Source organism: Falco punctatus (genome assembly GCF_963210335.1).
Source record: "Falco punctatus genome assembly, chromosome: 15".
NCBI lineage: Eukaryota > Metazoa > Chordata > Aves > Falconiformes > Falconidae > Falco > Falco punctatus.
In genome coordinates, this window is record NC_137595.1 from 21,204,343 (window position 1) to 21,327,068 (window position 122,726).

The window sequence follows — 122,726 nt, forward strand, 5'->3', positions numbered from 1 at the left end:
TGGGCACCCACATGTGATGAGGAGGAATGATTTCAGAAGCACTGAATGCCCGTCCTCTGGAAAGCAAGCAAGCTGAAATACCTCACCTGGGGGAGTCATAAATGGGAATGCCACAAGTCATGGCTCACTCTCGGCTTTTGAAAGTCAGCGTGCTTTGTGCCTTGAAACCGCTTGGGTCAGGAGTTGCTCAGTTCTCATCCCCATCTATTACTCTTGCTGCCTGCAACCCCTTGAAATATTCATTCCACCTTTTATTCGTCAGTGCTGTTTAATACCCCAGGCATAACGATGATCTGGAACATTTGTATTCTGTTACAGTCATTGTTTTGGGATTATCTAGAAAGCTGACACTAGGCTGGAAATTAATGAGTATATATTCCCATTGTAACCAGTATGCCAGGTGTATTTATTTTAAAAAATCATGAAGTAGCCTCCCCAAAATCAGGTGATACTTTTTACAAAATTAACTGAGTTTGCTTTTTACTTTTCACCTGGTTTCTGACCTGTTGGGATGCACGTTGGTTGATTTTCCAATCTTTCATTTGCAGCTGTCAGAATTGGCAATTTGGCTTGGGGGGATGGGTGGGGAGGGAAGGTATTTTTTTAATACAGCCCAAGGAATTTATGAACAGAAGTGTGAAGATGAATACTACAAAACTCATGGTAAAAATTACAGGTACAACCATGGCTGCTAAACTGAACAAGAGTTTAGCCATTGTTTGTACTTGCACAGTGTTCTGCCTTGGTTTTGCTGTGAAAACGTGGCACTACAGAACCATGCAGGTGATCTTACATTTATGGGACTTCTGTCCTGAGGAACCTGAAACTCAAGCTGAGATGACTTCAAGGCCTCCCAGGACAGTCTGAGGGCTGTTGGGTTAGACAGTGTAGAACCATACATCATTTAGGTTGGAAAAGACCCTTTTAAGATCATCAAGTCCCAGTGTAAACCTAACACTGCCAAATCCAGCACTAAACCGTGTCCCTCAGCACCATGTCTACAGTGTTGGTCGGCAGAGGAGGCATTGGGAAGCACAGAATTACTGAATTTCAATTATTTTTTTAACCTGGCAGTTTCAAATTATGGATGCATCTGAGAATACAGAAACTTTTCCTAGCTAGGTACGGAGGAGACTGCCCATCTTCTGAGCTGAATATGCACTTTTGGAGGGTGGTGCTTTGGGGTTCCCAGACTGGTAGATTGTGTTGGTATGTTTAGGTACCACCTTGGTTTGGTTATATATTAGTGACCTTTTCTCTCTGATCTCATCCTCTGTGCTGTCCAGATTGAGTTGTTGCACAGTTTTCTGAACAAGGCTAAGCTAAAAGGCCAGGGAGAAGTTACAGCTGGTACAAAATGTAGCTGCCTGCCTGTTTGATGGCCATTGCTGCAGGGAATGCATTTGACTTGATCTTCAGTGGTTCACTCCACATAAAAATAATAATAAAAAAAAACCCCAAACCAAACCCCCACAATTATTACTTTAAGCTGCTGCTCTCATTTCAAAGATGCAGGCTGTTCTTCCATGAGCCACTGAGGAAGATGGGTTTTACCTGGAATGTGATTAATGCAAGGTAATCATTGCATAGGTAACAGCCACAAGCTTTAAACCACTGGGCTTTTTCAGTGGGCAAAGTCTTGGCTTTGCAATTGATTCAGTCAGGAAAAGTCTGGTTGACCTTTCAGGCAAAGCTGATCTGCTAGCCTTTAAGGTGAGGGTATTTTAGGTTTGCTTGTTGGTGGTTTTTTTCCTATTTTGTACAAATGCAGCAGTCTCACTTAAGGACAAATGCCCTTAAGTGTGCAACTGAGCCTGTTTAATAAGTTAAACATTTTGGGGCATTTGGTTTTGTGACCTCCTTTTCTGTGAGCAAGTTGAACTCCAACATTTTGCAGGGAGCATTAGGACATTGATCTTATTTGGCAGAAAATAAATGGATGTTTGTGTTATGATGCCTATTCAAGTACTTTCTTCTATGTATCTGCAGGATGTTCTGCCCTGAAATCAGATCTCGCCTGACTGATACATTTTAAGCAGGATCATTCTGACTCTTTCACAACTTTCAAGTGTAAATGTGTTAATGTTTTGCCCAGCACATTACTTCTAACAGGCTGAACTTTCATTGTGTTTTCGCAGTTTGGGTTTATGTTAAATTTGAGGCTTTCATAGTTATTTAATTCTTCATAATTTTTGATGCCCTGGAAGGCTCATGAGTGCCCCAAGACTGCAAAGGAAAAGACAAACACCCAGCCTCCCTGGCTTTATTTTCTAAAGATCTTTCTTTTTTCTCCCCAACCTCCAAGCCCCCAAATCTGAGCCCCAGGGGAAAATCGGAAGTTGCTTCCTCAAACCTGTCAACTCTTATGCTTTCAGGATGAGCCTAATGATGTTGAGCCCTATATGATTCTTTCACACTTGTCTACTTCAATCTCACACCGCAAGACAAGTAGTGGCTGTGCGGAGGGAGGGATGAAAGTCCTGCTACGGTAGAAATCTGCAAAATGTACGCACTGGGTGTGAAGGAAATTTGGGATCAGATGCAAATCCTGTGTGTAGCATAGCTGGTTGTTTTTTGGGGTTTTTTTCCCTTGCAGTTTAATATGATTTTTGTCTTGATGCGTAGGAAATCAAATCAGGTTTTGGAGGGACGCAGGGAGGGATAAGAGTGGAGAATTATGCTGAGTGTTTCCCATCTGCCTGATGTTATGTAGGTGGGAGTAAATAGCAGGATTTGACTGTGGAAAGAAGGGAATTAGTGCTGAAATTGAGTACATAGGTGGCTACAAGCCTGATGTTTCAGTGATTGACCCTCTCTGCCTTTTTTAACCAATTATGAGACCACTTGTCCTAGGGACATTTTGTGCCTGGAGGCTCCATATAAAAATAGCCGGGTTGCATTACCAGACTAATACAGGTCTCTCTGTAACGGCTGCATGCGGCCCACAGTGCTCCCTGTGCTTTTTCTCATTGAAAGTGGGTAAGAAATGTTCTCAGGCTAAATTTTGGGAGCAACCAGTGTGCAGTGTTACTGGACTGCCCAGACTCCGTAGAGTGAAGTCATCGCTTTTTTCTCTGTGTTTGCTGTTCAGCTGAATCTGTGAGTGGTTTCCTCTACTTCTATTTTCTGGTGAGTCACAGAGGAACAGAAACAGGCTAAACACAGATGGAAATGAGGCCGGCTGCCTCAGTTTCTCTCCAGAGTGCACTCTTTGCAGATAGTGTTTGGAAAATCATGTGTAGGTGCTACAAACACACAAAGTCATGTAGAGATGGGGCTTGCTTGCCCCTTTGCTGTTAGATTGATTTTACACACCAATGAAATGTAGATCAGATTTATGCCATGTGTGAACAGTGTGACTGCCTCTTTTGTAACTATTAGCCATCATCCTTTTGCTCCCTGTGGGTATTTACAAGCTAATTTTGTACAGGGCTCTGGTTTTGGTATGCCAGAGCGGTATCTGAAGCCGCGTAGGTAAGTGCTGAGCATCTGTTACTCTACAAGAGTAAGTATGTCAGATGTAGTGATGGAGATCCCTCCCCTGCGCGGGATGCAGATGGAGGGTGCACGTGTGCTGAGGGACCGTCACCGCTCTGGAGGGGCAACTGGTGAATGAAGTGGGTGGAAAGAAACAGGATGGGAAGACAGAAAAGAGAGATGGGGTATTATACATCTTATTAAAGGTTTTACTGCTGTATCTTTACTTTTTCAGTTCTAAACAGATCTGGGGTTCTTTTTAACTTATAACTTTTTTGTAGTGGGGTCCCCTGTCAAAAACCTGGATCCTTGAGGTTCTGTTGAATTTGAACCTTTTGGCGTACACACGCAGCTGCAGCACACCAGGTACTCTGACTTTGTGTTTTTTTGTTGGGTTGTGTTTTTTGTGGTTTTTTTTCGAGATTATTTTGCCAGCAAAGGCTGATGTTAGACTGTGGGTAGTTAAAAAGCGAATTCAAGCAGCCCGTTGTGGGGAACCTGAGAAAGTGCTGTCTCCAGCCAGGTTCTCAGTGAATGCTGGCTCTTGCCCAATGGTCAGGCGGGTGATTTACTGTGTGCTTTTCCCCATTGCTATGCAGCAGGCCAGAACTGTTGCGTGGAATCTTTTTTATTTATTTTGGTTTTTTTTAAAACCTCTTTTACTGAGATTTGTGAGCTTTCTTTGTGGTTTGCCAAATGACCAGCGTTAAAAATGACAGTCTTTGGCTGTAGGTCTAAAGGTTGTGATAACGAATCAGAATTCCAGCATCAGAAATTGGGCTTTGTAAGAGGCAGACATATAAATCAAGGCTGAGCTGATTAAATGTGCTCTTTTGTGAGGCTCTGTGGTGGGGCTAATGGTGTTCACCTTCTTGGCTGAAGTTCCTGAGAGGTCAGGGTGTATCGGCAATGAAGGAGGAAAACATGTACTCGGGAACGATGCTAAAGTATGATTTGTCATCTGTGGGGGTAAAGTGATATAATGAAAACCACAGGCAATGCAGGATGGATGATACCTGTGACCCTTGCTGGGCCACAGATGGCCTCCTGGCCAGATGACCACTCTCCTGGCTGAAATCAGGAGCAGTAAGTCCTCAAGTCAGAGGCCTTTGCGTTCAAGACTGACTTCTTGAGATATTTTACAGGCGTACTGCAGGTCCGAACCGATGCTGTTTCTGACAGGCAGCTGCGATCTGACGGTGGGGCACACCGTGATGCACAGCCTGGTTGGGTTGGGTTGGGTTGTGCCAGTGTCCGCAGGAGGAGAAGCCTGGTGGACTGACTGGCTGTAGAGGTATACGTGGTGTGGATCTGACACCAGTTGTCACCCTCCGGCGTGACCTGATGTGGCTGTGACCTACTGTCAGAGATGGCACCCGCTCTCCTCCAGGTTTCTCCCCAGGGGCTGCTCAGCACAACGGCTCTGCCTTCAGGGCTTCAGACTGACACCTTGCTGCAGCAGACACTTCAGCTGCAACTTGGCTAAACACAAGGTTTACGAGTACTTTTGAGTCAAAATGCATGTCAGTCGTTCTTTTTTGTCTCTGTTTCCCCATTTCTTCTAGCAGTTGCTCTTCAGGCAATGAAAATTGCAAGTGTTCTTCATTCCAAAATACTGTTTCCAGTTGGACAATGAGAACCGAACGAGTCGCTGCTTCCTCTTGTAGCTGAGAGACCTCCTTAAGAGACACATCAGGCATGTATTTATGAAAACAGGGTGGAAGCAGCGTAAGGTGTTTAGAAATGTTTGCAATCACATGCTGTCTTGAAGACTTCCTAAAAGCTTCCCCAGGGGCAGTTCTCCCCAGCCAGGGCTGTGTCATTACCCTGGGTGGTGGTGAGGCACCCGGGAGGCATTTGGAGATGCACGTGACTCCCAGTTCTCTATGTGTTAAAACAATATTGTGTTAGCACATACCTACACCGGTGACTGTGCTTTTAATGAATATGCACTACGCTGGACATAAAATCGAGATAAATCCCCCAGGGACTTTTTCTTTTTTGACTGCTCCAAAATCCTGTTCAAGCGCATTCAAGTTAGTCATCCAACATCTGCTTGTTTTTCGTTCCTATCAGTATTCATTCAGAGGTAAACTTCTGGGGGTAACCTTTGCCAGCACTTCCCTAAATACTCGGTAATATACAGGGAGCACAGGAGAGTGCTCAGATGTTTTTAATATAATCCAATGACAGCAGAATGCAGCTGCCACCTGCAGACCAGTGTTTGCAGGGTGACATTTGGGCCATGCCTAAAAGGTTCTCTCTGAACCCTAAAAAATGGGTTCACTGGTTATTTTTTATCATTATTATTTTAATTTTAATTTTTCCTCTTAATCCTTCATCTGCAGCAGCTTGATTTTGGGGTTGGTGGCACCGGAGGAAGGGAAGGTCGGTAAGGAAGGAGGGTTGGACGTGGCTGGCGTGGGAGCTGTCGGATGCTGCAGTGGAGCTGGGCTTGGGGGGCAGTGCCTTGATGCCAGCCTTGCTCGGGAGCGTCTTCTGTGAGGCTCAGTGCAGCAGCCATGAGAAAACAGCTGGCTCTGTCACTATGACCATCATTTACACTTCCTTCCACACCTTTGCTTGTTTGGCTATCTTTTTTGAGAATTCAGCTTAAGCTGCAGACTTCCTTGCTTCATTAAGACAGTTATCCCTGTTTGCCCTGGTTAGTCACTGTAAACGAGCTGTTGCATTTGATGATAACCCTGTACTAATCTACTATTTCTTTTAATTATATTAGAGTCACAACACATAAATGTTCTGCTTGGATAGATAGCCCTTCCATCCTGCTATGCTTTTTTGAAGCCTGATTTGTAGCCTTTCATTTCTGTCCCAGCACAGCACACACACACACACACACACACACGGGATTCGGAAGGACAGGTTTTTGTTGTCACAAATTTGGCAAGTTTTAGTGTGGAGAACAAGGAGATGCAGCAGGCTAGGTGGAAGGGAACACATGGGTGCTTTTTTGCCTTTTTTTTTTTTTTTTTTGTGGCCCGTTGTTTTCAACTAGTGTGTCTTTTCTTTAGGTGATGGTATACATTTATTTTTTTTAAAAGGGAAAAATATCTCCAAATAGTGGAGACATTTGGTGTAAAAAAAAAAAAAAATAATCATTTTGCTTTGTTTATCGATATGTTGTTGGTTTTTTATTTTTAACTTTTGGGTTTTTTCACTAGTTGGGTTATTCGGTGACAAACGCAGCATACCAATTGCTGTAGCAGAAGACTCTGGTGCTGGAGCAGTGCTTGCAGTGCTGTAGATCACTTGTAAAGGTGGCAAAATACGGCCAGAGTGGTTTCCTCTGTTGCACCCTGACATCTCTGTGTTTGGTGCCTGTTCCCCCTTCAATCCCAGGCTGAGTCTGACAGCAGAGAAGCCAGGTTATAACAATTCAAGCAGCAACAAAGTGAGCACCTCTGTTTTCAGTTGATGCCCAGTAGCCATTGGTCTAACTTTTAACGGTGGGCGCGGTTTGCCCTGTGTTTCAGTGGTAGTTACCTTGAAATTAGTTCCTATTATGTTTGTTTCTTAGTCCTTTGTTCTTGGTCACCACTATGTAATTTTTTTTTTTTTTTTTAATTTTCTTTCCCCCACTGCAAATTAAACACAAGACATTGTGGTGGGTTGCAATCTTTGCGGTCTCAAGGGATTAATTCTGCAATTTCCAGCCTGATGTTCTTTTGTCCTGGAATGAAAATGGTCGTCTTAGGTAATGGCTATTTTTATCCAACCATTTGTTCACTGAGAACTGGGTTGAGACCTCCAGTAGCATATCATTGACTGCTAAACAGCCATCGTGCAGCTCAGATCACCTATGGACTTGGCTATGCCATTGTCAGAGATGGAAAAGCTGGTTAAAAAAATGACCTCATATGGTCTTACTAACCCCGCTCAAGGCCCCTCACTTTCAACTCTTTTTTTTTTTTTTTTTTTTTTTTTTTTGGTAATAGTATGACTCAGGAAACCTTAATTTTAGGTGACAGGTAGAAATACCAGCATACAAATAATAATAATAAAAAATTACCTTTGTTGATTTCTGTTGCAAAAAAACAGAAAAATGTAAAATATTGCTGCAGTATCTTGTGGTTAGCTTGAAAGGACCGCAGTGCTTGGGTGCGTACAGATGTCAGTTTGGGGAGGTGATGACAGCAGCTGGATGATTTCCCTCCTCCAGCAGCATATTTTCTCTAGGAGGGCATGGCATCAGGTGTTCAGATGCAGCTCTGGGGAAGTAATGCTTGAATTGCATGCGTGTAGACTTAGGCTTGGATGGGGTACACTTTGGAGCCAGTGCAAACAGCCGAGATGATGTGACCCTGCAGCGCTCCTGGCTGGGGGTGCCTTGTTCCTGCTGGTCCAGAGCCTTTGTAAGTCAGCACTGCCCCCTAAAAAAGCCCCTTGAAGAATTTGAAGATGCTTCTGCATCTTATTTTCTTTAAACCCCACCTCTTCCCAACCGTGTGGCTCTGGCCAGGCCCGCCAGTGGGGTGGGACAGCTGGGGACAAGGTGCCGGTGAGAGCTGCCAGCGCTGTGCCGACGCTTCGGCCATGCCACCTTCCTCTGCTGGGGCAGGAACCGGGGCTGGGGTGCTTCCTTAACAGAAAGGGAAATTGCACATTTTTGAGTGTTCAAAATGCTTCCCAAGCATTTTTGTGGTTAATTCCCAACTCTGGGGTATTGTCTTTACCTTCGAGAAAAGAAAACTGAGGCAAAGAGACTCACTGGGCGTCAGAGGCTCATTTAGAGTCCTGATGGTTCACTGTGCAATCCATTTGGTGGGCCAAGTTAACTAAACTGTTAAAAAGCTAATAGTGATAATACTAAGATCAAAATGCAGAGCAAGAAACTATCCATACGGTTTTTAGTCCGCCTAGAGTGGAGACACATACAATTATTTCTGAGGAATTATTTTATTTAGTTAACACTATTAAATAAATACTATTGACTAGTTTTCAAGGCCTCTATTTTTTTATTTTTTAAATAAACCCAGCAAACTGTTTGGACATTGCGTTAGTGCTGAATTGGCCTGTGGATCACTATGCTCTGAAGTTTGTATTAATCAGCGCTCCGCAGTCAGTGTATTGTTGCTTCATTAACCTACTTGTTTTTAAGTATCTGTAAATCACAAAGAGGAGAAGTCATGCTGCTAGCTGAGAAAGCAGCCCTGTTTGTAGCATCTCCCCTCTGAATCACATCTCTGGTTAGCACTTAGGGGTTTTTTTCTTTTTATTCGTTTTCCTTACCTGTGAAATTTGTGTTGTAGCCTAGAAGGGTATTTCATATGTGTATATCCAAAATTGCAAGTGCTGTTGCTTTTAACATCCAGGCTCCCTGGGGATATTTGGTTCTGGAATACATCTTTTCTCCAAGTGTTTTTTCACTGCTCACAATGTCACAGCTAAGGTCTTGGTGTTCAGTAGGTAGATTTTATTTGTCAGTACGCTGTGTCTTCCTAAAGAGACGGAGTGTCACAATAAAAATGATTTATTTGGTTTTTTAAGTGAATCATTACAGGAGTTATTAAAGGACACTAATAAATGTTACTAATCGAGAGATCATTACAGGGTCTGCAGGAGGAGAGGGGGCTAGTATCAGGTTGTGCAATCTAGCAGTGATTATGTGTTAATATTTCTTGGGCTGACGGTGATGTTGTTCAGCGGTCATGTCCTGTACTTCTGGAGAAGACTTCAAGGGGCTGGGAAAGAAGAAGAAAGGGAGGGTTATTCTTGCTGTTGATACTGAGGTTTGTACATTGATGACTGCAAGTCAGTGACTAACTCCTTTAGTGGCAGAATGGACCCGATAGTCGTCATTGTCACCATCATTTTTAACGTGTCTCACTTTCATGTGGTGGCACCCAACCACCTCTTTGGACCATTAGTGTGGAGAGGACGTGGGGGGTCAGCTGGTGCCCCTTGCCCAGGCCTGTGTTGGACACCCAGATCGGGCGTTAGGAGTAAGCAACTCATGAGCTGCTTTTGTTTTCCCATTATTTCTTGGAGTCGCGATGTCAAGCTAATGGGGAGAAGTGGATGTTTTCTGTTCTGTAGCCTCTATCAAGTACTCTGTTGGTGTCTGGCTTTTGTTGTTGTTGTCAGTACAAGTGCTGTTGAAAACTCTATTGTTTAAACTTTGGCAACTCAGATTTAGGGTGTAAGGCACCTACATGCAGTTGAACCCATAACATGACTCATGTTGGTAATTCATAATTGTAGGCACTGAGTGTGCAACTTGCTTTCCTTTGGAACACAGTCTATTATGCAATATGAGCTGACAAGTACAATTTTTAACATTTTCTCTGACTATACATAAGCATCAGCTCTGAAATTTGGAGAGCTTTCTAATTGAATGATATTCTCTTGGAGAATCAAATACATGTTAACAACTTTTTTTAAAAAATATAACAAAGAATAATTGAACTTCAATAGTATCTGATTACATTTGGTGTGAGTTTCAAAAATCAATTTTTCTTAACAGATTTAAATTGCAATTGCATTTCTATATTTGTATTTTTGTGCCTTGTGTCAAGTACCGCATGACTATTGGCACTGCAGCGCCTGACTTCTGGATGAAGGACTTACAAGTACACCAAGTAAATACGGATGGTTTCAGTAAAGCGCCAGCCAAGTACAGTCATCATTTTTGTTTTTGTTTACCAGCCTGTCCTACCTGTTGAGAAATGGAACATAATCTGTAAACATACACTTTGGGTTTTGAAGTAATCTTCCCCAATCTCCTAAAGCACGTAAAGCTTTCTCTAGATTAATATTTACACCAAATTGTTTAAATGAGTATGATTTTTCTAGCATGAAATTTTTAAAATTAATTTATCAGTGTCTTGCCTCATGCTGCTAAAAGAGACGAAAGGGAATCTGCCTCTTGTATTTAGCTTTATTTTACAGTAATATTTTTTCCATTTGTGTGAATAAATGCTGATCTCACTTCATCACCATTTTTAGATGTTCTGCAATGCTGAACACAGAATACGTGTTGTCCTTTTTAGAAATAGCCCTCAAAACACTCCATACTCATAAGCGACTGTCGTAACCCGTTTGTACAGCTGGGTGAACGGATGCACCCAGAGCTTTTAGCTTGCCCTAGTTGAGCAAAAGTTGCCGAGCCCTGGCAGTGTGGACATATTTTGTGAACTCGGAGAGGAGCACAAGTGCTAGATGAGGATCCAGAAGATGGACCTGGCTCCCTCGAGGCAGATTCCGCTGCTGTGAGTGTAGACTGGACTGTTGCTTCTTCCCTGCCAATGTTACCTGTTGTAGGCTACATGAGCATGGTGATGCTAACACGTTACTGGACACGATGGGAAACTGAGCCCTGGCTTGTGTCCTCATCTGCTGGGATGTCCTCCTTGCCCCGCTTTGCCTTGGGTGAGATCTTGTCTTCCTGGGCATGCACATGTGTCTTCCCCAGCCACGTGAGCTGCAGGGAGGAGGGAGAGGTGTTTTGAAAACATGAATTGAGGCTTTGAAAACATGAATTTTCTGAGTTCCTGGGTGCGTTTTGTTTGGATGAGAACGAGGGAGAGCTTCATTTATGCTTTTTTAAAGAATGACCCCAGCACAGGAGTCCATTCTGGTTTAATGGCCCCGCTTTCTGAGTGCCCTGCATCAAAGCACATGTTGCTGAGCCCCAAAGAAAGCCCTGAAGTAGCTGTGGGGGTTGTGTACTGGCAAAGTGATACATTTATAAAATGTTCATTAACTTGAGGTTAATGCCTCAGAGGGGTTTTGACATTTTATATGTTGCATTTTGTCGTTGCTACTTAAAAATAAACAAGCAGCATCCCCTGCACCCCAAACCCTGTTGAACTGGGGACAAAATGCACTTGATGCTTGGGCTGTTTAGCCTGGACTGCTTACGTGGAGATGCTGTCGGCTCCTCTGCAGCACCAGCCCTTCCGAGGCAAACGGAAAACCCTGCGCCGTGGATGTGCGTGAAGCTGCAAGGCACTGGGGCTTCTTTTGATATATCTGCTTTCAGAAGGCATATGCACTGATTCATCAAAAAGGTGACAGCTCATCATTAGCCAGCTTGGTCACATATGTTACGGTGGTGAATGATGTTTGATCAAGTGAAGCCCAAGGTAAGACGTGAAGAAACACATTGTAAAGCATGCTTTGTTAATGCAAAACATAGAGGTGGCTCCCTGGAATCTAATGCAAACATCTAATAGCTCCTATTTTATCCTCATCTCGTGAAATGTGCTAAGCTTAAGTGGAAGCAGCTGCCTCCTGCACAGAGAAAGGGAGGCAGACCCCCCTCTCCACCCACCCCCAGCCCCTGCACGTTCAGTTAGCTGCTGTTTTGCCTCGGAATGCTGCATTATGACCACTCCTACTGTCAGAGACATTAGTAAATATGCAGTACAGTAATGAATTTGTAAATAGAGAGTGGGGCTAACGAGTGTCCTCAGCTCAGGAATGCAGTGGGTATATATTAAGCCAGGTGTATGGGGGGAGGGAAAAAAAAAAAAGCATCTCTAGGCTGGATTTTATAATTAGGGCACATGGTGTAACTCTTTTGTTTTGCAGAAGCCAGCTTTATTAATTGACGTAGAAGGTTGCTGTGTGCTATTCATTGTTTGATTAAAATGCCTGTATAAATAATTAGACCTCTTCTGTTTGTTTTATTTTTTGCACTCAGTTTACATTTTCATACAGAATAAAAATGAATTAGCAAATGCATTTATTTTACAAATTTCTTTTAACCCATAGCTGTTCTCCCCTGGTCACCGGCTGCTGCAGTAGCGACATGACCTTTGTGCCATGCTATTTCAGACCTCAGGAACTCCGTTCTCTTTGGAGAAGCTGCGATCCTCCTCCCTCCTTTGTGTGTGTGCTGCGGGGGGCTGCGGGAGGGTGGGCTCAGAATCCCTCCAGAAAACAAAAATAAATGTGTATATTCAGTCGCTCCTAGAAACATCAGGTCAGCTCTGTATCTGGTGGTATTTTGCTGAAGAGAGGAGGCTTCAGGCAGATGTGAATTTGCTTCTGTCTACTCTCAGGGCTGTGGAAGTGCGTGAAAATGCTGCTGTTTTGTGCAGCAGCTGGAGAAGCCGCTGCATGTCTAGGACTGGGATTGTAAAGGACCCTTTTGAAAGTGCCAGGAGCTGTGTTATTGTTCCACCAGGGACTGCCTTTCTATGTTAACATATGAAGAATCTGCCTATCTGCAGTGCCTGCGGGGCAGGCTGTAAGGCAGTAGGAAAATCTTTATCCTAGGATGTTGTGATGGAGTTGCAAAGCGATACAGTTAATTTCTGTGCATCATTTGCTTTTTCCCCAAGAAAACTGTTGAGGGGCAATGCAGAACTTGCTCATCGTTATTCCCTTGTTGCTCCCTGGACTATGGCGGGCAGCTGTGGTCTCCCCCCCTGCTCCTCCAGAGCCCAGGGAAGCCAGAGGCTGTGGTGAGCGTGGTGGGGAGATGGCCCACGCGATGCATTTCCACATCCTCAGAAGTGCTCTCCTCTTGGCGGCGTTTGCAAAGCGGCCTGAGAAGGGGAGTGGCGACTTACAAATGTTCTTGGTGACCTGAGGTCTGAAAACTCACATCCTGAACCTTGATGTCCTGTTTGTTTGTTTGCCTATTTGTGAAGACAAAGATAAGCAGAAAAATGGTGTAGACTCCTGGCTCGTTAAGCATACCTGGCATGGTTGTGTGTGGCTGAGGCATCACACCCAAGGTGATCTCTGCACAAAGAGCAGTGCAGGTAGAAAGTGAGGAGAAATCGGTTTTTCACTCGGTGTGGTACCTCTCCCATCTCTCCCTGGCCTGCAGGTTGCATGAACTGTCCCCTGGTGTAGGAAGAAGGTGTCAAAGGAGCTTTTCTTGGGCAGGACGCGGAAGGTCCTCCCTCCTGGCAGGGCTCAGCCAGGAGCACATACTTCCTGAAGTTTTTTCAGGCATGGATTGATTGGTGAGCACAGTTTACCAGCAGCTGCAACAACAACAAGAGAGAGAGAGAGAGAGCGCGCTCACTCTGTGCGGCTGATCCCCAGGGAGAAGTGGAGAATTGTCGCCGTAGTAAGAGAGACTTGGGAGTAAGTATCTCTCCCTTGAAATGAAGAAGCAGGGGTGTCTGGCTAAGGGAAGGATATAAAACCCTACTGCTCATCTCTTCGCTCTCCAGCCAGGCTTTGGCGCATCCTGCGTTGGTACCTTCTTGCCTTGTTGGTAATGGTGGTGGCATCTCTGTGATTGCTCCCATACAAAGGACGTAACAGAGCCAGAGCCTCCTGCCTGGAGGTCTGCAGCGCTGGCGACACTCGTATGACAGTGAGTCACTTTGCAATCACGCCGCTGTGATTTACACCCTTGTTCTGTGCCCTGGCTGTGTGTGGGGAGCAGGTTGATTTGTGGCTGGAGCGGTCACTGGCTCAGTACAACGCATCCATTGCCAATATCTTTTTCTTACCTTTCATCATCCTTTGCAGTCCTTCTCATCATCCTCCTTGCCTCATCCACCCTTCTCTGGTTTGTTTTGTCCTCTGCGCTGGGGGACATGGTCTGATGCGAACGCAACCACGGCTAGCAGCCCTGTGACTGCCCTTGGGAGAGGGGACGGCTCAGTCCGGCCAGCGAGGGTGAATTTCAACCAAAACCAGAGCCGCTTGCATTCTAGCTGAGGTTTGCTATCTGCTGCTAGTTCACTTGCCGGTGTCGTAGAACTGTAGTATGCGCTCAAAAAATCGCAGAAACAGAGACTCAGAGCGTTGGCTGAGCTTTGCACATCTCTCCCGTGCTTCAGGAGATACCGCAGTATTTTCTCCCTTCCTCATTGCTAAAAAGTTGTGTTTCTTTGCTTGAATGTGCTCATTGCATAATAAGTCCTTGGAGGAGTCTGTTAGTGAGGTGTTAGTCAGGCTGTGAGCTGCAGAGAGCTGAGGTGCCCGGTGAGGCTCGGGGGGATTGCTGGGTCCAGGCTGCTGGGAGCCAGGGTTAGGAGCTGGCTTCACACTGGTGGGGAAGAGTGGCAAAATTTGAACTATTATTTAATTCTGGATGGTTTTAATTTGCAATATTATTCTAGTAAAGCTATGATTTGGAGCAAAGATAGTATTTTTTTTCCCCCAGCCTAAATGCTACATCCTCTATTTATTCCTTTTGCTTTTACTGCCAAACACAAGTAGTCAATGGGTGGAATTTTTTGCGAGAAATTCAGACTTTTCAATTTTAAAAAAAGTTGAGAATACAGCATAAAGACTGTGCGTCAGTGAGCAAGTTGTAATGCACACAGCCAAATCAGAATGATCCCACCCTCACTTTTTCTTGTTGTCTACATAAAACCAGCCGTAGGAAGCCAGCCCAGCAGACGGTCTCTAGCACGGGCTAGCTGAAGTGCTCACAAGGTGTGTATGTCATGCCCGGTGTGATTGTTTCAGGGCATATCTACTGGCTGGAAGGACTGGAAACTTGGGCATCTGTGTCTGCCTCCTGGTTCTGCTGTCTCGTACTCTTTGGAAGATTACTTAATGCCCATCCACAAAATGAAGTGAGTTGTAATTGTCTGATCTGGGGGTTGAAGGTTTAAAGTCATGTCTGGCATGCTTTAATGTACTCGTGCTCAAAGGTTTCTAGAAATATGGTCTATGGTATGTACCAGGTGCATGTCTGTTGTCATAAATATGAATACTTTGCGTAATATTGCACATGATGAATAATGTATTAAGCAACTGTGTATGTTGCTATTTCCAAAAAAACTTCCCAAATCAATAATTTTGATGGCAAAAACTTTCTTGTTTGGGCTCTTGCTGAGAGACCTGGAAAGTCTGAGTAAAACAAGTTGAATAGCAAGGAAACATGTGTCTGTTTTAAAAGAAAAAAAAATTAATATTTTTTGCAGGGGTTTTAAGAAGTCTAAAGTACAAAACTTGAAACTGTTCAAATCGTTATTTTCACTTCAGAATGACTTTCAGTTTACTTTGCCCTCTAAGCAATGGAAAATTTGCTGTTGCACAGTCGTGTGGCACTAGGTTTCAGTCCACTGGAGTACATAGGGTATTCCCCCTTTTTTAGACCAGATTACACTTTTCCTGCCTTTATGTCTGAAAATATTATGATTTGTTATTGCGGAAAAATGAGGCAATGGAGGCTTGCTGCGTTGGAGATAGGGCATGAGTATTTTTAATCCCAGTGGAAGCTGCAGCACAGCAGAGTTGTGTGCAGTTTGGCTTTTCTTTATTAAAAAAAAAATATCCTTATTTCTTTAAGTAAGTTTTACATGAAGTGTTCCTTGTCTGTCGTTGCCCTCATGACAGTAACTTGCCCGCGTTGTCCATGTAAACATCTAACAAGGATTTAAGCTGCTGCCTAATGCTTCCTCTCTCTTCGTGGCGTGCGTGGCTCCAGTTTGTGCTGGTGCCGTAGGTGCCCACAAACAAATATTTCACGTGGTGTCCTAGCGTGATGCGAATAATTGAGGAAGAAGTCTGGGGAATTGAACAATGTGTTTCCATCCTGTTCTGTGTTGCTTTTAGAAGCTTCAGAGGCTGCCACCGTACAGAGCTTTTTTTTCTGTGCTCTCTAATCCAATCCATTCACATTAGAGAGGGCAAACCCCAGAGAAGTTCAAACCCAGAGCTGCACCGTACAGCTTGGAGCCGTCTCTAATACATACAGCATACGTCTGATAGATGGCAGATCTCTGGGCTGGGCATGTGTGATGCAGCTCAGCGGGAAATTGTAGGGGAAAGAGTTTGAGTTGGTTGGAAAGATGCTTGTTAATTTTATTCCTTGTCATTTCAGACACGGTTCTGTGATAGTCTTTATGATCTTTAGCCATGCATTAATCTCAGCTCTGCTGAGTTTCACACCACTGCTCTTCCACCATTATTGTGCAAGGTTTCTGTGCATTCCAATTGGAAATAAATTTCTTTATTACACATTCTTTGACCTTGGCATGTTTGTAACCCTTGCGATTGTTAGAGGGGAAAAAGGAGGACTTCTGGGAATAATTGCCTTGTTTGTTCTTTATCTCTGAAGCATTGATACCTGCAGTTCTGTGCTGAGATAATTAAATCTTGGAATCACAATCGCACTGAGAGAATCTCTCTGTTTCTGCAGGCGTTTTATTTTTTCTGTAGGTATAAAAGTGCATTTTCCATTTGCAAACTCTCTGCAGTGACTTTTGGAAAACGGCTATGCTGAATGTCCAGCTGGAACTGCTTCGCTTTGAGATAGGAGTTCTGTGAAAGAGATGCTCAAGTCACCTTTAAAAATCATATGAAAGCGTGTGCATGAGAGAGTATGGAATCAGGTGGTGCTTCTTGGTATCCATAGCGAAAACAATTTTAGAAACCACTCCTCTCATAAATACTGCATTTTTGGGATAGCTTTTCTTGTATTCTCTATTGCCAAGTGCATTGGCATGAAAGCAGCTTCCCTCAAAAATTAATCCGTGCCTGCTGTCTTTTGCCAATGGGGTGACAAGTGCTGTTGTAAGCAGAGCTGGTGAAACTCTGTGAGAAATTTAAGGAAAAAATTATTAAGAACTCAACAAGAAAACATTCAGATATTTTGAAAAAAATTGATCAGACAAAACAGCTTCTTCCCATGGCAGCCGTTGGATCCAAGTGGCTGTGCAACCACAGCTTCGCGCTCCTCCTGCTGCATGCTGGATTGCTCTGCCTGGAGAGCATCCTTGCACGGCTCTGCTTCTCTTTTGTGGCTTTGCTGGCAATCTCCTCGAGCAGGAGAGAGGAACTGCTAGCTGGAGTCACCTTCCTCCTATTTGAACTTGCACAAAGGTTTGTTTGTTTTTTTTAAAAAAAAAAAATTGCCCCCAGTGTAAGAGTTGGTTTACATAGGAGCCAGTACGTTAGTTTTTTTTTAAAAAATGTGTTTTCTCTCCTCTCTCCCTAAGGATGCAGTAGGATATTCTTTCAGTGTAACCAAAGTAATTTCAACATCTTGTTTTCTAGCACCTACAATTTGTACAGAGAAACTCAGTTGTGCTGTGCAGAATATCTAGAAAAAGAAAATAAAAACGGGAAGAGTCTTGTTAGCAGCTGTGGTAGACTTCTTGTACTTGTTGTCAGGATGTAGACCGTGTTCGTGTGGAGGCACGAGCCTGTCGTGGGTGAGAAGCCAGCCTCGGGAGACAAGGGCTTGCTGGTTGTGGATGTGGTGCCATCCACAGTCTGACTGAAAAGCAGGGACCCTTCTGCAACGGGGTAAACAGAGTCAGGTAGAGCATCATCGAGGGATGCCTGTCTGCTTTGCAGGTACCTGTGCTGAAAGTGCAGCAGAGGTCACAGAAACTCACTGCAAAGTCCTCCCTTGCACAGACAGAGGGTCTTGTAGTATCCTGAAATAATGCTGGGAGGAAGCATGTACATAATTTGTAACAGCGAGATGCCTTTTTCAGCTCAGGAACATCTCAGGTGTAACCTTTGTGACAGTGGAGGTGAAGCATTAGGCAGGAGGGCTGTCCAGGGAGGCTATGGGAAGTATGAGGCATGGCTGGACATCGCTGCAGAGATGCCTCTGGAGTAAGGAGATGTCCCTGGGAGAGAGGGGGAGGGCTGTGCTGTAGCATCAGTAGCAGATGTAGCCCCAGAGTGTGCTGGGGGCTCCAGATGGGAGCTCTGCGTTGGTGAAGAGGGGAATAAGACTTTGGGGTCATGTCACCCTTGAACTTCATTCTGGGTCCAACATGGGAGGAAATTAAAGCCTTTGCAGAGACTAATTTGACACACGCATGGCAGCAGAAAGCGCGGTGGGGCAGAGTACCTTGCAGAAAACTGTGAGCAAGATGTATTTCTGTTTGCTTTCCTGGAGACTGCTAAAATCCCGTCTGGTGAAGATATCTCATTACAAATCTAGAGGTCTGAAGGCGTTGTTGTGCTGAAGGCTCTTCCAAATTAGCTCAGCTGAAAGAACCTGCCCAGACTTCAGGCCTGGAGGAAAAGTCAGGGAGCCGCAGTGCTAATTGCATTGCTTACCTGCGTGGTGCTGGCTGCAGACACTGATGCAGTTTAACTGGGCTCATCTAACCCGCAACCCCCCCCAGCTCAGGATAGCAACCTCTTAAGTGTGATCATCTCATGTGGTGTTACCTTCCCAGCAAAGGCAATACAGATCTGTTCTCATCTCAGCATTAAGTTCACATTAGCCGAAGGATTAATGGAGGAATACGCTCCCCAAAGGCTCCCAGGGTTTTCCTGCCGACCGCAGCAGTTGGTTCTTGCTGGCTGTCTTTGTTGGGTGATGCTTCAGTAGGATTTCCATGGTTTTAGCTGCAAATTAGCACACTGTATCATAAAATAGCTGCCCAAATCCTGTTCTTTTTCACAAGGACTTTCTTCTTTGTTGTCCTGTTCTCTCTCCTGTGTATATTGAGTTTCCAGTGATGCTCTGCAGGCTGTGTTTGGGGGCAGTCCTCCAGACAGGCATGCTGCAGGGAGCTCCGAGCTAGGGTTTCCAGTTGGCCATTCTGTATCGGGTACTAAATGCTTTCCTCTGGGAAGCTTTCACAGCTTTGCATCCGTGGTGATTGACATATCTGTGTCTGCTTCACTGCAACTTCTGGGCCACGCTTTCCAGAGGAGAACACTGTTCCCCTTAAATCTGAAGGTGTGAAACAAGCTGCTTGGCTCAGGCTTGCTGTAAATCTGGCCTCTGCGAGCAACAAACACTGACATTTTCACATTGTAAAAAGCTTGCCATCCCTCCTCGTAGTGCTTTGGGGAGGGAAGAATTGATTAAAGTTTGTGTCCTTGTTGTGAGCTACCAGAGGGACTGCAGCATTCAAGCTGCTGAAGGTGGACACAGGACTGCTGTGGTGGTGTGAGGCTGGGAGGAATCCTATGGAGAAAAAAGGCAATTCCACGGAAAACTGCAGAAGGACCTAAAATCTATTTGATCCTATTCCTCTGCCTGAGTAAATAGGCTATCAGGAGCTGGAGATACTCACTGCCAGCTTTGCAGTTGGGTGCTAGAAGGGAGCCATGGTGTTTGCTGAAGGATGTTCAACCCTCCCTTTGTCATGGTAATGAGGCAGTGCCTGGGCAGCACTCACTGCCAGCCACTGCAGTGCCTTTCTCTTCTCATTCAGCCTGTTTGGAGAAAGAGGGAGAGAGGGAGGCCGCTGAACGTGCAGTTGACCCAGTCTGAAGCACATCAATAAGCTATAAACACTGCCTTGTGTGGGTGGCCAGGAGAGAGCTGTTAGGTGGACCTGTCTTGCAGATTTTTCTTCTTTTACAGTTTAACCTTTTGTTGAAGATCCTACAGATAGAAAAGAGGGAAATTAAATCGCTTAGTGAGAAATAACAAGGTGTTTTCTGGTGCGGGACTGGGCGTATGGGGACCACACGCTCCGCATCTGTCTGCAGCTCGGCTCAGTCCGGGACTCCAGTTCTTACGTTTGCAGATTGGATGAGGAAGCGGTGCCTGCCATCCTTTAGGAAGCAGTGATATATATCTCATGGTATAGCTGCTCTTGACTGCAGAAATGCACACCAAGGACAGCCTGGCAGTGCAATTGGCTGATGGAAGGGTATTGCCTAGAGAACTGCTGCTGGAGCAGAGAGGGGAGGATTACAGCAGGCTTTCTTGGTGTGCATCTTCCTATCAAGTTGGGTGTTTTGCTTCTGTTTTCTTTTTTTCCCCTGCTTGGCACTCTGAAAGACTGTTATTTAAAGGGAATTCCATGGTTTAGTCCTTCAGATAACAACCTGTGAGATGGGGCACAGCTACGAAGTGTCGGTCTGACTTCAATGACAGTCATTAAAAAGATGCTGTAGGCTTGCGTCTGGCTTAATTTTTTAATTATCTTTTTTCAATATAACATTGACTCAAGTTACTTGGTATACTGTGTGGTAAGTAGAAGAGGAGCAATGTGTTAGTATTGAACGTTTCCTGGTACAAAGGCTTAATCTGACCCGGCAAGATCTCCTTGGGCAAAGCCTGATTGACTTGAAGACAGTGTTTGCTTGAGAAAGGTTTGTGGCGCTGGCAGGGAGGTGTAAGAGCAGGTTAGGTTATTTAAAGCAGCATCAGTTAGACACAGTGATAAATGGCTGAAATGCATCCGCTGTCATTACCTCTTCATGCACGTAGTCTGATGCAGGGTTTTTTTCCCCCTTTCGGCTGCCTTTGCAGCGTTCATAACCATTCGAGACCCACTGCGGTTTTGGGATGCCAGGATTGGGTCCTTTTAGTTCTGATCTGGTTTAGGGGAGCCATGCATATAGATCTTTCCTTTTTTTTTATTTTTTTTTTTTTTATTTTAATTTTATTTAAATTGGTTCACGTCCTTACAAGGTACTTATGTGAAAGTCCATGGATGGATGTTGTATCTGTATATAAAATAAGAGGGGAAGCAGACATCAGGGATCAGAAATAGAAGCTCCCAACCCCACTGCCTGTTGGTGTGTGGTTATCCGAGCTGTACATTTATTAAGAATTTGTCCAGCCTAGTCTGGTTCTCTTGCACTGGCACATTTACCACATCCCTTGAGATTAACTGTGCATCCTAATAGGGCAAGAAGATTTTCATCTTAAGTTTTCTTCTTTAGTAATTTTATTCCATTCTTCCTCCTAATAGCCCCCCGTGCTGTTTTTTCTGCTTGATGTTTACACCTTTCAAAAACATATAGATATATATCTTGTCCTACTAAGCTATGCTTGTGCTTAGAGCTGGACGTATTCAAATCTTTTGATCTTTCCTTAGAATTTTTTCCCTTCAAACCCTTAAACATTTTTGTTGTTTTCTTTGTACTCTGTTCAATTTGTCAATGTCTTTCTGGTAATGAGGTGTCCAGAAGTGAATACATTATTCCATTTATGGATTAATTACATCTGTAGAGAGAGAGGACTGTAACATCCTGCTATGTGATACATGTTTCTGTGTTTTCTGTCTCTGGAACTAAACTGTCTTTTTAGCTGCTGCATCCTTCTGCAGTTCCATATAGAGCTGCTTGCCCTCTGCCTTCCCAGGGCCCTCTTCGGAAGGATGCCTTCCCGATGTCTCCTTCTCAGAGTATGGCTGGGTTTTGGTGATAGATCTCTTCAGAAACAGCTGTATTTTTTTCCAAGCAGAAAAATCTTCGTATGATTTTTCCATCTTCTTTCAGATCTGGCAGGTTTGGGAGGGCCTCCTGCAGAGGACAGAGAAATTTCTTCTTTGAATGATGTTGACAAGGTGTTCCTGAGAGAAGATGGGCACCTTTCTTGATTTAAGATGTCCCAGTCAATCAAAGCAATATCTTCTTTGTATGTATTTATTTTTCCTGTCAAGTCCTGCAATGCATTTCAGTGCATAGTAGGTGAAATTTAATAAACCGTATTCTTTCCTCTTCCAGATTGTTAACAAAGCTGTTCAGATTAAATCTAACACAGAACCATGTGATACCTTCCTTGGCAGTTTCCTCCAACTCCTTTGTTTTCAGTTGGCCTCGAGTCTTGCAGGTGCTACATCCTAATCCCTCCTAAAGTAGGGAGAATTGAGGCTGCTCAGATTTCTGCAGAACTATTGCTTTTAATTTCAGGACTGACTCTCAAAAATGCTACTGTAATCCACATGGCATTTCCTTTCTTCTTTTCATTAAATAAATAATATGTGCTAACAAACCAACTGTGCATAACAAGAGGTGTTCTCTCTGCAAATCTGTACTACTTGCAGCTTGCTGAGCTGCTATCTGCCACAGATACTTTTTCCTTAATTTTTTTCCCATTCTTTTGCTAGGAATAGAAGTTAATTGCATCCATCACTGTAAGTAATTTCCAGAATTAGGTGTTAGATTTATGTTTTGAAGGAATTTGCTAAATTTCCCTTTTAAAAAATAATTCTTCACAAATAACAACACTTGATTTCTTTAGTTAATTGCACAGATTGAGTGATTTGGCACACGTCTGCATTTTCCACATACTCCCTTTTTCTCTCCTTCGGTGGTAGCTATATTTATAAACTCGCCATCACTCTCTGATAGCACAGGCATCTTTCTTAATTTACTTTTGAAGACAAATTTAATAAAGGAATTCCCCTTCTTAGCCATATTTGAATCATTCTTTTTATCTTTTATTAATTCCCCTACTTCTTAACCAGGTTTTCATTTGTATGTTTATAAATAAGTCCTCCCTCATTCCTTAATCCTTTTGTCTAGCATTAACTCTTACTGTATTTTATTGTTGCCATTTAATTGACTCTGTAGGAATTAAATGTTCATGTGGCACTTGCTTGTTTGTCCTCATCCTTGTTCACAGTAATATTCTTCTTAGTACTGCAGGCCTTATGAAGAATATTGAATACTTAAATGCTAAGGGTTTGAGGGGTGTGTGTCTCTGCTTGTAGGGGTTTTGGGTTGTGTGTGGGGGTTATTTTGTTCTGGTTTTGTTTTAGTAATGTTATGTTAATTGTGGTATTCTTCCGAGGTTGCCAACTGGGACATTTTCAGCACAGGTGGAAGTTTTGGAATCCCTTTCATTGTCTTTACAAGGGATGCTGGAGGTGCCTGACCTGGAAAGCCACTGAGAAAGCCTTACAGAAATGGAGCAGAAGTTTCCTCTATGGCCTTACATTAAGAAGGAAGCAAATAGCCCGGTTTACCCAAAGTGGCATAGTTTGTGGCCACTGGTCCCAGATTGTAGTAAGCCTGTGAAGAAAAGATAAGATACAGTTGAACTCCCTAACAGCTGTAATGCAGAATTATATCCTGGATAAATTCAGGCTAACTTGGAACTGTCCTTACTCACTTAAACTCCTCTGCAATGGATTGGTCTGGGATTTTTTTTTTTTTTACTTCTCCTTATTTTTCTATCCACCTTTTGATTTGCAGCGAGAGTGCTACAGCCTCTCTCAGTTGATTTTTCAGTGATGATAACTCAACACAATAATTTAGTCAACCTGATCTTCCCTGTTGAATTTCAGCTTATTGGCATTATAATTAATTTTGACATATAACACCACCCCTCCAACTTTCACTCCCAAATCTATTAATGTGTAATGATGAAAAGTATGCTCTATGCATAATGTTGTTTGGGAGTTACAGGTCTTACATCCTTGTTGTCTGAGTGTGAAAGCGTATTAATGCTCTAACTCCTGCTAGCTGTAGCTTGCTGATGCCTGAAAACGAGCTGAAGTTTCTTGGTTCGTGGTGACAACTTATCTTAGTCTAAACCAGGAAGTCAGTGATGTATTCTATTAAAACTTGAGCTCAAGTATTGCAGTTTGGAGTCTTTTTGCTGTACTTTGTTAATTATAAAAGACTGGACTGCATTACATCACATCCAGCCCCAGTGCCTCATAGCATTTATAGAACTGCAGTTTCTTTTGCTCGGTTTTCATTGACTTATGAGATTTTATGAAGGCCAGCCATGGTAAAAAACCCCTCCCCTTAAAAAAACAAAAACACCTGTGTGCATTTATTACAAAGACCATTAGCAATTACATCACTGGCATGTAGTTAGATTTCATTTTCCTTCTGTACTTAGTAAAACTCCAGAATAAATGCCCATGAGGAATTAAGCTATAAAGACTCTGGCGGAGGAAGTACGTTAAAAGCAATTAGCAGAAATTTAACAAAGTAGATGAAAATCAAATCTCGACGCTCTCAGAATTTCCGACCCGGTGCTCTGTGGTCCCGGTGGTGATGTTTCCAGGAGGAAACGTGTGGTGCTGGGGAAGGGGGAACTGCGCTGCCGACAGCACACAGGGCTTAATCCTGGCTCCTGTGTGTTGGGAGCAGGCACGTCCTGAAGCCTCAGGACCGGCAGAAATGCTGGGAAACACACGCTTTCACAGCCAAGTGTCTTTTTGGGGTTTTTATGGTTTGGTTTGGGGTTTTTTGGGGTGGGTGTGTGTTTGGTTTTTTATGTTTGTTTGGTTTTCTTATGTTACTGCCATGACTGTGTTTGATGGAGATGCCAACTCCTGACTATCTCTGGTTTTGGGATTCGGGGTTTTTTTTGTTTCCCACCCCCTTCTCCTTTTTTTCTTATTAAAGGCAAAGGAAAATGGGCAGATTGTCCTGCCAGGGGAGCAAAACGGAACAGCTGGTGTGGTTTTAGATCAGAAGGGGAGAAAGCGAGAGTAAATGAGTGCTTGGAGATGGAGAGCGAGCAAACATTTAGGGTGAAACCTGTTTCACTTTATTCCGCAAACAAAATGGAAGCATTAGCAAAAGTGGAGTTTGTGATCCACTGAGGATTGGAGTGATGGGCTTAATGCTTTTCAAGTTCCCATTTAGAGCGTGCCCTGTTCCTGGCGTGCAAAAGAAGTATCGCTCCAGCTTCGATGGTCTCTGAAAAACGGTGAGGTGGAGGACACTCTTGTTATTTCTTCTAACAGCAATATAATATAACCCATCTATTGTTAGCAGCAGATACTGAACTGGAACACTCTTTGAAAGGAAACTGAGAATGAAAAGGACCAAGATGCAGCAAAATGCTTTAACTTTGTGAAGTTTGGTGTGCCAGTGCCTGACCGGCCCTGCAAAGGAGGATAGGGAGCTGCAGTGGGGGCTGTGCATCCTCTGCAAACCCGGGGGAGCCCTGGGGAAGGGATGGCTGAGAAGCAAACCCTGCCAGCTGAGCAGGGACCCACACGGGGTGTGCCCTCTCCCATCTGCTGCCTGGAAAGGCCAGGCTGCAGGAGACGTGGGGGCTGGGGGCTGCAGCAGAAGGTGGGACTTGGGTCACTGGTGAGGAGGGACTCACCTGAGATGAGGGAGAGACGAGTCAGGGTCTCTGCTGGTGAGATTGGTCTGAGCGAGGGTTATGTCCCATCCCCACTCCAATGGGTCCACTCAGCGTTAGTGATGGGCCGAGTTCTGTCAATTCATGACAGCTCTGAGGAAGATCGAGACCCTTGGATGGTTGTAGAGCTCCTACTCCCCAAATATCAGTGGGGAGCTGGGCACCAGGCTGCCCTGGACATTTATAGCGGTGTGGCACTAAGGTCATTTTAAGAAGCAACTAGTAGGAGGAGAAAAGAGTTGTGGAGGCAAGGGGATGGCTTTGCACAGCTTCGGAGCTTGAGCGTCGTGGTTCATGGTCATCCTTCCTTGCTATGACCGCACACGGGGTGGGTGCCGCTGCACTGTCTGCTGTGCTGGGAGCCCGCTCCAGCTGCAGGGCACCCCAGCAGGGCAGGAGCAGCAGACATGAGCTGCCAAAAATGTATTTGAACAGTGCAGCAAGGCTGGTAAGTCTGGCCAAATCGGGGAGGGCTTCCAGGTGGGGTGAAGGAATGGGCAAAGCTGGGCTTATCACCAGCACGCAAACAAATGCAAAAGATCAGAAACAGATCAAATTTAAAGCAGGTCAGCCGTTGCATGCTGGCCTTTGGCAGATGCCGAGAAGCGCAGGGTTTAGTAGTGTAGCCTTGTTCACAACACACCATCTTCCTCCTTGTCTCTGTGCTTGGGGCCAGCTGAGGCATGGAGTCCTCTCCAGGTGCCACCCCTTGTGCTCAGAACCTGCTGCCATTGTCCCCTGGTGGGGAGGTGGGGGGAGGGGGAGGAACCACTGCGCTTCCCGCACGGCCTCCGCTGTAAACATCGGTGGGGATGTACCTGCCTATCTTCCCCATTTCTGCCATGAATCCTCAAAACTCCCGCCTTCCTCCCCTGATTTTCCTGGATTGCAGGGAGGATTGGAGCAGGGAAGTGAATTCTTCACCTTATCTGTAGCTGGGCACAAAATCTTGTTATGATACGTTAATCAAGTTGTCAAGTGCGCTATCAGGCAGCTACGTGGGTTTTTTACCTTCTGCTAACCTGAAGGGGATGGTCATTGTAAATGCCTTCTTGCCCCAAAGCTCTTTATCATAATATCAGTTAATTTTAAAGCTTGATTCCTTACATTGATAGATAATAAAGAGCTGGCCAGCCTTAAGTAACAAACTTCTCCATCTTCTTCCTCACGTCTAGGCTGGTTATTGAAGCAGCTCATTGGCTTATTCCTGTTTTATTTGAGAACACGTGGGCTCAAGGGGAAGGTAAATGTTGCCCGGGATCTTGGGTTATGCAGTGTGCGGCTGCTGGAGCTGCAAAGAAACCAGCAGCATCGGCGAGGCCTGCACCGTGTGTTTTGTGTGGCAAGGTTTTGGTAGCGGGGAAGCTACAGGGGGGGCTTGTGAGAAGCTGCCAGAAGCCTCCCCCATGTCCGACAGAGCCCACGCTGGCCGGCTCTGCGATGGCCCCGCTGCTGGCCAAGCCCATCAGCGACGGTGGGAGCCTCTGGGGGAACATCTTAAAGAAGGGGGGAACCCCCTGTGCAACAGCGGCGGAGAGGAGCGAGGCCATGCGAGAGCAGCAGCGCTGCAGCACCCGGGGCAGGGCAGGGCAGGGGGGCTCCAGGCACGGAGCAGAGACCCCCCACAGCCCGTGGGCAGCCCCGGCGGGGCAGGCTGTGCCACCAGCCCCCGGGGGAGCAGCCCCCCCCCCCCCCCCCCCGCAGCCCGGGAGCCCCCCCGGGGCAGGGGGTGCCCGCAGGGGGCTGTGACCCGCGGGCAGCGGCGCTGGGGCAGCTCCTGGCAGGAGGGGGGGGGGGGGGGGGGCAGGGCTGGGGACCCCCTGGTGCCGGCTGGGCCTGGGGGGCTGCGCCCATGGGGGGACCCAGGCTGGGGCAGTGTGGGGAGACCTGCGGCCCCTGGGAAGGAATCGGGTCGGAGCAGTTCGTGGGGGGCTGTCTGCCGTGGGGGGACCCCGGCTGGGGCAGGGCAGGCTGTGAGGAGGAAGCAGCGGCAGAGCCAGCGTGTGATGGACGGACCCCAGACCCATTCCCCAGCCCCTGCACTGCTGGGGGGAGGAGGGAGGGAAACCGGGAGTGAAGTTGAGCCTGGGAAGAAGGAACAAGTGGGGGAACGCATTTAAGATTTGGTCTTATTTCTCATTACCTTACTCTGACTTCTAACTGGCAATCAATTAAATTAATTTCCCTGTATCTAGTCTGTTTTGCCCTGACAGTAACTGGTGCTGCTCTCCCTGCCCTTATCTCCACCCAGGAGCCGTTCGTTACATTTCCTCCCCTGCCCAGTGGTGATGGAGCGGCTGGGTGGGCGCTGGGCACACAGCCAAGGTCAGCCCACTAGCACTCCTTGCTCTCCCTACAAACTTGGGAACTCAGAAATAATTTTCAATGTGATTCAAAGTTTTCTCTGCAGCTGAGAAATTATTTTCCAAACAGCACCTCCTGGCAGACGTCAGGGTTCTCAGCCTGGCTCGAGCTGCTGCTGCTGCACAGCCTTTCTCCAAAAACTCCAGCATTATGTGTATTGTGAGTTTAATGTAAAGGTGTCAGGTATCTCTGAAGAGAAATTAAGAGAATGTCAAAGGTAAAACTAAACAAAAGGGCAGACACAAAAAAGCTGTAAATGAGGTGGAAATTGCAGGCAAATAGACAATAGAAGAAAGTTTAAGTAGCAATTTGTTCTCCTTTGCACAAGGAAATGCACTTCATTTAAAAAAAAAAAATAATCTTTCAGGAAGCTACACTTCTAAATACAGAACTAAATATACCCTGGAAAAACTGAAACTGGTTATTGTGCAGCCCCTCCGAATGTGTGCGCAGGAAAACAAAAGTGAATATTGATTGACAGAGTTAATCTGTTCTTAATAAATGTTTTATTTAAATATTCATTTTTCTCATTTGCATAACTCTCTTGCTGCAGGCCGCCTCGCAGTGCGGTACCGTTTCCCTCGGTCCTCGTCCCTGAGCAGCGGTGGGCCAGGATCTCGGGGGTGTCCTGCTCTGTGGCAGGCAGTGCCTGCCAGAAGGGATCCTTCCCACAAGAGGGGAAGCTGAGAAAGCTGTTGAGTTCTCAGTGGAAGATCATTTTCTCCTTGAAATAATAGCCCACCATTTTTCTTATAACCGTTGGAGATAAAAGCAACAGGACTAAGAACTCGTGAGGTGAGAGCTGCTGCTGTACGTTGAACGTTCTTGACGATGATGATAGAGAGGGAGAGACAGATGCACATCGAGGCAGCATTTCTCACAGTTTTTCAGGAAAAAAAGGAGGAGAGACTTTTTTTGCTGGCTGTACCAGCGTGATCATGCAATTTCTCTTCCAGTTACTAAATTCTAGAACTGGACTGGAGACCTGGCTGGAGCCGAGGCAGTTCATTTCTGTCCCCTGGTGTCATGCCTGCTGTCTCGTGCTCAAAGCATCAAGAGTTAACTCGGCGCCAACAGAAATCCACCTAAACAGGTAATCGGTGTGGCTAAGGTGGTTGCTTTTCCTGCACAGAATTGCTGGATTGGATGAAATGCCCATCAAAACTGCAGCTGTGGGGGATTTGGAGGGTGATACTCATTAGGGGATGATTGTATTTGGGTCAATGCAGATAAGAGAAGAAGGAATGGTTTCTTACTTTCCCCCCTTTTTAATCACTAGCTGAGCCACACAAGTCTGGGTCCCGTACTCCTGGGGACAGGCTCCGGTGGCACGTGCCTGCTCACCGGCAGCGCTGGCAAAACTGCTGAGCTTGGGAGACCCATCCCTGTGGAGCCCGGTGGTCTCCTTCCCCAGGGTGCCTGAGCCAGCGAAGCCACTGTGGTGCTGGGACATGCTGCTTTGCCCAGCCAAGGAGAAGAGCGGGTTGTTCTGCCTGGCTCGGGAGGGTGCAGAGGCGGCAGTGCCTGGTGCCTACCTCGGCAGCACGCTGCGTGCAGGCTGCGAGTGCACACCGAAATTCAGGAGTATGTGCTGACGAGTGAAGAACTTCACCCGCTTTGTTTCAGGCGTCTCGGAGTGGTTGTCTCAGATCTGGGCTTGGCCAGGGCCTTTCAGTTTTTGCATCCCGGGGGCACAGCGTGGATCTGATGCTGCCTGCCCACCAATGCCCGCGTGCGCTGTTCTCGATATGAATTTCTTTAATCTCACTCTTCTCAATGGGAAATTTGTGACTACTTGCTCTTCTTTGCTCCCAGCTTTATCCCAAAAATTCGTTGGGATAATGTCTGTGATATGAGGGCTTGCTCCCTGCCTTGCATTTCTGTGGCTCCAAACCTCCCTAAATGCGTCACTGGGACAAGTCCTCATCTTTCCGCGGGGATTTTGTAGAATATATTTTTGTAGAGCTGGGGAATGGTGATAGATGCAAAACGTTTCCGTGTAGCAGCACAGAGATCATCTTGATTTAGGTGAGAAATAAGTAGCATAAGCAAGGCTAACTTTTGCATTAAAGAGAGCGCCAGGGAAAATGCCAATATCTTCCCTCTAGAAGAAAACAAAATTAAAAAAAGAAAAAAAAAACAAACAACAAACTCTACCTCATCTATGTAAATACATGAGCTTGAATATCCATGATTTCTTGCATGCCTGTGCAAAGCTTCAGGTGCTCTTTAAAGCTCAGATTGCTTTTTCGTATGTGAATTTGTGATATGATTTCTGTACTGCTTGTAAGAAATTATGCGAAATCTTTTTAAAAGATCTAATGAGTCCTGGGTTGTCTGTATCACATAACATCTGCGAACTGCGTGGTATGCATCAGGCCCTGTTAAGTATGTCTGCGTTTTTCTTCAAAAGATGCTATAACCATCAAAGATACTTACTATAAATTAATCTGAATGTGTGGATTTTTTTTTTTTTACAGCTATATCTGCATATCCAAGATATTAAAGGGAATGTGTTTTCCTTGAAGGAGGTAGTTTGTATGTGGAGTTCTTAGGACATCTGCAGAGCCCATTTGTTTAATCTCAATTTATCTTATTTTACCCATTTGTGGTTTGTTGTGGGGTTTTTTTCCAAATGAAGTTTAATGCTAAAAGTGATTTGTAGAACTGGAATAATGCAAAGCTGAATCCCGAATGATAACTACTTTGAGGAGCAGGGATCTCCTGTTGGCTTTGCCATGAACAGCCCTTCTGCACTGAGCAGGTCAGCTGGCCCATGCCACCTGAGAAGCTGTGGCTAGCCCACAAGCTGCCTTTTCTTCTTCTCCAGATGAACATTCCATCTTGTTTATTGACGTGAGGATAAAGAGCAGATGCATACAGCAAAATACAGCTTATTAAACTGTGGTTTTGATTGGTTAATTACTTTCTCTGCATTAATAGAGGATCAGGGCTGCGACTGTCGTTTTCAGAATTCAGCAGGTTCTTTTCTGCTGCTGTAGAAGTGAGTCAGTACAGTTCCTGCTTTGATTTACAAAATTGGATTTTAATCTCTTTGAAACCATTATGCTAAATCAATTTTTAACATAGCAGAGCATGGAGGTACAAAGCCCCTCTTGTTCTCTAGTTGCTAACTCTTTGGATGAGTGAGCACCATATAAACAAGACTTAAATGACATCTGTGTGGAAGAGCTTTGCCAGTATGGAAATACAGTTTTGCTCTATTACGACAATTAGCTCCTGTGGTGCGGACAAAGAAAATATAGGTAAAGCTGCGTCTGGTACTAAGAAAACCATCCCTGGGGCATGCAGCACGCGTGCAGGAGAGGTGCAGTCCAAAGCGATGACCGTGCCTGCGTCGGTGGCTCCGAGCAGGATGCAAGAGGACTCCATTGTGGTATTCGGGTTTTTGGGTTCCACCTCTCTCCTTAGCCGAGCTCCAGAGCTGTCAAGGCATCAGATGAATCACCCCTCTGATGTTTTGGATTTCTGGCAACAGTAGCAATTGGGCAATCATCCAAATCCAGCAAGAGCACTGATAGTAATGAATGGGAAGCTCATATGATTTCATACGGAAAGCAGGGCAGGAAGAGTTTCAAGATGACTCTGTATGCACACATGCCTGCATTTCTCCTTTATCCTCCTCTTACTTTCCAAAATCCATCCTATCCCGCTATCTAGCTTGTAAATTGGCCTTACTGCGGGTGGGGGAGGCAGCAAAACCCTTATGAAGTATTGTGTGTAGATCCAAGCCCATGGTATTTCAGAGTGCTCAAAACCTCTGAAAATTCAAGGTTTTTTAGACCCATCCTTCTTGCCCAGCGCCTGTCTTGAGATGCCAGTTGCACGTCCTGTTTGTAATCCTCGCTCAGTAGCTTCTACCCCAAACTCTCCCCAGGGAAGAAAATCTGGAATAGATCTTTTATATTTTATAGACTTTTTGTCTTTTAATTAAAAACTTGGAGCATAAGACCTTTCAGAAAACATTACTGATGCTTTGTGACAGCCATGTTGCTGAGCCTGACCCCATTGTTTGTTTTTACTCTTTTCTGGAAATAACCTGGAAGATTGTAGTCTGTTTTACTCGCTTCTCAAGAAAAAAAGGGGATGCGGCATATTATACTTGACCAAATTCACTTTAGTAAAATGCAAAAGTAAGCACAAAAGTTAATGGCAAAATAACTAGAGTTATGTAGGAAGATAAAGAGAAGATAAATTTCTTACTCCTTGAAAATCTCCTTTAGGGAAAAAAAAAAAAAAAAAAGAGTCAGTTGCAAGATTTGGGCAATTTGCTGCATAATAAGTCTCGCTGCCTAAAAGCTGAGGATATTAGTTAAACAATGATCCAGAAATGAAATAGTTGTTTAACCCATCACATACAGATTACACCGGTGGAAGGGTGACATTAGCTCTCAGTTGGTACAATGTCAGCGTGCTGTGCCTCTTGTTACGGCGTGAAGGTCTGTGTTGGCTAGAAGCAGAGAGCATGAGCGAGTAAAGCTTGCCTTTGCACTTTCTTTTCTCTGTCTTGCCACTGCAATTAAAAGGGACGTTGCATTAATTTTTCTCCTTGTTAACCCAGGCAGCGCCCTCATCTTGGAGGCTCTTGCGGTGCGTTCAGGGTAGGTGAGAAGAAAGGGCATGGTTTGTGGGACTGGAGGAAGCACAGCAAAGGCTAATGTCAGACGTCAGCATTCAAAACAAGACTAAAGACTTGATTTTCCTGGTGGTGAGGCTGCCAGTTTAACTTTACGGTGTAGTACAGAGACTGTAAAACAAGTACAAGAGTATAAAACTGAAAATATAGTCTTGACTAATGGAAACATAGCGCTCATATGTGCTTTCCCATAATGTCCTTAAACTGTGCAGCAGTTCCTGCAGAAGATAGTCTCTCCTGTAATGTTGAGTGTCCTCTGCCATGGGTTTAGACCAGGTGGAGAAGACTCCTGCCTTTGGGTTCCCATGGGACAAGACCACAGGGGTCAGGACTGTGCTTCTAATGACCGGGCTGGTGACAGGCGAGCTGGCTTGGACCACTGGTGTGGTTCAGCGGTGCCTGAAATACACAGCTTGCTTCCTGAGTGCTGGGATGCTTTTCGTTTAGCTTAGCCTTAAACTAGGGCCTGCCAACTCTTCCCTGCTTGGCTAAGGATATGTTTGTCTGTCTGCGTGTGGCAGTGCAGGTGTAACATGGTGTACCGAGCAGCGTGGGGATGTTATCCGGGGAGAGATGCTCACAGCAGGCTAGTCTCCGGGTCCAGCAGCCGCAGCAGCCAGCACACTTGCAAGGAAATAGCGGAGGAGTAAATTTAAGAGAGGTAGTCAGCAGGAGAATGGACAGGGTTGGGGCAAGAGTCTGAGAAGGGATTTTTGTCTTAACAAGTGAAATTTGGGTTCCATCAAACCAAACTGTGGTGATGCTGATGGCATGAGGAGGGTGACAGCAAGTGCGTTCGACTGTCCTGCCTGTAGTGTCGCACCAGTGTTGCACATTTCTGGTTTGGTCTTTATTTCTGATCCACAGGGCTGTCCCTGCCCCTGCATACTTGCTTCCTTTTGAATAGTGCTGCAGCCGAGATCCCAGGGGTTTTTGCTTTGTTGGAAAAAATGGGTTCTGGTCCCCATTTTAGGCCAAACTGGAAACGTCCATGCCCTCGTAACCAGCATTGGTTTAACTTGAGGGTGGTGAGCGCATGAATTTGCTAATAATCTGTGATTATTCCATGCCAGTTGTAGCGGATGGCTCCTGTTGACATTCGGCAAACGAGTTATTAATTATTTTCCTTTATATTGTCTGCCCTTAGGGCCAGATTTCTCAACACCTTTTGGCCTATGTTTGTTAGCTGCACTGTTCAACACTGATAAGTTCTTTGTGTTCTCCTGTCCTGGTGTAGGTAATAATTGTTAGGCACCCCCCCCCCAAATGGCTGTTTCTTTTGCGTGGGTGATGGGTTTACCAGGTATGTTGCCGCTGCTGTGTTTTGCAGGCTGTGCGGTGTGCGGTACCCTTTTGATAGGCAGCCTGGTGGCGGCTATGCAGCATCCTGAGCTGAACCCCGGGGTAAGGCATGGCAGGGGGCTAGCAAAAACGCTCAGGGGGACACGCAGATGGGGGAGAATCACTGGAACCTTGCAGTATTGCCGGTGCTGGAATATAAAAAAAATATTTGAAAATGTGGCGCTGAACTACTTTGTTATGAGCCAGGATCCCAAAATAACCACCTTTCAGTTGGTAAAATAAATTATAAAAGTCTTTCAGATCCGAATGTAATGGTTGGGCAAATTAATCCATTGTTGTATTGTTATAGTGCTCTAATCATATTTTTATATATCCCAGGAGTTGGAACTAAGAAGCATTTTGCTGTCATTGCAAACACAATAATAAGAATAGTCTTAACAAAGTGACGTGCACTAAGTTGACTTTCTGCAATACATTTCAGCGGAAATTACAGATGCTTTTTACATTTCATTATCATTAAGGTACAAATAACTTTCTTGTATTGAAAACCAGGCCTACTTTATCTGGTTTAATAATTATATTGAGGCTCATTATGGACACCTTGTTTGTAATTCTCGCTTTTCTTATTGAATTCTAAATGCGTTATTACAAAAGTATGTACTTTAACAGATGGAGTATATTATGGCAATGTTTAGTTCCAGTTGATCTTTTCTAAAGAACATGCTGAATGATCTCGGGCTAAATAGAACCAAGTCAAAATCTAGCTCGTTTTTTTTTTTACTACTGGCATTTTCCAGGCTGCTTGGAGGGGAGCAGAAACCAAGAAATGCCATTGAACTGAGCAGGGCAGCTGGAAGAGGTGGGATGATGAAGACCTTGTGATGAGGAAGAGGTGTGGAAGCTGCATCACAGGCAGGGGAGACTTTTCCAAGAAAATATCTTAGTTGATGTCAAGGTTGTCTCATTTGCCAGTGGGATATTGCTTTAATGGTGTTCTTTTTTCCTCTCCAGTTTACATAATGAGATCAAGCTAATTAAACCATGTCTAGCTCTGGGAAAAGATCAAAATGTGAGCTCTTTTTATTTCTTTTTATTAAAACCTTCACCCTGTAATGGAAGATTCTGGGAAATACTTCGCTACCAGTGCATCTTGCTCATCCTTGAAAAAAATATAGCTCCTCTTTTTTACCAGTACTTCCTTGGTTTTAATTGTTTTTTCTTCTAGTTGATCATGTTTCAGGAACTTGCAAGAAGTGCATGCTTGATATGGTTGGGTAGATTAGGTAGAGGAGTAATAATAAGTAGATGCAGTGAGGTGTTTTATGCAAAAGCCAGCGACAGTAAAACCTACTGAGAAGTGTCTTTTCCTGTGGAGTTGTGGGGTAGTTGCCTAGAGCAGTTTATTTGGTGCATTGTTACACAGAGGTCACTGACCGGTGCCGTGTAGAGGCTCAGGGGTCTCCTTGGACCTGAGAACACTTTCTTACAGCCTTCTTGAATGTGAAGACTTTTTTCCCATGCAATTTTGCTTTCCTAAAAAAAAAAAAATAAAAAAAAAATTATGGAGGGTAATGAAAATATAGTGATTTTTATTGCAGGTTAAATGCAAATAAGGACTTGTCACACTTCCAAGTTTTAAGGGCGAGATGTTGTAACATCTCGTCGCTAGCTGACCGTCACACGCTGGAGGTTGCTGTCTCGCAGGGACTGTGATTCCGTGTCGGCAGTCCAGCTGCTGGCGTTGGCCTGGCGGCTTTTCCCAGCTCTGACGTGAATACCTGTGAGTACGTGTTGGTGGCATCGTTGTCATCTTGGTGTTGTCTGCAGCGATGGCGAGTCTCGATTATGAGAGGCTTTACAGGCTGATATTAAGGCGAGGAGCTATTGCCAATATTAATATATTACTGTATTAGATCATGCTAATTATATTTTAAGCTGAAATGATTTGGGGAGGATTGAGAGGCCGTGAGGGCTCTCCCATGCCTTCTCCCCCTTGCAGAGGAGGCAAGGTTCAAGTATTATTTTCTCTTCCATAGGGGAGGAACAGCTGTGTCAGGGCTGGAAGTAAGTTTAGACTGATTGAGTTGAATTGCAGAGTGCCTTTTAGGTTGCATTCAAATCACAGCAATTTTGCTTCCCTCTGTGACAGAGCAAGGAGCTCTCCACTTTGATCGTTGATGTAGACTTGGAGAGAAGGGAAGGGGGGGGAAGAGAAGGAAAGCTTTTGTTTCAGGCATGTCGTGTTTTCCCCACCTGACAGGGTGTCAGCGGGAGCTGTGCTCTGCCAGCGTTACCCACCCCGCGCCGAGCCCCCGCAGAGGGGGGGGGGAGATCGGGGCGTGCAGAGGGACCAGGTTGTGTCTCGTGTACAATATTCCCGGCACCCAGCACTGTGTGGGTAACTGTGCCATCTCCTGATGAATAAATTGGCTCCGTGTGGAAGCAGAGCTTGATCTGAAGCTAGCAGGGTTCAGCACGAGCCTCTCTGCCTTCATGGGCTTCCGATGAGGCCCTGTGAAGAAACTGTTTTGTGGGTTGGGGTTTGTTTTTTTCCCCCCTGTGTAAGATCTTAAAATATATTAGGGTTAATGAAATCAGTGAAATTGGGAAGCGCTGCCTGTGATGGACAGATGGCCAAAAGCACTTGGAAGTACAAGTGGTTTTGCACCAGAAGGAGTGCTGGGATCTGGCTGATGGATGGCACGTGCCGTGGGCATGGACCGGTGATGCAGGAGGAGGGAGCACCCTGAGCTTCCGCCCCACCGGGGCAATGCCGGCTTGCTCCACCTCATTTGCTCTCGCCCCATTGTCATAAATTCCATCCCTTCTTTGCAGACAGGATTTGAGCTCCCACATAAAATTTCTTCTTTGAAACAAACCAGTCCTTGTCATATTTAAACATATATGTGTGCGTCCTTTTCCGGTACAACTTCAGCAGCTAACTGAACGCCACTTAATAATGTTTTTCACTGTATTTCAGTCGTATGAATGTACATGAAAATTACAGTAAAGGCATCATTTTTTTAACAGCTGTGTTTAGTTGAATAACAGATTTAGAAAGTGCAGACTTTAATTAATCTGTGTTTTCTGCTGGGATTTCAGCACCATCTGATTTACTTTTCATGGCTGAAAAGTGTAATTGTAGTTTTTCCCTTTAGCTGCAAGTTTATCCTCCCAAGAAATTGATTTGGTTCTTCTTTTTCTTAAAGCAAACTCAATATCGAACTAATGGTACCTGGTATGCAGTGCACTCGCTTGGACTGCTGTGGGGTGGAGAACAAAAACCTGTCAAATGGCACAGTTTGCTCAGAAAGGCTGCGTTCCCTCCTCCCTGCCTCGCTGTATGTCGCAGCAAGCCAGGCTGCATCAGCCACCCAGCCCCAAAGGTAGGCTTGGAAGGGCTGCGGTTGCAGCAAGCAGTCCAGATGGTGTTCTCTGCTCGAGAGCTGGGGGACGGGTAGTTGACTAGGAGGTAAGGTCTGGCATTACTGGAGGAACCTCCAAGCAGGAAGGATTTTCCTTATATATAATGTATTTTTTTGTAGTTGGAATTGTGGTAAGAAGACTCTCCCTCTCCGTGTTTGCTCTTCATTGTAAAAATATGTTTGTGGGAGAGCGTTGCCCTAACTCTTCAGGTGTTGCTCAGAAAACCTCTGCAGGAGGTGCTGGTGGGTGCCTGGGGTTTAGGCACACCGTGGTGAAGGCGAAGCCATGGGCTGGGAACTGGGGTGATTGCGTTTTATCACGTGCTGTCGATCACTCATTACTCCACCTCTGTTGGGATGAACGTGAACGTTGCAAATGTGCAGAGAGCTTTGGTGACTCTTATTTGGCAATTTTCTTTGAAAATCAGCCTGCTGTGGAAACGTATCCTTGCCCCAGCCCTACTTCTGCCCTGGGATGGGGCTCCCTAGGTTGAGGGTGCAGACTCGTGCCTGGCGCCCAGTGCAGGGTGGTCCAAGTGGCTCAGTCACGGCATTCCTCTCACTGCCTGGCTGCCCTGGAGGATCTGCACAGTCACGTCCTCACCTGTGAGGTGTGGAGCTGTGCATGAACCAGCCCTTCCGCTGGCTTTCTCATGCAAGAAGAGCTGCTCAGACCCTGCGCTCGCAGTGAGCTTCCAGGAGCACTATTTCTGAGCTGAGGTAGGGGAAAGGAAGTTTTTTTATAAAATAACAGCATTACCTGCATTCTTTGCTGAAGCCTATGTAATTTTAGTTACTGTCAGATGTACTTCCCCCCCATATTTATTTTATTAGGTTGGCATGGGTTTTGATGTCTTAAGGGCTTTGTGTGCAAAGCCCACAACGACTGAAGAGAAGCGATACATTTAGATTCAGAGTGTAATCTTAGGATGGCTGCTAATCTGAATAAGATAAAAAAAAATCTTGATGGGTTTTAAAACTTATTTTAATTAAGGTTTTTCCTTTCATCTCACCAAAGCCCTGAATTAGCTCCTTCATTCTCCCACAAATATGAATAGTCCCCGCTGTGTATAGACACTCTCACACACACAGAGCCTCAGCAGAAGGGCCAAACCCAGATTCAGAAGTATATGTGCCCGAAATGCTGGTGGAATTAAAGCAAGATTTGTGCAAAGTAAAAAAAGGCCAAACTAACCAGCTGCCTGTACAATAAGCTGGAGGGTGCCTAGGTACCCCAGCAGAGTCTTGAGCTCTCCAGCTTTCTATGTTGAAGAGCGTGGGACTGGGATAGCTGCTGTCACCAGCCCGTGGAGCTGTGGATTTGACACAGCGGTTTGCTGCTCTGTAGCAACTCGTTCGTATGTACATTTGTGCCTTTTTTCGATGCTGAGTGCCCCTGGATGGTTTTGCTCTGCTGGTTTTGCTCCATGTGCCTTGCCCCTGGAGGGGTGTGGGAGATGATGCATGGTTGGAGCTGGACACAGCAGGGACTTGGACCCAGTTCTCACTGGCTGGGAGACGATGCTGTGAGCTGCTCTGGGCATCTTGGGTTTGCAAGACATTCCTGGTGAGATTTCTGCTAAAACTGGCATATTCCTGTACAACATTTTGGCCTTGATGAGTTAGTGTTTTTCAACAGGAATTTTTCTGATAGCTTCAGTCTGAAGCTCTCATGGGCTTTCCTTGCCGTGCAAGGTTTTTGCTTGGGCATCATTCGATAAACACTGGTGAGGACCCCTGGCTGGAAGGGCCGTTGGGACTGTGGGTCCCATCCACAGCAGGGCAGTGCAGAGTGTATATTCCCTTCCCGTGGGTGCACAAGCTCCGAGAGACCATTTGGAGAGGCTGTTCGGTGGGATGACCCGCTTGCTGCAAAGTTTGGCCTAGGCATGGTGCCAGCCAGAAGCAAGGCTGACAAATAATCGGAAATCAAAGGAGCCACCTGCACGCCACGGGGAGCTGCTCACCGGGTGGTAAGCGAGCTGTGCCAGCGCTCATCGCCGAGCCTTGTTCTGCAGCCCCGCTTCCCAGCGTGCCGGGGGTGCAGCGCGGGAGGGGGTCGCTCCCTCCCTGGCCTCACCGTGCCCTTGTTAGAGATTTTTAGAGGGATCCGAGGTGAGATTGTGGCTGGACGGATGTGCCAGGGTGCTGCTTCATCTGGGGGAGAGCCATGGGGGGAACGTTGAGAGTGATGGGGCTGGGCTGGAACATCTTTGGGGATGCTGATACTGTGGCAGAGGAGAGGGGACAGCCTTGCCGAACCGAGACTGTCGCTGTGAAATTCCCTCCCTGAATGGGGAGCGCCCCTTTGGCCGCGTGAACCCCATGGGCTGCATTGCCAACAAATAGCCGGGGAGGAAAATTAGATCTTTTTAAGAGCGTTTTTATCCTCTGCTGGTTGGTAAGAATGGACCCGGCGAGCAGGAGGGAGGGAGGCAGAGGGGTGGCGTGATATGCAGATGCCTGTGTCACATGCACATGTACCGGCTGCACTCCTCTATGTGTTTTCGCCCAGCTTGGAGGCTGGCAGCTCACGCTTCTTCAGAGAGCAGATAGTATTGCTTTCGGAGAGAGCGCACCAATGTGAGATGTGCGTACGCCCGTGTGCGCGTATGTAGTTGCTTGTTTTCTGTGTCGAAGGCAGGCGTGTGAAATCACAGCCCCTAGCTGCCCCGTGGCTGTAACCCCTGGCAGGATCTAGCCCAACGTAGCCAATTGTTGGTCCCATCAGCCTTGATAGGATCTCTTTTAATCAGCTGGCAAAGGAAATTCCCTTGCCAGCCATTCCTCCGAGGGTGTACTGGGGGATCCAGCGGAGCCCTGCCCTCTCCCCCGTGTGCCGGCTGGAAGGGGAGGGAAGCCCATCCACACAGCACCAGCAGAGCACTGAGAAAGAAAACTCATGTTTGCAAAGCCAGGCCAAAACCTGAGGATTTTTATAGCATAAATATGGTACCTATAGTTATTTATGCACCCTCCTCAAAGGCTATTTACACCCTCTCCCTGCTTTTGTGCTGTTGGCTGGAGAATATTCTTATATTAGATGTTTTCAGCAGCATGGGGATGTTCTCCAGCTGTCACCCGACTGCAGGACCATACATTTCCAGTGCTCTTCCTGAAAGAAGAGGGCAATTCGTGGACTGTGACCCCTGTGTTGTTTTTTATTTATTGTAGTGTAAAACACGAAGCTGCCCTTGGAACATGTTATTTTTCACGCTCATGTAAACAGCGGCGACCACGGTCGTGAGCGCAGGGGTGAGGCTGAAGCACTGTAGCGCTCCTGTAATTGGGATAGTTAATGCAGTTTGTCACTTCGGTGCCTGATGAGCAGCGCGATGATACCTTTGTCTCTTGTTAGAAGGAGATGATGGTGTTCACAGGGTGGATTTCATTTGCTGCTATCAGAGAAACAGGGTTGTGTTCAGCGGCCGTTGTTAGCGGGCAGCATCCCAGCCCATGCTGGTGATGACGCCTGGGCGCTGCCTGGGACGTAGCTGCTGACCGGCACGCTGCCACCGTGCTCCATCTTTGTAACGTGACAGCGAGAGGGCTCTTCTTCCCTGCTACTGAACTGGAGATGATGCTGTTTGATTTCCATCTATCCTGCTTCCATCGTACCAGTGTCATGGCTATGAAAGCCAGGTTTGCATCTCGGATGCCAGGCGTTGCAGTGAAGGGGAGAAGGGGGTGAATATGCCTGATAATAATGAGAGCAATCAGTTCATAGAGCTGAAGGAGGTAGCTTGTTGTATCAAGGGCCAGGAGTAAGTTTTTTCCCCGTTTCCTGCATTGTGCGGTTGATCAGGAGCAGCGTAAGGTTATTTTATTGTTTCCAGGAGCGCTGGACCCAGCCACCCTGCTGGAGGTCGCATGCTTGGCTTGCTGCATCATTGATCCAGCCTGCTATAGCAAATTCTTTATGCCTTTTAAATGGGGACTTGCACTTAGAAAGCAAACAATCTTAACGTTTCTGAGGCTGAAAGCAGCAAAACTGGTGGCTTTTGTCATTAGGGATGCTGTCTGCGTTGATCACTCCCGCAATAATGTGTGAATCCAAGGGAATGTGCTATCCAACAAAGGGGGTTTGAGAGCAATTTTTAATTTTTTTATTTTTTTTTTAAATGGGGGAAAAGGGAAGGGATTGTAGCTTCCTGCGTGCTGGGGAATTGGGGCTGGCTCCTCCGCAGTGGCTGCAGTTACATGGCACTCCTGTGGCTGGGCTGGGGAGCTGAGTGTGGGTTTCCCTCATTCACACCATAAAGTTTCCAGTTCGGTCTATACTGGCCAGCATCAGTGCGCTGAGTTTGTCAGCTACCTTATACAGCAGCTTTGCAGTCATGGCTATTTGCTTATGACAGATAAACAGAAATAACTGCATTGTCTTTAGAAAAACGTCATGTCCCATTAAAATACCGACATCGCGTACGAGATTGGTTTTGTTTTTAGAAATGCTGAAGTAATGGCTTTTTGTGCGAGGCTTTTCCCCGGAGTCGTCTCCGGGAGCACAGAGCATGTTTTAGCTCAGTCTCTTGCGTTTGATTTTTGTCTTCCTGCAGTTTTGGTCTCTGTTTTACTGCCCTTTATTGAAAAGGTGGTTTAGCGATCCTGTGCCGGTCATGGTGGGTCATTGCTCCGACTTGTGTGGCAGTTCTGTGGTGCAGGGGCACAGAGATGCTCCCGGGTGGCTCCCGAGCATCTTCGGCGCTGACAGGGCAGCTTGGACGGGACAGCTTTGATGCCGCTTTCTGAATCCCATGAAATGGGGCAATAATGCTTGCTCCCAGTTAGTGCTTGGAGTTGCCCACCTCCTGCGGTTCAGCTGCTGAAAATTGTAATAACGACGCTATGCTATCACCAGTCAGACGGAGAGTTTTTCTTATCCCGAGCTGAACTTTTCCGAAGTTGCCTGCCAGGTTTCTGTGCTGGGGGCTCCACTCCCGGTGCCCGCAGGGGCAGAGCCATCGGATGCTGCCGGCGGGGGAGGCTCAGGCGTGTGTGCAGTGTTGGTAAATCCTCTGCTTTTCTGTTTTCCTTACTATTGTAGTTGTCCCTTTTGCAACGACTACAATGAGAAGGCGACTTTCTTATCATTATTTTTTGCAGAAAGAGCCTTCTGACTCCTCCTGAACCTGCGAATGGATTTCTCAACCTCCAGCCATCCGAGGTGTAAATGAGATAGGAGAGGGGGCTTTGCATGAATCCTATCTTCCTGCCGGCAGCCCACTGTCTGCCTGCTTAGTTTTGCATTTTCCTTCCATAGCATGGATTATATTTATTTTTTTTTTTAAATGCTCACCAAGTCTGTTGCTAATTATTGCCGCCGCCGAGCCAGTGCTGTTGTTTGCGTCGGGAGGTGCAGCCGTTGTGCAGCACGAGGGGCAGGGACCCCCAAATTCCGAACAATCATGATTTACTGTGCAGCTTGGGCAAAGTGCATTTGTTGCCTTGGAAACAAATAGCAGCAGTGAACAACTAAATGAAATTTATGGAATCAACTTCAATAAATCTTGATGATAAATGTGCAAAAACATACACGATTTGATGAAGATCTACAGTATGCAGATGTGAAGGATGATAGTAAGTTATATAACTGCTTCGGCTACAATTTTGGACTGCCATAGTCATGTTCCTATAATCCGGGCTTTTTTGTTGTTTCTGAGGAAGCTGTCTGTTTCTTTTCATAGATACGGCATTTAATTTTAATTTCCAGGGTATCTTTTAGTTTAATTGGCATGCTGGATGATTACAGAGTGTTGTTTTGTCTTTTGCAGATCCTGATTCATATCTAACTTAGGATAAAAATAAAATTGAGAACTGTGGCAATCTAGGGGAGCAAAAAGTGCCATGTTGCACGCCTCCAAGAAGGGTGCAAAATTTCACAAATTAATTAAAGCATTTATGTAGGACATCTCCCTAATTCCGTGTATCAGCCTTTGTGTTTTGCAAGACAGGGACAGGTTAGTGATTTTGTAGTTACAGTCTAGCTCTGCGGCAGATTTTTGTCTCGTGTGGAAAGGTCCCTGTATTTACCTGGGCACAGGGATGGGGTGGTTTTTCTGTATCACAGCAAGTGATATTTTCTGAAATTGATATTTTTTGTTTCTGGTTTGACCTGTGGATCGATAAGGGTTCAGGAATATCAGTGGACTTGTCTGGAGACTATGTTGTAAACCTTTAACACAGCCCTTAATGCAACTTGATGTTTTTCCATTAGTTCCCTTACCTTGTCTTGTTACAGGGTCTTATTTTCACGATTTTCTGTCGGGTCTGGAAGCACAGGGAGTCTTTGTTTCTTCCTTTCGTGAGGCGTTGGGCCCCAGCTTCACGCTGCAGCTGCGGTGGGGTAGGTGGCAGCCGGTGGGGGGGTTGCACGGGGCAGTACTGCTCCCTGCCCGTGCCTTCTGCTGCAACCGCCCCGGCGGTGAATGGAGGGGTCCCACGGCTGGGACCCAAACCCGACCCAGTCTGATGGGCAGGGGGATGGACATTAGCATCTTTAGGAAATTGCCTCCCTATATCTTCAGCCAATTTCTCTGCAGAGGCATCTTTTTCCCTCTGTGCCTCATTAGTGGGTTGGTTTTGATGAATATTGGAGGTCTACCAGATGGACTGGTCATATCTTAAACCTTGGCCCTCCCTTCCCTTCTCTTATAACCCTTTCATCTTCTTGGCTTGCTCCTGGAATAAGAGATTGTTTCTGAGAATAAAGACTTCACGTTAGTGCTGTCCTCAGACTATCAGCAAGTAAAAAAAAATAAAGCAAGTTGTAACGCAGCATCCTGCCTCTGCCTTAGCGCTTGGTTTGCTGCCGTTATTTCAGACGCACCCGTTTCTCTTTGTTACTTGGATCTACCCAGATTCAGAGCCAAGCCCTTAAGTTGCTAAGTATCTTCCAGCCCACAAAGTCAGCGCTTCACCATGTCAGCCGTAATATGTTGTACGGATTTAGAAAATCCCTACGCATGTAAAGTATCTAGCCTGCAAATCATCCCAGGTCTGCACGGGTACCGGTGTTCATGAAGCAGCTTCGCAGAACCCAGCGCTTGCAGAGACCAGCGCGATGCGTTTTCATTGATTTGGTGCTGGGCACACTCGTAACCTTGGCTGGGGTCGAAATTCAAGTTTCCCTTAGATTAAGGTGTGGAAGGCTGTAAACCTGAAGGGCTTCCTCCAGAAGCCCTGTGCATGTGTGATGGTTTCTGAGTGCGCTCTGATGTTTACAGAGCCCTGTAGCTCTTCCCATTAACATACAACTGCATACGACAGGTTGAACTCCATTAGGAGTTAAATTTAGTGACTCGCTAACTTCTTTTTGATATGTTTTTATAATTTCATTGTATTATGACACTTGGTTTTAAATTTGCATGAGTAAATGAGCCTCTCACTAAGTCAGGTAAAAAGATTTTTCACTTATCTACCATGAAATAAGACATTAAAAAAATAGTGAGAGTAGGAAGCAATGTATCCTTGACATATTTAGTTTACATTTTTTTCAACTGTGCTGACTGAACATTTCTAACTATTAATGATACAATAAAGCTGTTTGTACTGCCTTAACAGGCTAAATAATTTCACATTATGAAGACATTTTGTAATTAATTTATAGTATTTTGTGGGAGAACTGTATTTTTGGAAAATGCAAGTTTACATTTAATCACATTCATATCTGAACGGTAAGATGCAGCAAGTGAAAACTGGCCTTTTACGGGTCACCTCAAAATAATACAGTCCATGGGTGCGATTAACACAGCAAACAACCTTAACTGGGCTTCCCATAACTTGTCTATTAAGCTTCCTGCAGGATTACTTAAAAATACGTGTTGGTCAGTGAAGCGCCTGCAGTCGGTTGAAGGTCAGACCACTTCATCCCTGCCATCATCACAGGGAGTTCCACCAGCTTCTGTTGCACTACCACAGATTTATGGTCTTTTTTATAAATGTATTGGAACATTTATTCAGGATAACCTTGGCGAGACCTGAGCAACTTTGAGATCTGCACTTTGATGGTATTTTTCCCCTCTCCTTTCCTATCCAAGAAGAGGAGAGAGACCATCCAAGGTCCTGCTGCTGGTGGGATTTGGGGCATGTATCTGGGGGAGATCAGCTTGGTGCTGGGACGAGAGCATCCCTTTGTTTCAAATGGGTGAAACGAGGATGAACAGCAAGGAGGTAGCACCACCACTCGTTTGCTCCTGACCTGGGTTCTGGTGATGAGCTTACGCAGCAAAGCTCCCTCTGTTAATTACCTGGCTTTTTGGCTCTCCCCATCTCTCCTGACATCACTGTTTTTAATCTGTTTGTTATTGATTTTTTTTCTTTCTTTTTTCCCCCTCCGTTTCGTTAATAGTGACAGATGCTTTTAATTAAAAAGAAAAGACAAAACAAATTCCCGAGTAAAACAAAAAGAGAATATTCTAATTTGGTGTGACATTATGAGGCAGAATGGCTCCTGGCATGCAAGGTACGGAAAAGGTCATCTTCCACGGCTACAGCCTTTTGCAACGGTGGAATTAAGTTCAAACTCAGGCTGGTTTTGAAGTCTTAAGTCTCTCCGGGGATTCCTTTCATAACATCTTCGAACTGGATAACACTACAGTAAATGAAATACACTGCACTGGATTAAAGGGTTATTTCCCCTGTGTATCAAGCTGACACAGAATACCAAACCTCAGGTTGCCTCTGAGTTGTCTCTATCTGCTGATACCCTCTGCTTTACATAACAGCTCTCCGAATTTTTGCAGGGAAAGTTTTGCCATTATTTATTCGGCTTCACCGCTTGGTGAATGCGGAACAATTTTATGCAGCAAGGAACCAAAATAAAGCAACTAAACGGGAAGAAATTTAATGGGCTTAAAAATGTGAAGGAAGCAATGCAGGAATGAGCAAAGCTGCCTCTTCAGGTCTATTATGCTGCTCTATAATTTATACCAAAACACAAAATATAGATATCTCTGCATTACCACTCATATGTTTAGCAGCACAGAGCTTGCAATAACAACAGGGTATGATCCATGCTACTGTGCTTCTTATCTGACTGTACCAAGAGTTAAAATTTGTTAAGGATCATTTGCAATGTGTTTTGTTGTAGAACAAATGTTCATTTTGACTTTGAACTTGGTGTATGCTGTAGCTTGTGCAGATTGCATTTAGCACCGGGTAACCAAACCGCTGCCATCTGCACAGTGCCAGGGACCACCGTGGCTGAGCTCCAGAGCACGTCCCTCCTTCTCCGCACTAGGGAAAAGATGCGTAGCTTGAAACACTGGAGCAGCAGCTCCTCCAGCTCCGCAGCGGCTGCCACAGCCTGGGGAGGAGCAGTGGGTGCCAGGTCGGACCCATGGAAGGTGCTGTCTCCTTCCGTCTCCAAACAGCAGATTGCAGCAGGCGTGCATTTAACCCGCTCTGAAACCACAGAAATTGTCTTGGTTCTTCCTTTCCCCCACCAAAACACTGATGAAAGACTGCTCCGAGATCGGGGGGAGCTCTCAGATGCTAACTGTGCAATAACTTTTCTGACAATGAAAACTATTTCTGCTCCCTCCTTGCCTCCTCCCATTTTATTTTGTCCAAGGCGGCCCAAGGCTGGCTGGGTCATATGGAAAACTGGAGTTGTCTTGTAAAATGTATATATAAGATAAAATGCACCATCTATATTCTGGAGACTTTTGGATTTGGTAAGAACAGGGCACTGTGCTCCATATATTGGTGCCTACCTCTGGTTTCTGGTCTCTGTATTGAATCTGCCTCCTGCCTCTGTAGCTCAGCATCCTCCCGTGGTGGTTTTCTCTGGATGTACTTACTGATACCACTGGAACAACCACCACCCGCTGCTTGGTCCCCTCAACCACGCCCCAAACCCCTCTCCTGACAGGGGCCGGTGTGGGCAGCTGCCCACGCTGCCTGCTTCTCCTGAGGATGGGGGAAGGCTGCGTCACCTCTCCCTGGTCACGCTCGTGCTCTGCTGGGCAAATTAGAAGTTGGAAACATGGCTGGTTTCCATTAGCTTTTGGGATGAGGTGCGGCGTGGCTGGGACCTGCACGCTGACCTTGGGCTCTGTGGAAGCTGTGCAGCAGGAGTTGTGCGTGCTGGCAGGGGTTTCTGCTGGTGTGCTGCTCGAGGAGGTGGCTCTGCAGGCATCAGGTTCCTCTGTTTCCAAGTGTTATTCACATATAACACCCACACACATTAAAAACATGCGGGAAATGATAGTTTTGGGTTTCTGCTGTCCACGAGTAATTAAAATCAATGGCATTTTTAGATTTACCTCTCACTGAGCAATCTGGGAGGAGAAGTAAGGGCAGGGAATTTGCATGTGCTGCTTTTCTGGGTAGGTTGGAGGTACCCGCACGCTCCCGCACTGCAGCCTCTGAGACGGTCTGTGTCTTACCAGGAGGTCTGAAATCTCTCTGGAAAAGCTGGGACATATTGAAAATATGCTCAGAGCTTTAGCACTTCCTCCAGATTATTTCTTCGAGTATTTAAAAATATATTTTATAACACTAAAATAAATGTTAATGAGTCTGCATTGCTTACGGCTAACAATAATATTTCTATTTAAATACAGCAGCCTAGCAAGGCATTCAGTGGTGGAGGGGCTGGGTGAGGAGACCTGGCTTTTTGCTTCTGACTTGGTCCTTGATGTCTTGAGCAGTTTTATTCTCTTGTGCTTTGCTTACCCTGTTCTGCTAAATAGCAATGAAAAGCTTCCTTGCTTTGTTAAAGCGCCTAGGATTTACCAGAGGCCTCTGGGCAAGTGTTAAATACTGAGCTGGTTATGAAAAGTGTTATTTAATATTATGTTTAGACCTCTTCAGTGTTAGCATGTGTTTTTATATACTGTTTGTGGTGACCTTTGTGCTTTTCCAACCAAATAAGGACAGTCTCCTTGACTCGGGGACTATTTTTTTTCCACTACCAGGCACAGCATCTTCTAAATAATTTGGTAAATATGCCGTTTCGGGAATGCTTTGGGTGTCTGTGCTGGGGCTGGCGGTGCTGGGGCTGGCGGTGCTGGAAATGCCAGTTGTGTGCAGAAGGTGGGAGAGTTGTCACAAGAAAAATAATAGCGTGGAAGTCCGTTCCTCTCGTCTTTGTTCTTTTTTTCCATTACTTCCAGCGAAATTCTGTTTTAAGGATCCCAACCTACCACGCGCAACGGGCAGTGATTTGGGGAGGCGAGCGGAGGGGAGGGAGGGACCCACCTGATGGCAGCCTCAAGGAGTCTGCACGGAGCGGGGCACGGAGTCGGCGGGGGGAGAGGTGTAGGTGTAAATGGGATGGCAGGAATTCAACCTTGGCATCATGTCAAAGGCACGGAGCCCTTCTCTGAGCAGCTGCATACCCCGTGACTGCGGGAAGCCAAATGGTTTGTTTGTGTGTTTACATGGATATGTGGGTCTGTGTAGGGGAAAGCCACTTAGCAGAAATCCTGCTATTAAAGCAGATGGTGGGAGATCAGTCTGGTTTTTAGGGGGGTACTTGCTGGTATGGTGACCAAGTTATTAATTCCTTCCTGTGCTAGGAGTCCTTTCAGCGTTACAGGGTATGGGTGAATTGTGTTTTCTGAAACGCTGCGCTCCTTCCATGCTTTCTCAAAAGCAGTTGAGCTGATGTAGTATTTCGGAAAGCGAAAGAACGTTGGTCAGGTTTGTTGCTGCGGTTCTGCTCCCTGTGCTCCTTCCACACTGCCCTCTGCTCAAGCCCTTTCCAGGTGCTCCCATGTGGTCTGCACCCACTGCAGCTCTGTGGGCAGCCCGGTTTGGGCAGCTGCCTCGTGCCCTGCCTGCCCTCTTGCGAACCAGTGGAAACCCCTTTGCTGCTACTCAAATGCTCGTTGTTATGCTAGGGTTTTCTCCTTCCATTTTAGAAATTGCTCTTCCCCCCACCCTCCCCCCCAGCTGTATTACTGACAGCTGCATTCTCTTTGACAGTTGTGATATTTGTATGTGTGCATAAAAACAGTAGGAAGCATTTATGTAGGTGTCACTAATTTAATTTAATTTAATCTGATATGTATGTATAGAGAGGATGGTTCTGCACTAAAGTGCTTCTTTTTATTTTACAGTCTCCATCGTCATCAAATACAACTCCTTTCATTCTCCTCTTCCATTCACCTACCCAAAGACCAAATCTGGAAATAGTAACCAAAAGAGAAGCCCACGTCATCCACAAAGCAGGGAAAGGTTGAAATAATTTAAGGGTAAGTAATTTTTTTTGCCCTTATTCTAACTTGAAGCTTTGTGTGTAAAGCTACAATAGTAAGTGCAAGGCTGTATAAAGAAGCTGTTAAGCATATACGTAGCTGCTTCATGTGCAAAGTGGAAAAAATGACTGAAATGCCGATTTGGTGATGAAGGAAAGCTATAACGGCACCTTTTGCAGGTGAGAAAATGCCCAGAAGGGCAGCGTGCTGGCAGTTTGGACTGTTGGTACTATTTCTTCTGGCCCTGGTTCGACCTGCACTCCTGCCTGGGTAGAAGCGGTGGATCTGTGCAGGCACGTGGTCCTGGGCTTGGGCTGGGCTGGAAGAGCTTTCCAGTTGAGAAGGAGCTGGGAGTTGGGCGTCTCCGGCTGTTGAAGAGCTCCTTTGTCATTTCCTTCCCCCTTTTCCACTTAAAGCATCACTCAGCGATGGTAGCAAGCTACAGTTGCTGTTTGCGTGGCGCAGGTCGCTTTGGCTCGCTGTGGCTTTCTGTGGCCCCCCCGGCTCTGTGGGCTCCGTGAGCTTTTCCTGGAGAGCAACCTGGCAGTGCCTGCACCAGGGGGGTCTGAAGGAAAATGCTGATGGGGGCTGGAGGAGGGACAAACCCGAACGGCGGAGTGAAGAGGGCCTCTCGGTGGAATTGTTTGCCTTAAGGCTTTTCTTTTGCTGTGAGGGTGGCGAATAAGATAGGAAGAGATATAAAATCAGCTTTTGTGAAATTCAGAACCCTAGCTGAAGCATTAGTAATCTCCAAATGTTAGGGAATGCGTTTTCCCACCCTAGTCCCAGATCTGTGCCTGCATATATTGCATTTCCACACATGTTCTGTTCTTTCATAGATGGACAGGATATGTGTTTGCTTACATTTGAGAACTTAGCTTTAAACATCTGGGTTTTCTGGTTTATTGCTGCCTTTTTTTTTCTTCCCCCCCCCGCCCCGCAATGTTTGTTCATGCAAAATTCATATCTGGGAAGGGCATCTTAAATCCCTGCTTCTGAGTCAAAAAGGGAAAGTATGGAAGTGAAAAGAGAGATTGTATCATTTAAGAAATATGATTCATGAATTAATCCTCGTCTGCTACACCATCTGTGGCATGTGTTTCAATACAAAAATCCTGTTTTTATATCTCTGTAAAAAGCTTTCTTCTTGCTGGCTGCCTGAGTTTTCTGCGGTGCTAATGGGAAATTAGCTTCTTTTTGGGGAGACAATGGTGATTTTTATTTGCAGCCTGGGCAGGGGGCCCCGACCTGTGTCCAAAAGCTGTAGGTCGGTGACGGGAGGCAGAGCCTGGTTTTTCAGGGGTGGGGGCAGCTCTCTGTGTAATGCCAGGAGCCTGACTTGCAGGCAAAGCCCATATGCGACTGCTTTCTGCACTGGAAGCATGGCTGGGGCTCCCAGTGCCATGGCAGGGATGGTGCGGGAGATGGGCAGCCAGGGGCAGCAGTTGCAGGCAGCTGTCTACGTTGTTCTGCATAGGAGTGAAAAAGAAGGGGTTGTTTCTAAAAGTGGACCGGTAGGGTATTTTGTACTTGGTGCTCTGGAAAATAAACAACTGAGGTGGTCCCCATCCTCTGTTTTTCTGCTAATGTTGTTATAATCTCTTTGTAGATACAGAGAAAGGGGGGCTGCCCATCATTGCCTCAAAGAGGAGCTGCTACGCATTGTGCCTTCGTGAGAAATGGGGAATGACGGGGCACTGGTGTTTTTTGGGGGTGACTGGAAAAGGGTCTCCTTTTTCTAAGTTGATTCCTTGAATTGTTCTCCAGGTTTTTACAGGGAACAACTTTCCTTTTGATACATAGTTCTCAGGTTTCTATTCCCTAAGCAGCACACCTGGCTTCTGCTGGAGCCAGACCTGAGGTGTGTGAGCCTGTTCCTCCTTCGCAGACAGCGTCCCCCAGCTGGACAGCACTTCAGCACCTGCATCCATCATCGATCCCTTTCCTGGATCAATCCCTTTCCTAAACAGGGACATCTTGCTGCCTGGGATTGCCCCACTGGTTTTCTCTTCTGCTTCATGTAGGACGCTGGTAAAAGCTTGAGCATTTTCCTCTTTACTCTGGAGGAGGATCCCAAGGTGCTGGAGAGGGTGGATGGCCAGGGCCCTTGCCACAGCCTTTTCTGGGCTGGTGTCACTAATGTGCTGTAAGTACAGCTCCGGTGAGCTCCCAGGCACTGATAACGCTGATAGATGGAGGTTATCCCGGAACTCAGTACCGGTGGTGAAATATTGCGGGTTTATTGCCTTTCCATTCATTTTGTTTTCACGCCTTTCTGCCTTCCTGACTCATTGCTGTTCGGCCTCTGCTTGCAATTTCTATTTGCTGTGGTAACACCCACTGGACAGGACCAGAGCGCTGCAAAGCACTGATGCTTGCAACTGCTTTTGGAGCTTTTTATTTTTTTAAATTGAGCATCTAAAGCCAGGACAGGTGACAGAAAGGAAAACGTTAGTGATGCCTTTTGTCAGAAGCGTGAATAAAGTATGAAAATGAAGAAGCAGCAGAAGAAATGCCTCTTGCATTGTGCATGGCAGGCGGGCGTGAGGAGTTGAGCCAAGAATGCCTGCTGCCATCCCCGTGCCCAGCACAGGCTCCGTCCCCAATGGCCTCCCAGCTGAGACCAGCTGCCGAGATGGGGCTGATGCTGGGAGACGCTCTGGCCCATACCCAGGTGCTGAGCCCATTCAGGCTCCTGCGTCAACCCTGTTTTCCCTTTCCCCTCCATTATCACAGACCCCTTTCTGCCGGCTCTTTGGGGAATCCTTGGATGTGCTGGTGCTTCACAACATGAGAAGTCAAGTCCACAAGCCCCGAGTACCCCAACCCTACTCTGAGTAGCTGCGTGTTAAGGGAAAAAAAGTCAGCAGTGGTTCAGTGAATTCAGAACTGGAATTAGGCTGAATTACAACCTTCTGCACGGAAAATACTTGTGGGAAGGCAGACCAGAATCGACACCCAGTTTTCGGTCCATCTCACACAGACACAGCTGGTTTTGCTAGTGACTCTGGCTAGTTTCTTCTATGCCTTTACAATATTTTGCAATTTTGTATATTTCTTAATTGCTTCAATCGTTTCTGAAAATCTGAGTTTCTAAGCTTGTTTGCCATTCTTTGTCCGCTCCATGCTCCAGTCTGGGAAGCAGAGGTTGTTTCCTGGGGTCTGTTCTGCAAAACTCCAGCTGCTCCCTGCCATCCGGCTGCTGCTGGCAGCCACGCAGGCAATCACATTGCCACCATCTCCATACAACGGGGGTTACAGACTTCATACCTTGAGAAGGTCCTATGCTTACTTGTGCAGCCAGCGGTAAAATTTTGCAAAAAAACCCCTTTCAGACCCCACGGGAGCTCCACTAGTAGAAAAAGAAACGACAAAACCAACAAGCAGTAAAACAAACAATTGCAACCAGAAATGGGAAAAGAGAAGCAGTCCAAGCATTTTGATAAGTGTATTCCATTAGCCATGGTTTTTACTTTTTATTTTAAGCTCTGATTAAAATTCGGCAGCTTTTATTTAAAGAAAAAAAAAAAAGTGTTTATGCTTAGCCCTTATTTCCACCGCAGCATGAGTTTGTAAACGAGGGGCTCTGGCAGATCCCCCCTGGCTTCTCCTCCCTCCACAAGGTGCCCCCTCATCAGCGAGGGTCCCCGCTCGTTAGCGGCTGTGGCAGGGAGGGTGACGATGCTCGGTGGCAGAGGACACGTGACAGCAGCCGGTTTCTTGTGGGAAGCTAATGAAGAGATGAGAAGCATCGATTCACCATCTATTTGTTAGGACCCCAGTGAAACAGCTGTTTGTTTCTCATAAACAATTATGCCAAGACGGAAATTGGCTTGTGTCTGTACGTACTTTTTGGATGGGGAAAATTAAGCAGTAATAGCTGGAAAAATAATATGGGCTATGAGATAATAGATGCCTAAGGGATAAAATTAAACAGTATTTTACAACGAAGGAAGAGCTTTTGGCAATAAATGCTTTGCGTTTGACTTCTTTTTGTTTGCCAGAGGACTGATGTTGTTTTGGAGAGGTTGTCCTGGGATGTATTTTCCAAACAGATACAGGAAAACAGCGAAGGTCTTTTTTTTTTTTTTTTTTTTTTTTTTTAATTCCTCCTGAGAAGGATGGTGCCAAGGCTGGGGTACAGCTCACACTGCCTGCGCAGTGGGTGTGTTTGCTGTGACTAGATGTGGACACCGGGGCTTTGAGAATTGTTGCCAGTGCAGGAGCATTTTTGAAAGAAAATGGCTAGTTCTACCAAGCAAATTGGGAACAGGAGATGGGTTAAAGGCCACAGGGAGCCCAAAAAGCTCAGGCAGGGGTGTGTATGTTTGACACCCTGCCAGGGTCTGAGCAGAGTTTGTTATTTGTGACCTGCCTGTGCTGATAGTTGTGTGTCTGCACGTGCTGGTGTTGCTTCTTGGCTGGGTTTGATCTGCTGCAGCGGCAGTGGGATTTGGTTCTGTTCTGCCGTCCCTCCACTATGTGCTTTTCCATAACTGCTCCGTCAGCACCTTGCCAAGGGGTAGCTGGGAAATGCTGTTTTCTCCATTTCAGGTGGCTCACACCCCCATCTCCTTCAACTTGGGCACAGGGGGGGTGCAGAGTCATGCTGGGCAGACGCCTTCATTGCCTCCTGGTGCTGCCAGCAGCCATCCCCACCAGCACAGGGCTTGCTCCCCGCCGCGCATCGCCAGGGCTGCCCGGGCACCATCGCGGCCAACGCTGGGCTCCTCTTCACTATGCACCGTTCAAACAGAGCTGCAAACCCTAATCCCACCTGCCCCGGGACTGATGCAGCAGGTCGAGATCCAAGGTCCTTGGCCCAGGCTTATCCCTACTATCATGTTTTCATTTCACAAACCTTGAGGAAAGTGTCCCCACCATGTGGGAGAATTTCCCCAGCGCACATGGGGCATGGGGGAGAATCCCAAGGTACAAAGTGCCTGCCGTCCCCATTAGCTGAAGTGGGACTCAGGGGTGCTCAGCACCTCTCCAAATGAGGCCAAACTGTCTAGTGCATCGAAAATGAAATCATTAAGTCGCTGTTGCATTAAGACTCTGTTTTTATTCATGGAGTGTAATGTGATTCATTTGCCCTTTTGCTCTCATGTTGAGAAGGCAGTCATCTAGTATGCATCGCTGTCTGCAGGGAGAGCTGTATTTATTTTTTTTTAAAAAAATTGTGTGTGTGTGTGTGAGGGAGCAGACATTTTCATCAAGTGTGGAGCATCCACGGAATTGAGACTTATCTGTTTGCTCAGTGGTCTCAGAGGCCAGTACTTGCTGTGCGCTCGCAGCCCCGTTTGTGGGGGCACTTGGCTCTGCTCATCCGTCTCGAAGATGCACAGCAACGATCATTCTTCCTGCTCCAGCCCCGCTGGACCCACAACAGCACCCACAACCCCAGGCTTACGGATATGGCACAGGATCTTGCCGATGTGTGGTGGGATGTAGGATGGGACCCTGCTCCACTTGATGAACTGATGAAAAGCTGGTGAAGAAGATTGTGGGTCCTTGCAGCTGTGGGTCACTCTTTGCTGTTAACTGTGGCCGAGGAAAATCATTCCTTCTTGGAGTTGAAAGAAGAAACATATTGAGCAAGGGAAGGGTATATAATACAAAAGAACAAAAATAAATGCAATTTTTAAAATGTTAGCATGGGGAGCATTAACTAAGTCACTAATTCCAAAAGAATGATAATGAGTGAGCCAGTTTGAGTCACTACTTCTTGCTGTGGGACATGGTCAGAGCAGTTCAGCTCTGTGTGTTGGACCTCTACCTGCAAAACAAGAAGAAAATCCTTTTCAGACCCGATAGTTATGGCCAGCCCTTTTTAAGCACAAAGCTCTGAACTCTGTCTTGCTGTCACATTCCAAGCGGTCATGGCAAACAGCACAGCGACTGTCTCAAAGTCCTCAGGTGACCCTGGATTTCTAATGCTACAGGCTCATAATAAATATAAAAATCAATAAGGCATATTTTAGAAGCCAAAGGCGGGAGGAGAGATAACTTAATGTGTTTCTTTTTTACCTTTTCCTTTTCTTCGCTATTTTTTTTCCTTCCCATCCCCCCTACAGCCTGTAGAGCAGGTCCGTGCTAGGAAGGACCAGCTGACCAGAGCAGAGCTCAGCAGCAGAAAACAGGGTCTGAGGCGCAGGCAAGGCTGTTGCACAGGAAGGCACGAGCTGGGCACTTGATTTAGTGATTTTCCTACACTTTGTAGGGGAGGCATAAGAAGAATGGGTCAGGTGTGAATAAAGATAAGGAGGAAGGTTTTTCAAAAGAGCTTGGAGCTGGGAGCCACCTGGGAAGGGGAGGGGTTCTGCCTCCAACAACTTGGGTAGACAAAGGAGGAGAGGTGACTTGGAAGCGGGGCAGTAATAATGCTGGCCTTCTCCTCTCTTTGTTTTCAACCAAGAAATGCACAAATCGCTGATATTGCTGAGTGGTTTCCTGCTGCTTTGTGGCTTGATTTTGAGCTGCAGCCGTTCCTAGCCGGGTTCCTGACTTCACGGCGCAGCAGCACAAAAAAAGCAAAGCTAAGCCTGGCTGATGGATTCCTAATTGTTCCATGCACGGTGCCCGCCGGGAGGACTGCTTCGCCAGCACCTTCACCTTGTGCCGTGCTATAGGTCCTGGATGGATTTTGAACACATTAATGCCTTTCGGAGAGTTTTAGAAAGGTCAAAAACAGAAAAGAGGCTCTAACAGCAGTATAGCAACCAGCTGGTTGCATTTGGTTTCATTTTACTGCCATAGTAACACCATGAGCCACAGTGTTAATACCATACCCACCGAATGCCATTCCCCCCCTCTTTTTGTCAAGAGACAAGCCCGTAAGAAGGTATTTTCTTCCTGAAGAATTTCTACAAGGCAGTAATAGGCTTTTTGTAGGGGACTGTCCTCATACCCAGAGATGTAAGGTGGGTAATTTACAAGGCAATGTGCAAATGCCAAATTGTTAGGCAGAACTGCTGCTGATTTAGAAGGCAGTTAATGCTATAAATGTGCCAAGTGCCAGTAGAGTGTTTCTACAGATGGAATAACTGGAAATATTGGAGAGATTCCAAAGGTTTAATCAAATTCAACCGGGTTTTTTTTCTTTTTCTTTTTCTTTTTTTTTTTTTTTATTTTTCAACTGCAGAATTCTCTGAGGGATGCAAGTTGAAATAGTAGATTATTCCATTGCTTTTAGTACCATGGGGGAGATTTTTGTAGATGAACATAAAGTGTGTACTTTCAAGCAAACACATAAGTGGGTATACAGATGAGGGCTAGAGCAGCAATGCTGTGAGCCTGTGCTGGTTGAATTTAGAGGGACCATCCTCTTTAGATATCCTGGCAAGAAGGTCCTCAGAAGCAGACTGATGGGGTTCAGTCAGGCGGCACAAAGGAAGCGAGGGGAAGGGTTTGTGAAGGTGGCAGCAGCAGTGTCACTGGTCCTGCACCACAGTTCTGCTGGACCCATGCAGGTTTTGGTGGGATTCTGGGCATGAGCATCCTTTCCGTGGCTCACTGCGCAGTGCTGGGGCACGCATATGTTTCTGCACAGATGCGCACCTTCCTCTAGTCTTGTTGACAGCCTTTCCAAGGCTTCTTATTTAGCCAGACCATATGTGCTTGGGCATGGAGATAGTGTGATGTGGAAAGAGCATCGCATTATCCTTGGGCTGCAAACACCAGCAGGAGCAATTCAGAGCAAATTTTGTCTGCAAGGAGATCCAGAGCTCTTGAGCTCGCATCATAGGATACGCATAACGATCAAATGCAATTTTTTTGCTCGTTTGTCAAAACCAGGTTCCAGAAAGCCATTTCCCTTTGTTCTATCTCAGAATTAGCACTCTCTGTCCATTCCTTAAATATTCATCCAGAGCATGGATGAAGGCCACCAGGGAGAGGGGGGACATGGTGGCATGTCTCCATGTAAAGCTTTTCTGCTGAAGAGGTGATGTGGGACCAAGTTGGGGAAAGGGTTGGAAATAATTCTGTGGGGTTGGAAATAATTCTGTGGGGTTTCCCTTGTCATGGGTACAGAAAATGAAGAGCCTGTCCCCATTGCTGGCAACAGGATTTTGTTTCAGGGTGAGGTGGCAGGGCCATGGACCCCTAAGGGTGCAGGCTGCAGGGAAGGACTGTACCAGGAGCGATGCTGTGAAGCGTTGAAGCTTTTATCTTGCTAGGGGTTTTTGCATGACGTTCCTTCAACAACATTTTTTTCTCTCTCTTTTTTTTTTTTTTTTTTTTTTTACATGGCCTGATTAGATCCATTAATTGTCATTTATTTATTTTTTGAAAGAGAAGAAGAGTTTCCTGCTTTTTCTGGAGTGTTGGGTATTGATCCCCTCTGCCACTCCAGAGTCGGGGACCATCTCCCTCCCAGGCATTGCCGTACTCTGCCTACTTTCTGTGCAGACCCCCACGTCGCTCTATGCAGTATTTCTCACTGAATAAATTGCTACAAAGCTATTAGCCTCAATGCCACAGTCTGCTGCTCCTGCTTTCCTGCACCCACCTCCACCCCGCAATTGATCCAGCCTGCTGTCTGTTTGCTGCAGTCAAGGCTGCCTACTGCTGCTGCGCACAAATTGCTTTAAAATTGAATTGTTTAAAAACGTTTTATAAACATTCCCTCCCCTCCGTGATACTGTCCATTGCGCCAGCTAGAGCTGGGAGCTTTTACGTTTCTTTACCTGGCCAAAGGATAGGGGAAGATTCCTAACTTTTTTTCTGCCTTTTTTTTTTTTTTTTTAATCAACGACAATGCAGAAATTAAAAACTACATGGTTATGGGACTTGAGTCCCTGAAGAAGCTGTTGTCTATGGATCTGTGTCCTAGATTGTGCATCCTGCTCAAACGATGCACTGGTGTGCCTCAGCCTCTTGCTCGTTCCTGGCTTTGCGGGGGTCAGGGCTCACCCCGTGCTGTGCCACCAGCCTCTGGTGCTGGTGCTGCCGTGGTGTGCAGCACTTGCTGCAGACTTGTCTCAGGAGGCATCGAGGTGATTGTTTCTCTGTTGACACGGTTGTGGTCTAACTAGATGCGTTTCAGAGATGCAGCCTGTTGCAGTCCTCTTGGAGGTGTTTAACCCGTGTAACATCCCAGGATACTGGAAGGTCAGCAGCAGCGTGAGGTTCATGATGCCTGGGATTTTGGAGCGCATCCCTCCGAAGAACCCGGGGCTTGGAGGAAGGAGATGAGTGCAGCACTCATGTACGCAGAGCTGAGGGAGATATGTGGGTGTGGATGTGAAAGCTGCTGTGGGTGCCTCTTACCTGGGGCTGCCTCATAACCGGGGCTGCCTGTCTGCGGGAACTGCAGCAGCACGTTTGAGCAAATTACATAGGAGCTCTCTTTGTGTCATAGACAGCCATAGCTGTTTTCTGTGCGGATGCAAAAAAAAAGCTTTTGCAAGAGCTATTGGAAGGTTTGGAAATAAGAAATAATTTTGCAGGTAGTTTTAAGTATCGCCCCGCGAAAGGTGTATTTGTACAAAAGGTGGTATAGTGCTTCCAACAGCTGGTGATGTTCCTTTGTTTCTCATTTCTTATCCATCCTTCCCAAACTCCTCTTCACTCCAAATACACGAGAGCCCTTCTGAAGCAACATTTATCTCGAGTGCTGCTATATCAGGATTCATTGATCTTGTCATAAGATCACCCACACCAAACGGAAGCTCTGAGGGTGGAAGGGTGACACATGCACTCTGGTCCTCCAGGCCTGTTCTTCAGTGTTGCCAAGAGACTGACTCTGGGGTAGGACTTGGTTGACTTTTACTTGGCAGGATGGCCCATCTCAGAACCTCCCCGCCGTGGAGTGCCCCAGTTCAACGTGATGATCTGTCTCCAGGAGGCGCCAAGGACCCAGCTAAGCAACTAGAATGGATTTGTCCTCAATTTCCTGACACCCTCTTAGCCAGTTTGCAAATCCTTGTGGAAAGCTGCTTGAATTTAGTCTTCTTCTAGGATTCCTCCTTCCTACCCTTGCCCAATGGTCCTTGGTCCTGCAGCTTCTGCCTCTGTACCACCCGTTGTGTCTCCTGGCTGTGTCTTCCCGACACTTGCAAGCCTGCTCTTGTGTTATGCTGAAAGTGGCTTGAACAGGCTCCTGCAGGAACATCTTATGTGCCTACAGACCCTTCTTAAACTCTTCTCCGACATCTGGTCTGCAAGAAGTGACAGTGTAAAAGGACGGCAGATATATCTGGTGTTATGAAGTCTTATCAAGTAAGCCTGTGATCTCATCCTTGTAACCTTTCTGCCTGATCTCACGTCCTTCACCTTTGCTGATGGCAAACACAATGATGCTGCATCAAACATCAACAGGTTTCTTCTTCGGGAATACCTCTGGGTATGTGGCGACTAATAACGATAACAATAAGAAGAATTTAATGTGGTTGATGAGTCTTATATTGACAACCCTGAAGCTCATCCAGAGAACTTAACCCAGGTGGTGCAAATTTAGTTACAAATTTTTGTCCAGACAGGACCACCTTTCCCATGGACAGCAGTTTCAGTATCTGCTGAGGTGGTGTCGTGTCTGCTGTACTGTCATGCGGGAGGCTATCGTGCTGCTATCGTGCTGCTGGTGGCTGCGGCAGGCTCAGAACCAGGCTCAGCCATAAACAGCCTATCAGGAAATTTTTGGTTCACTGCTGATCTGGTCCAGATCTGAGCTAAAGGTGAGGCGCTCCTGTCACGTTGCGGTTCCAGCCCTACTTCTCCTCCTCAGCCTCTTTCTTTGCATCTGTTTTCCAATGTTACTACCCCAGCAGTTTGATTTCCTCTCTTCTCTCAAGAATAAGAGAAGTTAAGTTTGCACAGACAGCGTTGTGTGTCCGTATGTTACAGTGCTGACCTTGTGTGCCCCAGCGAGATGCCACCCCACATCTACTTAAGTTTGTGTGGTTGCATCGTCCTCCCCTTGCTGGAGAGGAGGCGGTAGGAGGTGCAAGCCGAAAGCCTGAGGGGCCGTCTGAATTTGGGCGAACAGCACGCTCCTTGTGGAGGGGTTTGAAGACAGCATCAACAGGAGGGAGCCGGAATCCCACCCTCCCCTGAAGTAAGGTTATAAACCAGAATCTCCTCTTTTGGGGCAAATGCCCTGAAGAACAAGGTTTTGATGCTCTCCCTCAGGTTTTCCTGTTAGAACTTAATTATTTTTCTCTGACTGCTGAAATGGCCTTTGGTCCAGAGAGAGAAGACAACGTTGCAGTCTGTGTTTGCTTTTTGCCCAGTGCAGCAGCTTCAGACAGTCCTGCCCTGTCTGTGCTTGCGGCCCTCTTCTGAAAGAGGGGAAGGTGGGCCCAGGTCCCTTGGTTGACATAAAGAAGCCCCTGACCATTGCTGTCACCTCTCACTCCCCTAGGAATGGCTTTACGGGTCTGGTCCTTCACATCTCCAAGGAGGGTCTGTAAATGGTGTGTTTTCTTCAGACAGAACAGAACATTTCCTTCCAAGGAAATACAGAAATACGTAGGAGAATAACTATCTTTTCCAGTATCCTGATTTTTTTTTGCTCAACTCATCGTGGTGGTTCCCACTGCCTTGCAGCTGATGAGGATGAGCCCTGGAACACCCCTGGGGCCAAGTCACCCACATGGGACCCGCTTCTGCTCGTGGCTCCCCTCCTTCCCCTGGCACCCCACGCGGTGCTCGTCCTGCCGCTCCTGGCTAGGCAAAGATTTTAGTATTCAGGAAGTTGGGACGTTTGGCTGTCCTTGGTCTAATTAGTTTGTTAAGCACAGGGGAGCTCAGATCACAGTTCAAATGGCTGTAATTGGAGTGAGCTTGAGACAATATGAGAGGATTAAGTAGTAAAATTGTGTCTATTACTTTGGCCAAAAAAAACCCCAACAACTATTAATTTGACTTGAATATTTAATTTTCAGGACGCAAGGGTTAGATATTAATCTGGGCTTGGCAGAGAGTTCATCACTTGTAAGACTGCGCTGAGAGTTCTTCACGTGCTGAGATCAATGCTTGAAGTCAAGCACGTCTTTCTGGAAGTTCTCCTCTGAACAAATAATTGGCCTGAACAAAGAGGTGCCTGGCTAAGATTTAATTGCTCATTATCGTAGGAGGTCCTCTTAAATGATCTTCTAGTCTTAAATCCCACGGATATCTATAAAATTTTGGAGGGAGCTTTTCCCAGAGAGGGGAACCACAAGTGTCAGCCTTGCATTACCTGGATGAATAGACTCTGTGGGCGCTGAAGGAGATCCAGCCCCGTGGGGGGCTTTGCTGGGGGGCGGCTATGGGAAGCCCTCCCTGAACGAGCGCGGTAGAAATGCAGAGACCCAGACAACTAGGGGATTCCAAATAATGCAACCTGGAGTGAAGGTCTTCGCTGTTCTCTCTCTCCCAGCAATAGCTGTTGGAGTCCTGGTATTGCAAGGAGTGGGCTGATGCGGCCGCAGCCCAGCGTGTGTGCGCGGCCCCACCAGCCCCAGCAGGGAAGCCCTAAGCGGCATTTCATGCTTTTAGTGACATTGTGCAGGGCATGGCCGAGGGAAAAAATAATTATTTGCCTGCCTAAGATCAGTAAAGGGGAGTATTTTATCTTTTTTCCTTTCTAACATTGCATGCCTGCACCTATTGCAATAAGGAAAACCCATGCTAACTGGGTTTTAAGGGATTTGTAGTAAATGAGAACAAACATTACCAGGCTGAGAAACTTAAAGGGAATTTGGTCAAAATACTAGTGACAGTTCTAGTCAAAATATCTGAGTTTAGGGACTTCAGGAGTGTTTTTAGTTAGCTTAAACTTGTTGAGCATGGCAAGAATAAAAGGCAGTTGGTGGCTGATTTCTGCGTTAGCGGAGATGGCAGGGCAGCGTGAGGGCACAGGCTGAAGGCAGGGCTGCCCTGCCAGTGCCTTTTATTTTTCCTGTGAAAGGAGCCAGGTTCAAGCACTGCATAGGTAATGAATCAAAAATACATTGTTTTGACCTTTCTCGCTTGCTGTTGCATTGATGTCTGTGACCTGTGTGGGCATGATGAGGAGTTCTATTAGCAGGTCCTGACTGGAACCAGGTCCTTCCCGTGCGAACCAGCCGGCTGCTTTCCGGGAGCACCAAATTGAGCTTTTTCTGCTGCAAGTAGTCATGTTGCGCTGGGGGTCATGCGGAGGTACCACGCAGCTGTGGCTGCTTTTTCTGGATGGTTAAAGTGGTTCCTCTACAGGCGTATTTAGGGCTTATAAAGCTTTTGGCTGAGAACATGCTGTACAGAGCAAAGGGATGCAGAAGCACCGTAACACTGACTCCAAACAACTCTGAAATCTGGGCAGGGGTCGTGTTCACTGGCAGTTTTTCATTCTGGCCTATTTCCTCAGGTCTGCCCTTTTTCTCCTTTAGCCTGAAAGCTTGTGCTTGCTTGGTTCTGGTGCTGGACACCTTTAAATCAACCAGAGAACGATGTGTTGGGCTCGCTGGCATTTCATTTCTTTCTTCTGTGCTTGCTTCTTTGCTTGAAGACCCTCAGTAGGCAAGGGGTTAACAGCATCCTCATGGTTCTTCCAGTTACCCCATCAGGACTGTTTAGAAATTAGCTTCTCCCCACTTACAGCACTATAATTAGGATACAGGAGTTGTGGGGAATGATTTCACAAAGTGACTTGGTGTACTCACCCATGCACCCCAGGGAGCCAGGCAATTATGCATACATAATTCTACTCTTTGAATATTTTCTCTTTCTCTGCATAATTTCTCTCTATTCATCTTTCCAGTGTCCTTCTGAGATAAACTTAGAAGTCTCAGCTTTCAGAATTTAAAAAAAGATCCTGTGCCTGCATGTGCGCTATTTGCATTTAAACCAGCAGCCGTTCCCTGGGATGGAGCGGAGGGGTGAGGCCGGGCAGGAGGGCGAGGGAGCCTGCGAGAGGAGGCAGGAGAAGCCCTTCCGTACAATTCCACGTCCACTCTGACTGGCGAACGATGGGAAAGAGGTGGTGAAAGAGTATTGCGTTCCTGAGCTCTGAACGCATTCGTCGTTCAGGCCTTGCGAGGGCAAAGCGGCTGTTTTGCTGGGGCAGGTGCTTTGTAAAGGTTTCGCTGCTCCCTGCAGACATGGTCTGAAACGTGGGGCTGTCAGCTCCCACGCGGGGCAGCGAGAGGTCCCCTCGGCGGTTGGCAGCTCTTGCCTCCCTGCCACCGTCCTGGGGCCAGAAAACGCGACACCGCGCTCAGTCACCCGTACGCAGTCACTACTTCAGCTGTACGCTAACAGCGTTATTGCTTGGTGTATTGGGAGGCTTCAGTCTCTGCTGCAAAGAGGTGTCGGGGTGTTCTGTAGCGGCTGGCCTAAGGAGCTTTTAATGAGTTTTAAGCAGGAGCCTGAATCCGAGTGCCCTCAGCTTTCCTCACCGGGGACTGTGGTTTGGGGGCCGGGGGGGTGGGCTGGGCGGCGTGCCGAGTCTGCGCCCCCAAAGTATTGCAGAGCTGACCCTTGTAGGTGCCAGCGTATTTTTGTTTCTAACGTCCTGTTTATGCTGTTCTCAGTGAATTTATTGCAGCGTGATAAGCAAAACACAAAGTAACTGCCAGCATATTTCCACTGTCTTCAGAATCGGTTTATCTTTATAAACTTGCTGTTGACATGATGCAATTTCTCCCTGTTGCGGTGTAGCTGTATGGCAGCAAAGTTGTGATAAAAGACAACTTGTTGAAGGGATTCTTTGTCACAATCCTGAATCATCTACAATGCCTTTTTTTCCCGGGTGCCAGAACTGTGCTGGTACTTTGCAATTATACCTACACTTGATGCCTTTTTCTTCTCTTCCCTCCCCACCCCCACCCCCCCTTTCTCTCAGTGATTCAAGTTCCCTATTGTATCCTCATTCATTCTCTCTTTCTTTTGGTTTCTTTTTCTTCTTCTCCTTTTTCTTATTTTACCTACCACCTTCTCAAGGCACTGAAGCTGTAACTGCTTTACTGTGGTCTAAGGAAAAGCTACTGTTCTGCTTCCCAAAGAAAGCTCATTGTGTGGCGCCATGAAAAAAGGTTTAAACAACATAAGGGAATAAAGGCACCATATTTCTCTGAAAGTTTTTCTTTTCTTTTCCTTTTTTTTTTTTATTTTTTATGTTTTAAGAAATAATACATAAGCTGCTAGGAGAGGGCAGAAATGTCTCCTGCTTCTCTCCAGTCATGCCTGTGAGGCTGTGAGATTCTAAGGAAACCTGCTTTTTACATAGGAGCTTGAAAGCTAGACCACCCCACCTCCAAACCTTTGCTGTTCTCTGCGTTACCCTCATAAGCCTAACAAAAAATCCTAAGATTGTTCCCAACCAACACAGAATCAAAGCTTACAAGGCAGTAGTGTAATTACTTGCTTTCTTCTTTGGTACCAGTTTATAGCAATCTTATGTAAGACACTCATACTTTCAAAGAGGCCTTTTTAGCAGTGAGAGCTCAGTCATTCCACTATCAGCAGAGGTACTGGGGGCTGGCATCAGTGCAATTCAGTGACGGGTTTGGGTCCCAGCTGCAGTTCCATGGCGGGGACAGGCCCTGGATGTGCTGCACCCATCGCTGCTGGACTCCTCCCAGCCACCAAGCCCCCTGGTACATGCTGCACCCACCTGTACCACCTTGCTCCTGCGTACATCCATCCCTTCCTGGTGGAAAAGGCTTGGAGGCAGCATTTTGATTTTTTATCATCATCATTATTATTCTTTTCCTTGTTGACAGACTCTCATCCAGCTCTCTGCTGCTGCCCGGGGTGGTACGTAGCAGTCTGCATGTTGCCCAGTTTGGCAGGTGACAATTGTTCGGCACTGGGCTTTCATGCATTGGCATCTTCATCCACAGCAATCTCCACCAGTGGGACTGTGTGGAAGAGCGATCCTTGTCCTCTGCTAAACGCGTGGCACTGGGAGGCAAGAAAGGGGGGAAGAGGGAATTCTGCCAGCTCTTCCCATCAACGCACAGCACAGCAATGGCACCACGCTATTTAAATAAAAGGAATTTTAAAATGCTGTTTTCTTTTCACTAATGGTGGAGACCGGTTACTGCTGGCACTTTGCTGGCCATGGACAGTGAATATCCACCAGTTCCACTTCTGTGTGTTGTTACTTTTCCTGTGGCATCTTTACTGCTCTTATACCTTCATATGATGCTGCGGATTTGCTGCAACTTAAATGCAGAGGAGGGAAGTTCAAACCAAATAGCTATTTTAATTTAAGCTAATAAAAAGGAAGCATTTCCTTTGATCATAGCTATGTAAAACAATGCTTTACTTAAACCTGAACTTGCACTTAAACCTGCTCGTATTTCCCTGTGAACATTTATTCTTATTTCTGTTTGTGCTTTGCTCCCCCAGTAAATAGGCATGGTGCAAAGGTAAGAATGTTTCTGTCTAGCAAAGACACTTTTCTGGAATGAAATGAAAATGTTATTGTTTTGTTTCCAGTAATACCGCAGCCAGTGATCTTCAGTTATTTTAGTAATAACACACAGAAGGGAAGTCACCTTATATATTGGCATCCTTGGGAAATACAGTGAAATAAGTGTCAGCTTTAAAGACAGTAGTCGTCTGGTTTGCAAATTAGGAAATGATGGAGAGTGTGTGGCTTGGTAGTGTTAGGGAGGAAAGCTAACATGGATTTACAGCCATAACAGCAATCCCTCAGTCATCTCTGTTAGCTGCCTGTGAGATACCTCTCTAAATGATCTAAGTGATCTAAACCCCAATAATTAATCTGTGCTTAGAGATGCCATGAAGTGAGCTGAATTTCTCCAATTACTCCTGCTTTTCACAGTGGATTCTTCACCAGGACACTAGAAATGCCCTCACGGAGCCGAAACACCTTCACAATGCATTGGCTCTTTCCAGTGAAAAATAATTTTAGGAAAACAGGCCCGGGCAGCTGGAGCTGGGATGCGTGATGCTACGAGGCAGAGTGCATCCTTCCAGCCATGGCACCCATCATACTTATCACCCTCTGTCCTCCTGGGGGGGTTGGAGACCTACCCCGCCACCCGAGGGGAAGCTGCAGGGTGCCCATGGCAGCGGAGGTGCTGGTGTGGCCGGGACGCTGGCGTGGTGGCCGGGCTGGTGGCATGTGTGCGGATCATGTACCCATGCCGCTCTGGCCACGCTTGCCCAGAGTTGCCAATCTGGACTCGAAGAAGTACTTTGGATGCTGCGCCTTGGCAAGCGAGGGCTGGTGACAGATGCTAACTCTTTGTTTTTCCCCAGTATAAATACGTTCGAGCTTTTAGAGGTTGTTATTATTAGCATCATCGTTCAAGTCTTTTCAGGACAAAGTGCCCTCTGCCCACGAGGCACCGTGGGCTGCAGCTTCTCTCTGCCTTCTCACTTGGCTCAACCTGGGATACCGGGCTGCTGGCTTGTTTTGCTGCCTTCAAAACCGTTCTCCTCCTGCTTTTGCCCGGCAGTGCAGATTCCCAGTAGGTTGTATGGTTTGATCTGGCAGATGTGTCCCAAGCACATGACACTTTCCAGATGTTTTCTGTTGCAGCGCTGGCACCTGTGTGCCCCCCCCCCCCCCCCCCCGAGACATGACTCTGGCTGCAGCCAGCCCCCCCCTGCCCCCAGCCTGCCTAGCAGAGGGGAAGCCTCAGCACAGTTACTGACGTGCCCGCAGACACAGCCTGCCTGCTGCAGCTGCCTCCATCTAGCAGATACACAGCCACATGCAGTTGTATGTGGTGTAAATAGTATTTCGTGATACGCTTTCATTATCTGAACTTGCATGACCTATTTCTGCCGTGGTATCTCTCAGCTGGTGGGAGGTAGGAGTGCATTATTTGTTCCATCGACTTGTTTGCTTAACTTTTAACTGGCATAGTATTTAAATAGAGCATCTCCCTGTGCATGCCTTGTCTATCTAGGCATTTGTTCCCGTTGGTGTTACTCTCCTCCTCCTCCTCACATTCCCCTGCCTGTGTTATAGCACCTGTTGCATTTTGCCACAAATTAGACCGTAAAATTTTCACAGCAGCGATAATTTGTGCCTGTGTGGCTCTGAGCACTGCAGAGCTGGATCCTGCCCGGGGTCCGTGGGTACCACGCACGGCAGCAGGGAGGGCGATGGCAGGGATCCAGCGAGGGGAGATGGTTGTGGGCGGCTGTTCTTTTAAGACCAGACAACGTTGTGAAATACCATCAGAAACTTTGAAAAGTGTTGCTTTGGTTCCTCAAATACCTTTTAGCCCGGTTCCCTGGCTTGAGCCTTCGTGCTGGCTTCTTGCTTAGATGCTCTTGCCTACGACAGCGGTGAAACCGCTGCTGCTCGGCTGCGCGCATGCGTCTGCCTCCTGACATGTGCTTGTGTTTGGTGTAACGCAGCGTGGAAATCCCACTCTGTCACCCAGCGGCAGCACTCTGGTTTTGAAAAACGCAAGGTCAGTGCATGTTAATAGACGTTTAACACTGCAGTCTCTCCTCCTGACAGCAGGCAGTGGTTCTGCTGCAGGGATGGCAAGAAGGGAAGGAGCGAGAGGCAGCATCTCTCCCCTTGGCTCCCTGCTGACTTTGGGGTGTAGAGGGATAAACTGGAGCGTCGAGAATATTGAGAGTGCCGTGCAGGTACCCTTTTACGAGAGAATGGATTAGGGAGCAATTCGCCAGAGAGGGAAATTTGCTTCTCCGACGACATCGTGTGAAATCTGGACACTGATATCTAGGGTATGCCAAAGGCAGCCAAACCAGAGTCCTTTTTTTATCACAATACTCTTTGATTAAGATCATTATAGCAACTGGTAGCAGCACTACTGTTAAGACTGAGTTGGTATTTCTGTCTCATGGGCTGCAGCTCAGTGTTCAAGCTGTCAGCCCAGATGCAATTTTTTTAAAAAAAAAAAGAAAAGTAAAATTGGAAAACAAAAATGGTTTTCATCCATTGAGCCATTTTAGAGCTGTGTTTTTAAAAGATAGATTTTAACTTGCTGTGGAGTATTTTTGTGGATGATGCACATCTACACGTTATAAAGTTTTCAAGAATATGTGACTCCCAAAAAATCTCCTGTACTTTAGTTTTTCTTTAGCTTGTAGTGTGAGTACATGCTCATGACTGTAAAAGGGACCTTGTGTAGTGAATTGGTAGCAAACACAACTATTATTTGCACGCTATTTTAAGTACAATGTCATTTGCCATCCAAAACCTTTTTTTGTTTCGTTTGAACCTCTGTAAAAAGGAAGAAATAATATATCTTGTAGCTTTGCATTTCCAAGCAAATCAACATCATTTAATGCAACTGTGACATCACATAGGTAAACCAGAGCAGGAGCCGCAGCAACGGTGAGTGCGCAAGGATGAGCTCAGGGTAAAATACGAACCAACTAGAGAAATGGTAGAAGATAAGGAACATGGCTAATCCTTACATGCTCAGGAATTGTAAGACTGACTTAAATCACACAATTTAAAAAAAATAATTAAATCTTTAATTCTTTTACGTGCGGGTTGTTTTTTGAGCCTCTAGGTCATATTTGATTCATATTTTCAAGTATTTTTTTTTGCAGTCTGATGGGCTAGACGCACGTGTTTGTTTTAGGTGAGACTCTCATGTTATCGCTTGACTCCAGGAGCTCAAGCATTCGGAAAGACACCAGACAGTCAGAGCTGATGACACTGGGTGAGCTGGAAGCACTAAATTTAGATCATTTAAAATCCTTCACTTCTACAGTGCTGCTAGATTGTTAACTGAGGTGAAAAAAAATTGAAGTACTTTGTGAGTTTCAAATTGATAGCATCCTTTTAAATCTTAGCATAAATTCAGTGGCACTTCACCTTCCTCCCACAATCGGTTCTAAAGAGTGAGAGTAACGATGTCATTTTTTTTCCCAAGCTATACAAAGAACACATATCAGGGATATATTAATGAAATATTAGCAAATCAATGCCAGGAAAAGCAACAGTAAGCTAGAAGAGAAATCTGTGCTGGTTGGCAGGGGAGTTACAGCAGTGACCTGACACGACTGAGCCAATTCAACCCAGAGTTCTGGTTGCTATTGAGAGAAAATATTACTTGCTCAGAGAAAGGAGGACGAAAGCCCTTCAGTACGATGGATTTGCACCATCTGTGACACCTGCATTCAGTAATGGGCACAGTGGATAATAGGCAAAGAGATTGTGCAGCAAAACATGCGTCATTTACCTTGGAATAAAGAGGTTTAATTTCTGAAAGGATCTCAGCACATCTTGGAGTAAATGGGAGCTGAGGGCATTTGTCATCTGGCAAACTGAGACACGTAACCGGACTGCTCGCCCCCATGTAAATAAACGTTACTGGGGCTCAGGGTTGCACGTGGAAATCTCCTGCTTGTCCATGGGCTAATGGAGCGTGGCAGATTCCTGGGGGAAACTGGCTGGACGTGGAGCATCAGGGCCGAGGTGAAAGGTGGAAGGGTCACCAAAATCACAACTGCGAGGGTTTTTTGCCCAAGGGGATGCTGAAAAAACCTGGATTCCTCCCAGCCCTGGTTTGCATGGCCGTTGTCTGTGCGGTTGAGTGGCAGCTCATCGTCGTTCCCTATGCCGAGGTGTAGGTTGAGCCCTGGAGCCCGTGAGTACCCCCTGCACTACCGCCCTTACCCCAGTAGTTGCAGCACCCAGTTCTGTGGGTCGCTTCAGGTAGGAGAGCAAACTTGTTGTCATAGGTTATTTCCTTGATGCAAACCCCTCTATTAAAAAGACCAGGAAATGTTTAATATTCTCAGATTTTAAAGATTTCTTCAGTTGATGTGAACCTTGGGTGTCTTTGCCCTGAGCCATGGTTTTCAGTTACTTCCTCACTTCTTTGGTTTTGGCTATTTTTGCTGCAATACTTGGCAAAAAAAACCTGTAACTACACGCACGGTGGTGCGAGCTGTATGTTTTCTAGCACAGGTTTCCATTGTTTCAGACCTCTCTTTCTGGGCACAGTTGTTCTCCTGCACACAAGTGCTTTGCTTTTTCCCGTCAGATGGGGTTCGCCTCCCAGTTCAGCTTTGCAGACAAGGTGGCAGTGCAACCTTTGCTGGGCCCTGGGCTGCGTTTGATTGCAGCATCTTGGTGCCGCAGGATGCCTGGACGCCTGGCATCCCATCCCATGGGATTTCTACAGCTTCCTAAACCTATTACACATAAGTGGGGTCTGTCATTTCTAGCAAGTTATTCCCAGACAAATAGCAGTGGAAATGTTTTATGGACTTAATCACTGAGTGGTTTAATTGCTTCTAAGCTACGGTGCTTAGTTTTTGCTGTGATAAGCCACTCCTCTGTCAAGACCTTTGTGTTTTTCAGGTGGGGGTGAACCTGAAGCAGAAGCCCTAAAACTGTCATCCATCCCATGAAAGCATTTTAAATCAGGGGTGAGCCAGGCTGCAGCTCTCGGGGTGCTTGTCTCACTCTGCTTGCCACTGAAAAAACTCTGTTTTCCCACACAGTTTTGCAATACTGACAGACTTGCAAATAAACCTTTTATAACGCAACCTAAGCTCTTTGCAACTCCGCATCCAGGAGCGTGCGAGGGGCTGGCCGGTCCTCACAGCTTCTGTTCTCATTTAGGCTGTGACAGCTTCCACCTCACCGTGCCCAGGGTAAATTGGCTCTTTTTGAAACAACTCACGTTTCTTTGGGTCTAGTTTCAGCTTTGCAACCCTAAGCTTACCGCAGCCCATTTATCAGTTCCTGCTCGGAGATTTTTAGCATGCACCGGGATATCATGTCGGTTTAACAAACAGGCTGAGAGACATGCCGTCCAATACCTCCTCCATTAACCTCTCCAACGTGGCAAGCCAAAAGCCATCACTTTAAATTGCTGCAGGCCTTGTCCTGCTGTGAAAGCAGCCTGTCCCCTGTGCTTTAGATACACTTCGACATGCCAATCCCCATTTTGAAGATCCAGGGTGAAAAACCAGGCTCTGCCTGCTGCATCATTCACGGCCTCACCTCTCCATGGTAATGGACAGGAATCCTCTAAGTGACTTTAAGATGTTGCGCTAATGTCTTTCCCTTAAACAAGAGCCTTGGACACAGCCAGAGGACTAGTTTAAAACTTAATTTATGCATTGCTCTTAAGTTACTTCAGTGGGTTGTTGCTCTTATCTCTTCTGCTAAGACACAGGCTTGTTTTTTCACAATGCCAGTTGATGTTGCTGTCTGCTAGACCACGGGGGACATCATGGACCGGATGGGTCAAGGAGGACACAGACCTGTTGGAGCAAGTCCAGAGGGGGCCATGAAGATGCTCAGAGGCTGGAGCAGCTCTGCTGTGAAGACAGGCTGGGAGAGTTGGGGTGGTTCAGCCTGGAGAGGAGAAGGGTCCAGGGAGACCCTGCGCAGCCTGCCAGTGCCTGACGGGGGCTGCAGGAAAGCTGGAGGGAGCTTTCACAAGGGCATGTAGTGATAGGACAAGGGGCAACGGCTTTAAACTGAAAGAGGGGAGATTTAGATGAGATATTAGGAAGAAATCCTTCACTGTGAGGGTGGTGAGACAGTGGCCCAGGATGCCCAGAGCAGCTGTGGGTGCCCCATCCCTGGCAGTGTCCAAGGCCAGGCTGGACGGGGCTGGGAGCAGCCTGGGCTGGGGGAAGGTGTCCCTGCCCACTGCAGGGGGCTGGAACTAGATGGGCTTTAAGGTCCCTTCCAACCCAAACCAGTCTGGGATTCGGTGATTCTACAATTCTCTTGCATTCTTCCATCAGGAAGATTTCTGCTGATGAAATCAGCAGAAAGCCTGCAGTGACAGTAGCTTGTGTTTGACCGCGTGGTGCTGTGGCAGCACAAGGCTGGGTGCCCAGTGCCTCTGCCCGCTCACCTTTGCTCTTCTGTTTCCCTCCGTGCTGGAGTTCACCAAGCTCCTGTCTTGCAACTGCATTTTCTTCAGCAAAGAGGAGATGCGATGAATTCCTGCTTCGGAACTGTAGGCACTTGTGCAGGTAGAGTTCACTGGAGGTCCTGGCCACAGCAAAGGTTTTGGTTGCTTCCCACCCTGCCCCGGGCAGAGGCTCAGCCTGCCCCGTGCTTTCCTTGCAGCCTCTGTCCCCCCAGCTCCTCCTCTGCTGCTCTGGGAGGCAGAATCACTTACTTGCTGCAAACCAAGTCCCTGCACATCATTTGCTCTAACTGAGATATCTTTGAAAGAATTTCTACAGACTGTGTTTGTAAGGCATGTTTGGGAGCATTTTTGTTTCCCCACAGCTATTAGTCCTAATGAAATCCTGGGACTTTTTTAGGCAGCCTGTAATCTTTGCAATCCAGAGCTCTGCACTGATTTCCAGGAGTCTAAATCTTCAAAATGAATTTTTTCGTTTTGGGATGGACATGGTGTTTCCCTGGCACAGATCCCAGGGGCTCATTTCCCCTGTGCCATAGGAAGAGTTCAGGTACAAAACTCTGGCTCTTCTCCCTGACTGGGAGAAGAAGCATTTACCCAAGTCTTTTTTTTCCTGTGTCTTTGGTTTGAAAAGCTTGCTGTGTGGTTTGAGTGTGTCTTGGCTTTCGGCTCTGTTCCCATGTTGGCTTTATGGTAGTAGGGATTTTTTTTTTTTTCTTTTTTTTATGCACGTGTGTCTACCTGCAGCTCTTGAGGTGGTACCAAACCTCTTTCCATCAGCAAATGCGTGCGTGGTCTTGAGCCTCCAGTGGAGGTTTCTGGTTTTGTGTGAGGTGCCTGTGGTGGTGTGGAGCTGTTTGCAACGATGGCGCTTTGCGCTGTGTCCCTTGCTGCCTGTTCCTCACGTGACTTAAAAATGAATGTAGAATTGAAGCTACACCATGGAGCTGCTCAGGTCACGGTTCTTACAGGTGAGTCTCGAGAGGTTAAGGGCAGCCTAAGTGAATAATTCGGTATACATATTCCTTAACTCCAAAGATACGCTTTGGTGCATATACATCTAGGACTCTGCTTTGTCTCTCAATGCTCTCCCTGTCTATTCATTTGATTTAAATGAGTTTAAATAAAACCTGTACAGCACGTTTTACTGGACTTCCATCAAATTGCTCAACAATCACACCACTTATGGTGCACACGAATGTGTCTTTCCACTCTCTCGAGTGAAGTAATTTATCAACAAGTGATCCTTGTCCCTGTACCATGGAAAGTCTTTGTGAAATACACTTTTTACAGCAGACTACGATTTCTAGAACACGTTCCTGTGTTACAAATATGCCATATTTCTCTTTTACATGTTAAGATGCAGAAGAATGAAAAGGAAGCATGCAGTTTTGTATAATTTTTGAAGGGGAAAGCTATCCATTGTACAGACCTTCCTTGAAATGAATAGGTCTGCATTAAACGTGTTCTTGAACTTGAGGATGGACTTTGATTTAATCTATTGTAAAGGATATTTCACCAGTCTAAGTGAAGTGCATGGAAGGGGAGAACTGAGTGATTTATCCTTCTGTAACGACCTTTGTGTTTGTCAGCCGGCGGGGAGGGTATTGTTCCCTTTCCCTTTTTATCTGTTGTTTTGGATAGTCAGTAATTGGGACACCCTTCAGCATATGGGAGGCAGATTCTTCTTCTTGAAGGTTTTTAATCCACATCTACTGAAGAGCTGTTCCCCCCACACATGCCGATGCCTGTCCCACGCAGGCAGCCAGGATGCAGCACATCCTCTTCCCGAGCAGGATCCTGCCCCTTTGCCTGAGCTCGAGAGCACCCCACAGAACACAAATGCCCGTGGCTTGGTTGACCCATGGCAGTGATCAGGACCAGCCTTGGGTGTGTGTCCCTGCTTGGAGTCTGAAGGACGATGTTTGGTTCGTCCAAATGAAACTTTTTTTTTACATCTTAACTGATGAGCTGGAAAATAACACCCACAGAATGCACTTTTCAAAGCATGCTTCACAGTGTCATCATGTCTCTATGACTGAAGAGCTTTTACCTTGGAGTGGGAGTTGGTGCCCCAAGTTCTCCAGCCACTGGTGAGAGATGCTGGGGTCTCACCCCGCCTGTGCAGAAGGGAGGCAGCCAGCGGTCTTCACTGCAGGGGATGGAAACCTGGTCTTTCCTTGCAGGCTGTTGGGGAACAGAGAAGATGGTGCTCCCTAAGGCTCTTCTGGTTTAGAGCTGGGGGAAGGCAGAGCTGCATGGGGCTGGGGGGCAGGTGCAGGCACCCACGTGCCTGGAGCAGATTGCCACCTTCCCCAGCTTGTCAAAAAGCCCCATCTCTCCCTATCTCCGGTGAAAGGATTTAGAGACAACTTGGCATAGGAGAAATTTTAAACCATCTCCTTATTCTGCATCTGTCAATGTTTCCTTGGAGGGATACATTATTTTTCAGCTGTATGAGTGGCCTTTTCCAGGTATGGTTGACACTTGTATTTTAAAAATACAGGGCTGCAGCTCTGCACCAGCAAGTGATGTGTGCCGGCAGGCAGGTGGCATCGGGCAGATGTCTGCAGCCTGGGAAAGTCAATACCCACCGTTCAAGCGCAGCTACCGCAAAAACACTCGCTTTTCTGAAAACACGCCCCAGCGCTTAGGAAGCAGAAAGCAGCGCTGAAATACTGAGTGTTATTATTGTTGAATCGGTGCAAGCAGCCATCTGGAATCTGGAACCAGATCACTGCGGAGAGGGAAAAAAACAAGGAGGGTGCAGCATCCTGATACGAGCGGGCAAGATGAAGGATCCAGAGCAGGCAACCTCAGCTCAGCATTTCCTGGCTGTTCTCAGTTTTCTGTCTCAGAACTGATGTTATTTTAATATAGTTACATGGCTGGAGTTGCTGTGATTAGCACCGCAATTTGCAGCGCTTTCTTCAAAGTTGCCAATCAATTTGAGCTCAAAATAGACAGGCCCCTGCGTAACCCACGGCTGCCGCCCAAAAAAGCACTGAATGGTTTGGAAAGTCCGAATGGGATTTGAGGTGCCAGTACGATGTGCGGGATCCCCAAGCTCCTGCCTTGCGCGCCTTTTAATTGCAGATTGGAGAGCAGGATTGTTAAGCCCTGGCGTTGCCTGGATTGTGTTACATCCCTTGACGATGGCTGTGTCTCCTTGCGCTGCCACGGGACGTGGAGGTCGCATCCTTCCCCACCACCTGTTTATCCCAGCAGTAGGGCTGGCTGTAAGGTGTGGAAGAGAAGCTACTTGCTCCTCTTATAGATAATAAATGTGCACCCTGGTGATCTACTAACACTTACTCTGAGGAGTGGAAGCAGCTGGGTTTTGTCCAGATCAGGCCAGTCGTGTTGGCAGCGACTGCTGGAGCTACGAGCGCTGCAGGGTACAGATGGCACTGTGCAGCCACCTCAGTGACACCGGTCCTCCCTCATGATGTTTCTACTGCCAAGCCAGAGCCTGAACGCTTCATTTTCCTTTGTGTTTCCCCTTTTGTCACTGTTTGCCGGGCTCTGTAATGAATGTCAGCCATCGGTCTGTTAGGTGAATGGAGAACTGGGTTTGAGCAGCACTGCGTGCCCATCCATCACTTGCATCCTGCTCTTGAAAATGGAGATGTGCTGCCCCTCGCGCAGCCCTTTGGCCAGGCACACCCCCAGAGGTGGTCCTTCTGTCCATCTCTGCATGCCTTTGGGGGCCGGGGTGGCATGGGCAGGTGACAGAGGGATGGGTGGCATGGGGACATGAGCAACATGCACCCAAGAGGAAAGCCTCCAGGTGCAGTGTGCATGTTGCTTTTGCAAAATCCTGGGTTTGCAGTGGTTTCCTGCATCTCTGCAGCAACAGCGGATATCCCCATGCTCACAGCGTTCACATGGAAGCCGGATTCCTCCCTCCAAGCCCTTTTAATTCAAGGTGAGGTTGTCGGTGGCCACGGCATGCGCGCTGCTGGAGGGCTGTAAGGCTCGGTCGCTGGGCAGAATTTGCTTTATTGGATTGCATGTCATGACTGCTTGTCTTTGAAGAGCGAGCCCTGTTTCCAGCCACGTCAGGATCTGCAGGAAATGCTGACAGATTTGGTTTTATTGCAGATGAGGAGTTATCCATGATCTAGTCTTGGTTTTCCAGGGGAATCGGCTTGAAACCGTGGATTCATCCGTCGGTCTCCATTTAGTAGGCTGCTTTCGGTTTTGTTTTGACTTTGTCGGAGTCTCATTCTTAACAGTGTAAGGCAGAAGTTTATCCAGAAATAAGACTGGATGTTGACCAGTTTAAAATGGTTTTTAGCTTTTACCAAAGAGAAGGTGGTTTTTTTTATTTTTAGCAGTTCCTGTGGTTTCCATCATTGTTACCAATTTAGCCAGGATACTTTGGAAAGTACAATAAAGTGTCCTTCAGAGGCTGGGAACACATCGCTGCTGACTTCTGAGAAAGTTTTAAAAAAGACAGATTGTTTACTTTTGAGGAAAAATGGCAAAAATCATGTTTTGTGGAAAACAAAGTACTTAGCAGGGCTTTGCATTAGGCAAGACAAATCAGCAAGACTTAAAACATACAGCAAAGGCAAGGTTTCCCTCCCCGTTACATCATTCCTTGCCTCACTCATATTGTGAACACAGATTTGGCTACAAATTTTTTATTTTTACTGAAGAATTGATTTCACGGCTGCCCTAAGTGAATAAAGCTGTGATGTATTAACTAATGTCAGGCATAGGATGTTTACCTATTTATCTTTGCTGCGGCATTGCCCGTAGTATTTTTTCCTCTATTCTCCAAGACTCGTTAACGTTGCAGACATAACCGAGGTCCTCCTAATGGAACAATTGCAGCCGTGCAGCTCAATATGCAGAGTAGCACCTCCAGCAAAAGCTGATAAATGCCTTTGTTTATGATTTTTTTTTCTTCCCACTCCGTTTGCATGGAGAAAGAACGGGGAAACATATTGTCTTCCTTTCGGTTTAAAAAAAAAGTTAACAAAAAGGAAAATAATGGGTGCTGGATGCTGGGTAGTGGGGGGGGGCGAGGTGGCTGCGGGACCTGGGGAGCGTGGCCAGGGCAGTGGCCCACGTGTGGCCAGGTGATGCTCAGCCACTGTGGCTGCAAGGGGGTGCTGAGGCTGGTGCCAGCTGATGAAGGCTCCTCAGTCCCCAGCAGGTCCCCAGTGAGGGTGCTGTGCTGGCGGGGCTGCACATCAGGCAGCTCGGCATGCTCTGCCGGCCTCGCTGTACCTGAGGCTTGTGAAAGAGGAGCCCAAAGCATCACACGGCTTTTCTTTCCATTCCTGAATTGCAGGAATTCACATTCCAGGAACAGGCGCCGTGTGTGGGGCAAATACCTCAAGTTTCTGACGTGCGTGGCGGTGGAGAGCTGGCTTCCCTGGTGCCGTGCGGCTGCACCACCGCAGGTCGTGCCGTGCCATGGCCGGGCGGGCAGAGCTGCAGGGTGGCAGGTGGGTCTGGGGGGCTCTCCCCAGCTCAGCCCCTCGGCTCTCTCCTCTCGGGCAAATGGCTGCGGCGATTTGTGCCCCCTGTGCCCTGCGAAGCACCACCAGGGTCCCCGGCACGGCGGTGAGCCATGCGGTTAGTAATGCGGGGGGAGCCTTTCGGGGGTCCCAGGCTGGCTGATTGGTGTAGCAGGGTTTGAATTCTGCAGTGAATATGACTAATAATCCATGACCTGGCTGTGATTATAGATGAAAGAAAGCTGATGAAGAGACCCTGCAGTGGCACAGAAAGGAATTAGACATTGTCTAAAGCCAGGGCAGTACCGGAGCATTTGGATTTCACATCTGAGATTCACGGGTGAATAATTCAGCACTTGAAAAAATGCTTCAGCCGCAGTGTGACATCTCCACATCTTCTTTCAGTGATATCCAAGACTTTAACTAAACATTGCTTCCCAGGGAGATGGGGCAGCTGTCCAGATATTTTTCCTCTTAAATATCAGCATTCCAGATTGTTACCTGGATACGGATGGGGATTTGGACTGATATCTTAGGAGCTGCAATCTCTCTTAATGCGGGATTTTGCCTTCAGAAATTGCCTTCGGTGTTTGGCGGAACCCAAAATCTTTCCAAGTGAAAATTAAGAGATGTAACTTTACATTTAATTGATGCTTTCGTCTAATCGGGTGAACTGCTACGGCATGCAGAGTCATGGATGGGGCTGTTTGGGAATTTTAAATAAATGAACCAGTTCTCAAAGGCAAATGTTGGCAGATTTATTAAACGTGAATAGGAAAGTGGAGGGAAAGAGGAATGGGTATAAAACGGCCCTGTAAAATGGCTTGCTGTTTTGTAAATGCAGGAGCCCTATAAACTAAACCAGCCGCTGCATTTTACAACTAAATACAGTGCTATTAAATCTCTGTATTTGAATAGTGGGGTATAACGGTCCGAAAGGAGAGTGGTAAAGTGTTCGTACAGCCTTTGCTCTGCTTCTTCCAGCATACACGTTAGGATAAGTCTTTAAATAAATGATCACTTATTATCCCTCAAATAATGCATCCTTTTTCTGAATCATTAGCTAAAAACGGGTGGTATCTTATAACTGTCATCAGTTCAGACTCCTTATCAGGCCTAATAATTTCTTTTCTTGGTGTGATGAGTGTTGTGATCATTTGCTTTTCCTCCCTAGCCTTATTCCTTTTTAGTCAGAAGCATTCGCTCCTTCGGATGCACATCACAGGACGAGACTGTGAAGCTATTTTACCCGTAAAATTTGATGGTCTAACTGTGTCAGCTATAGGGAGCTGCTCACTTTCCTATGAAAATACAGCTAAGTCAATAGGTACTGTGTAGTTTCTCTAAGTGTAACTCACTTTTAGATCCATCTTGCCTGGCAGACCCAATGCACCAAGGTGGTCTCTGGGAAAAAAAACGATGACGATGAAGTATCTCAGAGCTCCTACCCGGTTGTGTAATTCAACATTTTGAAAGCAAAAGCAAACGAACAGAAGTAACCCCAGCTTTGTACTCTGGAGCTAAAAGCACAGGCTTTCCTTTCCCCGCACAAGGAATAGGCAGGAATTGCATGAAGTTGGAAGTTTAAAAAGGAAATCATATGGAAGAGCCCATCTGCTATCAATATAGTCATTTATACGTATATAGAAAGGAAAAATCCTTATAAAACTTCAAGTTGTTCCATGAATATTCAAAGGATATGGCTAGAAACATGGACGTGATGGCTGAGGGATTTTTGTCTTCCACATCCCTGAGGAACATCACCATTTTTTGGGGGGGGGGGGGGGGGGGGGGGGGTCTCTCACCTTTGTCTCTTCTCTAGCGATCTACTTCCCTTAGTTTCTCACAGGCAGCGACGGCCCGCGTTAGAGCGCACTGTGTGTGCCGTGGGAGGGGAACTGCAGCAAGGACAGAAAGTGAGTCCTTCTGCATGCAGACATGCCTGCAGGCGTGCAGACAGCCCCTTGGTTCGTAGCTAACAACATGGTGCAGCCTGCCCAGGGTAAGTGCCCCGGGGAGGAGGGTGAGGGGGGAACAGCCGGGGCAGAGCTCGCCGGGGGACTGGCTTTTGCCATGGGAGCTTCCCCCGACACAGCTGGGCACCGCAGCCGGCTGGAGCCATCGCTCCCCACCATCAGTGGGTACTGGCCCAGTGGGTACTGGCCCTGCAAGGCTCCTCCAAATGGTTCTTTGCATAAAAGATGGGAGGAGCGAGCCCTTCCTCCCCTTGCTCCAGCTTAATTTCTTCCTGTGCCTAAGCCAAGCACGGAGTTGTTTGGTCTTCCTAGCTGTGCTTTTATGAAAATTAGGTATACTTTAGAAATTAACACTTTTTATCCTGAGTCCATGTTGGCTAATTGCTAATAAGAGACAAACGAGCTTTGCGAAAATTTCCTTTTTCCTATAAAATTTCTAATTTGAAGATATTAGAAAAGAGAAATGTTTACCCCACTAGGGTTACTGCAAATATCCTGATGAGCTTTCATATCATCCTCCAGCACCAGCCAGCTTAATTGCCCTCCTTAGTCCAAACTTTAATATATTACAAATCTGTACAGAAAAAAATCCCTCTTTTCTTTCTTCGTTTTTTAAACCTGGTGGTTAAGAGGGACGAGAAGAGAATATGTCTGATGGGAAGCCTTAATAAGTCAAAAAAAAGAGGTAACCATAAAGTTTAGGGCTGAGTCTTTTCTTCAGCGTGCCTCTGTCAAATCCATTTCCTTGTGCTGGTCTCGCTCTGTATTAATCTGTATCTTTAACCAAAATTTTACACGCCCTTCTTCAGCTGAGTTATTTGATAATATCCAGTGTGCACGGGACTGTGAAACGTCCCTTTCTTAGTAAGCTGCTGTAATATTAATGCACTTGACCTTGGTGTCTCATATTTCCTGATTAGGTTCACAGGAAGAGTTTGCTAAGCTTTTAAGATACTGTCTTATAGACCTATCCGTAAATACTCCAGCAGAAAGAGAATTTTGGTAATAAGTTCATTTAAATGAAGCAATTCTGCCCATCAAGAAATCTCCATCCCGCACTATTCTTTCATGGCTTTTGTTATTTTAGACTGGACTGATACATAATTAGCTTTGGAGAGGTCCTTGTGTTTTTGTAAGGTTAATACCCCAGTATCACACTGAATTTTCAACCTTTGCAGATTTATGAGGGTTGGAGTTTTTAATCATTCCAGCCTCATTTTCTCAGAAATGCAGGCTCTTAACATTTCTGATTTATCTTAACTTTATATCCGGAGATTGAGTGAAAGCTACATGTTTGGAATACAATTGCTTTTAAGCAGGAAAGGCAAAAAGCCACGTTATGGGCTGTCTTTGGGCATCTTTTCTTCTTCTACCTGTAACAGCTGGCGGGATGGCCGGCAGAGCATGGGGCAGTGGCAGCAGCGGGGACCCCGCTTGCTAATATTAACCCCGTCGAGGCAACACCACATGCTAGCTCTGCTTAACAAAGCAAAAATGTAAATTCTCAACTCCTCTCTAAAGAAAAATGTTTCTGTTGCTCTTTTCCCATTCGGCTTGGCGCGAGGCTTTACTGTGGTACCTTGAATGTTATTTTTGTAACTATTACATGGTGCGTTAAGTACCCTCTTCATTTTCTCAGGGGTTTGCCTGCCTGCCATCAATGCTGAGCAATCCGGAGTCACACACCCAGCCCAGACAGTGCGTGGCCGTCTGCCAGCGCGATGCCTGCGCTTGGCATTGCCATCTATCCATGACGTGAGTCTATAGGACACAAAGTTGGTACGATCTGTCACCAATACGCTTACTACAGCTCTCTTTGGTCCCGTCCAGTAGGAGGAAGTATTTCCTCCGTGCATAATCTAGTTAATCAGAGCCATCAAAACATTTTGGAGCCCTTAAAATTCAGCTGTAAACCAAGGTGGATCTGCTTGCTCCTCAGTCTTTGGGTAAGTGGCAGTAGCTGCTTCCCCATCCCTTGGGGGGTCGTTTAAGGACTTTCTCTCCTCCTCCTGCCTGAAGGAGGTTTTTACCTCTCACACAAACTCAAATAGACAGTTGAGAGAAGAGATCCCTTTTAAAGTTGTCCAAAAGTGTCTGTTTTCTTTCCCAAGTGAAACATCTGTTTTCCTTAGTATCTCTTATGAGCAGGGTTGGCAACCTTTTTTAGCTTCTCTTGGGCTCACCTAGTATTTGTTTCAGAGAAGCTGTTTATTTGCTTCACTACTTTGCACAACAGTCAGTTTTCCTCTGATTTCCAGTACTGGGTGATGTTCTGGAACCACTGCTGGTTTTTGAACCCCGGGGCTGGAAGGGCCTCAGTCCTGAGCTGCTGTGGTCTGGCTTTTGGTTTGCTTTTTGGTATATTGCTGATGGTGGTGGCTTGTGTTCTTCAATTTGTTAATAAGCTTGTTAATGAGCTACTCACTCTCTTGTGGCTTTACAAGCCTTCCATAGCAATTTACTGATTTTTTCGTAGATATTCCTGAAAATCTTTGTATGTATCTTGTGCTGAGAGGCAGTGTAAGGTAGATGTGAGCTATTCCTGAGTATTGGTTATATTTGAGTTCCCATCTACTGAAGTCAGATCTGCTGGAAAAGAATGAGACCTGTTGATTTATGACCCTCATGGAGATATATAGAGTATATCAGGTTCTAACATATGGCCTGTGCCACGGAGAAGTGGGATCAGGGTTCTTCCTCTTTCAGATACATTCAGGTCTTGCTCTTCCAACAAATACCACCTTTTCCTCCTTTCTTTGCAGGCTTGATGTATCAAGAGCTAAGTTTAGGAAATCCCTGAAATCCTCTCTTGCCTTCCTCTCATCCCATCCCAGACAAAGATAACTTCTGCTTCTCTAAATGCGTTAGTAATCCTAATAAGCTGTAAAAAGAAGGAGCTAACCCTGCCTGGATAGCCACTGCAGTTAATTTTCTTCTGAGGTGACCTTTGGTCAGGGTGGACCACAAGTCCTTCGCCAGCAGCCTGCCTGCTAAGACAGGAAGGCTGTATTTAGCTCATAAAATCGCAAGCCTGTCACGGAGAGCAAGGTCCTGTCACGGGGAGCAAGGTGGCAGCCGTACCTGTGGCAGTTATCGTCGCCCTTGTTTTTTAATAGGCTCGTACCAATGGCTTAATGCTAGGTCTGCTGGTCGTCAGTTGTAAAAAACGTCTGTCTTTGGGTAAGGCTATTTATGTATTTATTTATTTATTTTAATAATTACAGAAATGTTTTTACTTTAGGCCATCGCATCTAAACCAAAGCTTGTATTCTTTTTCATTTTCAGGAGGAGAAAAGCTACCCCTCAGCTTGCCAGTGCTTCTCAAAACTATGCGGCTGGTGACACTAAATTATTGCTTAATTTCTTTCCCCAATTATAAAATGAGAGAGGATGACCAAAACAAAACCCAGCGCTTCTTCTTCATAGCCCTCCCTTGCTCTCGGTAGCCAGGAAGCCCCTTTGTGCTTCTTGACCTCAGAACGGAGTGGCCTCACTGAAGCCCTCGGCAGCCTACCTGGGTGGGCTCCTGCCTTCCCTCGCCCTCGTTATTCCCAGGGTGATACATCCCCAGCCCCACTGTGTAAATTCACCCCACGCTTGGCGAAAAGGGATATTTGTTTCTTCCTTACCCAAGTCATCAACTTTCTAACAGGTCCTCGACTGCTGTCTCTGGGGACGTGGCACTGAGCTGTGCCCATTCAGGACCAGCACCCTTTGCTTTTGGACTCAGACCATCCGTTTTCCTCCCAGTTTCTCAGTCTCACTGTTCTCTGCGTTACTGCTTGGACTTTTTTTCGCTCCCTCTCACACCTGTAGTGCAATGATTCTTCGCTCTCTTTCCTTGCATTTCAGTACTCTCATCTTTTGGGTTGAGCAGCTATCCTCTCCCTAACCCGGTACAGTATTGTGCTGAAATACGCTGTATTTCAGACGTTCCCTCATGGGTTTCAGCTTCTCAAGGATTTTAATTGCTGCCTTTTTCCCTTTATGATATAGTGCTGCTCTGGATGTGTGAGAATACATTTACAGAGAAAGCTCCTTCTGTATTTTACGTGTGCTTTGTCAGGAAGGCTATAATTTTGTTCACTTCCTTCCTTTTTCCTTAAAGTTGTTTGTGACAGGTCTTGAAATACTTCCACCTTATGTCCTACAGAGTAAGGTCAGAAACTGTTCTTTATTTTAGAGTCAGCTCTAAAATACTCTGCTCTTCATATCATATCTTGGGGTCTGCTGGAGTTGGGGCTGGGGCTCTGCGATAATTGTTGCATCTGCTTTCAGCTGAGGAAAAAGTGGAGGCTTGCTATGAATATTAACAAGCCATCCATACTTTACACCTTCTGGGAACACACTAGTTCTTAAATTGTTTCTTCTTTTCATGGTTTTTGTGTTCTCTCCATTTTCTCTGCAAGCTCTTTTTTTATCAACTTCATTTTTTTTCCCCCAGATTTATTCCTAATTGGAGGCTTTTATCTGTATTTATATTTAGGTTGCCGAACCTATTCTCAGCTAACGTTGACTCTATCAAACCTTACCCTCTGGAAGCATTTCCTAATGAGATTTTCCTGGGAAAATAACTTTGAAACCAGAACCCTTAAGTCCAGCATCCCTTCCATGGGCCTGAAAAGCACTTTATGATGGGCAGAGTGGGAGGCTGGTTTCGCACTGCACCTTTCCTTACAACCTCCACCTTTCCAACCCTGCCAGTTCCAGAAACCTCGTGAACTCGGTGGTTTTTTCTTGTCATGGTGCTGGGCAAAATTCAGAGACCCTTGACCTAAACAAAAATGTCAATTCTGGGGAAAACAGGTTTACTCAGAGAGGTGCTTTTAGAGACTTAGTAGTAAAATACATCCCCATCTGCTGGCAAGTGAAGATTTTTATCGCTTCACCCACCAGTTATCAAATTATAGCAAAAAAACAAGGATCAAATGGAATCCCTGGAATAAAAGGTATTTGGGAATTTCAGAATCTGGTAGGAAAACAGCATCCTTCAGGTCAGTGAAGGCTGGCCCTAGCATCGCTGCAGCGCTGCCGGCGCATGGTGGGATCGCTGCCCCACCACACTTTCTCTGCGGGAAGCTCTCTGTCCTATGTCCTGCCCAGGTTTTGTCAGGGCTAAAAGTAAAAAAAGGGGGGGGGAAAAACAAGGGGAAAAAAAAAAAAGGCAGAAACCTCCTGGATATTCTCCTCTGCACAGGCCTTGCTGCCCCGTCCGGCGCAGCGCAGGCGGGTGATGAGGTGGCTGTGCTTTCGAGAGGCGCGGTGCGCCCAAGGGGGCAGCCCAGGGGGCGAGGGGGCAGCTCTGGCTCCTCGGGAGGGCCGTGGTTCTGTTTACAGCCCGTTCCTGGTGGATGCCCCTGTACTCTGTGTTGTGCTTCTGCAGGAGAGGTAATGAAGTCCTGCAAGTGCAGGAGGCGTCGTTAAGAAGAGCACAGCATGTTCAGCATCCATTCGTACCACCGATAGAGCTGAGTTCTTATCTACTATTACTCCCCTGAATGTAAATATCTCGGAGACATTTACATGGTATTTCTTTTTAAGTATATAATGTTTTCATTCAAAAGTATCATAATTCTTAAAAGACCTGTCAGAGGCTCTGACATGTAATTAATTTCTCTAAAGCTCTTTTTTTGAAAGATACAACCACATATATAGAGCACCTGCGCTTATTCACAACTCTGTGGGAAAAAAGCCACATCTCTTTTGCTTTCTTCCCCCACTTCTCCATAAAAAGAATTTCCTCCACTTTGGATACTGCCTCTCCATCTACCCAAATGATCTACAACAAATAAAAGCACTCGGTATGTAAAAGTTGTGTGTAAATAGGAACTGGCACATTGCGTTTTGTCTGGGTGCTAGTGACCTTTTATTTTTTCAGCTCTAAGCTGAAACACTCCTGCAACTTTAATTATGGAACAACCATTGCTAACCCATAATCTAGTCCATCTAATAAAATTTCCCATATGTGTAGGTGGGCTTTCAGTCGGTGTAGTAGGCTGTTTATTTTTACCTGGTAGATATTTTTTTCTCCTCTGCTTGGAATGAGTGTATTAGGCTTCAACAGTGTAATGCTGGTGCCCAAGCAGTATGAACGAGAAGGTGTTCAGGCAGCTGTGGGTATATATATATGTATATGTCTAAGTGGCCAAGCACTGGATTATGTGGCAGTCATGGCTAGCTGCCTTGCTTTATCCCCTCAAAGCACTTCCAGGGCATCACTGCAACCATCACTGCTTCTGCTGGAAAATGCCGAGAGCCACATCACTGCTGCCTCCCGAGGAAGAGTCTGCAGAGAGTCCTCTGGGGGAAGGAAATCTCTCCTTCCCTGCGCAGGGCACAGCTTCTGCTTGGGCCAGCATCTGAGGAACCAGGACTCTCCAGCTGGGGAGGCCGAAGGGCATGTCATAGAATCAGAACATGAATCATAGAATGGTTTGGGTTGGAAGGGACCTTAAAGACCATCCAGTCTCCTGGGCAGGGACACCTTCCCCCGGACCAGGTCACTCAGAGCCCCGTCCAGCCTGGCCTTGGGCACTGCCAGGGATGGGGCACCCACAGCTGCTCTGGGCAGCCTGGGCCAGTGTCTCACCACCCCCACGGTTAAGAATTTCTTCCTTGTATCTAATCCAAACTGACCCTCTTTCAGTTTAAAGCCATTACCCCTTGTCCTGCCACTACAGGTCCTACATGCCCTCTCCCTGTGTGTCTCTTGACAGCAGCAAGGTGACGGACCCCTAGCTGGACGCCTTGTAAACACCCACTCGGGGCAGCAGCACACAATACTTGGGGGGATGATGATGACAGGGGAATGGACATTTTCTGGCTGAGAAAGAAGCAAAGCAACCTGTTGTTTTCTGTGTACAGGACAGGCACCAAGCAGGTGCATTTTTCCCTCGTGGTTGTATAAAATTGGTGGCATTTCCCCTTTTGCTTTTGTAAAATTAACCTTAATAGGAACATGCTTAAATCCAAGCTGTACGAAAATGTGCCAGTTTTAAGTGAACATAAGGTCCATCGTTTATGTAACGAGATGAATATGGGAACACATCCAGATGTTTCAGCTTTGTAATTCGGGCATTTCCTCCTCCATTCCAGGTAAATAACTGGCACCCCTCGATTTCATTTCCTATAGGGAGCATTGATTGTCTTGCTGTTGCTTTGCATACCCTGTTGAATTTCTAGAAAAAGCAACAGCCTGGGTTTAATCCCAAGAACTGATGGAGAAAAGTTGTGCCAGCCTCACTGCTGGGAGCGGAGGGAGCTAGTGGGGCCTCAGCTGGAGCGTTGGCTTTCCTCCTCTGGCCGTGTGTGCCTCCACTCCGGTGGCACCAGTGCCCAAAAAAGTGCTCAAGTATCGTGCGGGTTCTTAAACCAGAACAAGAAAGTGCTTTGCATTCCTTGGCCACCGGCGCTGAGGGATGCCTGCTCGCCAGGCAACAGGAAGTTTACAGCGGAGGCTCCGTTTCAGGTGCTGTGTTTGTGTTCTTCCAGGCTTGTGCACGCAGTCTAGTCGCTGACAGCTTTTGTTCAACCCCATTAGCACAAGCACTGGGAAAACTGACAGGAACCATGAGGAATGGAGAATTTTGTCAACTGTGATGCTGAAGGTGTTTTTGAGGCATTTGCAGGCTTTCACCTGACATGAGTCATGGGGCTGAAAGGGATTTCTCCAGGTCAACAAGACCTGGTCTCCCATGTATTGCTATCACAGGCAACTGCATCCTGTCCTTCTGTCCATTAATTTGTCCATCTTGTGCTTAAAACTAGTTGAATTATTGTTTAGCTCCACTGCTTGCTTTCTGTGACTTCTTCCCTTTGATCCCCTTTCTTAGCCAGTGCCTTTCTCTGTCATGCCAGCTGCGATCTTAGCAGACCAGTGCCCTGAAGTACGTGGTGCGTTCAAGAGAAGTCCGCCTGAATTCTTCCCTACGACTGAACCACCTGTGACCACTCTTGAAGCACAGCCTGCCAAGCTGTGCTCTGCCCTCCTCCTCCAAAGACCCGGAGTTCATCTGACTCCACGTCTTTGACCATCATCTTCCACACACCATCCTCTTCCTCCATCTATTCCAGCTCCAGTCAAGTTCATAAATGTCAAGCTGGTGACTGATTTTCCTCCTGTCAGTTCTTCATAATAGCGTGACCCCAGTCGTGTATCTTCAGTGGCTTGACGTTCTCTGAAATCCATACTCTCTCCCTTTTATACTTCTGTCCACAGACAGCTCTGAGTTCTGTGCTCTCCTGCTACCTGGTGTATTCTCTGCCTGGCACCTCCATACCCCACACCTCTCTCAGTTTAGTTTTTCTTCTCAGGGACCCAGCTGTTCTCCTCCTCTTTGCTATTCCCAGCCTTCTCTTTCTTCTTGCTCTGCATTGCATCAGGCTCCTTTGTCAGCTCTTTTTTCGGTTGCCAGTGTTTCTCGCTGTCCCTCTTGGGATCTGACCTTTGACAGTCACGCTGCTCCCAAGAGGTCCTCTTGTTCAGCAGGTGTCCGCAAACTTCAGATCATCCATCTCTTTTGCAGTTCAGCTCTCTCTGACCATATGTGACGATCCCTGTCTGAACTCTTCTCAGTTCTTTTCAGCTCGTTCCTAGAGCTCAGCCCTGCTCTCTGCCTTGCTGCGGTTGAGGCACATTGTGGTCTGCAGGCAGAGCCGTTTGTTCTTGCATTGCGTCATCTTCATCGTCTTCTCCAGCCTTTGGGTCGCATCTGCTGGGAAATGTCCCTTCTGCACTTCCCTCCCCCTTACACACATGCCTCCTAAAGAAATAATAATAGGAGGTTAGAAGTCCTACAGGTCTCCCCACCTATAAACTCTTTTTCTGCCTCCATTTGCTTGGCTGCTAGCATGCCCATTGCTCGCCGCCTCAGCCCGCTGCCCAGATGCTCTCCTCAAAGGCTGGCCGGTGAGTATCTGCCAGAGCTAAGGAGCAGAAGCCTCCCTCACCTACCTGTTTGTGAACTGCAGTCAGACCGCTGACTCCACAGGCTGCAAGAGCAAGAAGCAGGCAGGCGGAGAGGCATGCAACCCACGGGTGAGACCCTGCTCCTTCCTCCTCCGGTGGAAATCCTGTCGGGAATAGGATGATGCCTTCTTTAAAATGCTTGGGATCTTTCTTGGTGAGCTTGCTAGTGTTTTGTGTCTGCGTTGTTATTTTCTCTCTGGAGATGTTTTGTGCGCTGGAAGTGACAAATTTACATTATTGGAGAATTATTGTTTCTGCTTTTGTCCTATGTTTTATTCATTGGAAGCCGTTACTTTAATATGGCTGTGATGATGTTCCTGGTTGAAAACAGGCCACCTGTGGCATTTTACACCAAATCGCTCCAAACCAGCACACCCAGGCAAAAACCAGGTCAGCAAAGCCGTGCAGAGACGATGCTTGGGCTGCGGGTCCGTGCTCGTTGTACTGAGAACGACTCGAGTTGCAGGATGAAGCGTTCTGCACAACCCCCCGCAGCTCTGACCCCTCGCCTGGCGCTGTGGGCTCAGCGCTGAACGGTGACAAGAAGTTCGGTAGAGTCCTGATTTGGCTTATGTACTTGGATAGCTTGAAATGTTGCTGTGATTCTCCTGTGAATATAAATATTATGAAATATTTCAGTGGTGGTCGTACTCCCAAGTCCTTTCTAGGACTGAGGCTGTGGTTTTGTGAGGGAACATGGCCTGTCCTGTGGGGGACAGCAGGTTCATACCAAACCATGGCCAGCAGTCTCAACTAAATTGAAAATAATTAGAGAAATTAATAGAATAAATTGTGGGTGTAGTCTCTGAATGCTGCAGAAAGTCGCAAGCAAGGCGTGATGGCAGGGCCATCAGAGTATGCGGAAATGCTGACTGTAACCTTCCTGTACGTTGAAGGTGAGGGTCCCATCATCCACAGCAAGTGTGCTGAAGTGAGCAGCAGGTTCAGATCCGTACACATGTGTAGCCGAACATGCCGTCCTCCCACCCTGCCTGCCCATGGCTAATTGAAATGGAGGATCTTTGCACATTTCTCTCCCACCTGGCAAACCACAAGGGCGTGCAGGCACATCTACCAGGTCACAATCTATTGAAGCTCCTAACTCAGCCTTTCCTTCTCCCAGAGCTTTCTCGGGCAGTGAGCAGTCCCCTCCCCAGAAGGCACGTTGGCCCATGCGTGGGGCCAGTGGTGGTCCTCTGGTCTCCTGAGAAGCCTCTGGCTCTCCTGAGGCTCAAGATATTTCATTAACATTTTTATTAATAGATGGTTTTAAAAGATGGTTTATTAATATTTATATCAATTAAGATGTGTTTAATAGGCAGGAGATATTATCAAAGAGGCATGGGGTTGTAGCCTGTTACTGGGAAGCGCAGAGCAGCTTTCACACTTAGGAGTTAATCTTCAAGCTGCATGGAAATAACTCCCAAGGAGGCCTGACCTGTGCTTTGGCATTTCCAGTCGCTCCTGTTGCAACGACGCTTCTGTTGCGACGATGCTTCTGTTGCAACGATGCTTTGGCTGGAGCTGTTCTCAGTGCTGTGGGAGCCCGGGGTGCTGGGGAGGGTGTGGGCGCTGGCAGGGAGGGGTCTTACTGCAGCAAACCGACGTGTGTTTGGAGAGCTTTGAAATACGGATTTGCATCAAAGTAAAACTCTCAGGGTTAGTTAAATATTCCTCTAAATATGCAAAGGATTTGAGTTACTGATGCTTGTTATTCTTATCTTACTCTCGGTGTCACAACATCTTTAAGTTCAGTGAAGGTTTCACTTACTAAGACGGTTGTAAAGATTTCACGTTAATTAAGAGGACTCCACTGCAAATCTGAATATGAATGAAGTTCGGCTGCTGAACCCAGGACAGTGAAGAAGTGGGAAGATCAGACATTGACAAATGTTGATTAAAAAAAAAAAAAAACACAAAAAACCCCACCACTAAAACAAAAAAGCACAAAACCCCCACCTAAAACAATGCTTCCATCTAGTACCTGTTCTGTGAAAGAGAAGAAATTGAGTTCAAGTTGTTAGAAGGAAAAAAACTAGACTCTGATTTGAATTTATGGTCAAAGAGGTAAAATTCTGTCCCTGGCGCATTGACAAGGGTTACCCAGTGCCACCCATGCCTGGGGACTCAACTGCATCTCTCCATTGCACCTTCTCCGTCTCCTGAGGCAGGTGGTCATTTTAATGTGGGGCGATCGTCAGTGGGGGAAGGTCTGGGCTTGGTTCTGATCACGGCTTTGTGGCTTCAGAGAAGTACTGTCAAGCCCAGTCAGCCTCCACTGGTGGTCCTGCAGCCGGGATGGAGCTTCACCCAGTGAGGGTGGTGTGGGCAAAGGTAGGTGTCAGGATGAACGAGGCTCCCAAGGGAGGAGCTCTCGTGATGAAGTGTTTTGCATGGAAGATGAGACTAAAGATACTTTTTTCTTCAAAACCTGCTTTTTGGGGGAGTTTTTCATACCTGCCAGCGTGTGGAAGACTGGAGCAGTAGCTGGTGGCTAGGGCGAGCAGCTGTCGCTCAGGGTATCTGCGTTTCTCTTCCAACTCCAGTGCAGAGTTGCTGTTACCTGGACTGGGGTGAGTCCTTTCTTCTTCATGTCTCCACTCACCCGTCTGGAGACGATAACGTCCATCTGCCTTTGCAAAGCAGCGGTGGGCGACGCAGAGGGTGCTGCAGGCGTGCAGAGCACTGCTCCGCCTCCCGAAGAAGGACTTTGGGGAAGGAAATGGTGATATATAGCGGTTTAACCTTGCTGAAATACATCGGGCTTGGCTTTTGGAGTAGAAAAGTGAAAATACAATAGCCTAAAGAAATAGTATTTGTCCTCCTAAGCAGGGTAAGGGCAGCATGTGAGGTTGTGCAGGGGTGTTTTATTGTTGTTATTTTTTATTCACGGTTCCATGAGCCGATTCTGGGAATTGTACTGACTGTGGTTATGTTTCTGGAAATGTGCAGGTTGGCCAGATGCAGTGGGGCATGGAGTGAACAGAAAGAGGTTAAATTGATGGATGACCAACAAGAGCAGGATTGTGCCTCAGAAGACCAAGAAACTATCCTGATTAATGGGGTGAAAGAAAATGGTAAGGAACTTAATTACAGTACATGAGGGAGCAGCGGCGACTTGCAAGCCAACTTATTTTCCTAATTCCTTTTGTGCATTTAATGTTAGTGGTTTGCAGGTATCCCTGCAATGTGGAGCAGTAGGGTGAATGGGTATTTTCTGCACAGATGTCACTCCAGCTATGAATCTACGCCTTTTTAGGTCTTAACAAGTACTGCTTTTGCCCATGCATATGCATGGTTGGAAATGTTTATGTACACATGCAGTTTGAATTACGGATTTTAGTTTGGTTTCTTAGGGAAAAAAGTCATACAGGACTACGTAGCCCCTCTGTTGGGAATCTCTCCCTCTCTTCGTGGTTACTTACGAACCCACGAGCCAACCTCAGCTCAGTTTGACTGAAGGTTCCTTAGTCCCTACAAAGTGGGGAAAAACAAGAGACTGGGTAGACAAACAAACCCGGATTAGCACCCAGGGAAAGGGAAGGTCGAACGTGTGAGCTCGTTACTGCCTCTTCTGTGTGGCCCGTCAGCCAGCGCGTGGGAGCCCCTGGCCTGTAACACCGCTCCTGGGCGGGCACGGGTGCTGCTGGCCACAGTTCCACTCCCGGTGGCCACTGAGTCAGTCCTGCTCCCAGTGCCATCGGTGGGGAAGGACCAGCCCCTTCCAGCAGCCTGCCCAAAATACCTAACTTTGTCTGTATCTATTTAATCAATGCCATACTTGCAGTAACTAATTAGGAGTAACAGTGCTCTGTTGCCTGATTGAAATAAATATGCCCCAGAGCACTTTCTCAGGTCATTTGGACTTCAGTCACTAGCCACCGTAAATGCAATGGCAGCCCAGCGCTGAGGCAGAGCTTGACATTTTCATTCTTTGCCATGCTTTTATGTTTTATTTCATGGCTTTTTGCATTTTATATTGGTCTGTAAATCTTGAGAGACAGAGAGATTTATTTATATACAAATTTGACCCTATTAGATATCAAGGAGTTGGTCCCCTGACATCTTGCATGTTCAGATCCTTCTGTCATCTCAAAACAAGGTGCACGGAGACAAATGTTGTTCTTGTTCGTTACCAAAAACCAGGAGCAACTCCAGACACGCAGGTGCCTGCGAGGACCCCACAACATGTGCTGGTGGCAGGTGAAGTGTACGCTCACGCTTGCCCCCGCGATGTAATTATGGAGGTATCTGTCCTTGTCAGCACGTCTCCTTCGTGGCTACACATGGCAAAGCCACAGCTGATGACAGCTGCTGGAGCTGCAGGGAGATTTTCTAGCCGTGGTCCCCTTGTCTAATCAAATAGGCAGTCAAATCAGTGCTTACCTGCTCAGGAAAGACGGGTGATTTCTAGAACCTGCTAAAAATGAAATTTTTCATGAAATTCAGTTAAATAGGGCTTAAAAAGCACTTTAGTTCAACATTGCCTAGGGGTTGCTGTTGAATCCAAAGCAGTGAGCCAGCAAGTAGTTCTGATGTCACCACCTCCCTGTCGGTGGCACTGGGGACGGGGCTGATGCTTTTTGCCCCCTCCCGCCCTAACTATAAATGAGTGCTGGCTGCTGTGGGTGCAGAGCAGCCGTTGGGACCGGCCTCCCTTCGGAGCCCCCTGACGGCACGATGGTTCGGGATTTTTCCGCTCAGCCTGCACATGTGCTTTTGGATGGCTCTTGAGTTAAACTGGGAAAGGTGGTTTTTGCTTCTCCAGCATTTTCTTTTTTAACTGTAGCCTTTTGGAGTATTGTTTACTTTAGAGCATCAATTGAACGTGAGCCTGATTTTAGGATGATACAAGCCCCAGAAAATCAAGTTTTGGCATTTGTTTTTCACAGGAGTTTTCACTTATGCAAGTATAAACCTAAACAAACACCCAGAGACAGTTTATTTTATGTAATAGCATCTCTGCGTATTGAATGCAGCATTTGAGATTGAATTTCAGCTTTCTACCTCCCTCTTTTTTAAGTCTTACAACGTTCACAGACATTCTTCTTTTATCCTCAGATTTTCCATGCTTCCCATCAGCTTCAAGCTGATTTTTATTTTCTTTTACTTCTGCAGTGGAAACTGCACCGGTTACTTTGTTTTGGTGCTTAAGGAAAAAGATACCACCTCTGCATTTCTGATCTAAAAACTGGTGGGAGGGACTCGAAAATCAGCTTATTTATTTATTTATTTATTTTAACCCTTTTTGGAGGGAAGGGAAGCAGCACCGATTTCAAGCAAGTCAGCCTGGTCTTTCCCAAGCCACACATGCTGGAAGACGTTTACAGGCATTGCACTGTGCTTCTGGTTTGGTTTGTGTAGCGCTTGGAAAGTTGTTTAAAGCCCTTAGAGCGCTGCATGGCCCCGACTGCAGTTTGCTTGGGCTGGCTTAAGGCTTCACCGATGGCTCCATCCCTAAGGCCCTCGTAGCACAAAACTGCCAGGAGCTTTTGGGATGAGATTAGGGGCATTTTGACCTCTTCTAGGTTTTACACCTGGCACGGGCAGGCAGCCCTCCATCACATCCCGCTCCTTTTCCTATTGCCCAGCGGCAGGCAGGAGCCCCGCTCTCCTCGGCAGCCGCGGCACGGCGGCACGGTGGGTGGGTCATGGTGCCAATGGTACGTGTGCCTCTGTGAGCCTTCCCGCGCCGGCTGGGCTCGGCTGGCGTAGGTGCGGGAGGGGGTTTGCTCTTCCATCAGTTTTGAATCAAAGCACTTGTCGCAGAGGGTTGCAGCAATCGTGTAGGTGCCAAATCCCTTTGGACGCCCCATTTCTTGCAATAGCCTGCGCTCCAGTTGGGTTTTAAAGCACTTGTCCCTCCTCGGAAAGCCTGCGCTGCTCCTGCGCTTGCGCCCTCCACCTTCAGTGGAGCCACCAAGAAGGTAAGACGTGAGCAGCGACAAAAGCACCGGGCTCAGCTCTGTGTCAGCAAAGGTCTGCGCCTGGTATGAATGCACATGTTGGTGTGTTATTTTTTTTTAATACAGAGATAGCAGAGCATGTTCGTGGATGAAAAGACATCATATTTAAATTTCAAGGGTCATATCATCCGTTGAGCCAGAAGTCAGATAAAACTGACTTTGTTCTGCCATAAAAGAGTGCAAGGAGTTAAAAATAAAAAATCCTTAGGTTAAAAAAAAATCCTTACATTATTAAAAAGGCATTTTTAGAGATCAGGGAAGAATGGCAAAACCCACAATAATTCTAACAATAATTGCTTTAAACTCTGTGCTGCCTTCTACTTTCCCTTGGCGTGGCCAGTGACAAAAAGACTACTGCGTTTTTAAAAATAGCTGTAACTTTCCAACCCTCCAGCAGTAATGCAGCTCAGGTATGTTTAAGCTGCAGACACTGCAGGGGGGATGCTTTGTTTCTTTAAGAATCTTATTTTTCCATTAATTTTTTCAATGTTAATGGGAACATTTTTATTAGGCTTGTTTTGTTTTATAATAACCTTGTCAGATTTGAAAGGCAGTATCCAGGTAACGGTATGTATATGAGGAGGAAAGAACGGATGGGCTTGGTTTATTTAAACCTACTCGTGTACCTCTTCCAGCTGGCTGCAGGGGGGAGAGTGTTTACCTCTCCCTTCCTTGCACATCACCACGTTAATTAGATCCAGAAGGGAAGGATCACGTTCTTGCGGGAAGAGCACCTACCGCTTCCCTAAGGAGCGCTTGGGAAAAGTCACCACTGAAGCCGAGGGAGAAGGGGAGCGGGTGGTGAGCCTCAGCAGAACTGCAAGGGATGTAAACCCTCTTTCTTTCTCTTTTCCTCCCCTCCTTGTCCTTACCCTCACAGAATCGCACGCCCTGGACGGCGATGAGAGGCCTTGCACCGCCGCCGAGGCCGCGGTCACATTCTCAGCCTTGACGTCAGCTCAGAAGGAAAACCACGCGTGCCACCGGGCGCTGCCTCCCCTGACTTCGAAGAAGCCCTGCTTGCTGAGCCCCCCGTCGCCCCTGAGGCTCACGGATGTGCCCGAGCACGCCTCGGATGATTCCTCCGCCCACGCCATCTCCCTCACGTCCTGCGTGACGAAGGGCATGAGCTCCTGGTCACTGCCAGGCGACTGCGAGAAGGCTCCCTTCACCATGATGGAGCCCGGAGGCATGTCGGCGCTGACGGGCGACTGCTTGATGCAGCCGAGCCGGACCTGTCTGGGCTGCTTTATTGAATCAAAGGACGGCATTGATGCAGAGCCAGGAATAAGCTTGAAAGTGGGGGATATAAATAGGGATTATGACACCTGTTCAGTCTCTGATATAGGGATTCACTGCATGAGCACAGGAGAAACCATGAGATATGGGGATCAACTGCTTTCAGACCAGCTTTTAAGCTTCCCTATGCATAAATCGAGGGCAGCGGACAAAAGAGATGCAGAAAAATCTGACAGTGATTCAGAGGACCCCACTCAGAAAAATTATTACGAGGGATTACTATTAGACAAATGCAATGGTGAGGAACCTTTACTAACAAATCCCAACCAGGAATGGGGCTATTTTGAGTCTTTCATTAGTGAAAGTAAAATTGAGCTGCTTGACCTCTGCTCCAAAAATGAGCTTTCTGTAAATCTGTTTTCTGAGGAAGACGTCGATAATTACATGTTCGATGATGACGATTCCACCTTGGGAAGCGATGTCTGCTCCCTGAAAATTAGATACGAATCTTTCCAGGACAACGTGCGGGAGAAGACCACCACCCTACAAGAGGATGCCCAGTTCAACTTCTTCCCCAGCGTGTTTGGCAACTGCACCAAAAGGGACAGCAGGAGCACCCTGAAAAGGGGGCCCGGCGGTGCCACCGACCCTTCTCAATTCAAATCTGAGGAAGGCATCATCTGGGGGGAGGAGGAGGAGGACGGCGAGGAAGAGGACGGCGAGGAGGAGGAGAAAGCTGCCTTAAATAAATCTTGCAACAGCACGGAGATGGTGCAGTACGTGGGCTCCAAGAGGAGCCACTTCTTGGACTCGGTGAATTCCACGGAGGACTCCGGGGAGTTCAGCGACGACAGCACTTGCACAGAGTCCTCCTACGACGTGCTGCGGGACATCAAGGACTGCAGCCGGTACCTGTCCCGGGACCACTCCGGCTCCTTCATTCAGCAGAACTACGGGTTGCGGGCGAAGAGGAAAGTGCGATACAGCGACGACTACCTGTACGATGTGGACTCCATCGAGAACGAGAAGATCCTGGACAAGAAGGAGTGGCTCCCAGACGGGCCCAAGGAGGAGGACGATGACGAGTGGTGCCCCAAGAAGCGGCGAAAAGTCTCTCGCAAGGAGCCCCCCGTTATCATCAAGTACATCATCATTAACAGGTTTAAAGGGGAGAAGCATATGCTGGTGAAGCTCAGCAAAGTGGATGCCAACGAGACAACTGTTACCCTAAACGAGGAGCTGCTCAGCAAATACAAGAAGCTGGCCCCTCTGAAGGGCTTCTGGCAGGAGAGGCAGCAGAGCCGGCTGGATTTGCTCAGATCGTCTCTCTACCACAAGCAGAATTTCTATCTTAACGGCTCAGATGCTTCATTCCTCCCTCACCCACGGAAGCGAAAATGCAAGCTAGCAAACAGGCACCGGATTCAAAGAATTAAAGCCATCGAGCAATCAGTGAACAAGCTGGGCTCTTGCTCCTCTGATCACAAGCAGCCTTGCAGCAGTAAAGAGGACACGGGCCTGAAAGGGCTGCCGGCGTTAGCCATCGCCACCCCCAGCTGTGCCAACGGATTACACGTACATGACATCACGGGCATCGCCGCTGTGAAATGCAAATCGCAGGAACGGGAGCACAAGGGGACGGAGAGGAAAGTGCTCCGCAGAATCAAATTCAAAAGTGAAGCCAGGTTGAAGTGCAAGAAGATCAAAGCTGCTACCAGTACGGCGGAGGGCTCCCCGGTGCTGGAAAACCAGGACTCTGCGGCGCGTCTGAAGGACGAAAACGTTTCTTGTGCTTCAGACAGCTCCCATCTCCCGGAGTGCCACGAGGATAAGGTTGCTAAAAATTCTCCTTTCCTACCATCCACCTCCTCTTCAGACAAGCCTCTGCCATCTGCTAATATCACCACCAATGTACCCCTGATCCCCGGAGGGTATCTGCAGACGTTGTTAGATGCTTCTGATTTGTCGAGCAACACCGGTATCTCGTACTTCGCCCAGCATCCCTCCGAGCAGCAGCAGCACCCGCTCCCCAGCATCGTCCCGGCGGAAAAGCCCTTCCCGGCCCTGCAGCCGGCGCAGAGCTGCGTGCTCTCCCCGCCCTCCGAGTCCGAGCTGCAGCAGTCGCCCGGCCACCTGGAGATGGAGCAGAGCAGCTTCGGTAATATGTGGCCGGCCAGCAAGGCTGCCGGCAGCGACCGCCAGGACTTCCCCGGTGACATGCGGGAGGCGGCCGGGCTGCCGAGCGAGTTCGGCAGCGGTGCCGCGGGTGCAGACGGCCTCCCCGCCTCTGGATACGCTCAAGTCAATCTGAATAGCAGCAAATTGCTCTACCAAAAAAATTACATGCCGGATAGCCAACAAGTGCAGTCTGATGATTCTTATCAGTCATGTCATTTTAATAATGGAGAGGGGCGCTTTCATTTCCAACGAGGTACACTAAGTACAGATGATGGCAGGCTCATTAGTTTTGATTCAGTGGGTTCATTGTCAGTTAGTTCTAGCAATTACAGTTCTTTAAGTTTAAAGTCTTGTGAAAAGGACGGCGAGGATGATATTAATGATGATTTCTTGGCCCACTGCAGTCCCAAGCTAGTGATCCAGCAGAGCATAGATGAAATCACCCCTTTGAAGGAGTCCACGGACCTTTTAGACATTTCCAACTTCACACCTGATAGGTTCCGCCAGTCGTCGCTTTCGGAGATGTCCCCTCCGGACACTCCCAACCTGTCCCCGCAGATAGCTGGCTCTGACGCCAAGCCTCTGGGCACCCTAAAGGGCTTTCAGGAGAGCCCCCAGGCCACCCTCAACAGCTCCGAGAAGGTCAAGTGGAACTGTGGGGTCCTGCAGACTGAGGATCAGGCAGATAATGGGTTTGCTTTAAATAATCACCAGTTCCAGTTCCATATGTTCAACGATGAAGATTCTGTCAGCCTTCTCGAAAAGAGTCCATGCTTGTCAACATTTAATGAGCCATCTGGTCAAATTAGCACCAATAGCAAAGTGTCAAAATCGAAGAGGAAAAGTTCATCCAGCAAGAATGTGGTTACAAACCAAAGCTCTTCCCAGAAAGCCACCCGGAAAAAATCACCCAAAACCAACAAAGGAACCGAAAAACCACCAGGGAAAAACTCCAGGCAGGCACCCAAATCTGCCAGGAAAGGGAAAAACACGGCAGGAGTCAACGGCGAGAAGGCTCTGGCCGTTGGCAGCAGGGCGGTCAGCCAGCTGAGCAACACGGCCACGGCCACCAAGGGCCTCCCTGAGGGCGCCCAGCATTGCAGCCCGGCTGGGGTGAAGCTGGGCAAGCACAATGGGCTCTCCGGCGAGTGGGCGCTGGGGAAAGAGGGGGGCGCGGGCTGGTCAGAAGCCAGCCTGGGCAATGCCACCAGCCTCCTGGATGACGATCAGAGGGAATTTGAGGAACCTTCCAACATCCTGTCCAACATTGCGTCGGGAATGGCGGATGTCCAGAGGTTTATGATGGCCTCCATTGAGCCCTTGTGGGGGCCTGTTGGCCACAACAGCGTTCCAGACATATTCCGGTCCCCAGAGTCCAACAGCCTGAAACTGAAAACTCTTAAAATTTTGGCAGGGACATCCCAAGAGTCGAAGAAGAAGGCGAACGGCGGGTCGCCGGCGGCGGCGAAGAACCACAAGTCAAACAACAAGGGCTCAAGCAAAAACAGCAAAGCCGCAACCTGCGACCCCAGTCGCCCCAACTGCTCAACTGGGTACACCACGGACATTCACGCTCCCTTTTTTGATAAAAACTATAGTAACCTGAGCACTTTAGGCAATAACGGACCTACCCATAAAAAACTCTACCGTCATAAATCCAGTTCGAAATCGCTGAGGGATGAGAACTGTAAAATAAAGCGAACGGACCGCGAACAGCCCCACAAGGACCCACCCGTGACAGCTGCTTTTGAGAAACTGAGGTAATGCTGCACCAAACTGGCTGGAATGCCCCTTAACCTCCCTCCCACCTGCTAGGCCCGCTCTTCCTCAGTTTTTCCTTCCTGAAAGCAAAAGTTGCATGAAAAAAAAAAAAAAAAAAAAAAAAAAAGACGTTCCCCTTTTACAGTTTTGGTTGGTTTTGGTTTGGGGGTTGTTTTTTTTGTTCGTTTGGTTTTTTTTTATGTGCATGAAAATACTTAATACTTGCAAGCTACCTAAAAGAATGACCAATTTTCTGGCTTGGCTGGGGTTAAAAAAACTAACAAGGCTACTCTTTTCTGCTGTTTGGCTTCTTCAGTTTTTAATTACTTATTTATTGGGGGGAGAAAAAAACAAAACAAAACACGATTACATGCTCTTTTTAATGATTTTGATGAGGAAAGACATTTTTTTTTGTTTGTTTTGGAACATTTTGTAAAAAATAAACCACAAAAAAAAAAAAAAAAAAAAAAAAAAAAAAAGGTTATGCATCCAAAAGCCAAGATCTCGAAACTTAAAAAGGCTCTTTACTTTGCAAATGAGAACTCGTTCCTAATTGAGCTTCACGTGGCAATTTTGAGTGCTTTCTGGCCCCCTCTGCTGTTTATCTCCTAACCTGCATCATCTAAAGCTGCATCTTCTGTACCCGCCCGCCTTTAGCGCGTACGCTCCGTCGTGGTGACTCCAGACGAGCTAACTAAGATGGCATCAAATGTTTGATTTTTTCCTGCAGGGAATCAGACTCCATTCTTCTTAAAGCAGAAACAACATTTTTGGGTTTTCCTGTATTTGAAGAAGAGACTCCCTTTTCTAGAAAGACGGTTGATGTTTGTTTCTTTTTCTTTTTTTTTCTTTTTTTTCTTCTTCTTCTTTTTTTTTTTTTTTTTTTATTGGTTGGGTTTTTTTTTTTCCCGTCGGTTCCTTTTCGAAATCTGCCTTGTGGTATGTTGAAATGTAAGTGCTGAAATGAAGAGTTTGAAATTGTGGGAATTTTATTATTTGAAAGCAAACCTAATCTGGTATTCTCTGTGAAAGACTGTTTTAAAAGTCATACTGTTGTACAGTAGTTTATGCACTATTACCCACAACAACAAAAAAATTGTGCCAAACTATGAACAAGTGACTGTATTGTATATATTTTTACTTCTCTATCAACATTGGGTTGTGAGTGTTTTTGCAGCTATGCCTTTTGGTTTTACTAGAAACATTCCAGTTGTTAAGTACTAACCACCCCCCTTTGAAAGCACCTGTAACTCACGATGAAAATGATATTGTTCACTTATACAACTTACCAAAAGTTTTATGGACATGACTAAAAGTGTGCCAAATTTACTTACCTCATTTCATGGATTCACCCTGTGGTTTAAAGCTCATAAAGGGAAAAAGAAAAAAGAAAAAAAAAAAAAAAAAGAGGAAAAAAAAATGGAAAAAAAGGGGGGAAAAAAAAGAAAAAAGGAACTTTGAAACCGATGCTGGGAAATGGTAACGTCCTCTCTTTGAAACCATGAGCAGAAAAACTTAATAGTGAAATGTTGAGTTTCATTATAGGAGAGAGTTGAAATGGTGGAGGAGTTCAGAAAACCACTGATGGTAAGTTTGCCAGGAACTCAAGTGTCTGCATCTAGAGACTACAGAACAGCTGCTTTTCAAGTGTCTGTTTTCTTAAAGCAAAACCTGTAGCTGAAGATCATTTGAAATGCAAAGTTACATTGCTAATTCTTTGTATCTCAGTTTTATATATTTTATAAGAACCTGGGATAAATTCTAAAATAGTTATAAAAACAGAACTAATAAGTTTCATACATTTATTGCTATTTACTTTTTCTTTGAGTAGTTTCTTAAACATTTTCGATGCAGAGCCTGTCAAAAGTGCTCTCCTATCATAGCTTTGGTGTTTCCTAAATGTCTAACCTTGCGATGCCAATATAGTTTGAACTTTCAAAAGCAAAGTCATTAGTTTTAAATACAAGTCTGAACCTTTTCTTTCATTCAATTCATAAGATAAGTAAAAAAAAAAAAAAAAAAAGCGGAGCTATTTGTGATCTCACCAATCAGGGCCGGATCATACATGACTGGACTTTATTAAGACAGCATTAAGTATTAAATGCTAAATGTATTCTCAAAAGGCCTTATTTGTAACCCTACTCACCACACCCTCGCCCTCCACGAGAATAACAAACCCAAGAAATATCTATTTTCCTTGTGCAACTGAGAGCCTGTGCATTGCATTTTGCTGCTGATTTCTCATGAAACCTTGATATGCAAGAGCCCTGCTAACTGGGAGCTGTTGGGAGCAGAAGGATGCGAGGCTTGGACATGTTTATGCAATAGAAAATTGTGAGGAAGAGGAGCCTTAATAGCAGTTGGACAGATCACGTTCTCGACATGGTTGTGAGCATAGAGGTGGTGTTTCGCAGAGGGCAGGACTAGACTCGGGTTTCCTTGCAAGCAGGTTTGGTTTTTTTCAGCCCATGCGCAAGGCAAAACAGCAGAATTGTTTTCAGTTAATTTAGCAAAAAAGCAGACTGAACACTTAAATGAAGTGGAGTTGCAGAGTGTCGATTTAGAATCAAAATGTTTTCGGCATTTGCAGAGCTTGAGGTATAGCTTAGGCTCGGCTCTGCAATCCCGGAGAGAACGGCATGGTGATTGCATTGCATTTTATTTAACAGATGAAAGAAGCAACTCTGAAAAAATAGTAAGTCTGAAAACAATCTCGTAAGTTCATTTATTCCATGAAAAAATGAAATGCCGGCATTGCCCAGAGTGAGTTGCTCTGGCTGGGAGCAGACTCTGGGTACCCTGCAGGTTGCTGCAGGTGGGAGCAGGGTGCAGCATCCCACCCTGGCTCTGGCTCCAGGAGGGAGATCCAGAAGCTGCTCAGGGTTTATTTTGGAGAGGAGAGCTGTGCTAGGGCTCCATCCCTGGGTGCTTGGCTTGCCTGCAGCCTCCATGCTCTCCCCTGCTTCCCCAGCAGCTGTCTTTTCTGTTCGTAGGGTCATCAGATACTGCAAGCTCCAGTCACTGCCATGGTGTTTTTTCCCATTTTTTCTGCGTTCCTCCCACATGCTGCAGGATGAGGGGCTGCCAGCTCCTTCTTTCGGATGTTCAGGCTGCTGCTCCTACAGAGACAGGTCAGGCCCAGGGATGGTATGCAGCACTGCCCTTCTTTTTGGCCCAGAACCATCGTTTAAAAGCACATTTCAACTGGCCTGCACTGTGCTCATTATGCTTATTATGAATATGGGACTCGTATAAAATACCTTGTACTGAACCAGATAGCAATATCTATTGCATTCAAGAAGTGTGCAATAGGGCATGAAGATAAGGCATAAAATGTATTGACTATTTTATGTTGGAAATCCATGAATACCCAGCTAGGTGTTTCAGGACAGTATTAATCACAAATACCAGCTGCCTTGTTGCTCTCCCATTCTGTCCTGTTGCTCCGATTTTGCTGCCACCCTCAGTGGTCATCCCATGTTCTCCCCAGAAATCTCTGACTGGGGAGATCTTAAGAGCCCAGATCCCTCACGGTGTGGCACTGGCCCTTGTCTGTGTCTGAAAAAGCAATCTTTCTGCTGATAGACCCCAGAATTTGGAAATTGCCTTGAGCCAGCCATGTCCCTCCTCCCTTTTGATCTTCATAGAGTCATAGAACTGTTTGGGTGGGAAGGGACCTTGAAACGTCATTTAGTCCAGACCCCCTGCAATGAGCAGGGACATCTTCAACTAGTTCAGGTTGCTCAGAGCCCCGTCCAACCTGGCCTTGAACGTTCTCGGGGATGGGGCATCTACCCCCTCTCTGGGCAACCTGCTCCAGTGTTTCACCTCCCTCAGCATAAAAAAATTCTTCCTTAATTCCTTCTCCACAGGGCTTCTCTCAATCCCTTCGTCCCCCAGCCTGGATTGATAACCAGGGGTTCCCTTGACCCAGTGCAGGACCTTGCACTTGGCCTTGTTGAGCCTCATGAGATTCACATGGGCCCACTTCTCAGGCTTGTCCAGATCCCTCTGGATGGCATCCCATCCCTCAGATGTGTCAACCGCACCGCTCAGCTTGGTGATGTCTGCAAACTTGCTGAGGGTGCTCTTGGTCCCACTGTCTGTGTCATTGATGAAGATATTAGTGCTGCTCCCACTACGGACCCCTGAGGGACACCACTCATCACTGATCTCCATCTGAACATTGAGCCATTGACCACGACCCTCAGGACATGACCATCTAGCCAATTCTTCATGCACTGAACAGCACATCCATCAAATCCTTATCTCTCCAATTCAGAGAGAAGGATGTTGTGGGAGACCGTGTCAAAGGCCTTACAGAAATCCAGACAGACGACAGCTGTAGCTCTTCTGTTCTCCACTGATGTAGTCACTGCATCATAGAAGGCCCCTGGGTCGGTCAGGCAGACGTGCCCTCAGTGAAGCTGTGCTGGCTGTGGGGAATCACCTCCCTGCCCTCCACGTGCCTTGGCACAGCTTCTAGGAGGATCTGTTCCATGACCTTCCCAGGCACAGCGGTGGCCTGGCGGGTGGGTGGGTCCAGGGGCCTCCTTTCCACCCGCTCTAAAAATGGGTGCAGCGTTTCCCTCCTGCCAGCCACCGGGGACTTCACCTGACTGCCACGACTCTTCAGGTGTCACGGAGAGCGGCTTGGCAGGTACATCAGCCAGGTCCCTCAGGACTCTGGGATGCTTCTTGTCAGGTCCCATAGGCTTATGTATGTTCAGATTCCTCAGGTGGTCACAAATCTGATCTTCTCTTACCGTGCGAGGGACTCTGCCCCCCCAGTCCCTGTCTTGTGGTCCATCCGCTCCAGAGGTGTGGGAAGAGAGGCTGCCAGTGAAGACGGAGGCAAAAAGGTAGTTGAGTACCTCAGCATTCTCCTCATCTGCTGTTACCAGTTTGCCAGTCGTGTTCATCATGGGGGTGTGATTTCTTTGACCTTCCTTTTCTGGCTGACATACCTGCAGAAGCCCTTCTTCTTTGTGCCCTTGCCAAGTTCAGCTCCAGCCGCGCCTTGTTGTTCCTGGCACCATCCCTGCACAACCAGGCGATGACCCTGTGCTCTTCCCAGGATACCTGCCCCTGCTTCCACTGCCTCTGCATTTCCTTCCTGCCCTTCAGTTTGATCAGCAGGTTTCAATTCAGCCATGCCAGCCTCTCGCCTTCCTTTCCTGATTTACACCTGGGGACCAAGAGCTCTTGCACTCTATGGAAAGCATCCTTAAAGATCTGCCAGCTCTGGTCTGCTCCCTTGTCCCCAAGGGCGGTTTCCCAGGGGGTCCTGTTGACCAACTCCTTGAACAGCTGGAAGTTTACTTCCCTAAAATTCATCTCCCCCTGCCTATCACTACCTCAAGGTTTTCACCCCCTCCCACCTTTGCCTCATTCCTTGCCATGCGAGCTCCCCTTTTCCACTTGCCCTTCTTGTCAGTACCGGTGAATTTCTGTTTTTCACAGTGCTGCTCCCAGCTGTGGGAGCACTGGGACGTCAGTCCCATCCATCCCTGCCCACCATCCGTGCACGCCCGGGGCTCCCCGCACCTCCCTGCCTTGGCTCCCATCTCGGCTCATCCTCTTGCCCAGTCCCACTGCACTTCCAGCCCCGTCTCACATCTTCTGGTTGGGCTCCTGGCTGTTCAGGGCGGCTAATCCAAGCCCCGCAAAAGACTTCTCTTCTGCAGCATCCCTAAAAATGTCTTTTCTACTTTATCTCATTTCACTCCTGCTCTGGTGGTGCTGGTGTCCCACTGGCCACCATATGAGAGGACCCGGTGGCAGCGATGCCGCTCTCCTAAGCCGCGCTGTGCTGGCACACTGTGGTTTGGGCAACTTACAGTTGGTAGTGAAATTAAAAAGCAGAAACCGGCTGCTTGTAAAGAAAGGTCACAAAATCCATCCGAGAGGACACCACGCGGGGTAGTTCAGCCTGAGCCCCTGGCTCTCCACCCCCAAGCTGGGCACCCATGCCATCCTGCAGAAGGGCAGGTCTGCCACGGCACGGGGAAGGCACCCATCGCCCTGCGGTGGCTGTGCCGTGCGGAGGGTGCTCTGCAGAAGGAAACCCTATGGTAGCCCACCCCCGGTGGCTGTGGGGTTTGCCGGAGGTACTTGCGTGTAGAGGTTTTGTAATTAGGGAAATATCAGTGATGGGGATTCAAGTAATAGGGTTTTTTTAAACAAAAGAAACAAAAAAAAACTTACCAGGTTTACATCTTGCTTTTCTTTTTTAAGCATAAAAGAGGGGAGGGGGTTGAAAAATGGCTTGAGCGTAATGACTGCTGGACCAGGTTCAGCCAGGTTTCGGGGGGAGGAGGCCAGCAGCAGGCAGGGCTGGCTGCAGCCCGGCGGCCGCTGCTTGGCAAAACCATTGCCGCGCAGCTTGCTTTTGTCAACAGTCAGGATTGCTGGGTGGTTTTTTGGCATAATGGCTCAAATGAGCCACAAACCAAAATAAAAATGTTTTGAGCGTTTTCATCCTTTACCTGCTGGACCATATTCCTCTTTCCTTAAGGTCCCTGTCTAGCAAAGCACCTGGGTGGGAGCTTGCTCCCAGGGGCTCCTGCTCCGCCGGTGCTTTCCTGGATGGCAGCCACCCCTGGCTGTTAAGTCACGAGAAAAACTCCCTTGGTCAGTGTAAGCGAGAAGGATCAGGTGCGTGGACTTCAGCTGGTGCAAGGTCAGGCCCTCGGTCTTACTTTCTCAACTTGGTGTGTTGGACTTTGCCTATGCAGCTCCCAGGGGGTCCAGTGGAAGTTGCATGGTTCAAGCCGCTGACATCTATTTGAGAATGTGCCTCTTTATCTCTTCAGCGCATGAAATAATGCAAAAAAAAAAGAAAAAAAAAGAAAAAAAAGAAAATAAATGAAGTACAATGTCTGTGGTAGAAGCAAGGCTTTTCAAATCTGTTTCTCAGGTAAACAATTGACACTAATGACAGTGGAGTAACAGCCATCTAAGGGAATTGGGATCTAAAGCAGGAGGATGCCCTCCATCGCGCAGGATGCTTGGGTTGCCAGACACGTTTACTGAGCCTTTGAACACTTGGTGCAAAAGGAAACAAGAAATCAGATTGGTATTCACCACTACCCTTCGCTAGATAGACAAACGTCCATTTCAAAAGCACAAAGGGAAGACTTAAACATAGACTAAACCACACTCACCTACACAAAAGAAAGGTACCAGTTAAACTCCTTTTGTCTCTTACTCCCAGTGGGAAGCAGGGTAGAAATCCAAGGAGCTGCTCTGTTCCGCTGCCCGCGGCGCCGGCCGGGGCGTTTCGACTGCTGCCTCCAGAGATGTGAATGTACTGCTCCTTGAGTTCCCTTCCATAGAACTAGAGGCACCTCGTTAGGAAGTTGCTCCTGTTTTATGGTGCTAAAGAAAACTTTTATCCCCCCCTTGAGCATTTAAGAACTATGAAATGGCCCTTTTTATGAATGTAACATATCCATTTCTGTTCCACATTTTACACTGCAATTTTAACATGTTTGGAAATTATTTGCCTTTTTTCTTTTAGAATAAGCTTTATAAATATTCTGTAGAGTCAATTGAAGTATAATTCTTAAGGATCACTCTAAGACGCCTACAAAATCTTGTATATTTTTAAGTGTGCCAATTTGTAAAATATTTTGTAAGTGTATATTTTTCTTAGAAAAGTGCTGTGAAGTGTTTGTATGTGTGAGGTTTCCCTTTTTTTGCACCTTCGGGTGTTAATAAAAGGATGTATACTTAAAAGTTTCTGGTTTTAAAAACCAAAATACAAAGAAAAAAATTAAACTTTTGTTGGGAATTTTGTAATAAAAAGAAATGTTGTGAAAGAGTGTAGTGATATTGTGTAAAGGAAACTGGAAAATTTGTGAGCGCTTTGCTGTTTTATAGATCCTCTTGTAAATTATTCTTGTAATATTTTGGGTTTTGTTGTTCTTGTTGCAAAGGTTTTAAATATTTGTGACTGACTCTGTATGGTGAAAACGTCATATTGTTAACTTGCTGAGTTTTGTTATATTGTTTATGGAATAAATAAAAAAATTTAAAATCTCATTTTAAGATCATATATGAAGAAGAAATTAAAACTGCCATTTATTGAATATTAGGAATTGTTTCTTTAAACAAATCGCTACTCTAGATGAGGAGCAGTCTGGCTGCCCCCTCCGCGCACACTCCTGGTCCCAGCCTGCGGCTGAATGGGGCTGATGCTCATCACCGCCAGCGCATGAGAGATGGAGCACGGCTGCAGGTGGGAAGAAGCGGGAAGAAGTTCTTTGGGCACTTCTGCTTTAAAAAAGTGTGGCTATTTGGCTCTTTTTAATTGAGAAATGAAAACTTCATCTCATCACCATGGAAGGAGTTGTGAGGGTGCGGTGATGGGGCCGGGCGGTGCAGGCAGGCTGGCTGAGAGGGGGGGCTCCCCCAGCCCCCCAGGCCTGGGTTGGGGGTCCGGCAGGGTCCCAGCAGTGCCTGGAGCACAGTCCCTGGCTGTGAGCAGGTGGGTGCAGTGAAGTGCCCTGCGGTTCTGGGCGCTGCTGTCTTCCCTCTTCATTTTCTTGTGAAAAAGGCTTTAAAAAATTATTTTTTAAAAAATCCCTACCATTCCTTTCATTAGCGCTTCATGTTGAGAGGACCAGTGGAAGGGCATTACTTCAGTGTCAGGTCTTCCCAAGCCCTGCCAGCAGAAAGCAGGACACGGGCGCCGTGTTCAGCAGCAGATTCCTTGGCAAGGGGGTGGGAAGTGACCCCCAGGAGCAGACCCGGTACCTCTGCAAGCTGCCTGAGTTCACGGGCTGGTTTCAAACGAGTGCTGCCTCCCCACAGTTGTGTCAGACAGGCACAACGGGACACAGGAGTTTGGTGCTTCCCGCCGGTCATGCAGATCCCGACACTGGGAGCCCAGAGCATCGAGCAGGGCGAGCGCTGGAGCAGGACCACGGGACGGGGAAGGCTGTCGGCAGCTCGGCTTTAAGGACTAAACCTCATCTGGCACTGGAGGGTCTGCTCTCTGGTAAGAAAAACATGTAGAGGGGCTGGGCCAAGCCCATGGCCACCAAACCCACCCAGTCTGCCCGCCTACATGGGACTGGTCCCATGACACACGGACTGGGCATAGTTCTAGCTCCTTGGATAAGTCTTGGGGACAATAAGACTTCACAGTAGGTGATTAGATAGGACAAGGGGTAATGCTTTTAAACTAAAAGAGGGTAGATTCAGACTAGATAGAAGCAAGAAGTATTTTACACTGAGGGCAGTGAAGCACTGGAGCATGTTGCCCAGAGAGGGGGCAGATGCCCCATCCCTGAGAACATTCAAAGCCAGGTTGGACGGGGCTCTGAGCAACCTGGTCTAGTTGAAGATGTCCCTGCCCATGGGGTTGGACTAGATGGCCTTTCAAGGGCCCTTCCCGCCCAAACCATTCCATGATTCGGTGAACCTGGTGCGCACCCTGTGACATGGCAGCAGTGCGAGGCAGGGGACGGCGTGCAGCACAGCCGCTTTCCCTGTGTGTCCCCGGCCCCGCGGGGAAGGTGCCAGCAGCAGCCCTGCGAGCGAGCAGCCTTGGGGCGAGGGGCAGGCGGGGAGGCTGGTGTTTCTCTGAGCCATAATTGCAGGTTGTTTCCAAAATCGGGGTTATGTTGCTCAAAGACGCACTTTTGAGTTCCTGTTGCAATCTTGTGCTTTCTGCAGCAAGACCAAGACTCGGCTGCCTGCCTGTGCGGCTGCGATGCTAGCGGGTGTGCGTTCAGTGTAAGTGGTACCAAAATTTGGGGTGGGGAGATGTGTTGGTACGGCCTCCCCCGCCCAGGGAGGACACCTATCATTGAAGAACAAAAATTACTTTTCCAGTTTCTGACCTCCTAGGTCCCAATGAGATGGCATTTCTTGGGCAATACCCGATCTGGGGGCTCTTTCACAGCTGGCTCGAAGGCTACGAGCTGGCACAGCTGCCAGCCCCCTTCCCACTCAGAAACAAAGCTCAGTGCCAAAGCCCCGAGCTCAGCGGCTTCTCCAGCTGCAGTCGCTCCTGTGTGGTACAGGCAGTGCCTGTGGTCTCGGGTAACTCCCGTCGATGGTTAAGGTTGTGGTTGAGCAAACCTTGGCTGTTCCTTGCAGGGACTGTCCCATCTCAGGCTCCTCTGCTGTTGTCACGGATGGCGGCTGCTTCCATAGGCCCTTTTTTTTGCTTGCTGCAGCATCCCACCCACTGAACTCATGGATGCAGAAGCTGCTGAGAACGGGATGGAGCAGCCTGTTCACATCCCCAGTTTTTAACTGCAGTCAAGCATGTAGTGGCTGTGCAAGTGGAGTGGTGCTGCCCCGGTGCGGGGAGCGGCCGGAGGCTTAGTGCGGGCATCGGGCTAGGGTGGGTGAACACACACGAGGAGTGGTGACACGGCTGGATGAGGGACGCTCAGGGATCAGCCCAGGAGCAGAGGACTGACAATAAACATGTGTTGGTGACTGCCACGACAGATCTCACTGCCCAGCAGCCAGACTGGTGAAACAGAAATCGATGCTTGGCTGCTGAGCTCCAGCAGTATTTCTGGAGGCACCCAAGGATCTCTCCTTGGCAAAGCCCAAACCAACTTGCACAGGTTAACGCTGCTGTTCCAGTGACCCCTCCTGCTTTTCATTTGGCCGTTCGCCTGCTTTACTTTGGTAATTAGAGCTGGCAATCCCAGGTGTGGCATGATGGAAGGGACTGTCACAAAGATGCACTGGGAAGTGCTCCCATCCAGGGACTTCCCGGGTCAGTGGTTTATTGCAGAGCTGAGTAAAGCCGTAGATGTCTCTACACATCCATCAGGTGAGCTGCCAAGAACTTCTGCTCAGTGGCCGGAGGGGAAATTCTTCACCTTGGTTTTCCAGACAAGCCCCAGCTCTGGGAGCTGATGCCCTGCTGTTCTGTAGGACAGCACTGCATGAATCCTCCTAATTTCCAATAAACCCCCATCTTCCAGTGTTGTTGGTATAAAACCCACAGCTCTAGAAAAGGTGTTGAAAAAGGGGACCCAAGTAATTTTGGTTCCAGCTGTATTTTTGTGGGAAAGCCCATCAACACAGATGTTTCAATGATTTACTTCTCAAATCCCGGAGGAGCTATTTTTGCTGTGCAGATTCCTCTGAACTTTGATCAGGATAAATGTAGCAGCCCTGCTACAGCATCCAAGTGGGACCAAAGCTAACCAGAGCTGGGGAGTAAGCTGCAATGTCATTGCCTTGGCAAAGCAAAGTACTAAAAAGACAAACAGTCCAGCTGGGAAGGGTAAATTAGGGTTAAGATAACCTTCCACTTGAATTGCACATTCTTATCTTTGTAGCATTTTAAAGGCAGAGGTGTCATCACGGTATTGCTCCTTTAAAGGGGTACATTCCCACATTTAAAAAATGAAAATACAGTGAAAACTACCCTATAAGGCACCTGTTAACTGTAAAAAGTCTCCATCTTTTACCTAAATAAACCACATCTAATTAACCAGCAGAGCCTTCATATACCTCAGTAACGCTACAGGAGGGGCCCTGTTAAAGTGGGTTTGTGTTTATCTAACGCATTTACATTATATGCACGTATAATTAAAACGCTCATAACTTCTGGATGAACCATCATCCATCTATGCATACGGCCCAGTGACTTTTCCTTGTGAATGAAAGCAGAGTCAGGTTTTAATTAGGATGTAATTTAATATCACCAGCTTCTCTGTCTTGTCAGCGGGAGCTGCGGTCTCTGGCAGGTGAAGGCAGGCTGGGGACAAACCCGCCCCGGTAATATCTGCCTTTCCTCCGTGGTTCTCGCTTTGGCCTAACTGCCTTCACCGCGTCCTGAAGCAGCGATACAGTTTTGTAACTGATTCCATAGGATGGGTTAGAACACCTTCACCTGTGCTCGGAAAGATTTTGCGCAGCGGCTTTTCAACCCATTTAACTGCTTCGCCTCGCTAATGGAAGGAGCAACAGCAAGGGGGTCAGGAGGCAAATAACACCGCACTGCCGAGCAGCCCTCCTGCACACAGCCCACGATGAATTAGATTTGGAATCTAATTCCTACAGCATTTTCCATTATGAGCTTACCTCTGCTTAAAGGCTACTCTGCTGTACCTTGACTCAAAGCCACCTTAATTACCATGCTAATCACCCCAGCAGCTGTGACGCCAGAAGCCCTGCCCTTCCATGCACTGCTTTCTACAGAGAATGCAGTTATTTAAACGCTTGGGAAATGGGATGTATTAATTATTTTTTTTCCTTGCTTTCTCTGCCTCCCCTGCAGCCAGCAGCAAAGCGGTGCATAGCTGCTGGGGCCAGGAAAGAAGAGAAGTGGAGGTGCCGCTGGGGCACAGACCTGCCCACTTCGCTGTCTGGGCACAGCAAACCTGTGCACTTAAGTAGGACACGCTTGCAAAGCTCATCCAAATGCAGGTGGGAATTCACCCAAGGCATCCCGGATTTCTGCAGTGGTCCGAACAATGGCATCGAGCCACTTCAACTGACCGATGGCCCGGTGGTCTGTCTTTCTCACCTCCTTTAATTACGCCATAGGTAAGCCCCGCAGGCTCAGGCACAAGTTCCCAGAGCAGCACCCGGGAAGCGTTCCCGTTCCTGCCGTGATGGGCTCCCCTGCATCCCTGCAGCCTGCTGCTGAGGCTGGGCAGCTCGGCCACGCAGCTCCCCTCCGGCTGCCACTCCAACACCGGGGGCTGCATCCACGGAGAGGAGGTGTCCAGTTCTAGTTCAGCCAGGTTGGATTGTGGTGGTTTTTACCTGATCAGAGCACGGAAGCCAGAGAAGCTGATCAGTTATCCATGAATTGGGTGGAGTTTTTTTTTTTCATTTCATATTGCCAAAGCTCACAGCCTCCTTTTATTTTGAAGGGTATGGTTTAATGTATTATTATCCAGGGCATATGCTGAGAGAGGTCAGAGATTCTTTGGATGCTATTTGCATGGGTTTGGGACTAGAAGGGTCCGTTAGCTGTGGTTACACACATTTTGGGAACTGCATCTGTGCCATTTTCCAGCTGCTGGAGTACTTGCCTGGGCTAAGGGCGGACAAGGGTCTCATTTGGGTCTCCCTGTTTCCAGGTGGCCAAGCAGAAGGGGTGGGATGGCCCCAGAGGGGACACATTGGTTTTTCCTGGGCTCGGGGTGGACCCTGATGCTGTGAGCTGCAGTTCAGTATGGGCTGAGCCCTCAGAGGGATGAATTTGATAAACGCCTGATCTGGGAACCTCAGCAACATGAAATCTGAGATACTGCTGCACTACTCAGCACCAAATTGCCTCGGCCATGTCCTGCGGTGTCCATAGGATCGGGCATGAATTTCCTGATGATGACACATTGGGATGGAAGCAGGTAAATTCTACCGTGGCCCTGCTGAAGTCCTCGGACACTCCAGGACATCTTTGACTTACCTTGAATTGGATGGTAAGTATGTGATGGACGGGAGATTTTCTCCTCCACCTTCTGTGTTCCTGACCGGTAACTAAACTACTGGATGATCTCCCTGTAAATGTGCAAATGGTGTTGAAGCCTGTCGATACCATTGAAGTAATCTCTCATGAACAGCAACAAGTAACTATGAAGCTGTGACCACTTTCTCCCCATGCTGCGAAGCTGCACTACACACACTGGATGTTGCACGTGGATTTTCATGCACTGGGGAATGGCATGGATTGAATTATATGTGGAAGCTGAGCTGTCACTCTACATTTTCTTGCTTGGTTTTTGCTTTCATATAATCCACCTCTTGCTGCAGAGTACACTGGGGGAAGATTTGCAATATGCTACAACCTAAGAAGCTGGAGTGTGAGAGAAGCAGCGATGGGAAAAATAATCCAACAGCACCTAACTTTGTTTAACTAAGTACCCAGTCAGCTTAGCAAAAATCACTCAGAAAGGGTCAGAAGTGCCAGCCCGCTGGGCCCAGGGCTGCGTGCCCATGTAGCATGTAGGGATGGTGTAGATCCAGTCTGAAGGGTCTTGTGCAGAGGGACAGGCACACAACCATCGGGGAGAGGTGCTGCAACCCCTGCTCTGCCGAGCATTTCAGTTCCTACACCCTGCTGGCACCGTGGCTGAATTTCTTGCCTGCCATTTCCAAAAGAAAAAAAGTTGGGGGGGGGGGGGGCTGGGGGGGGCGGGGGGAGGGGCTGTGGCACCATTTTCTCTCTGCTGTGCCTTTCACCGAGTTGTAATGTTGCATTTTGAGGACTCAAAACTTTTTTTTTTTTTTTTCCTAAGCCTGTGCTTATGGGCTGGTGTCTCTGCCTAATGAAACCTTCCCCACTGTGCCACCAGCCCCAACACAGCCTGGCCACCAGCCCCAGGCACGCGTGCCGCTGGCCCTCCAGGGTTCATTAGCTGAAATGAGTTAGCACAAGGTGGGAATATTCTCGTAAAATTAGCTCACGCTGAAGCGTTTGCAGGCTGGAGGCCTCTAGAGGGTGTCAGGTAATGAGTTTAAATTGTGGATGTATTTTCCTCTCTTCATGCAAGAAAGTCAATTCAAAAAAATTGGGATTTGCTTTGTGTTGGGCATCGGTAAGTGCTTCTCTTAAATATATTTCAAACCTAGAAATGACAGTGTTTCTGGGAACAGGGAATTAGGAGGCCTGTTGCAGTGCTGTGAGTGCGTCTGTGGGCTTTGCAGCACTCTCTAATCAGCAGCACCCGATGCAAACGCAGCCACCCGTGTGCCCGTGCCTGAGGGGATGCAGTGTGAGCCCCCCGTTTCGTCTCCACAAAGTCACAGCCGAACTGTAGACAAAGCTTCATGCTGTACGCATATGCCGGTGGCAGTACACCATCCAAAGCAGGAATCTGGGGTAGGATTAATAAACTGAATTTTTACAGATTTATTCTGTATTAAATGTGTTGCACTTCCAAGCTCTGCCCACTGGAGCGATCATTTCTCAGAAGGTTTTGGGGTGCTCTGGTCTAACACCCACATGCTACCAAGTCAGGCTTTTCTGATTTCATGATGGTTTACTATTCTGTCAAATCGTACGTTTGCTGCAAATGAAATAAGAGGGAAGTCTTGGCCGTTGCAAATCATGGATCCAAAATGAGAGGTTGTTTCAAACGAGCAGTCACGCTCGAAATTTGAAACATGGAAATAATCCTTCTCCCACCCTTCTGCAACGCTAAATTCATTAATATGTGTGTTGCTCCTGGGTACTGGAGTGATGAATCTGGGTGGGCAAATGTGAGGAAACAAATAACCTTGTCTCTGGAGTGGGGTTTGGGTAGCAGGCAGTAAATAACGTCCAAAGTCACACACTGGCCATGAGATTAAAACAAAATACCAAATAGCTGCTCATCAACTGGGCAGTATCCATCCTGAGCGCTAAATGACGCTGGGACCTGAAGCAGGAATAGTGCATACCATGGTAATTGCAACTTATAATATTCTTTTAATACCATTTCTGGCAGGAATGATGGATATTCACAATCTTGCTGGCACATTTGACTGCGGGCCAGGTCTAGCAAAGCCCAGTCTGCAGGGAAAGGACCCAGCTGTGGCCTGATGATGTGCCTGTCTCCTTTTTGGCCCAGGACAGAGCTCACGCTGACTGCTCCCGTCCAGCTGGATGCTGCCAACCTGAAGCTGGGTAAGTGCCAGACCTGTCTGTGGACTGAAGATAGTCGTGGTGAGGAGATTTGGGGGATCCATCCCCTTTTTCCTTATTCTCTGAAAAACAAAACAGTTTTTCCTCCTTTTGCTTTCCCTTTCTGCTTTCAGCAGCTGCCTGGCTGCTGCGGTGCCAGGAGAAGAGCCAGACCTCCCTGAGTAATGTCCTGCCGTAGCTCTGGCAGCCCCCCCGGCCAAGTGTCAGGTCTCCTTGGATCCTCTTGGAGCAGATCCAAGCTACTGGCACCAGGACTATTGGCAGATTTTCTAGGGGGGAGGAGGAGGTTCAGGTGCACTCAAGGCATCAGGTCTCATCCTGGCCCCAGTTACTGACCAAAGATCCTCAACCCTGAGCTTATTAAAGCTCAGCTTTAAACCAAACCTAACTTTGCTTTAACAGCAGCCAGCTGATGAATCCCTGCCCTGAAACAAGAGCCATTTCACACCAAAATCAACTATCACCTTCACCCTGTGAGCCTTTGCAGACTCAGCAGTTAAAGTCTTCATTTTGTCCCGTTCAGAAACCTGGCAGAAAGCCCAGCCATCGCGCTCAGACCCAGCCCTAGCCCTGCAGCCATCTCCAAAGCCTGTCTCTTCTCCTGCCCCACAAAGACGCCTTGCCCCCGCAGCATGCCAGCTCCGGCGCTTGGCAGGGTAGAGGAGGTCTTCTTTCCATCTCCTACCCTCACACTCCCCCAGAGTCAACACGGAGACCAAACCTGTCCCAGATCTGGGATGTAAGCCCAGCAAGCCATGCAGATCCCAGCAGGCATCCGAGCTGGGGCTGTCCTTTCTCCAGCCCACGGCCGAGCTGTGAACGCTGCTGCTCTCGCTGCCATGGTCCCGGCACAGCTAATCGCGTTCCACTGGCCTGGCAACGTCACATCCAAATGTTTTTTTACACCTCATAAAATTCCAGGTACAAGCTGTCAGAACAGGCGACGTGTGGTTTATGTTGATAAATGCACACCGGCTTCCCCTGTCAAACTGCTGGGTGTTTTTGTGGGATTACACCTATAGCAGCTTTTGCTTCACAAATATACTTTGAGTTGCAGTGAAAGTACTGGTTCAATAAAGCACTTAAATGCACACTTTATCTTAAGCATGTTGGAGATTATATCCCTCTTTAGCAAAGCATTTAAGTATGTGCTTAATTTAAGGATTTAATTAAGGATTTTAATTGTAGACTTCAGTATGTGCTTACCTGCTTGGCTGAATATGGGTGAGATTACTACATGCTGAAGATTCCTACATAAAATAAATGACTAATTCTGTCTGAATGAAGATGCTCCATTATTCTCACACAATGCAGTTAAAATATAAATAGGAAAAAGGCAAGAGGCAGTTAACAGATTCCTCTAGCTGAAAGTAGCATCCACTACCAAATCTGAGTTGATTAACATCTAGTATTATTAGTTACAACCTCTAAAGTGTCATTACAGATCAATAGAAAGGGGCACCTTAAAAAGGAGCCTGCAGCTCATAAGCTCTAATTATGAAAAAGGAAGGATTCAGACATCCTCTCTCTCTCATTGGAGACAGGGACCTGAAAATGCAAACAGCCATCAAATAATGGGCTGTGGGGCCATTTCTCCAATCATTAGGGGTTTTTAAATGATTTCCTAAAGAAAGAGAGTTGCTGCAATTGCATCGCCAGCTTGTCTTTCGGGCCATTTCCATAACTTTTGAACTCTGTGATAAATTTCACCTAATTAAAAAAAAAAAAAAAAAAAAAAAAAAAAGATTCCGAAGATGCCAAGCTCCAACAAGTTTCATGCAAACAAGTGACTGGTTTTCTGTTTCTCCACTAGCGTTTGCTGTTACTGGAGAGCTCTCCCCATCCTGCTACTGGGACAGAGGTAGGACTGCTGCTGGCATTTGAAGCTGGATGGTCCCCACCTTGTTGTGAAACTGAAACTTTGCTCCTGCATTTCCTGCTCCACTGATGTCTTACAAGGCTGTGAAGCTCACAGGCTAACACGTGCCCAGAAGACAGACAGGTCTGCAACCTTACCTGAATTATTTGTTAGGATGTTTATTTTATGGCATGCCTGGAAAGTGTGTATGAGTTAAATACACAACAGTGACAGCACTCAGAAGTGCAGGAGTCACTGTGCTTTACTGCTAAAGGCAGCAAAATGCCCTTGTCATTTCTTTGCCTTTTTGTTTGCTCGGGTTTTTTGTCATTTCACTGTCCCTAGTTAAAGTTACATCGTCAGTGATGCGAGGGAAGTCGTGGTAGCTGTCTAGAGGTATTTGGAAGAGATAAACACATGCAAATATGAGAGGAAGAACTGAGCCTCAGGAGGGTTGGAGGAAATTAAGTAAAAGGAATGAGCCTAAATCCTAGCAATCTGAGAAAGATCATTTATCAGTGTCTGGTAGTACTCCTCACCACATCTCCTGAAACAGTAAGAGTTGTTACGTCTGTATGCTGCCAGGTCCTGGGTGTAAAGAAGTAACTGGAATGGTCCAGTTCTTCCTCTTCTCTTTCGGTTTCATTACCTTTCAAGGTACAAATCTTCCATTTTTCCTATTTCATGGAATTCACCACCACCCTCAATTCTCACTACTTTCTTACCATCTAAAAACTGATTTCTCAAGCACTCCCCTCCTTCTGCCTGGACTTCTGCATCTGCAAAAGCATCTTTCTGATTTCTTCCAAGAGAAAAGGAACAATATGGGCGTATTGGGTCTGGCTGGGATGGAGTTAATTTTCCCCAGAGCAGCTCTCCTAGTGCTGTGCTGTGCCTTGGTAGCTACAGAGGTGTAGATAACAGACTGCTGTTTTGGCTGCTGCTGAGCAGTGCTGGCACACAGTCAAGGCTGTCTCTCCAAAATTCCTCCCTTATCCCCAGGAGCCAGTGGCACGACCTTGGCAGGGGACATAGCCAGGACAGCTAATCCAGGCTGACCAAAGGGATATTCCATACCATATGATGGCTGCTCAGCAACAAAAGCCAAGAGAAAGGAGGAGGGCAGGGAGACATTCGTTAGTACATTTGTCTTCCAGAGCAACCACTATGCGTACTGAAGCCCTCCATCCTGGGAAGTGGCTGGACATTACCTGCTGATGGGAAGCAGAGACTAAATCTTTTGGTTTCCTTTGCTTCTGTACTTAGCCGTCACTTGTACTTTATCAAACTGACTTTATCTTGACCCATGAGGTTTTTTCCACCTTGTTTTCTATCCCCTCCTGCTGAGGAGGGGAGTGACAGAGCAGCTGGGTGGGCACTGGGCATCCAGCCTCAGTCAACCCACCACACTCCTTTTTGGTGCCCAGCGTGGGGCAGGAGACAATGGCAGCGTTGTATTAACCGTGCTATAGCTATAGGAGTTATTAAGTGGCAAGCTTCTGTACGGGTCAGGGAGTTTATTGGCTGCACTGCTTATCTCTTTATTTTGCTGACATTGGGAACATGTTAGCACAAACAATGGCTCTGTGCTTTGCCCTGGCGTTGCTGGCCTTACTGTGCTGGGGGAGCTATCTCGTGGAGAGGATAAAGAGCCTGGATCCCCCACGAAGCAGCACTGCCCCTTCTCTGTGTCTGAAAAAGTGATCCAACTGCTGACTGTCCCCAAAATTCAGAAATGTCCTTGAGCCAACAATTTGCCTCCTCCCTTTTCATCTACATCTTCCCCTGCCTCAAGGTTTTCACCCCCTCCCACCTTTGCCTCATTCCTTGCCATGCGAGCTCCCCTTTTCCACTTGCCCTTCTTGTCAGTACCGGTGAATTTCTGTTTTTCACAGTGCTGCTCCCAGCTGTGGGAGCACTGGGACGTCAGTCCCATCCATCCCTGCCCACCATCCGTGCACGCCCGGGGCTCCCCGCACCTCCCTGCCTTGGCTCCCATCTCGGCTCATCCTCTTGCCCAGTCCCACTGCACTTCCAGCCCCGTCTCACATCTTCTGGTTGGGCTCCTGGCTGTTCAGGGCGGCTAATCCAAGCCCCGCAAAAGACTTTTCTTCTGCAGCATCCCTAAAAATGTCTTTTCTACTTCATCTTGTTTCACTCCTGCTCTAGAGGCATCCCACTGGGTGCCGTATGACAGGACTGATGTCCATGATGCTGTAACTCTGCTCTCCTAAGCCTCTCTAATGTGCTGTGCATCCACCTCTGTGCTTAAGGACATGGAGGGGTTTTAGTGCCATATGGAATCCTCATATTGCAACAGCAATGTATTTTTGCTGGCAACAGCCAACAAATAAGCAAAGAAGTATGTTACCCATAGCTACTCCTTATGGGCAGAGGAAAAGATGGCTCTGGCTGTGCGAAGGTACCTGAGATGGAGAGCACAGCCTGCCACGGCTTTGTGTGCACAAAAAAGATTGTGGTGTGCTCTGGCCAAGCGGTCCTGCTGGAATGGGATGGCAGGGCTTCATGGTCAGTCCATAATTAGCTGCAGCAACATGCAGTGCAGCGGCTGAACGTGACACTTGGAAATGCCTCAAGAATGGGAGACCAGATACTGGGTAGGAACTAATCTCATAAAAACTGGTGGGAAACTTCTGTTCCTTTAGGCTGTAGTGGTATTCTTCAGGGGAAGCCTGTGCGTTTGCAAGAAAAGCTTAAATCCAGCTCTTCACTGGTGCTTTGCCTTTGCCCTTGGGCTTCCTGCCCTGCAGTGAGTGAGCCCAGTTCAGAGGAAGGGCCAGCATGCTGCCGTCCTGCACGCAGCTCAGGCAGCCCTCACCGAACCAGCTTTAGCCTCCACCAGTGCTGCCGGCTGCTGTGGAAGGGCAAAGTCTAAGTCACCACATGGTATTCTTAGGTCTGCCCTCAGGCTGCAAAAAGCTGAACAGTGAGTGCTAAAATCAAAGTCTTTTTGTATGATACCACAAGGTATCACAAGCCCTGATTGGGTTTTTCTTTTAAACTTTATATATTGAGCCATCTTAAAATGCAGAAGGGGAAGCAATTGTCATCCGGAGGGAGACTAGCAAGCAGATACACCTAGAGGGTACTGATTCAAGAACCTTTCCTGCAAACAACCCACCCAGGGAGATAACCCAGGCAGCCAAAATGACATTGCAGGCTCTTATTGATCCCTGTCTCTGGGGAACAGGAGGACTTAAACAAACACAAGTGAGTTTCTGTGGAATTTTGCATCTTGCATCTCTGCATTTCCTGCATGAAGCATAAGACACACTTGCCTATACCTGCACCTTTTTTTTCTTGACCATCAGAATCCATTTAGAGATCTTCTAGACTGCATGACTTTGCAAGATTAGGCTTCCAGCCTTTTATGAAAATAACAGTAGTGGTGGGTGGCTGTAAAGCTTCAGACAGCTAATCCTCTTGCAAAGAGAATAGTACTCCAGGGATGTGTTCTCTGGAGTGCAAGACATTTTATAGCTAGGTTGTGTGGCATAAGTGTCTCAAGAATGGTGGCTGTAAACTGGTAAGTGGGATGAGGGTATCAAGGAAAATAGGAAACACAGAGTCACACTGAGCGCTCAGTCGGCCCCGATGTCTGAAATGCAGCACAAGTTACTGCAGCAGCAAACAGCGATCATTTTGCCTATCAAAGTATCACCACTTCAGACAGTCACTCAGCATCCCTGAACAAACCTTCAGATGATAATCTGGAGCAAATAACCTGGGTAATGCTTGACATACCAACCTGCCTATCAGACGCCATGTGTTTCTTATCTTTTTGCATGTTGCACATCTTCTGCTTCTTTGAGAGGAGGGAAAAGAGAAACCTATGGCATTTAAAAAGTGGAAATGGAAAAGATGTCTTCAGATGTGCTACCAAAGCCACGATGACCAGGATCCTTCATGCCTTATACTGTGCAATACAGCGTGATCATGGAAACCCCTATTTGGAGTGCAGGGCTGTGATTGACATAACCCTGTTTCAATGCGCTACCAGTACAGACAGAAGAAAATCTCTGCCAGTTCTGAGCCGTATAAGGTACATGACCTGCAGACGAGTCAATCTAATTTTATTCTGTAGTGAGCACTGGTGCACCTGTATAATGAATAGCACATTATCACGCCCTTTGCTTTACTATCTCAATATAATATATTTAGTCTTCATAGCCTTCGGTACATCATGTTATTTATTCTTTCATCTAATGTATTTGGAGCAACTTGCTAGCAAGATGCAGCCCTATTTATCCTTCTACAGACAACAATTGCAGGAATAAATGTTAAACTAAAGGAAGAAATAAAAAAAATAGCAGCTCTATTCGTGCTATGGTGTGATGCATTTCTTGGCAGTCCCAGAGATTCAACAGTCTGGTATTTATCACAATGAAATGCAGAAATGTCTGATGATTACATGAAGAAAAATAAAGAGACTGAACATAAACTGCAGGCTGATAGATAAGGGCACATTTTTATGGCAGGCAGCTGCTAAAGCGGTGGTACATCAAGTCATCCTCATGCTGCAGCAGAGGAGGAGGGTGCACAGGACAGGGCAGTGAGAGGGGGCAGAGCTGAAACCAGTGATAAACAGGACAGTTTAATACTGAAGAGGAGAATTAGGCAGCCTGGTTAATCACATTATTTAACACCATGAGGATTATTTTTAAGGAATTTATCCCTCCTTCCTCTCCCATTGGATAACGCTGCAAAATGCTGGCTGTGGAGTCTATTTAAGATCTTTCTTTTTGAAACAAGCCACTGACATGCTGTGCAGTCACAGGAGTCTGTCTGGCAGCGCCCGGAGCTGCGTCAGAGATTTAGCATCAACATGAGTCCTTCCAGGACACAGTCTGCCCCTGGCTACGTGGTGGGTCCTGCCCTTGAGGCCCCCGCTGAGTTTGGCCCTGGCTCTGTTTGAAGGCTGGTTCTTGCCATGACCCCTCCACAACATGCCCTGATGCAATGGGGACAAGTTGCACTATTATAGACCTTCTCTATGAAGGGCTTAACACCCTCAGGGGGTTTGGGGGCTAGAGTGGAGGAGAGTTTCTCTTTTGGAGGGTGGGAAGCTTCCAGTCTCTGTTGGGGTTATGATACCAGGATTATTGAAAAAAACGAGTTGAAGAGTAAGATTTATTACTGAATCTGAAAGGCTCAAGTTGCTCAGAGAGCTCCTGGTGCAAGTGAGACAGTCACTGTACAGCTTTGGTCAAGGTTGCTTAAAGTTAGGGTTAGGATCTGAGAACAGAAATGTACAAATCTCTGATCACTGCCAAGTCTGTAAAGTCTGCTAACCTACGGGAAACACACTGAGATGCAGGTTCATGTTGGTGACGGAGAGCAGCTGCTGTGTTGTCGAGCAAGGAGTGATCACCAGTTTCACTTTTGGGCTATGGTTACAAACCGGGTTAAGATTTCAGTTCAAAAAAGGAAATGTGCTGTCGCCTGGACTGTTTTGGACATCGCACAGGCCACGTTCTTGGTTGAAGGATGAAGGATGAAGGAGGAGGATGACATTCATTATTCTGTACAGAGGGAGAGAAGCTCCTGGTTTTTAGCAGTTGCAGCCCAGTGGTGGAAGTCCTCCATTTCCCTGACACAAGCACAGAGCCAAGGTAACACATGATCCTTCTGTTTTGGCTTCATTTCATCCTTTTACAGTATGGCATATTGGATGCAAGATACAAATGGATTACACTCTGGAGCTGGCATTTCCTAAGGACAATTCAATAAAAAGAT

General features: G+C 47.0%; 1 protein-coding gene across 1 annotated transcript; it reads left to right on the forward strand.

Moving 5' to 3' along the window:
- Window positions 1-6,327: 6,327 nt before the first annotated feature.
- Window positions 6,328-100,342, forward strand: NEXMIF (neurite extension and migration factor). The gene is made up of 3 exons (XM_080365401.1): window positions 6,328-49,146; window positions 81,020-91,425; window positions 95,195-100,342. Exons 2-3 carry the CDS (start codon window positions 91,281-91,283, stop codon window positions 99,493-99,495), a joined length of 4,446 nt encoding a protein of 1,481 aa, XP_080221527.1. The 5' UTR covers window positions 6,328-49,146; window positions 81,020-91,280; the 3' UTR covers window positions 99,496-100,342.
- The last annotated feature ends 22,384 nt before the right edge of the window (window positions 100,343-122,726 follow it).

Coding starts and splice junctions, on each gene's coding strand:
- NEXMIF (XM_080365401.1), top strand. CDS start 91,281: ATGTTTCTGGAAATGTGCAGGTTGGCCAGATGCAGTGGGGCATGGAGT. Junction 91,426..95,194: donor TAATGGGGTGAAAGAAAATG/GTAAGGAACTTA, acceptor TTACCCTCACAG/AATCGCACGCCCTGGACGGC.